Here is a 144,179-nt window from a genome sequence, read left to right as displayed (position 1 = left end):
TCCGCGTTTGTGGCGCTAACTCCAATTGTGGTGCCAAACGATGCAGTGTTAGAATGTTACAGTGTGTTGCTTAACAACAGACAACCAATCACAAAATGCCTCAGTGCTTAACTCATTAAATGTTCATGTGGTTCATATTGTCACACAAACTGTGTTTAGTTTCAGCTTCTGAGAAGAACTGTTAAAAACTATGCTGGGCACGTTATCTGGAGTGATGATGAGACAGTATCATTTTTATTGTATGTTTTAGAAGACATTTTTAGAGATGGATAAGCAGTTGTAGGTTTTATGCATGTCACATTGTGTGTCTAATATTGACCTTATATACACTCACCTAAAGGATTATTAGGAACACCTGTTCAATTTCTCATTAATGCAATTATCTAATCAACCAATCACATGGCAGTTGCTTCAATGCATTTAGGGGTGTGGTCCTGGTCAAGACAATCTCCTGAACTCCAAACTGAATGTCAGAATGGGAAAGAAAGGTGATTTAAGCAATTTTGAGCGTGGCATGGTTGTTGGTGCCAGACGGGCCGGTCTGAGTATTTCACAATCTGCTCAGTTACTGGGATTTTCACGCACAACCATTTCTAGGGTTTACAAAGAATGGTGTGAAAAGGAAAAACATCCAGTATGCGGCAGTCCTGTGGGCTGAAAATGCCTTGTTGATGCTAGAGGTCAGAGGAGAATGGGCCGACTGATTCAAGCTGATAGAAGAGCAACTTTTCCTGAAATAAACACTTGTTACAACCGAGGTATGCAGCAAAGCATTTGTGAAGCCACAACACGCACAACTTTGAGGCGGATGGGCTACAACAGCAGAAGACCCCACCGGGTGCCACTCATCTCCACTACAAATAGGAAAAAGAGGCTACAATTTGCAAGAGCTCACCAAAATTGGACAGTTGAAGACTGGAAAAATGTTGCCTGGTCTGATGAGTCTCGATTTCTGTTGAGACATTCAGATGGTAGAGTCAGAATTTGGCATAAACAGAATGAGAACATGGATCCATCATGCCTTGTTACCACTGTGCAGGCTGGTGGTGGTGGTGTAATGGTGTGGGGGATGTTTTCTTGGCACACTTTAGGCCCCTTAGTGCCAATTGGGCATCGTTTAAATGCCACGGCCTACCTGATCATTGTTTCTGACCATGTCCATCCCTTTATGGCCACCATGTACCCATCCTCTGATGGCTACTTCCAGCAGGATAATGCACCATGTCACAAAGCTCGAATCATTTCAAATTGGTTTCTTGAACATGACAATGAGTTCACTGTACTAAAATGGCCCCCACAGTCACCAGATCTCAACCCAATAGAGCATCTTTGGGATGTGGAGGAACGGGAGCTTCGTGCCCTGGATGTGCATCCCACAAATCTCCATCAACTGCAAGATGCTATCCTATCAATATGGGCCAGCATTTCTAAAGAATGCTTTCAGCACCTTGTTGAATCAATGCCATGTAGAATTAAGGCAGTTCTGAAGGCGAATGGCGGTCAAACACAGTATTAGTATGGTGTTCCTAATAATCCTTTAGGTGAGTGTATAGTCAAATAAGAACGTTAACCCAGGGATTGCAAACGTACAGTGACTGTTTCCATCCAAGTTGCAAATAAAGCAGTGTTTCCTTTCCACATGTTCAAGAGAACAAAATCATTTCTTCTGGAGAAGTTGGTGCAAAAATAGAAATGTAAATGTAAGGTGATGCCACTGTGGCTCTTTTATTAAATATAAAAGTTACTTGCGGTTGAGAGTGCATAGACAAAATGCCTGAACTTCATGTTTGCTAGAGTTGAGCGGCAGATGCTTTATGTCTTGGAGTGAAAGCCAATCATTTTGATGACAGGCTTTGGCTCTGGCATTTCTGAATAACAGAGCAACATTTGATGATATTAATGATATTCTCTGAGCTAATTATTTATTCACATGGCTTGTTGAGGCTGTGCTCCTATATACATTCTATAAGAATTAGTGCTGTCATTCGGCAAAAATTGTTTATCGCGATTAATCGCCGATTTTGAAAATAGTGAGATTTTACTCTATACCCTTTTTCTTGTCAAAATGCATTTATTTGCTTTTTAGGGGGGAAAAAAACAACATGTAATAACAATGTTTTATTAACATTTTCCAAACAAAGCCTAGAAATTCCCTAAAATAGCAGCAATTCAGGTAACATTAAACATTTCCCAAAGTCTAAGTGGGAGTTTGATTAATTAAAAGAACTAGTACCTCCAAGGTTGCATATTAATTGCAATGGGAATTAAATCTCTTTAACTCTCATCCTCCACAATATTAATCAGCAGGTAGACTGTGGCTATCCTCTTTTCTATAGTAATCGTGAAGCCACATTCATGAGTCGTGTCAGAGCATTAATGCCAACATCAAGAATATATTCGGTAAATGTGTTCCCATCTTAGTTTTCGCAAATATCTTCTAACTGGAAAAAAAATCAAACCACCTAAAGCGAGCATATAAGTTATGGCATTTTGGAAACTTTATTCGCATTTTGGTGTTTCCATCCAACATTTTTCTTGAGATATCCCACAATTTGCATTAACAAATGTGAATGTAAACCCAGTTTGAAATCTTGAAACTTGAATACCCAGGATTAATTGGTAACTCAGGGTAAAGCATGAACAGTGTGAAACATGGAATGAGACCATCTAGGATTTAGAATGACTAAGGATTAATTTAAAGTGTGAAAAGCCCAGTAGACATCATTTTTGTACCTTTACCCTAGTTCTTTACACCTCTTTTATCTTCTATTTCTTTTTAAAACAATTTGATCAAGGTGAGTAGAACTGTCACAACATAGTTAAAGCCCCGAAAAATTATTTCTGACGTCTGTTGAACATTCTTTGAAAAGATCGGGCCATTGTTTATTGTTTGACTGTTGAAGATTCGATTTAAGTAATTAGGTAACAAAGGACAAGGCAAAACGTTGTATTCTCTTTGTGATTTGCCTGTCAGAGAGGCTGTCTTTGTGTGAATGTTTTTGACTTGCTGAAGGCTGACAAATAATGAGAGCTACATTTGCGGACTGCGCAATCGCATGGGTTTTTGTCTGTGATGGATTAATTCTTTTGTGCTGTCCTGAACCTGGCATACAATGTAGATTTCTGTGTGGTACAATCTACAGCTACATTGTCTGCTGGGTTTCAGGCCAGCAAATAAAATCAGCTCTGCTTGGAAATGTAATAGGTAAGTGTTGAAAAGTCTATGTATGCTTCAGAAATACTTGTTCTTACTACTGAAATAAAATAAAAGCACTGAAAATATACAAATGGTGTCCAATGGGTCAAATTATTGTTCTGGGATTCTAATATTCTGTTTATGCACAGCTCTTTAAAATACTATTCTAATTGGTCAATTGCTGCATTCCACAGTCAAATGTTTTTTGTGTAAAGACTTTAACTATATATTTGACCATATATACAAATATGCAATCAATCTTTTACACTAACATAGTCTCTTTCTTTTCAAATATTAAAGTTATTCAAATACTTAAATCAATGTTTATTGTCAATTTATTTTCTTAATTGATAAGTAGCTGTGCAATTTGTGCGGTAATGTCCAACCAGTTGGTCATTATTGCAAAATAACCTCTTCAGGATGATACTGGGTTTAGTGTACAATAATGACCTGCTGACTGTTGATTATCCCTTTCTTATTCTTATTGTGAGTTCAGCTTGATATTTGCAGGGCTGCACAGATGCCATCCAATGACAGACTGTCAAATTTCACCAGGGATTAAAATGGCATCCAAGATATTCCAACAGTACACCCAGAAGAGCTTCTTATCACTATTGCCCATCTGTGTCTGAATAAACCCAACCCACAACCCCCCACATATACACACACAATTTAAAAAGTTAGGGGGAAAAGTCAGCATACATATTCACTCAATATAAAATTATATTTCTAAAATCTACTGCAGTGGGAGTCTGTGATATTGCATACCGTAATGTCTTTAGGGATATCGCATAGAAGAACAAATGAAGAACCGAAGAAAGCCTGAAGTCCTCAGAGAACTCTGTTCATTAAATCTTCACACAGTCTTTCTGCAATATTGACAGAAATGCCTTGCAGGAATGCTGTATTGCACCTCTCACAGTCCTCACTTTGTGTTACACATATTTTTGTAATGTATTCTTAAAAAGCAGTGATTGCTTACTGCCAGCACATTCCATAAAAAGTAACAGATTGCAGAAAATTCCAGATTATCCAGACACTGCATCCTAATTCTATGCAATGTTTATAGAACAAAATATCAGTTATGCTACAGCAAAAGTTAAAGTTGTTGGCTATGATTGGGTTCTTATAAGTCAACCACTTTTAAGGTCCCAGGTTGCTGGCCCTTATAAACTTTGCTTTCCTGGGCTGTTTGAAGCTATTTTTATCTGTCCTTCATGACTGCAAGGACATAGTCAGAGGATAAGATTAATCACAAAGGCAATTCTTTGGTCATTGGTGATCAAGTCATACCTACTTATTACCTCAGACAGTAAAATCATGGCCAAAATAGTACAGTGTGCACCAGGCTTTAGGCAGTGCTGAAGAATGAACAGATAAAGGACAGCGGAGAGGTTTGCAGTGGGGCATACTGTGGTGGTGGTTGGACAACAGGAATATGGAGGCAGGTGGTCATGATCCTCTTTTTGAGCTCTATATGGCAGGCAACAACCTAGCCAGCAGACACAGGAATCACTTCAATAAAACAACAGTAATAGGAAGTGCCCACTCAAGCTGATCCAGGAACAGTCACTTCCCATCTGTCTCCTAACCGAACAGCAGACACAAACATCATATGATGGTGTATGTTTCTTTACGAAGCACTACATTCTCACCACTCATATAAGGGACAAAACCATTTCACACTGATGTCTGACTACACTTTCAATTTAATTTAATATAAAATTACTTTTAAATGTATTTATCTTTTAATTTAGATTATTATATTTTATTTATTTTTTATAATTTTCATAATGCCACATATTCAAATGTGTGATTCTTCAATTAGGGGAACGCTTTTGTTCCCAGGTGTGATTTTATAGATTTTCTTTTTTCCTTTAACTTTTTTTTATTTTTTATGATAGATTATAATTTAAAAATATTATTGAGTCTATGAATTAGTTGTTACTCGTTTTTAAGTGTTTTGAAAAGTTACATTTGCCAAAATTTCTCTATTTTGGGCTTGGCCCTTCACCCATATAAAACTTCCTCTCACAACAAAACGAAATGGAACAAAAATAAATAATGAAATAAATAATTAATCAATTCTAATTCTAAACTGCACTTTTTCCTAAACTTTCTCCAAAAAAATTTAAAAGGTGACTATCACATGTCATTACTATCACATTATTTAATTTTTCAAGATTTCAAGTGTCCCATAATGAGAGAGAAGCTGTTTTTGCACTATAATCTTGTCTGTACAAACTAATAGTTGTTCATTCCCAATTTACAGTTTATGTAATTACCATAACATCATTGCTATCACAATATTTTAATTGTTAAAGATTCCATGTGTCCATAATTACAGAATCCCCCAAAAACAAGAAAGCAGCTGTTTTTGCTCTATAGTCTCTTCTGTGCAAACAGATTTTTCATTCACAAATCATAACTCACAGATTCCACAAAAAAAAAAAAAAAAACTGCCGTACTTTATGAGAACTGGCATTGTAGTTACCCAACAATCTGCAACACGTATTTTAGAATTAACATTTCCGGGGGAGAAAGTGTCCCAGAGTAAATGTATTCCAGTAATTTAAACCTCTGAATAGCGTGTAATGGAAGTAAATCACTCCTTTGATATCTTGCATAGCGAGTGCTGTGTGATGACATCAGCGGGGGTCCTCCGGGACCATGGTTGGACTAGTGTGGAATGCTAATTTACGCTGTCAGGGCTTCCCTTGGGTGACTGCAAGGACTGATAGGGCAGATTAACAACAGAGAGCTGTCCAGGCATTTATCTGCCCATCGAGATGCCTTGAGTTTACACAGTGGGGGATTGGGACTGTTTGCTTCTCTTTAATGGGTCAAAGATGAAGCGACCTGTATGGGTGAATGGCAGAGACCAGTCTGAAGGACAGCACTTACGGCATACATTCAGGATATCTGTGATATGGCGAGCTGTGTTGGTATAACCTGCAAGCAGCTTTCCAACTGGAAGAAAACACTTCTTCCCCCTTTACAACACCACACTTTATCTCTCTCTCTTTGCATGGCATCAGTGGCCATGAATCTGACACAAATGATGTCATGGCCACTAGAAGAGTGTGCATACACACAAACACACTCACTTGTATCCTTCTGTAGATGATTTGAATACGGTGTAATACTCAGATAACCTGTAAAGGTCATAAAAAGACATTAAATCACAGCCAACTCCGACCTTTTAAGACTTCAAATAGTAGATGTGGGAAATACAAGAGTGGATAGTTTCAAATTTATTGCATTCACTCTGCTTCCCATAGTCGTTTCCCTTCTCGCGTGTTATGATATTGGATTGTAATCCAATATAATATGGAATACAACATGTAAAACGGTACGCATAGCAGGGGATCCCAAGCCTGCACTTGACATCTCGTTTATATGAGTTTCTGGGCTATCGGTCTGTGCGGCTATGGATAGATACACTTGGAAGTGTCTTAATACAAGACATTAAAAGGCACTGTGGAAATTTTCTTTGGCGCATAAAAGCATTTGCAATAAAACCCAGCACTAAACAAGCACTTGCAGGAGAACTGTATTTTCCCTTAATACCTGAGTGACTCATAGACAATCTCTTAGTATCAGCAAAGAGCTTATGTGAACCTCAGTGCCAAAGGCAGATTAGAAACCGACAAACGTTTTTACATTTCACTTAGCTGCATAGACTCCATTCCATCTGCTCATTTGGGTGCCATGGAGACGAGGCCTTTCCTCAACTGTGAAGATTTCTAGATGGAGAGCATTTGGTGTGAAAACAGCCACTCTCCAAATGCTCCAGAAGATGAGCCAATAACAATTATGTAGGCAAATAAATCATTTTTATTCAGAAATTGTTAAAACTCCCATGGTTGTTGTGCAAAAGGGAAAAATTTCCCTTAAGACACAATTTAAATAGTTTTAGAAATACAGGGGATGATTTGAATACATTTGGTAACACTTTACAATAAGGATCCATTCGTTAACATCAGTTAATGTATTAGGTATCATGAACTGACAATGAACTATATATTTGTTACAGCATTTATTAATATTTATTAATGTTAGTAAATAAAAATACTATTGTTCATTGTTAGTTAATTTTAGTTCATAGTGTATTAAATAATATTAACTAATAAAACAATATTTAAAAAATGTATTACTATATGTTGAAAATAACATTAAGATTAATATATGCTGTTAAAGTATTGTTCATTGTTAGTTTATATTAACTAATTTTGTTAACTAATGTTAACAAATGGAACATTATTGTAAAGTGTTACCAATCATTCTACATAAGTTTTAAAGGATTTAATCACAACACATTTCATAAATGTAATCAAGCTTTTGTTGTAAGAAAACAATAAGGGTGATTCTTCAATTAAAGAATTTCTGTCCCCTATGATGTTTTTAAATGATACAATATTTTTATTTCTTAAACAATAATTATTTTTCTAAAGAAAAGAAGAAAACCTTTATAAACAAATTTTTAGTGTCTCATTAATTATTTTTCCTCATTTTAAGTGTTGAAATTTGCCAGAATTTCTTTATTTTGGACTTGTTCCCCACCCAGACTTTTTAACTTCCCCTCTATCATACATTTATAAAAAAGCAGGGACAATCTAATTTGCACTCCTTCCACAGAACTTACATTCTAAAATATATATATTTAAAACATTTAATTCTTAAAATAAATATATACATTTTAATAAATTTCATTTTGTATCTGTGTATACAATTTGTACCTTTCTAATAGTGTACAATTTGTATTATATATATATTTTTTTCATAACAAAGAACTGCTGTCCCCAATACTGCTGTCATTAGCAACACTGCAATCATTTTAATTAAGCTCCCCCCAAAATATTCATATTTGTAATCATGGAAATTTCAGGGGAGTACATCTTACGATTTTTACAGTTGTCAATTGTGACAAAAGTCTAAAGATGTAAATTGTATAGTCTGACATAAAGATTGTTGATGTTGCACAGTCTGCCTTAGGTTAAGCTCTCACTGGGGTCATGTTCAGTCTGACATGCAACAATCATGAAGGACAGATAAAAACAGCTTCAAACAGCCCAGGAAAGCAAAGTTGATAAGGGCCAGCAACCTGGGACCTTAAATGTGGTTGACTTATAAGAAACCAATCATAGCCAATTAGTTGCCATTATCAAGCTAATGTGTGTGTATATGTATATATTTATATATATTTAAAGGGTTTATAATTATCTGTAATTATATATCTGTATATATCTGTATACAGTATATATATATATATATATATATATATATATATATATATATATATATATATATATATATATAATGACTTCTAATATATCAACTTTTAGAACATACAATTTTCAAGATGTACTCTCTCTCTCTCTCTCTATATATATATATATATATATATATATATATATATATATATATATATATATATATACATGTATATACAGTATACAGTATATACATGATAATATTTTAACATATATAAAACCATTTTTAGAGAAGTAACATTTTTCAAGGTTTCAAGTTGTCAACAGTGCCCTAATTGAAAAATAACCCATACATGAGAAATGAATATTTTGTCATACTGTAGATCAGTGGTTCTTAACTAGGGGGCCGGGACCCAATAGGGGGCCTCAGCACACTTCCAAGGTGGCCTCAATATGACTTAAAATTTATTTACAAATACAAATATTACATTAATAAAAAATATCCAACTTAATTCAAATGCTCAAAATACTTTAAGATGTATGCCCACAAATTATAAACAGACTCTTTCTGAAACTTCTAGAATAAAAAATGTTTCATGATTAATTATTTTAATCAGCTACGCCTAGTTTTGAGCAAGGGGGCCTTCAAATATTGTCTTGGATAGTGGGGGGCCTTGGAGTAAAAAAGGTTGTGAACAACTGCTGTAAATAATTTGCTGTAAATAGTTTCGTGTGAGCTGAAAACTGCCTATGAAATGTATCCAGCACCAAATCTCCATAAAGAATGATGTCTCTTTTATATCCAGTTTATATCCAAACCCTCATATGACTCATGCCTGCACATAACGGCTGAGCGACAAGTATGGGTTTGGTATAACCGTTTGGCACCTTTGGCGGCTCCCTGTGTGGGTGGGAACACATTCTGTCAGCATTACTCAGTACTTAGTACCTGTGAGGCTTTAACAACATGATATACTCCATCAACATGCTGCAAGTCTTGTCCTGCTGTAGGGGTTTACGCTTGTATCCTGTAGGTAACGCTGGCTACCTTATGCAGATTACAATACACACATGTGCTAGCCTCATGACCATGGCAGACTGGGTGGGAAGAGGGTGGAGGGTGGGAATGTGTTAAGTGAATGCGTACAGACCACACAGAGAGCATATGAAGGAGCTAAGGGTCAAAATGTCACCTTTGGGTCCAGTAATGTCCTAACGTGGGCCAGTAGCCACCTCAACTGCCATTTATAATCTCAAAAACAAGGCTCATTTGGTTTGATCTCGATCTGCAGTTCTGAGAAGTCTCTTTTCAATCATGATGATGAAGCATTAAAGGTGCACTCAACACTAATACATTTTCTTTTGAAAATGAATTGATTTAGCTAAAAGCATCCAGTCATATCGGCCCATAGAAGATATTACGACATACTAATGTCTTTTCAGGACGCGTCTTTTTAAAGATGCCTTTCCGCCCCTGTGTTGTTCCTGGATGCGGTAGTGTGCTATCCACTTCAGACAGCTACAGAAATATTCTGAGTTCACCTTTAAACATGAATGGATTATATCATTGACAATATATGGATGATCAGCAAATACATCCACCTGAGTGATGGGACAACAATATCCTGGTCCTTCCTCTCTGTCCTCATATAGACCAGCATCCAAGGAAGAGGATCAGCCCAGATGCACATGGCAGATTTGATTCACTTCCACTATCCCTCCCTTCCTTCCTTCCTTCCTTCCTTCCTTCCTTCCTTCCTTCCTTCCTTCCTTCTCTCTGTCATGATCCAATGTGTGTACATTCCACACTGCATCCTGCCTGTGGAACGAGTGAAGGTTAAACAGACAAAATGGATAAAAAGAGAAAAGATCACATCATCGATGTGTGTATTAAATGGCTGTATCATTCCACTCCATAGTTCCTACTAGATGTGAGTCAGTATACTGTGAACATGATTCAGGCAGCCACAATGGCTTTGATTCACTTAACATGGAGGACCGAGGACTCAATTACCTGCAGCATTATGAGGTATTTATCAACAATATTGCAGTATAACAGTATGGTGCCATTATAAAATATTTTCTTCTCCTGTTTTTTTTTCCTTATTATTATTGAACAAAAAACTTTAAATAATACATTTACATACATAATGTCATTCAAACATTAAATAAATATATTAAAACAAGGCACAAAATTCTTACAATATTAATAATACATCGGTTGCATAATGCATAATACTTAACATTTTGCAGGACTGTATCTCCTTTCATGCACATTTGGTAATTACAAAAACTCTTTAAAAAAACAATCCTTTGTCTTATTAGTTTACAGTTGCACTTAATCTATAATAATTTGAAATTACCATGTTGTCAAGAAAACATGATAATATTTCGGGTAAGAGAATATATAACTTCGCTATATGCAATGAATAATTTAAATTCATTTAAACTGACTGATCTCAGTTCAGAAACTCTGTGCTGTCAGTAAAGGGTTAAGAGTCATGTGACAAAATAACATGGCGCTGATCCCAGCAGAGATTGTCTTTGGGAGTCTTTAGTCTTTAGGAGTAACGCCAACAAAACTACATCTAGTAAGAAACCTTAATACGTTTTTCCATAAGAAACTAAAGACTCCAGTAGACTTTCTAGTTCTCGACGTTGTGTCGGAGAAGCGACACTAGGGGTCTCTCTTGAGCACCGAATATGCCTCTGATCTATGAAAAAAGGCCAATGAGAAGTTGGCAGATAGTATTTGCATACCCCGCCCCCAGACATACGGGTATAAAGGCGAGGAAATACTATGAGTTCATTCAGAAATTTTCTTCGGAGCCGATGGTAGTGCATGCAGTCTGCTGCGAGTCACACACCAGTTCCTGCTTTTCCTCTGATGCTCTGCATGCTGTTGGATTGACGGCGCATAACAGCAGCTTTCTCCTTTTCTGCACGGCAGTGCAGCTTTGCCCCTGGGCGAAGCTGAACCCTCCATCCTCCCCACAGCCATCGCGGTTGGATGACTGGTTCCTGGGGTCCGGGCGCCGCTCACAGCCTCGCCCCCCTGTTTTTCCCGGAGGTGCATGATGAGCTGACTTCATTATGGGGAGCACCACTCGTCACAACGCCACTCGCTCATCCGCTCTCGCTACCCTCGATGGCGGAGTGGCCCACGGGTATGCGGCGATTCCCCAGGTGGATATGCGGTTGCGCTCCACTTATGCCCCGGAAGCCCTACCACCTGGCGGGGTCACCCTGTGCTCCCCTCCAGGCCCTGTAGGACAACATCCTCGCTCACTGCGAAGGCCTATAGTGCCGTCGGATATGCCGCTTCCGCCCTGCACGCCATGGCCCTCCTGTAAGTCCACCAGGCCAAGGCGCTCAGAAATCTGCACGGGGTAGCCCTGATCCCGATGTGCTGCAGGAACTGCGCTCAGCGACCGACCTCGCCCTTAGAGCCACGATGGCCACACTCGTGGTCCAGGAATGTCATCTGTGTTTGAACCTGGTCGAGATGCGTGAAACCGTCAAAGCTCGCTTTCTGATGCATATGAGACCGCTTCAGCACTGGCTTCAGACTCAAGTCCCGAGACGAGCATGGCGCAGCGGCACACACCGTGTGATGTTCACTCCCGCCTGCCACCAGACATTCAAACCCTGGACAGGCCTCTGGTTTTTACGTGCAGGAGTACCCTTGCAGCAGGTGTCCTGACGTGTCCTGGTCACGACCGACGCCTCCATATTGGGTTGGGGCGCCGTGTGCAACTGGCACGCAGCTGCGGGCCGTTGGAAAGGGGCCCCGCTGCGCTGGCATATCAATTGCCTAGAGTTGCTGACTGTTCCCCTGTCTAGGGGAACCAGAAGGATTCCGATGACTTTTTTGGGGCATTGGGGAAGGGTATGTGCAGTCTGACACAGCTGGTCGCCTGTGCAAGCAAAATACCTGCCCGCTCCTGTGTCAGCAGAACACGTACACGGATCAGCGCATGCCGTGATTTATATTGGACCCCTAGTGTCGCTTCTATAATGATTTATTGTGAAAACACAATGCTGCTAAACACAATACACACTAATGTGTACAAATAAACATTCATTTGAAATCCAATATTTACTGTGCATTTACACATTGAAAAAGAAAATTGCTTTCAGAGGCTTTATATGGAGTTAGGATGAAAGTAAGGTGCATTTCAAACTGTTCTGAAACCAGACAGACAGCACAGTGGTGGTTAAGTCATTCACTAAATATGGAGCAAGGGAGCATCCTATAGCCCTCTATGCATTCACTCCTAAAATTCATATTATACATTTTAGGCTGCAGATGATGTTTGGACCACTCAACATATTTGGCAGACATTATGTGGCATAATGAGCTAGAAGCCCACCTGTCCGCATTTAAGTAGGTCCTGTGACGTCATTAATCTGCGCTTGTATTTAGGCTAGAGCGCGTCTTCGGTGAGTTCTCGCCTGCTTTATTTGGTGCTGCACGCTGCTGTGACCGCTCCGAGCGCGTCTCCTGTGAACTCTCGCCTGCTTTATTTCGTGCCGCACGCTACTGTGACTGTTTCGAGCGGACGACTGTTTGGTGCTGCGACCCATTGTGTCCCACTACTAACGTGGTATTGGTTTCCTCCGGATGGCTGTTGTGCAGGTGTCTGTGCCCTTCAGGTGTGGGTATGACAGGTTTTAATTTATTGTTGTTAAAGTGTAGCAACTAGTCAAATAGCAACTCGCCTGCGTTGTCTTTTTAGTTTGAGATTTGAGGTGTGAATGATGACTGTGATGAACCATTAAAAGGATGTCCTTTTGGGTATCTGAACCCGCAGCTACGGTAGGTCACCATCTAACTTCTATTAAAATAGATATGTAGATATAGATTGATTTTTAATCATTTTTGTGAATTTCTGGAGAACTACAGTCCGTGCAGTGTCACCGCTGTTTTGTTATAGGTTGTTTTGATACTGCTGTGCTCAAATTTACACCTTCATATTCTCTGCAGTGCATACACGCACTTCCTCATTGGACGCTTTGCTTATGCTGTGCTCAATTAACCTTCATATTCTCTGCAGTGAATACACGCACTCATTGGACGCTTTGCTTATTTAAGGTTTTGTTATAGGTTGTTTTCTTTTGCTTTCTTTGTATAATTGTCTTTTTGGTAACTATTATATTTGTACATTGATTGTTTTATTCATTTGAAGCGTCTTGATTTGTGTATTTTATTAATTTCTCTTGTTTTGTTTCTTTGGTTAAAGATTACTGAATTTCATTATTTGCATTATTAATTGTTTTTCTTTATTGGATTGGGCCTATTGGTGGATGAACTTGTTTTTGTCCATCCACCTGCTAGCTTGTATAAACCTGTTTCTTTTCTTCTTTTTGTTGTATGTGTGTGTATGTGTGTGTGCGTGTGTGTTTTTCAGGAGCTGCGGCCCTTTTTGCTTGGGCAATTGACCGTTCCTCTCCCTGTTTTGGTGGTGGTGTTTACACCATGTGCCGTGACTGATCATTTCACTGGGGCTCTTGTGCTGTGAGCGTGAGTGTGTAGTGTGTTTGAGGAGAACAAAATATATCCTTTGCGAGGGCACCTCCTAAATAGAGGCCGCAGCTGTCTCTCTGTGAACTTCGTATTTGATTGTTTGAGGCTTGTCGCCTTTCTGTGTCTGGGTTTTTATTATAAATTATAATAAACTTTTTTTGTACTTTGCATAAATACCCGTGTCTCCATGTCTTCCTGTCTTTAGTGGGGAACCTGTGCGCGGGTAATATTCTCTGGGTGATATTCCCAGGGTGGCGTAGTCTAGATTAAAATATAGTGTTCTTTGTCCTTGTGGTTGCCACATTTTGGCGTATAGTCGGCAGGACTGACTTCATTTTGACTGGGTTTTGGAGACATGGGTATTAGTTTTGTGTGTAATTGTTATTTGTATGCATTTTTTTGACAAAACAGCGGTGTCACATACTGTTTCTCTCTAACTTCCCTTCCTTTTTTTTTCTTTTTAGGTGTATATATTTATTTTCTCTTTTTTTTCTATTAAAATTGTTAGATATGGATGTTGAGTTGCAGGAGCTGCGGGATCTGGTGGCCCAATTGAGGACTGAGAACGAAAGGTTACAGCAGGGACAACCTTCAGTAAGTGCCATAAGCAATGCGCAGGGTAGTGACGCAGCGACGACTAGGCCTTCAGGGGGTAGTGCTGGCACTGAAACAACTGATAGGTTTGTTTTTGTCCGCAGGGACCGGAAGTGCCCAAAGTTTAGCAGTAAATCAGGAGTAGGTATTAATGAGTGGGTTGAGGAGGCACAGGCCTGTATGCGGGTCCATTGTCTGTCCACGGCCGATAAAGCTTTTTTCCTCTTCGATCATTTAGAGGGGGAAGCTCGGGAAGAAATTAGGCATCGTTCTGATGCAGATAGGCGAGACCCTGATAAAATTATTGCAGCACTTCGTGACCTGTATGGTTGTTCCTTGTCGTATGTAGCACTACAAGAAGCTTTCCTCTCCCGTAGGCAACAGGAGGGGGAGACCTTATTGGAGTTCTCCCTCACCTTAATGGGCCTCCAGGAGAAGGTGAAGCAACAGTCGCCAGCCGCGATGCCAAATGCAGGGGTTTTGCTACGTGACCAGTTAGTTGAATTTGTTTTAGATCCGGCATTGCACCGTGAGCTTAAACAATTGGTTCGTGTGAGCCGTCCTGTAACTTTTTGAATGTGCGTAGTGAAGCGATAAGGTGGGAAAGGGAAGGGATGTTGGGGGGTGCGAGAGCTCGAAGTCAGTCCCTTCCGTTAGCGTATGGTGTCCAATATGGAATGCAAGGGCGTTCTGGGGTAGAGGGCAGTGGCTTGGTGGCCAGATCGGAATTTGATGAGTTAAAAGAGATGTTAAAACACCAACAGGAACAGTTGGGCCAGCTTACTCAAGGGCTTGTCCAGTTGCAGGGTTCGTCCTTGCAAAAGCCATCCCCTCGCAGGGGTCCTGTAATATGTAGACGATGTCAACGCGCTGGTCACGTCGCTAGAGAATGTGATGGTGATCGAGTTCCTTCTCGTCCTTGGCCTCCTTCCGCGGTAGTACCCGTATCTGGTGGGGGACAACCCCGCCCAGCACAACAGTCGGAAAACTAGTTCCCACCGGGCTGCGGAGTCACAGTCCGGTTGGGGTGTTAATGGGCTCTGTTTTGAATCACGTCGAAAACGTGCCTCGATTGATTTCGTCCTGTCCACATCTTGTTGCCATCTTTGGTGGGGTTTCAGTTCCCTGTTTGGTGGACACTGGTTCAATGGTGTCCACTATTACAGAGAGCTGTTTCCATAGAAATATTGCACCAGGAGGGCAGGAAGAGCTTAAAATGTGTCATTGGTTGCAGCTGCGTGCGGCAAATGGGCTTGAGATTCCATATATTGGCTATGTAGAAATAGACATTGAGCTTTGTGGGAGCTTGGTGCCTAAGTGTGGGGTCCTGGTGGTCAGAGATCCTCTTGGTGGCATGGGGGACAAAGTTCCCGGTGTGCTGAGGATGAATGTATTGCGGCGCTGTTACCAGGAGCTCTTTGGTCAACATGGCCCTGCATTGTTTAGTGTGCCTTTTGTTACCCAGGCTCCGAGCGTTATGGTTCAGGCACTTCAGTATTGCTGTCGCGTTAATACTGAACCTGTAGAGGGTCGTGCTGGTAAGGTTAGAGTTCGTGGCCACCGGGCTTGTTGTATACCCGGTGGCACAGTGAAATTTGTCGCTGCCACATGCTCTGAACACTATACTAATTTTCTGGTGCTTTTTGAGCCACTCGAGCAAGGGTTACCTGCGGGGTTATTGGCGTCGCCTGCGTTAATTCAGGTTATTCGGGGTACTGCATATGTGCCCATTGTGAACGTTGGGACTTCCGATGTCATGCTTTATCCCCGTAGCCCTTTAGGTACTTTGGATCAGGTGCTTGTAGTCAGCTTGCCCCCAGATGTGGCGGAGGTCCGATCCGCTATCGCCACTGTCCAGACTCCGGTTCCCCAGGTAGATCTTACTATGGAGGAACAGATTAATGTTCTAGAATTGCCAGGATTATCGGAGAAGGAGGTAAGTCAAGTGAGGGCGTTGCTTCATAGATACCAGTCAGTATTTTCAGCCCATGAGGGGGATTTGGGATGCACTAGTCTGTTGGCTCACGATATCCCCCTCATGGATGATGTTCCAGTTTGGCAGCGTTATCGCCGGATACCGCCCTCTGAGTATGAGGTGGTCAAGGCACATATTAATCAGTTGCTTGAGGCACAGATGATTAGAGAGAGCTGTAGCCCCTATGCTTCACCGATAGTCCTGGTAAAGAAAAAGGACAGTACCCTACGCATGTGCGTAGATTATCGTCAACTAAATGCCAAAACCGAAAAGATGCATTTCCTTTGCCTCGCATAGAGGAATCTTTAGATGCCCTTTCAGGGGCCTGCTGGTTCTCAACTATGGACTTGGCTAATGGATGTAACCAAGTCCCGGTAGCTGAATGGGATTGGCCGAAGACCGCCTTTTGCACCCCATTTGGCCTATTTGAGTACAATCGTATGCCATTTGGGCTCTGCAATGCCCCCAGCACCTTTCAGCGATTAATGCAACGCTTGTTCGGAGACCAGCAGTGCCAGTCGTTATTATTATATCTTGATGACATTGTAGCGTTCTCGTCATCAGTGGCACAACACTTGATGCGTCTGGAGGTGGTTTTGCATCGTTTGGAGACTGAGGGGTTAAAGGCTAGGCTAGGGAAGTGTTCCTTTTTCCAGAAGGAAGTGAAATATCTGGGACACGTAATTTCGGCTGAGGGAGTGTCCACCGACCCCAGTGAAGTTGATGCAGTAGCCCAGTAGCGCCGCCCAGAGACGGTCAAGGACTTGCATTCATTCTTGGGTTTCGCAAGTTATTATCGTCGTTTTGTGGAGGGCTTTGCCCAATTGGCCGCTCCCCTACATCGGTTAGTGGCAGAATTTGTGGGGTCTAAATCCAGGAAGCATACAGTTGAACGCTTTGGGATGGCATGGACCGAGCAGTGCCAACAAAGTTTTAATGGTTTAAGAGGTAGGCTTACATCATCTCCGGTCCTGGCCTATGCTGATTTCTCCCGACCTTTTGTTCTAGAGGTAGATGCCAGCCATAGAGGACTGGGAGCAGTGCTCTCCCAAGAGCAAGAGGGGAAGGTGCGACCCATCGCTTATGCGAGTCGTAGTCTACGGCCCACTGAGCGCAACATGTCAAATTATAGCTCCATGAAGCTGGAGTTTGTGGCGCTCAAGTGGGCCATGACCGAGAAATTCAGGGAATATTTGTTGGGACAGAAATGTGTAGTTTACACTGATAACAACCCCCTGAGTTACCTGAATACTGCAAGGCTTGGTGCTACCGAGCAGCGGTGGGCCGCACAGCTTGCCTCATTTGACTTTGAGGTAAAGTATAGGTCCGGCTGAAGTAATCGTAATGCTGACGCTCTTTCAAGACAGGGTCCATCTGGTTGTCATGGGCTAGATCATCCACTTCCTGGGACTAGTGTACCAGAGGAGATACTGTGTTCTGTAAGGCAGGGAGAAGTAGGCCCCCATGTTCTTCAGGCAGCTATGTCCGCTCTACCGAGTTACTCTAATGAAGATATTAGAGCCCTGCAGCGTACGGACAGAGTCCTTGGTGAGGTATTGGAGTTTTGGGATCGTAAGAGGGCGCCGAGGGCTCCCCAAGTCAACACTAGTTTTACTCCGCCAGTGGAATAGATTGGTAGATCGGGAAGGTGTAGTGTACCGCTGTGTTTTTCGTTCTGATGGAGGAGAAGAGATTCTTCAAATCCTTCTCCCTTGTTCTCTGCGGAGTGAAGTGTTGACCCTGTTGCATCAGGAACATGGACATCAGGGGATAGAACGCACTCTCGAACTGGTGAGGCAGCGTTGCTATTGGCCAGGTATGGCAGCAGAAGTAGCCCAGTGGTGTCGAGATTGCGAGCGGTGCCAGGTTGCTAAAGATACACAACCAGCTGCTCGTAGTCATATGGGCTATCTGTTGGCATCTCGGCCTAATGAGATTCTAGCAATTGATTTCACTGTTTTGGAGGCATCTCAGACAGGGATAGAGAACGTTTTGGTAATGACTGATGTGTTTACTAAATATACATTAGCGGTCCCAACTCGAGACCAGCGTGCTGAAACTGTTGCTAGGGTGTTAGTGGGGGAATGGTTTTATAAGTTGGGAGTCCCTGGTCGAATTCATTCCGACCAGGGGTGCAACTTTGAGTCCATTCTGGTGCGGCAGTTATGTAGCTTGTACAACATCAAGAAGTCTCGCACGACACCTTACCATCCTGCGGGTAATGGCCAGTGCGAGAGATTTAATCGCACTTTGCATAATCTGTTGCACACCCTTCCCCCTTCTAGGAAGAGGGATTGGGCGTCTTGTCTCCCGCAAGTGGTATATTACTACAACACCACTCCTCACCAGGCCACCGGTGAGTCCCCATATTTTCTTATGTTTGGGCAGGAGCCGCAGCTTCCGGTGGATTTCCTGCTTGGAGGGGTTCAGGACGTCGCTCCTGGTGACGTGCATGAATGGGTTGTAGAACATCAAGCAAGGTTACAGGCTGCTTTTGAGGGGGCCAGTGCACGGTTGAAGCTCGCAGCAGATCATCGAAAGGCGAACCATGACCAGCATGTTTGTGATGTCCCATTGGCTGTTGGCCAGCTGGTGTATTTAAAGGAGTGTGGTAGACGAGGACGCCATAAAATCCAAGATATGTGGAGTCCTGTAGTCTATGTAGTGAAAGCACCAGAGGATAACGGTGCTGTGTACTCCATTGCACCACGGGGAGAACCCGATCAGGTTAAACATGTTCATCGTTCCCTTTTGAAGGGACGAAGTCAGGAGGTGACGTTGGAGTTATGTCCTAGTGATGGGTCTGTAACTCTGTTAGGAACAGTATATGAAGAGGGGGTAGACGAGGTGGATTGCTGGCATGTGGTTCCAGGGGAGCAGCAAGAAGCAGGTCTGCCAGCCTTGGACGGTCATGTTTTGGTGGAGTCATCCAATACTGATGCGATGCCATTAGTGGCCCCAAGTGAGCCTGATCCTGTTGAAGTGGGGGGTGGCAGTTTGGTTTCCATCGGGCCGGGGGTCGTACCCCATCCTGAGCCAGAGAATGGTCAGGTGAGGCCAAGGCGAACTACTGCAGGACAACACTCTAATCCTCATCATCTTCCTAGGGCATTAGGAGGTTCTGGGTCTGCTTTTCCATCAGCGGCCGTTTCTAGTTCGGTTTCTGTCTTTTTTAGACCCTGGAGTTGAGCCCATAGTCGGGGCGACGATGCAAAACGGTAGGGTAGATTGTGGCATAATGAGCTAGAAGCCCACCTGTCCGCATTTAAGTAGGTTCTGTGACGTCATTAATCTGCGCTTGTATTTAGGCTAGATCGCGTCTTCGGTGAGTTCTCGCCTGCTTTATTTGGTGCTGCACGCTGTTGTGACCGCTCCGAGCACGTCTCCTGTGAACTCTCGCCTGCTTTATTTCGTGCCGCACGCTACTGTGACTGTTTCGAGCGGACGACTGTTTGGTGCTGCGACCCATTGTGTCCCACTACTAACGTGGTATTGGTTTCCTCCAGATGGCTGTTGTGCAGGTGTCTGTGCCCTTCAGGTGTGGGTATGACAGGTTTTAATTTATTGTTGTTAAAGTGTAGCAACTGGTCAAGTAGCAACTCGCCTGCGTTTGTCTTTTTAGTTTGAGATTTGAGGTGTGAATGATGACTGTGGTGAACCATTAAAAGGATGTCCTTTTAGGTATCTGAACCCGCAGCTACGGTAGGTCACCATCTAACTTCTATTAAAATAGATATGTAGATATAGATTGATTTTTAATCATGTTTGTGAATTTCAGGAGAACTACAGTCCGTGCAGTGTCACCGCTGTTTTGTTATAGGTTGTTTTGATACTGCTGTGCTCAAATTTACACCTTCATATTCTCTGCAGTGCATACACGCACTTCCTCATTGGACGCTTTGCTTATGCTGTGCTCAATTAACCTTCATATTCTCTGCAGTGCATACACGCACTCATTGGACGCTTTGCTTATTTAAGGTTTTGTTATAGGTTGTTTTCTTTTGCTTTCTTTGTATAATTGTCTTTTTGGTAACTATTATATTTGTACATTGATTGTTTCATTCATTTGAAGCGTCTTGATTTGTATATTTTATTAATATCTCTTGTTTTGTTTCTTTGGTTAAAGATTACTGAATTTCATTATTTGCATTATTAATTGTTTTTCTTTATTGGATTGGGCCTATTGGTGGATGAACGTGTGTGTGTGTGTGTGTGTGTGTGTGTGTGTGTGTGTGTGTGTGTGTCAGTGTCAGGAGCTGCGGCCCTTTTTGCTTGGGCAATTGACCGTTCCTCTCCCTGTTTTGGTGGTGGTGTTTACACCGTGTGCCGTGACTGATCATTTCACTGGGGCTCTTGTGCTGCGAGTGTGTAGTGTGTTTGAGGAGAACAAAATATATCCTTTGCGAGGGCACCTCCTAAATAGAGGCCGCAGCTGTCTCTCTGTGAACTTCGTATTTGATTGTTTGAGGCTTGTCGCCTTTCTGTGTCTGGGTTTTTATTATAAATTATAATAAACCTTTTTGTACTTTGCATAAATATCCGTGTCTCCATGTCTTCCTGTCTTTAGTGGGGAACCTGTGTGCGGGTAATATTCTCTGGGTGAAATTCCCAGGGTGGCGTAGTCTAGATTAAAATATAGTGTTCTTTGTCCTTGTGGTTGCCACAAGTACATAGATTCAGAATTGATCATGTATTATTGTAATTTAACATGATTGCTGGATTTATGCTAATTTCTCATTTAATGTCTGTAATGTCTCAAAAACATGAATAACCAACACTCATAGAAACGTAAAAACAATCTGTTAAAAAAAATCTAACTTTCTATAGCTGATATTTTTTTATATTTAAAAATGTTGTCCCACTGTCCACATGTGTTGACATTTATTTTTAGGAAAACTATTTACTCTTTTTTTTGCAGGTTTATTAGATGCTGCTAGTCACAAATCAAAATGGGAAATGGAAAATGCACACAACAGACACGCATGGGTCTCAGGAGGACATAAACTGCCGACTCCCTATCCGGTATTACTATTGAATTAGGGAGTGAATTTAGACACACTTAAATGCATTGACTGCAGACAGATTTGGTCATGATAATCCATTTGACATATTTAACTCCAATTTGTTCATACATTAATTTTACATCCCATAGTGGAAGAGGTTTAATAACAAGCTGTTATCGGTGACCCTATAGGCTATGGGTGACTAGAGATCAATATGATTATATATTACATGATTACATTACATGGCTAACCCCCAAAGACATTTGAGATTAGGTCAACAGTCAAGGGTTAACCGTACTTAAAATAGCAACATGTCCTCATGTCTCTTTCCACTTGTCATCATTTTCTTGCTATGTTGAGAACAACCACAGTGTATCATTTGATTGTAGAAACATTTTAATGAAAGACTACTGTTTGAAAGTTAATTCAAAAAATCAACCCAATGAAATGTCAGATCAACCACATAAAATGTGTGCAAAACGGAGGTGTTTCAGATAAACACTGTTATTTAGCCAATGGTTTATTCTGGAAGGTCAGAACATGGACAATATCCGGTGGTTTGACATGATATACTCCATTTGAACCTATTTTAAACAGCATTTTGCCAATTCATTTATAATTATTATGCATGGATGATATGAACTCTTATACTGGAGAGACTAATTTGAATATTTGTACTTTAAAAATTGCACACCGCAAGACCATTTAAATTTAATTCTACAATTATTCATATAAAATTAAAGGTGACTAGTTTCAGGACCTAAAATGTACAGTTTCTCTTTTTCATATAAATTTGAACCTACTGTAAAACCTTCATGTTGATAAACAAAAGACTTCATAGACACATTATGCATCAACTACCCATGACAGGGTACCAAACACTGTACCTCGCTTACACCTCTTCTTGCAAAATAAGCAGATGATCTCAAGCACGCAATTAAGAGTCCTTGTTACCAACATTTCATTCTGTCAGTTAAATTTCCCTTAAAGGAATTGCTCACCAAACAATACAATTTCTGTAATTGACTCTCTTGTTGTTACAAACCAGAATGTTGTTATTTTTTCAATGGAAATAGACAAGGAGACGTTTTGAAGAAAGTACACCCAGTACCAGTATTGTGTAAGTTACTCTAAAAAAGTTATTAATTAATAACTACTTTGTGTGAGGAACAGACAGAAGTTTTCTTATTCACTAAAAATCTTCCCAAGTACTACAGTTCCCAAGTGTAACTCTCCATTCTGCATATTCCAACTCAAGCGAGAACCAATGGAGTCATTGACGTCAAACCTGGTATGTGACGTCTCTACAGGCACTGTAATACGACACAATCGCTAATTAGATTTTTGATCTTCGTTGGAAGGGAAGATTATCAGTTAATAAAATATCATATCCCTGCAGATTTGTAATATAGTGCACAAGTCATATGGACTGCTTTTATGGTGGAGCTTGATAGCCATAGCCACAAACTGTTGTTGAATGGTAAAAAGAAGTGTGTACATTTCTGAAGTTTTTTTTCATTCTCCTGTTTTAAAAAATAACAGCATATGCAAAGACATGAATAGTGACAGAATTTTTCATTTGAAATGAATTCATTATTCCTTTAAAGTTCTGGTATATTGGTGGCACAGTTCCAGACTGTGAGTAAGACCATGTGAAACAATATAAAGCCTGGCTGCTAACTGTACACTGCCCTTGCTCACAACTGTAACTGACCACATGCCTGGACACCAGCTTACAAAGCTTGGCTAGTCACAAGAAGAGCTGGCAAGGTGGCATAGCTCAGCAGTGAGGGAGCATCTGACCCTAGCCAGTGACATGTTACATGGGTTAGATTTTCATTCATACCTTGAGCCCTGCAGAAAGGAAGCTGTTGTGCAACATGAGGAGGAGGGGAGAGAAGTCATCATTGATAGATGAAAAAGATGAAGAGAGCATGACAGAAATTAACACCACATGACAGGAGACCACCATACAAGGATTACAAGTTTTCTCTCTCTATCTTTAAGTCTTTCATGGCAAAATATTCAGTGCATAATGACTCAAATTTCAGTCGGTTCCTTACACATATCACAGCTATGATATGGTTTCAAAAGACTTTTATGATGCTTTTTTCTTTCTTTCTTTTTTAGGTTACATCAACTTTCATTGTATGGAAGAGAGCAGATCAGACATTCTCCTTAAATTTTCATTTAATGTTTTATGTAAGAAAGTCATACAAGTTTGGAACAATTTGAGGGTTCGTATAAAAGATGAATGAAGATGAATTTTTGAGAAAACTATAATGGTTGTTCCAGTGGCAGCTCTATGGAAGCTCTGTCTGAATATGTGAGCTTCACACATTCACTCTCCTCTTTTTTCATTACAGAAGATCCTTCACAACTCAGCACACAACAAGATTTAGAGTGTGTCCTTTTGTTTTGAGTGGCTGTAGAGTAAGACTGTTGCCTAGCGACTACCCTACTTTACAACACAGACTCTTTCATTCTGAAAGTGAAAGTGGAGATTTATTGTAAAAAAGGATTGAAATATTGATCTGTTTCTCACCCGAAGTTATTGCATGGCTCCAGAAGACACTGGAGTCATAGAATACTTTTAGGCTGCCTTTATGTGATTTCTGGAGCTTGAAAGGTCAGGTCACCATTCAATTGCACTGTATGGACCTAAAGAACTGACATTTTTTTCTAAAAATCTATAATTGTGTTCAGCAGAAGAAGAAAGTCATACAGGTCATCAGATGACATGAGGTGAGTAAATGAGTAAATTAATTTTCATTTTTGGGTGAACCATTCCTTTAAACTACTTTTCAAAACATTTTGCTCATTCTTTCATAATTTTAATGCATGCTGTTTTATGACCATATTAATTAAGAGGCTACATAGAATATTTGTGCTTTTAAAAATTAATTTGTCACAATGCAGGACTATTTTAAAATGGAATAAAAAAATTAGAACTTGAAATAATGACCAGCCACATCACCAAAAATATATGCTTTCACTTTTTCATTCTGTGGTAGGGTGGAGGGTGGGGCCAGGTCGTGATTATACACACATTATACACAGAGGGCCGATTGCGGACTGTGGTGCAAGGAGAGAGAGATAGTTTACGGACATGTCCATCATATGTGTATTTGTTGTCTTTTAAGTTTATAATTAAACTATTATTTATATTGCCAAGCTGGTTCTCGCCTCCTCCTTCCCATTGAACTGCTTTACACTGGTGCCGAAATCCGGGAGGGATGCCCTTCGCAGAGTCCTCGACACTGCCGTCCACCCAGGGGAGCGCCGCTGCCATCCACCGGGGGAGGGAGTAGACCGACACCTGGACACGGTGAACGGCCGCGAGGCGAGTGGGGACTGGACTCCCCGACCGCCTGGAGCAATGGAGCCGCTGCCACGGGCGGAGGAGAGCCCTGCCATCCCCAGAAATGCAGAGGGGTCGGAGGAAGACCGCTGTCTGCGAGGGGAGGAGGGAAGTGTCTCCCCGACTGCCTGGAGCGGTAGAGCCGCTGCCAGGGGCGGAGGAGTGTCCCCATGAGTCGCCGAGAACGCGGAGGGGCGTTCTGACCACCGGGGGTCGTGAGTCTGATTCCGGTCTACCCGAGGAGAAGGGGCTGTCGTCCACTTGAAAGGGTGGAGAAGTGATCAAGGTGTATCGGAGAACTGGCGAGTAGGTTTTTTTTTTTTCATCTCTCTCTCCTCTCTCTCTCACTGCCGCTCTGCATTGGCCTTTTCCCTCTCGTTTAAATGTTAGTGTTTTTGGGGGGGTACTACACTGTTACAGGAAGTACCCCCATTGTAATTATTTCTGTTTCCCTCCCCTTGTCCCCTCCCTCGTCCAGGTAGATCAGGCTTAAAGCGGGGTGATTATACACACCCGGTCCCTTATCAGGCTAATTAAGCCTCCAAGAGGGATAAAGGCCGATGGCAGACGGTGGTGCGACGAGAGAGAGATAATTTATGGACTTGTCCATCATGTGTGTGTTCGTCTTTTGGTTTAAGTTATTCATTAAAATATGATTTATATTATCAAGCAGGTTCTCGCCTCCTTTCCATTGAACGTCTTTACACATTAATATCAATTTTAACCTAAAATCTTGATGCTGATTAAAACACTTCATGAAGATGATATGCATTAATCTTGGTACATAGACTTTGGAATTTAATCATTGAACTCAACACATTCATTGTTTCAACAAAATGCTACCTAGTTTTTTTTTTTTCATCCCGAGGATAAAAATTATGAATTAACAAGCCATTGCCATTATCTAACATTGTTAATAGAGCCAATGCATTCCTTTCACATATTATTTTTGCGCTTCCATTTGTTCCAATAGTTAACATATAAATCCACTATAATGTTTTTATGAATTTCCATATGAGCAAAAAAATAAGAGATAAGCGTATTGTGGCAGTTAGAAGAAAGATGCCAAATATACTGTCATTCTTATACAGCTGTGTTAGAAACCAAATTGCTGCAGTGGTAACAATATATTTTTTTATTATTATTTATGCCAGGGTAATGTAACAAAGTACAATTTAATAATTTTACACAAAATAATTTAGTTTCTTTTGAGAATTTAAAATAAATAGTTTGCATTACACTTCTAAATAGCACTGAAAACATATTGTAAGTCTGTGAAAAAGGTCCATAAAAATGACAGAATAACATCTTAGTATGTCCATACTAAAAAAGATGTTCATGAAACACTTGTTTTTTGCTTCACAAAATATAAATTTGAACATTCAAAGCCTAAATGATCACAGCATAGCACTGCAAAGATGTAAAGTTGTGACATCCCATTTGCTTCCTGTCACTAAGATCTTGTTTAGGCGCAATATTAACTGGACATTGGGCCCTACAGGGTTAAAAGCAATGCAAAAGCTTTGAAATTCGAGAGCTGATGAGGAAGAGAAAAGAGAAAGGGGATGAACCAGGGAATTTCAGGGAACCAGGGTGAATAGTCTCTTTTCTTTCTCCGATTTTCTCTTTCTCATAGAAAGCATTGTAACTTTCAGATGCTCATCTCCAGACCAAGTGACAGCGCTGTTCCTCAGTGGCCATTAACAGCATTGCTGGACTGACACTGCAACGGCTGCTATACGCCACCCGGCACAATGTGACCACAAAGGGATCGCTGTCACTTTCTTGGCACTCAAACTACTTTGAAGCAACCATTTCCTTGGCAAAGCAGAATCAGCCTTGAAAAATGCAACACGGCTGAGTCATACTTCCTCCTGGATATGACAGCACTTCCTCCACAAACTGATCTGTCCTCCCTCCCCACATTTAAAATGTTAAAGGGACAGAGCATGGAAGAAGTGAGAAGGCAATGCGTACACTTTTGTCTCAAATGTAAGACGAATGATGACAAACCTAGTAGGGCAAACAAAAGACAGCCAAGTAATTTATCATCACTTAAAATAACTGACTCAGACCGCATGTGTTGTATATGGGCTTGGTACGCTTATACAGCTTATATACAGTGGTGGACAAAATTATTGGCACCCTTGGTAAATATGAGCAAAGAAGGCTGTGAAAAATGTATATATTGTTTATCCTTTTGATCTAACCTTTAATTGAAGTAAATAATTGAAATCTAGGAGTAAAATATATCTGAAGTATATTCCATTTAATATTTTACATTTTTTAGTACACCTGGGTGACAAGGAACATCCCGTTTCATATGTTACCTCATATAAATATGAGGTAACACACAGGCCAAATTCTCTTAATCATCCATCACAATGGGTAAGATGAAAGAAGAAAGTTATGATGTGCAGCAAAAGGATATTGAGCTTTCCAAAATGGGAAGAAAATAGCTGAAGCATTGAAAATACCCATTTCCACCATCAGGGCAATAATTAAGAATTGTCTATCAAGTCGAGATGTTAAGAATCGGCCTGAAAGAGGACGTGGGTCTATATTGTCTCCATGCACAAAGAGGAGGATGGTTCATGTGGCCAAAAATTCTCCAAGAATCACAGCTATAGAATTACTGGAATTAGTTTGGTCTTGTTGTCATCAAGTCTCCAAAACTACAATCAGACATCACCTACATCACCACAAGTTGTTTGGGAGGTTTTCAAGAAAAAAGCCTCTGCTCTCATCCAACAACACACTCAAGCCTCTTCAGTTTTCCAGACACTACTGGAACTTCAAATGGGACTGGGATCTATGGTCAGATGAAAAAAAATTAAAGCTATTTGGCTGGATTTGGTGCACACAGAGAGGTAGCCAAATGGAAAAGTACCTCATGCCCACGCTTAAATATGGTGGTGGATCTTTAATGTTGTGGGGCTGTTATGCTAGAGGTCCTGGACATCTTGTTTGGATAAATGGCATCATGGACTCAGATAAAAAATCTAAACCTGATTGCCTCTGCCAGAAAGCTTAACATGGGCTGTGATTGGATATTCCAGCAGGACATTTATCCAAAACACATAACAATCAACACAAAAATAATTTACTGACCACAAAATCAAGGTTCTGCCATGTCCATCCCAGTCCCCTGACCAGAACCCCATAGAAAACCTGTGGGGTGAACTGAAGAGGATAGTCCACCAGCATGGAAATTTGAATTTTAAGGATCTGAAGAGATTCTGTGAGGAGGAATGGTCTCAGATCACTTGCCATGTGTTCCTCATTATGCATTATAAGAGAAGAATCAGAGCTTTTACCTTGGCAAAGGGAGGTTGCACAAAGTATTGAATACAAGGGTGCAAATGATTGTGTCACACATACACTGGCAGTCAAAAGTTTGTAATAATGTACTGATTTAGCTGTTTTGGAAGAAAATTGGTACTTTAATTCACCAAAGTGGCATTGAACTGATCACAAAGTATAGTCAGGACATTACAGATGTAAAAAAAAAAACCCAGCAGCATCACTATTTGATAAAAGTAATTTTTGATCAAATCTAGACAGGTCCCATTTACAGCAGCCATCACTCCAACACCTTATCCTTGAGTAATCCTTGAGTAATCATGCTAAATTGCAAATTTGGTACTAGAAAATCACTTGACATTATATCAAACACAGTTTTGTGTTTGAGTTGCCACAGTATGCAATAGACTGACATGTCTTAAGGTCAATATTAGGTAAGAAAAATGGCAAAAAAGAAACAGCTTTCTCTAGAAACTCATCAGTCAATCATTGTTTTGAGGAATAAAGGCTATACAATGCTTAAAATTGCTATGCACTGCTTAAAAGGTGTACACTACAGTCTTCAAAGACAAAGGACAACTGACTCTAACAAGGACAAAAAGAAACGTGTAAGGAAATAGATGGCTCACATGTCCTCAGCTGACAGCTTCATTGAATTTTACCTGCTCAACACCAGATTCATGTACAACAGTAAAGAGAAGACTCAGGGGTGCAGGCCTTATGGGAAGAAAAAGCTACTTTTGAAACAGATAATTGGAAAAGAGAGTTATGGATCTTAAACCCATTGAGCTTTTGTGAGATCAGCTAGACTGTAAGATGCCACATCTATGGCAAATGCTACAAGAAAGTGTGGGGTGAAATGTCACCTGAGTATCTGGACAATCTGACAGCTAGAATGGCAAGGATCTGCAAAGCTGTCATTGCTGCACGTGGAGGCTTTTTTGAACTCTTTGAAGCCGTTTAATAAGTTCTGGAAAAAAAACTAATTGTAATAGTAATTTTTCACATTATTAATGTCCTGACTATACTTTGTGATCAGTTTGGCCCGTTGGTGAATAAAAGTACCAATTTCTTTACATAAGAGCAATATATGTACATTATTCCAAACTTTTGGCCGCCAATGCATATTTGAAAAAAATATTACATTTTTATTCACAACCTTGTGTTGTGTAGTGTTTGGAATTGTTTGATATCTGTTTTGAGGATATATTTTTGTGAATATTTTGCATGAAAGAACAAAAGAATAAACAATAAGGACATATTTTTCACAGCTTTCTTTTTTCATATTTACCAAGGGTGCCAATATTTTTGGCCAGATCTGTATGCACATTACCATGTGCAATAGTCAATGCGAGGAGAATTCCATAGATTAATGGAGAACCTGTTGCGCTTCTGCAAATACAGCATTAAGCACAGATGCTTAACACTGACAGTGTAACAATGCAGAGTGGAAAGTTGATCTAACAGAATGTATGTCGCATGAGTAAACAAACACAGTCTGAACACATCTGACTAACACACACCCATGTCAAATGAGATGTCATTTCTGCAGGTGTCACTTGTAAGAAGCAGGATCTTTACTCTCTGCTTTGTTGACACAACAGCAAAGTCATAAATGACAACAACACTCATCAAATGAGTGACGCCAACATGGGGGTTCAGTCATGGGACATCGTCTGATGTCATCCGGTCATTCCTGTACCAGCTTGATGCTACAAACACAAAATGACCTTACCTAAATTTAGAAAATTACCTAACAAATGTTCTTTAAAACCACAGAGAGAACATATTTATTTTTCCACTGAACCAGAGATACATATGCAGTGCTGGGTGGATTACATGTGAATTGTACAAATGTACAAATTTCATGACAAAAAATGCAATCAGAAATGTTTGGGGTAATCTAATCCGATTACTTTTGCATTACTTTCAATCATTTTCTACTTTATTCTATGTCAAATGCATTTGAGTAGTATAATCATTTCAAGAAAAAAGTAGAAAGAGGAAGAAAATGTATTCTTTGAGTTCCTTATGACATGTTTAAAAAAGTGCATTAAACATTAAATAAAACATTAATAAACATTAAATCTAACAGCAATGACAGTGCCAACATTTATGTTTAAAAAAACTGAGACATCAAGTTAATTTTAAGTGCATACAACAATAGCAGCATTATGAAAATTAATGGCCATAAAATCAACATAAATCCATTAGATCCTTTGAAGCAATTAAGTTCAATGTGTGACTGTGAGCTGCACACCATTGGTGAGGTAGTAAGTAATTAATTATTATATATATATATATATATATATATATATATATATATATAGACTACCAGTCAAAAGATTTGATACACATTTTCTTTATTCAAATGTTTATTTTATCTTTTTCAGATTTTAGAATAATTGTAAAGTCATCAAAACTATAGAATAACATAAATGGAAATCAAAAATAGTTTCAATTATATTTTTGTCTACAAAACTCATTTCAAACATTTAAGCATAAGCCTTCAGATCAGAAGATTTTCAAGATCATATATATATATATATATATATATATATATATATATATATATATATATATATATATATATATATATAGTACTGTGCAAAAGTTTTAGGCACTTGGGAAAAAAGCTGCATAGTGAGGATGTCTTTAAAATGAATGCCATAAATAGTTTTAATTTATCAATTAACGTCATACAAAGTCCAGTAAACATTAAAAAAATCTAAATCAATATTTTTGGTGTGACCACCTTTGCCTTCCAAACAGCACCAATTCTCCTAGGTATATCTTTCTTGGTTGTTGGCCGATTGGATGTTCCAAGCTTCTTGGAGAATTGCCACAGTTCTTCTAACTATTTAGGCGGTCTCAATTGCTTATGTCTCTTCATGTAATCCCAGACTGACTCAATATTCAGTGGGGGGCATTGTGGAGGTCATAACATCTGTTGCAAGGTTCCCTGTTCGTCTTTTCTGTTCTATTCTATTTGCAAAAGAAATGTTTCTAATGACGCACTAAAGCTGAAAATATACATAATAAACAACAAAAAACAGATTAAAAAACAAATGCTTTAGTGAAACATCACACTTATGGGTCTAAGACTTTTGCACAGTGCTATATATATACACACACACATACATATGCATATACATATACATATATACATACAGTCAAGTCATTTTTATTTGTATAGCGCCTTTCAAAACACACATCATTTCAAAGCATCTTTAAAGAAGATCATGCATTAAAAGAAAATGAAACTGTAATGTTTATAATGTCTTAGTCATCATTGTGTAGTTTGATAAAATACGATTGTGCATTGTGTTTAAAAATAAGTAATTCAATAATAATTGTATTTATAACCCCAGTGAGCAAGCCAAAGGTGACTGTGGCAAGGAACACAAAACTCCATAAGATGTTGGTTAATGGAGAAAAATTACCTTGGGAGAAACCAGACTCACTGTGGGGGCCAGTTCCCCTCTGGCTAAAATCATGAATATAATGCTTATAGTGATTTAAGCAGAGATCAGTTTGGTGCATCGCAGTTCAACCTGGCTGGTCATTTCAGTGAGGTCTATCTTAAATCCAAGGGTCAGACAATGGCATATGAAGTATCTCATGTCTTGTGTTTGGAGTTGGCATCAGTTCATCCTCTGAAGTCCATCTTAATAGACTGAAGTGATGTTTGGCTGGCACATATACATACATATGTATATATATCTGTTACGTTGTAAATAAGTAATCATGTAATTTATAAAAATGTAACTGTAGTACGATTACAAGTATTTTAAAATATAATTTACTCCAATTACAAGTAGTTGATTTGTAATCTGATTACAAAATCCAGATGAAATATAATCTGTTACTATCCAGCACTGTAAATACAGCAGATACACAGGGTTACTGCAGGTACCTGGACTTTCATGAACTCCACCCTCTAAAGTGTGAAATTCAAAAAAAGAATGGAGTTCAAATTCAATATTCTCAGTATAAACATGTAAGCTTTCGATTTCCTTGAACCCTACTCAGGGGGCATTTTAGATAGAGTGAGAAAAAGTTGACTCATAGGCAGAACCAAAAGCAGTACAAAGAGAGATGAGAAATATGTTTTTTTTTTCACTAGACAACACCACCGAAGACAGATCCACCAAGGCTGGACTGGATCGAGAGTGTGTGGGACCACACTGGAGCCCACAAGGACCCTGAAGGTGCTCTGTCTGCATGCCAACATTGCCATACTGATTCATTCACCATGCACCGCAACCCAAACCCTCCAAACAACCACTGCATTAAACTCATGGAGGCAACAGTCACCATACAGATTATATTCCTTGCAGTTGACGCATCAACCCATACAGACATAACGGTTTTCAGATTTGTTCCAAAACATCAACTTATTCATTTATGTATTTGAACTGAAGTTGGTTCATACTGGACACAAAAGTCAATGCAGTCTTTATGTACCATTTGCACCTATTGCAAAACTAGTAAGTTATTTTTCCCTATAATCTTAGTTTAAACATTATCTTCTAATGTACCAAAGAATTAAACACTGTAATGTAAAAGAATGTCATAAACAAATCTGAGAATGTTTTAAGTGTAAACTGCATCAAAAAATTATTAGTTCGCTTACACTTGAACTTTCACCTAACTAACTTTGTGGCGGTAGTCATAAGGGCGTGTCATGCAAAAATAAATAAAAAACAAATTATATATATATATATTTGGAATATATATATTATATATTATGTAACACACTTAGCAGCACTCTTACATTTCTCCAAAAAAATTATTGCGATATTATTGTGACACAAAGATAATACCTGTCGATGTTTATTTTTGCGTCGTAGTTGTAAACACCGCCATCGCGTGGTTTTTATTTTGACAAACCACAATGATCTCTTTACAGAAAGACGAGAATGTTATTGATATCCCTCTTCTTTTTTTATTATCCGTCTTCCCCACGGATTTTGCGTTTGATATAGGGCTAATTCATTCCAAACTGCTTAATGAATGCTCACACAGCCTACAGTTATTACAGAAAGCAGATATTTATTTCACAATGATAACTTGTGTGCTTTGACATAACAAGAGAAATAATCTTAAGATGCCACCCATGAGTAAACTCATCAGTATGAAAAGGAACTCAACTGGGGGTAGTTTGTTCTTGAGGGTCATAATAACGGCCAAGTATAACAGACCATTTAATAATCATAATCTTAATGTATTTATGACAGTGATGTCAATAAATTACCACAGTTGTATTATAGTAACAAAAGCGGCTACGGTGGAAGAATGGGTACGGTTTTGCAAGGGTAACCCAAGATTACAAAATAGGTAGGTTATAATAGATTGGCCTAATAATTATCCATTTAAGTATAGATAATCTTTACCTTTTTCTACCATCTTTAAAGGTGCTTATACCTTGCGTTTGGCGCGCTCCTAGGCGACTTCTATGAGGTCTTCGTTTGTTAAACGAAATCTTAGTGCAACTGTTTCATTTAGTCAGATGAGGGTTAGTCACTTAGCTAATAAACTCCCGTTTCCTCTTGTTCCAGTGATGATTAATACGCGGTGAGTCAAAGGCGCAGTGGACTATTTACGTCCCTTATATAGAGAGAGTCAAGATCTGTTCACTCTCAGTGCATAGCTGATCACTGGTTTACTTTACTAGGCACGAGACGTTTGTTTATTCATTGATGTATATATGAAAATATGACTTATTTAGGTTTATTTAATAAAACATTCTGGGTGGTGTAGATAGGTTGTATGTTCGAGGGTCCATCCATCTCCATGGTGCCATATACTGAACTGTATACCATTTTGTATAAAAGCGTCAGTTAAAGGGCTAGGACTACACAAACACAGAGTAAGAAGCAATATCCGAACACGAATTTTTTTTTTAGTTGAACGGCTTAAACAAAAGGTAGGCTATCTGATATTTTCGCTTCAAAATTTAGGTCAGTATTTGACAGCCAAACGAATTTGTTTTGTTTTCTGAGACATCGTTAAACGGCATCACCACCATTCATATTTACGTTCTTAAAAAGACAGTGATTCATCGTCGTTGACACGTCGGCTTGAATACATGACTGTGTTAAATTTACTCCACTTCCAACAATAATTTAAGGATGTTTTCTCTGTGTTTAGATGACTAAACCAATGAAAACTTCCAGAGTTTACTCCCACATATTGATATTTTCCTTCTATCTTAAATAATCGCTTGTAGTTGCATAAGGTCTGCATACAGTTGTGAATCAGAGTGAGCTTAAAAACAAGCATGTTTCACATGCACTATGAATCACGTGCGTGACTAACGCGACAGGAATAAACTATATCGACCATTAACCGTTAAGGCAAGGGTTTAAAACGCGACCCAACTCGCTAGTTGAAATCAGCCTTAGATGTCTCATGACTGACATCTATTGACCGCTTTGAATTTGCACGCACAAGGTTTGCCACAAAGGCAGCAACAATTACACTAAGGGGTGGTTCACCCAAAAAGGAAACTTCTGTCATCATTAACTCACTTTTATGTTGTTCAAAACATGTTGTGCGCCTTTTTTCTCCAACAAAACACAAAAGTTGTTAGGCAGAGTGTTAAATACTAGCCCTTTTCAAACATACAGCATTTTCCAGAAAATGTAGAGGTCATGTGTGAACATGACCCTTTTGAAAATACTGGTATGTTTTGCTCAGGTAATTTCTCTTAATATGAAGTTGTATCATTAGTACCTATAAATATTGTGACGGTATGTGTGAACAGCACACCCAATGATTTTCCTGCAATTTACCAGGTTGAATGTGTAAAAATGGCTAATGACAGCCTCAGTCACCTTTAAAGATGCACTGAAAGTGAATGGTGACTGAAGCTAATCTTCAAATCCATAGAAAGTCATACGGGTTTGGAATGGCATGAGAAATGATGAGGGAGAGAAATTATTACAGAATTTTAATTTAAAGTTAACTTTTCCTTATAGTTTCTTAATTTTGTTGCAGGTTTAATTCATGAAGTAGGCCTAAAATCCACTTATTTTTATCCCATTTTTGTGGAAAATATTTAGCATTTTATTTGTAGTAGTATGAGTTGTATGGTAGAATGCTATTGTGAGCATAGTCCACACAAGGTTTTGCTTCAGAGCTCAGAAGTTAAAAACCACGGAAACAGCCACACACACACACACACACACACACACACACACACACACACACACACACACACACACACACACACACACACACACACACACACACACACACACACACACACACACACACACACAGATCAGCCACAACATTAAAACCACCTTTCTAATACTGTGTTTCCAAAACAGTGCCAACCAGCATCTCAGAATAGCATACAAAGCTGTTATCGGAGTTACCATAGACTTTGTCAGTTCGAACCAGTATGGCCTGTCAGGCATTTCTGTCAGCAGAACTATTCCATACTGGATATTTTTTGTTTTTGGTACCATTCAGAGTAAATTCTAGAGACTGTTGTGTTTGAAAATCCCAGGAGATCAGTAGTTACAGAAATACTCAAATCAGCCCATCTGGCACCAAAATCATCCATGTGATTATCTAAACAGCCAATCAAGCAATGCAGTGCATAAAATCCAGCAGATACGGGTCAGGAGCTTCAGTTAATGTTCACATGAACCATCAGAATGGGGAAAAATGCAATCTCAGTGATTTAGACCACGTCATGAGTGTTGGTGCCAGATGGGCTGGTTTGAGTATTTCTGTAACTGCTGATCTCCTGGAATTTTCACGCTCAACAGTATCTAGAATTTTCTCCAAATGGTGCAAAAAACAAAAAACATCCAGGGAATGGCAGTTCTGTGAAATGCCTTGTTAATGACACATACACACACAGTGGCAAGGAATACACCAATCAGCCACATCATTAAAACCACCTGACTAATTTAGTGTAGGTCTGACTCGTGCCGCCAAAACAGCTCAGACCCATCAAGATGTGGACTCCACAAGACCTCTAAAGGTGTCCTCTGGTATCTGGCGCCAAGACGTTAGCAGCAGATCCTTTAAGTCATGTAAGTTGCAAGGAATAAGATCTGGGGAATTTGGAGGACAATTCAACACCTTGAACTCTTTATAATGTTCCTCAAACCATTCAAGAACAATTTTTGCAGAATGACAGGGCCCATTATCCTGCTGAAAGAGGCCACTGCAATCAGGGAATACCGTTGCCATGAAGGGGTGTACGTGGTCTGCAACCATCTTTAGGTAGGTGGTACATGTCAAAGTAACATCCACATGAATGCCAGGACCCAATGTTTCCCAGCAGAACAATGCCCAGAGCATCACACTGCTTGCCTTCTTCCCATAGTGCATCCTGCTGACATCTCTTTCCATGTAAATCATGCATACGCACCTGGCAATCCACATTTCTAAAAGAAAACATGATTCATCAGACCAGGCATCCTTCTTCCATGGTCCAGTTCTGATGCTCACATGCCCATTGTGGGCACTTTAGATGGTGGATAGGGGTCAGCATGGGTATCTAACCGGTCTGCGGCAACGCAAGCTGCAATGTACTGTGTGTTCTGACACCTTTCTATCATGGCCAGCATTAAGTTTTTCAGCAATTTGTGCTACATCAGTTCTTTTATGGGATCGGACCAGATGGGCTAGCCTTCGCTCCCCACACGCATCAATGAGCCTTGGATGCACAGGACTCTGTCGCTGGTTCACTGGTTGTCCTTGCTTGGACCACTTTTGCTAGGTACCAACCACTGCATACCGGGAACACCCCACAAGACCTGTCATTTTAAAGATGCTCTGACCAAGTTTTCTAGCCATCACAATTTGGCCCTTGTCAAAGTGGTTCAGATACTTACATTTGCACATTTTTCCTGTTTCCAACACATGAAATTCAAGAACTGACTGTTCACTTGCTGCCTAATATATCCCACCCCTTGACATGTACCACTGTAACAAGATAAATGTTATTCACTTCACCTGTCAGTGGTTTTAATGTTGTGGCTGATCAGTGTATATGTGAACCCTTTGGAATTAGCTGGTTTTCTGCATTAATTGGCCATAAAATGTGATCTCATCTTCATTAAAGTTACAAGGACAGACAAAGCACAATGTGCTCAAGTTAACAAAACAATTATAATATTTCACAACTTTATTGAACACATCATATATTAAACATTCACAGTGCTGTGGAAAAAGTGAACCCTTGGATTTAATAAGAGGTTAATCTTCCGTTGGCAACAACAACCTCAATCAAGCATTTCCATTAGCTGCGGATTAGACCTGCACAACGTTCAGAAGGAATTTTGGACCATTTTGCCTTGCAGAGCATACTTACATATTTTTAGGATGTCTTACGTGAACAAATCTCTTGAGATCATTCCATAGCATCTATATTGGGTTCAAGTCTGGGCTCTGACCGGGCCTCTCCAAATTATGAATTTTCTATAGTTTGAAGCTATTCTGTAGAGCATTGTGCGGTGTGCCCTTTGATTTATATTGGCTGGATGGCTACTTCTAGGGAGTGTAGCCACAGCATGGTCCAAGTCAGCAGATGCGTCTTGTGAATAGCAAACTTAAAATGTTTGAGTGCTTTTTGTAAGTCAAAGTAGCTCTAACCCACACCTTCAATTTCGTTTCAATTATTGGATTCCAGATTTGCCAACTCATGACTCTAATTAGCTTTTGTTGAGGTCTTTAGCCTAGGGGTTCACTTACTTGTTCAATTAAGACATGAAAGATTATAATTGTTTGTGTTTTGTTAGCTTAAGCACATTGTGCTTTGTCTATACTTGTGACTTTGATGAAGATTAGATCACATTCTATGACTAATTAATGAAAAAAAAAACAGCTAATTCCAAAGGTTTCACATACTTTTTCTTGCCATGAACTAATCTTCATTGCTAAATAACTTTCTTCAGGTGGGTCTTTTGTGCTAGTTGATAATCAGTTGTGTTCTTTGGATAATAAATACGATATGCTTTATCTCTGTATGCCAATGCCTTTTAAGACACAAGTATACACAAAGCACCAATTAAATAAAATAAACTAGCTGCATAAAATATTCCTGTATAAATTACTACTCCATAATACCTAAATGAAGTGAAATAGGATGTCCACCCTTTGCATGCATGGCTTTGAAATTAGGTTGTATGCAGCAGGAGGAAGTATCACCATGACGACAAGTGTTATTTATCCTCCATGTGTTTCCTGTCTAAGTGAGGTGTATAGGGCAGTGTTGTAGGGGTATAACACACATTGGTTTAGTAAAGCAAACACTCAAGAGTTGGCACTACATCGTTTGATGTGTTTATGAGAAGTTTGGAGTTGATATCCCTGACTTAGGTTTATTAACCATACTGGGCTGCCACTATGGTGCTGTGATCCTTGGTTTTAAGGGAAAATAATGGCAGGGATACTCTTGGTGGCCTGGACAATGTACCTCATACTGGCACCTAGTACTTCAAATGCCTCACCTGCACCCCAAAATAAATCCCATGACTTCAGAAGAAAGCTCTTGGGTTTGGATAAATGCAACGCCTGCATTGGAACATCGATTTGCAAGAAGTTTTTCAAGGATGAAATAAGGTAAATTATTTTCTATTTAGGCAGATAATACTAATCTCATTGTCCTCAAAGAAAACTTTAAATGTGTTGACTTACTTTAGTCTTGAATTATTCATACTACAGATGCAGTCACTGGCCAGATCCCAGATAGGAAAATCTCTAGATTTGTCTTTGAGATACAGGAGATATCAAGTTAGTCAGTCCTATTTAAGATTGTTCTAGAGACTGGTCAATTTTCATTACTACCAACTGCAGAAATTACGTTATAGTTCATGCCAGTAATGGTAGGTATTGAAATAAAGGTGCTCAGCTTTGGAGCTCATCTGGTTTTGAAAAAAAAAAAATCTACTCTTTAAAATCTGATTTTTCTTATCTAACATGCTTTTGTTCTTTGATCTTTTCAGTGGTACATTCAGTTACATGTATGAAAGGGTGAAAGCTTTTTATTTTAACTCCTTGTGCCTTGTGTAAAAAAACAAGGAAACGCAAAGCCATTGCATGTATAAAAAAACAGGCATGCATAGCAGAGAATGAGCTTTGGCACCCTTTCATAAAACAAATAAGTCCACAAAATGTGCAGCTTACAAAATCTAATCGTTGATCTGAGTTAGTGTGAGGAAAAAGACGACTCTAATATGGACACTGATTACTTCACTGTAGGTTTGCAAGATGGATGTCTGCTCAGCCTAATCTCTCCTCAGAAGACTTGCAGTCATATGAGGGGAACTACAGTGACAACACAGCAGGCTTGAGACCCGTAGTGCTGTCCCACTTGATGTCTCCTCTCCTGCATGAGATATCAGACAATAGCATTTGCACCTCAGCAGACAAAGGGAAATCCTGTAGCATTGAAGCCATCCTCAGGGCCACCCCACGCTTCCAAAGTTGGGTCCGTTCCAACCTACTGCTTCCCAGCATGGTGAAGGTCTGCATTTGGTCTCTATTATAATGCCAGGAAAAGTATTTTTGACTAATTGAGAGGCCAGCAGTGGCTCCGGGATCTAAATAGTTACATGCTAACAATAGCAGTATTGCTGGTAACCAGCATCTGTCATGCTTTAAATGCTGGTGTTCTCCTACCAGGCTTTTTAAATTTGCTTATCCAGTGATCAGCCGGTATCACTGTCGATTAACCAGTTTTGCTGATGAAAGCATGGCTATGCTGGTCCACCAGATAGACCAACACCAAACCAGTACAAACCAGCAATGCTGCTATTGTCAGCAAGGTTATTCGTTTGAAAATAGGAGATGGAGATTTACCATTTGCGAGGTGGCCCATCTCGCAACAGTGTAAAAGTAGCAGTGTAAATTTACAAATAGTTTCCACTTCAACTGAGGCAACAGGTGAGGTTGTTATGCACTTTCTCGGTAAGCAAAATTTTAAGAGCACCTATTATGGCTTTTAAATTTGCCTAATTTTGTTTTAAAGGTCTCATACAATAGATTTACATGCATCCAAGATCAAAAAACACTTTAAGTTGCTCATAATTTAAATTGCAGCATTACCTTTTTTTCCCCAGTGTCAAAAACGACTGAACATCTCGTTCAATGATCCATTCCAAAGTATTCATTCTAAACTCCTCCTTTCAGAGAGCCTACTCTGACTGGTCAGATATCCAAGTCTGCAGTGATTGGTCTACCGCTTAGTGTAGTTTTTTAGGGCGGGACAAAGCTGTTCACGAGCTGCCAATGAAGACCAGAGGCGGGTATTTTGTAGGTTAGTACTGGACGTAAGTCTGGAATTAAAAAGGACTCATTTCAGGTGTTAAGAATCGGTTCTTTCTTTTGGGAGTAAATAACTCCATTTGTCGTGCACTTTGATTTTTTTAAACTTTAAAGTCTTTTTTTACATTCACAAACAGCTATATAACACACTATAATTACGCCTATTATGAGCAGTCTAACTTATTACTAGTGTAGGATATTTGGTACTGATGAATTTAGAAGGGAACCGTTAACGTGCCCATCTTCTAAAACCAATATATGTAAGGGAATTTAGGGTCTGGAAATATGTGAGCTATGAACTAAATTAAACTGTCCTAATTGTACATTATTAGGTAATGAAATGTATAATGGAATAATTCACGTTCGACAAACATTATAAATTTGATAAATTACCAACTAGATTATTCGCCACCATTAAAATCGTAATACAACGTCACGTTGTAGCCACTCACATTTTCTAATGTAAGGAATTAGATGTAATATGTGAATTATGTTTAATTCACTTATTGGAGTGATATTATTCTCATGGCTTATTGAAAATAATATCACACGTAGGTACAGCTTTGAAACTAAATCTTTTAGAAACAGGGATGAGATTATTTATAATATATACCAGTCATTCATCTTTGAATACAGACAAACTTCAAATAAAATAAAACAATTTAATAAATCTAATCGAACACATATATACATGAGACTGGTTGGTGAGAAGAGTGACAGAACGTGAAATAAATGATCAATACAGTGAAAATGAACTTTATGGAGTCTGTTGACAATGCCTTAAGAATCATTTAACCTTATTTTAGTCTACATCGGTTTGCTATCGGGTTACCCAAATTATTTAATACACCAGCACTTTGAGCACAATATTGGAGATGTACTTGCGTTCTTTGTGTTGCTTGGTTCTTGGCTCTTAGTCGAAAGTTCATTCTGTCGATATTTTGGACATAAGATCTGTAAGATTGTCTGTATGAATGATGAGGTTGGCTTTGAAGCGAGGCCTTCTCATGGGTGCATGAGCTGTAGAGAGTGATGAGCTTCCTTGGTCCTCACATGGCATGGATCTGGTTCCGACGAGATCCAGAGAAGACAACAGGGGAAGAATCAGAGCAAAGTCTGAGCAGTCAGAAGAGCATGAGAGACGAGAGGTAAGACAGCAAGAAGAGTGTGTTCTTCCAGTTTGGAAACATTTGAACTGACACCAAAGGTGTCCTGCGCCAATCAGAAGTGACTTTTCAGAGTCACATGGTCAACTGGGCTGTCTTTTCCGACAGTTGATTTTATGGTCTTTTGCTTCAGATTCGTTTACAAAATTCACTATCAAAATAGTGCATGTTTAATCATGAAATTTATATCTTGCAAATGGTACAAGAGACATGATATTTGTTGTCATCAGCTTTCGTTATGTAACCAAGCAAACCGATGCATACCAAGCATGACATTCTTTCATGGATATTATACATGTAGGTAATAAAACATGAAAATCCCTGGTTACAAATCATACTGGTTAATTAATTGGTTATACAACATGGATAAAATATTACACACATTTTAAAGAGTTATATCAGGCTATAATCATTAATTTGTCAGTTATACAAGTTACCACAATTCAAAGCAATTGTCAGAATTACCTAGCAAGCCTAGATATTGTATAAATCGTGGATTTAAATGCATTCTGTACATTTTAGAAGGTTAAATCGGTAAAGTACTATGACTTTGCGTAGAATGTTCCTGGATTAAGATGAAATGTGTTAGTATTCGAGTCGTGCAATTCTGTTGGTCTTTTGGAAACCTTTAAAAGAGAAGTCTGCTTTAACTCTGTGTGGAAGTTCAGAAGGTCATGCTGAGGGTCCTTTCTGACCAATGACCCTTTTTGCTTTAAATTTGCTTGTTTAGAGTGTCTTGACCATTTCATTGTCCAAAGACAGGCCTTCAGTAGGAAGTTGATGGTTGGTCCGTTAATTTATTATGCTGAGGAATTCCAGGATTAAAAAGGTTGGGTTTTTCCTAGATTCAAAACATATTCTTCTGCATGTTTAATACAACACTAGGTATTATTCTTTTTTAAATCCTTGGTCAAGGGCCTGGCCACCCCAATGCTGCGCTGCCCATCTCAGAGGCTGCTGGACCGCATTGTGCGACGCTACTTTGAAGTGATTGATGTGGGCAGTATGCAGATGAAGCACTTCACTGAAAAGGACAAACTCAGACTTCTTTATACCCTGGCTGTCAATCAACAGCCCCTCATACTGCAGGTACAACGATAAGTGAACTGGCATGATTATTACTGACAGAATTGTACATTGTTCAGGGACCATCAATAAGGATTTTTCTGCCTGCCCAGTCAGACCAGTAGTTCAGATTTTATTAATAAAAATCTTGTTCATTGTCCCTGCCACAAAAAAAAAATACTGAATACATATATCATACTATATCTGTATGTATACATGTATACACTGATGACCCAAAACACTATGACAACCTACCTAATATGCTGTTGGTCCTCCGTGTGCCACCAAAACAGTACTGACCCACCGAGGAATGGACTCTACAAGACCTCTGAAGGTGTCCTGTGGTATCTGGCACCAAGAGATTAGCAGCAGATCCTTCTTGTCCTGAAGGTTGTGAGGCGGAGCCACCATGGATTGGACTTGTGGGTCCAGCACATCCCACAGATGCTCAATCAGATTGAGATCTGGGGAATTTGGAGGCCAGGTCAATACCTTGAACTCTGCATCATGTTCCTCAAACCATTCCCATAAAATGTGTGCAGTGTGGCAAGGTGCATTATCCTGCTGAATGAGGCCACTGTCATCCGGTAATACAATTGCCATGAAGGGGTGTACCTGGTCTGCAATGATGTTTAGGTAGGCATGTGTCAAATTGACATCCACATGAATGGTCGGACCCAGGGTTTCCCAGCAGAACATTGCCTAGAGCAATACACTCTCTCGACCAGATTGTTGTCTTCTCACAATGCATCCTGGTGCCATTACTTTCCCTGGTAAACGGCACACACATACGTGGCTGTCCACATGATGTAAAAGAAAACGGGACTTATCAGAGCAGGCAGCCTTCTTCCACAGCTCCAAAGTTCTTGTTCTGATATACCCATTGCAGGCGTGGGTGGACATGGTGGACAGGGATCATCATGGGCACTCTGACCAGTCTGCGGCTACACAGCCCCATACTCCGCAGGGTGAAATGCACTGTATTGAGACATTCCTCCCGTAGCCATCAGTAAAATTTTCTGTGACTTGTGCTTCAGTAGACCTTCTGTTGGTTCAGATCAGACAGGACAGCCTTCTTTGCCCTCGCGCATCAATGTGCCTTGGGCACCCAACACCTTGTCCCCGGTTTGTGGTTTGTCCCTCCTCGGACCACTGTCTGTAGGTACTTGCCACTGCTGACCAGGAGCACCAAACAAGCCTTACCATTTCATCTGGCCATAACAATTTGGCCCTTTTCAAAGCCATTTCTCCTGCATTCAGCATGTTGACTATGAAAACTGATTGTTCGCTTACCATCTAATCTACCCAAACTTTGACAATGATCAACATTATTTACTTCACCTGTGAGTGGTCATAATGTTATGGCTCATTGATGTATACTGTATATACACACAGTACTGTGCAAAAGTCATAAAAACATGTCCTTAGATGGTAATTTATATCTTCAGGTTTAGTGCGATTAGGAAATATACATTTTAGACTTCCAAATATTCCTTTTGCAAATAGAATAGCAAAGTAGTACAGGGCCCTGCAACAAATTGCTAAAATGCTATTTCTAGGCATTTTACATGCACGTTACCAGGAACAATAGTGGGGGTTTTTCTCAAGAAAAGTTACATTAGATCATAATTTCTTCTTTTCAGACCTTACAAAAATCGAATTCTTGACAATTTTTATTTTTTGCCTGTAAAAAAAATCAAAAAATCAATTAGATTTATCTTGTTTTAGAAACAACACTGCATAAGATATTTAGGTTTTTCAGAGAATGTATTTTTAATGTGTATTTTGTCTTAGTGTACTGGCAGTAAGTGGACTGGAGTTTTTATAGTCAAAACAAGTGAAAAAACTACCAGTGCTGTAGTAGTAATCCAAAGTATTTAGAATATCTTACTGGCCATGAGTAATCAAAGGAAATACATTACAAATTACATTTTACAGCATGCATTCTGTAATCTGTGGTGGAATACACTTCAAAAGTAACCCTGCCAACCCTGATGAATACAATTTTGGACACTACAGTATACAGCATACTGTAGTGTCCAAAAACATTACAGATTTGTTCATAACAAATACATTTCAACTGATGCTTTCAATGCCATCAAATCATTCTCGCAATTTCAACAAAACCATGTCTATGTTAACAAGCTAGATAATGTTACATTGGTGACTGATATAAATCATCAGAGGTTAATATTTGCAAGGCATAAACACATAAATGATACAAACAAGATGTAGTGATGACCCAGCACTTGCCATGCTGGCCACAGGATATCCTTATTGTTGAGCACTCTTGTTATTTCACAGAATTTAGTAAGGGGAAGTGAAAGGGACAGTGTTGTCTGAGAAACTTTAACATTACTGTTCCTGCCTATTAGCAGAGGGACCAGCTCTCTCTCTCTATATATATATATATATATATATATAATAAAAATAAACACTGGGATTGCATGCTTGAGCTCCCTTGCTTCCTGTTTTCCCCCTTCTTCCCCCTACAGATGTTTCCAGGAACGGAGGGCTGGCCCTTCCTGCGCTACCATGGCTCCTGTGGAAGGATGATGGTTTGGGCAGGGAGCAGACCTCTAAGGAGCATGTTTTCCTCTCCACTAGAGCGCCGTGCTGACATAGCCTACCAGCTCATTCACATCACCCAAAGCTTGCGCTCAAACAGCCTCCAGTTCAACCTCTACTACACCAGTGTCTCAGAAGACATGTTTGGCACCTTGGATGACAGCAGGGTCTTCATCATTGACACCAGTACCATAGGGATTATAGACCTACAGGAAGGTTAGTTTTAGACTTAAAGGAATATTATAGGTTCAATACAAGAGAAGCTCAATCGACAGTATTTGTGGCATAATGCTGATTAACACAAATTATTTTGTTTTGGAGTTTAAAAGGGCAGAAATGTGAAGCTTATAATTTTATAAAAGAATTGCATAGAATTTTCTTTAAAAACTTGTATTATTTGAGCTGTAAAGTTGTTTAAATTTTCATTTTTAGTCGTTTTAGGGTTTGTTGACATTGTAAAATGGTCTACATTTACACTAAAAAGGTTAGTAAGCAGTTTTATCACACTAAAATCACTTTAACATGCATATTGCTTACATCTTGTGGCTATACTTTTGAAACTGTGAGTATTTTAATGTTTATAGTGAATGGATTCACATCCATTGTAAAAGGAATGAAAATAATTTTTAAATCAAAATTAATTGTTAATCAATAAATATTATGCCACAATATGCTATTTATTGATCTTAACTTGTATTGAACATTCCAGAATATTTTTGGGATAGGAAAGGTAAAAAACAATGGATATTGCATAAAATGTGAAATGCAGACAGGAGGTCAAGGCTGAGCATACCATATAGTGTCTTTATAAACAATTCAACCCGTAGAATTCTTGTGCATTTTGAGTTTGCATTATTTATTTATAAAATACTTTTTATTTAGGTATATTTTTTTCTCTCAAAACTGCATTGAATTCCTCATTTAAATTAGATGGTAAAAACAAAATGCTTCAAACTGACTTTGCAACAGCACAACCAGATGTAATCAAAATCATCCGAATACAAAGGGTTACAAAACATTGTAGTGCATATCAGCAAATGAAGGTGTAGAAAAACCTGATCAAGAACATCTGGTGTAAAACATGTGCTAAACAGTGGATGTTATTATAAATGTTACATACAATTGCTCACCTCCATCCAGCAGGATCTCCACCTGATGAAGACTTGCAGTCAGAATATATTGATGTCTTCTCCTGTCTCAGTGGATCTTGTGCGAGACCTCCGCCATGCAAGACTGTCCGGGCTGTACAGAGTTTTATCCTACTTTGCAAACATGTCCTCCACAACCTAATTGGCCCTAATGATGCACCTTCTGCTCAGCTTCCCAAAGCAGCTGTTAGGGAACTTGCAATCTGTGCAGACCAATCTCAAACTGACCAGAGAATTATTTGTGCTGTCCAAGCCCTAAAAGACACTCTACGATCCCTAAGGCCATGCAGCGCTCTTTATGGATACAGGTATCCTGAATGCCGCTATAGTGACCAATTCTAGACCATTACAACTAGTCATCACCATGCAGTCAAGCCATTAAGAGATTCATGACCTGGAAGTATCTTGGGATTTAAATAAAAAAAAAAAAATCAAGTTTGCTGCTGAACAACAAATGTATCCTGTACATCCGTTAGCATATACACCATGAACTATCTTGTCCAAGTAAAGACAGTAACAAACCTTGGGAAATTAATATTGTAATTCATACCTGAGACAAGAAATGTCATCACAAAGAGAGAATATTTTAATTGAAGACTATTTTGATTAGTAAACCATTTAAATCTTCATGTTTCTGTACAATGGTTGCCAAGCGGCTTTATTCATGTATAGAAAATGTAAAAAAGAGAAATGTTCAAAATTACATTGCTCCATAAAATTTAATGGCATGAACTCTGGAAAAAAAATAACAGCATTCCATTTATTCCAAATATTTTCAAGCAATAAATATTTATAAATAGTGTAGATTTACAAGATTAGAAACATAACACAAAGAACACAAATTAAAGTTTACTCCTTAATCTATGTGCAACCCATTTTCCTTTGTGACTTGGCTATCCCCCGCCCCCAAAACTTTTTCCTTAAGAAAAAGACAAACTATTTTGAAAAAACAATTAAAAATAATTCACATTACAATGTATTTATTTACTTTTTTCACTTTTTTGTTGCCTAAAGAAATTTAGAACAAAAAAGTCCAGCTACGGTACTACTTGCGGAAATAAGATTCAAAGAAAGTAATCATGTATCAGCCCAAACATGAAGTAAAAGGAAAGAAAAAGAACACATGCAAAAAAAAGTGTAAAGGAACAGAAAAAGTCAGTAGTTTTGAGTGATTTTGCCATTTGTGGTATATACACAAAACCATATTTCTCTGCAATTAGTCAATTTTTTGTAGTTTGTGTTTCAAAGAGAAGTGGTGCTGAATAAGCTGAAACAGTCCTGAAGATGGATACTATCCCACTTCACTCAAGTAGGCCGACATTCCATACTTTGCAAGGTTGCATAGACACACAGCTTAGAACCAGCAGCCTTCTGGGGGGTTTGCTACAGAAACCAGTAATATGGAACTGGGTCAGATCTCCTGAATATCAGAAAGGTATATGTTGCGTTCCAGGGTGTTATCCGAAGAACCATTAATGTTAATGTCAAGATGAGGAGGGGGGAAGGTTTGGGGCCTGTGGAGCAAACAAGAGGATGTTAACCAAGTTAAATTGTTCATTTCCAGGAGCAAGACACACCTGGGACCATTAATGCAATAGTTCACCCAGATATACAAATTCTGTAATTTACTCACACTCATGTCTTTCAAAACTGTACGACTGACTGTCTCCTGTGGAACACAAAAGGAATTATTCCACTTTATTATTTATCAAACTGTTTCTTACAATGCATGTACAGTGGGTACGGAAAGTATTCAGACCCCCTTAAATTTTTCACTCTTTGTTATATTGCAGCCATTTAAGTTCATTTTTTTTCCTCATTACTGTACACACAGCACCCCATATTGACAGAAAAACACAGAATTGTTGACATTTTTGCACATTTATTAAAAAGAAAAACTGAAATATCACATGGTCCTAATTATTCAGACCCTTTGTTCAGTATTTAGTAGAAGCACCCTTTTGATCTAATACAGCCATGAGTCTTTTTGGGAAAGATGCAACAAGTTTTTCACATCTGGATTTGGGTATCCTCTGCCATTCCTCCTTGCAGATCCTCTCCAGTTCTGTCAGGTTGGATGGTAAACGTTGGTGGACAGCCATTTTCAGGTCTCTCCAGAGATGCTCAATTGGGTTTAAGTCAGGGCTCTGTCTGGGCCATTCAAGAACAGTCACGGAGTTGTTGTGAAGCCACTCCTTCGTTATTTTAGTGGTGTGCTTAGGGTCATTGTCTTGTTAGAAGGTGAACCTTCGGCCCAGTCTGAGGTCCAGAGCACTCTGGAGAAGGTTTTTGTCCAGGATATCCCTGTACTTGGCCGCATTCATCTTTCCCTCGATTGCAACCAGTCGTCCTGTCCCTGCAGCTGAAAAACACCCCCACAGCATGATGCTGCCACCACCATGCTTCACTGTTGAGACTGTATTGGAGAGGTGATGAGCAGTGCCTGGTTTTCTCCACACATACCGCTTAGAATTAAGGCCAAAAAGTTCTATCTTGGTCTCATCAGACCAGAGAATCTTATTTATCACCATCTTGGAGTCCTTCAGGTGTTTTTTAGCAAACTCCATGCGGGCTTTCATGTGTCTTGCACTGAGGAGAGGCTTCCGTCGGGACACTCTGTCATAAAGCCCTGACTGGTGGATGGCTGCAGTGATGGTTGACTTACTACAACTTTCTCCCATCTCCCGACTGCATCTCTGGAGCTCAGCCACAGGCTGATCTTTGGGTTCTTCTTTACCTCTCTCACCAAGGCTCTTCTCCCCCGATAGCTCAGTTTGGCCGGACGGCCAGCTCTAGGAAGGGTTCTAGTCCTCCCAAACGTCTTCCATTTAAGGATTATGGAGGCCACTATGCTCTTATGAACCTTAAGGGCAGCAGACATTTTTTTGTAACCTTGGCCAGATCTGTGCCTTGCCACAATTCTGTCTCTGAGCTCTTCAGGCAGTTCCTTTGACCTCATGATTCTCATTTGCTCTGACATGCACTGTGAGCTGTAAGGTCTTATATAGACAGGTTTGTGGCTTTCCTAATCAAGTCCAATCAGTATAATCAAACACAGCTGGACTCAATTGAAGGTGTAGAACCATCTCAAGGATGATCAGAAGAAATGGACAGCACCTGAGTTAAATATATGAGTGTCACAGCAAAGGGTCTGAATACTTAGAACCATGTGATATTTCAGTTTTTCTTTTTTAATAAATGTGCAAAAATGTCAACAATTCTGTGTTTTTCTGTCAATATGGGGTGCTGTGTGTACAATAATGAGGAAAAAAAATAAACTTAAATGATTTTAGCAAATGGCTGCAATATAACAAAGAGTGAAAAATGTAAGGGGGTCTGAATACTTTCCGTACCCACTGTATATGTCTCTATAAGTTCTGCTTAAAATGTTCACACACAAAAACACAACTACAAAAGTTAGTTTTAGTAGTTATTTATAGTAGAATGTACTCTTTCCATACAATGCAAGTGGTGACCAAGGCAATCGATCAAGGAAAGATATTCTGTGAATATTATTATTTTTCAGATTCAGTGCACAAATCGGACTACTTTTATTATGCTTTTATGTCCTTTTTGGTGCTTGACAGTAACCTGGCCATCATCTACTTTCGTTGTATGCGTAAGAGCTGCTCAGACATTCTGCTAAATTTATTTTATGTGCATAAGGCTTTGAAAAAATAGGTTTGTTTCAGCGACATAACGGTCAGTAAATTTCAGAATTTTCATTTTGGGTCTATCCCTTTAATCATACATGACATGCTATCGTCTTCAGTTGGGTGTCGCAATGGGACGTTTTTGGAGAAATGTGAAATTAGATCAAAAACTATTATTTCTGATAAAGTCTCAGCTTTCAAATTATATTAATATTATCAAGAAATTCAAACTTAATATTTATGCTCTTTAACTCTTTCCCCGCCAGCGTTTTTAAAAAAAGTTGCCAGCCACCGCCAGGGTTTTTGACGATTTTCGCTAAACTTTAATGGGCCGCAGAATATTTTCTTCCATGAATATATGAAGATGCTATACAGTGAGGAAAATAAGTATTTGAACACCCTGCTATTTTGCAAGTTCTCCCACTTAGAAATCATGGAGGGGTCTAAAATTGTCATCGTAGGTGCATGTCCACTGTGAGAGACATAATCTAAAAAAAAAAAATCCAGAAATCACAATGTATGATTTTTTAACTATTTATTTGTATGATACAGCTGCAAATAAGTATTTGAACACCTGTCTATCAGCTAGAATTCTGACCCTCAAAGACCTGTTAGTCTGCCTTTAAAATGTCCACCTCCACTCCATTTATTATCCTAAATTAGATGCACCTATTTGAGGTCAGTTAGGTGCATAAAGACACCTGTCCACCCCATACAATCAGTAAGAATCCAACTACTAACATGGCCAAGACCAAAGAGCTGTCCAAAGACACTAGAGACAAAATTGTACACCTCCACAAGGCTGGAAAGGGCTACGGGAAATTGCCAAGCAGCTTGGTGAAAAAAGGTCCACTGTTGGAGCAATCATTAGAAAATGGAAGAAGCTAAACATGACTGTCAATCTCCCTCGGACTGGGGCTCCATGCAAGATCTCACCTCGTGTGGTCTCAATGATCCTAAGAAAGGTGAGAAATCAGCCCAGAACTACACGGGAGGAGCTGGTCAATGACCTGAAAAGAGCTGGGACCACCGTTTCCAAGGTTACTGTTGGTAATACACTAAGACGTCATGGTTTGAAATCATGCATGGCACGGAAGGTTCCCCTGCTTAAACCAGCACGTGTCAAGGCCCGTCTTAAGTTTGCCAATGACCATTTGGATGATCCAGAGGAGTCCTGGGAGAAAGTCATGTGGTCAGATGAGACCAAAATAGAACTTTTTGGTCACAATTCCACTAACCGTGTTTGGAGGAAGAAGAATGTTGAGTACCATCCCAAGAACACCATCCCTACTGTGAAGCATGGGGGTTGTAGCATCATGCTTTGGGGGTGTTTTTCTGCACATGGGACAGGGCGACTGCACCGTATTAAGGAGAGGATGACCGGGGCCATGTATTGTGAGATTTTGGGGAACAACCTCCTTCCCTCAGTTAGAGCATTGAAGATGGGTCGAGGGTGGGTCTTCCAACATGACAATGACCCAAAGCACACAGCCAGGATAACCAAGGAGTGGCTCTGTAAGAAGCATATCAAGGTTCTGGCGTGGCCTAGCCAGTCTCCAGACCTAAACCCAATAGAGAATCTTTGGAGGGAGCTCAAACTCCGTGTTTCTCAGCGACAGCCCAGAAACCTGACTGATCTAGAGAAGATCTGTGTGGAGGAGTGGGCCAAAATCCCTCCTGCAGTGTGTGCAAACCTGGTGAAAAACTACAGGAAACGTTTGACCTCTGTAATTGCAAACAAAGGCTACTGTACCAAATATTAACATTGATTTTCTCAGGTGTTCAAATACTTATTTGCAGCTGTATCATACAAATAAATAGTTAAAAAATCATACATTGTGATTTCTGGATTTTTTTTTTTAGATTATGTCTCTCACAGTGGACATGCACCTACGACGACAATTTCAGACCCCTCCATGATTTGCAAGTGGGAGAACTTGCAAAATAGCAGGGTGTTCAAATACTTATTTTCCTCACTGTATATCAAAATAAAGATCTGAGCCTCTGCTTTTAGGCAAAAAAACTATTTTATTTTATCTTCATTTGTTCTTTTTTTATTGCCACTTGAACAGAGGAAGGTTTTGTCAAAAACAACATTTCGGACAAAAAGCTGAGAAAAAGGCATTTTTATCAAACAAGTGCTTTAGTATTAGTATGGTGTTCCACTTCACGTTTGAGACGATCGCAGTCTGTTTCTTTGATCAAAGAGTTGCGTACTCTTTCAAAACATGCGTGTGGGTCTTCCTTACCGTATACCACCTAAAACACGGATACCCGGAAAATTCCGTGTTTGGCGGGGAAGCGTTTTTTCATAAAACCCGGAAAATTCCGTGTTTGGCGGGGAAAGAGTTAATGCGGTAAGCTCTCTTCCTGCACTGTAGCTGCCATCAATTTAAAATAGAGCGCTGATCCCCCGATCAGAACTCCTCTTTAATACAAATTATAGCAAGAAAAACTAAAACACATGAATAAACATGACTGGGATTAAAAAAGATACAGTGCAAATGGCTGAAATAATCAGTTCATGTAATCTGTAAATCAGTGTTTCAAATGTGGAAAAGACGTCAATGATAAACTTTCACATTAAAAGGTCAATAATCTCAGGAAAGTTATCCAATAACCATAGTTTGTCAGCAAGAAAAAATTAACTCTGGAAGATAGTTAATTTTACATACCATCACTGTCAGAGATGCTACACCAGATGTGGAGTGGATACAACTCAATTTAGAAGCTGAGACTTTAAGTGCATGAAACTCAAAATGTGTTTCTGGCACAATGTGACTCAAAATGATTGAGCAGGTCATATATGATTACATGAAATAATATTTAAAGCTGATATATAAGCTTGTTTAATATGAGGTAAATGTAAAGAAACTATTACTTACTAATGTGAATTGGTCATACACTTTCATGAGGTCCTCTATTTTGTACTGCTCTAAAACCACAAAGTTTTCGAGGTTAGGGCTGGATCTCCGAGCGCAGTCCTGGCAGTGCACCACATACGTCTTTCGTGAGTTGCTCTCACTGGTGACAAACAGCAGGTCAAAGACCTCCACCTGGGGAAACAAACAGGATAAAAAAGGGAAGTTGTCATCATTAACACACTCAAAATGTATGGATCCCCTTAGAGGACAGGGTGGAAATTTTTTTCTGAAATTGTTTTGCGTGCCCTCGTAAAAAGTTCTGCGGCCTTCTCAATTGTTTGCATAACCTCGCAAGAAATTTACCATGGCTTTATTACAGTAAACCTCTTTTAACCATAATATTGGTTGTGAAACCATGGTGATGATACAGGAAAATGAAAACTATGGTAATAAAAATTATAATTTTGTGGTTATTATGGTTTTGCTTTACAAATACCACAGTTCAACAGGTTTTACTCTAGTAACATTGTAGACTGTAGTTACCATAGATTTTTGGCAGAAATCATGGCTTTTCTAAAGCAAGAGTGTAGTAAACATGACTGTTGTAGTTTAAGCAACTTTTTTGGCAGAAACCATGGTTTTAATACAGTGATCTGTATCCATATAGTTAGCCATTGTTTTACTATAGATTAACAATGGTTTTTCTTGTGGTTACTACGGTTTTACTACAAATATTGTATGTGTAGTAAAACAACCACAAAATTATGATTTTAATAACCACAGTTTATGTTTTTCTGTATTATTACAATAGTTTTACTAAGAATATCAAGGACAAAATGTGGTTACTATAGTAAAAACCATGCGAGGGAATGTAAAATTATTGTGAGGGCACGCAAAACCTTTTGCGAGGAAACGCAAACTATAGTGAGGGAATGCACAATATTGCAAGGGCATGTAAAACATATTACTAGGAAACGCAAACTACTGCAGGGATGCAAACTGTTGTGAGGGAATGCAAAACCTATTGAAAGAGTGTGCAAACTATTGTGAGGGCATGCAAAACTTTCAAAAATAAATTTCCACATTGTCCTCGAAGGGGCTAAGTAAAAAGGAGATGTCAGGCAGAATGTTAGCCTTAGTCACCATTCACTTTCATTTCAGATAGTTTTCCACACAATGAAAAGTTAATGTGACAGAGGATAACACTGTGCCTATCATCTCCTTTTGTGTTCCACGGAAGTCATACAAGTTTGAAAGAAAATGAGGTTGAGTAAATGATGACAAGTCTTTTCATTTTTTGAGAACTATCCCTTTAAAGCTACACCAAGTAATGGTTTTGTTGGGACCTATTCGACCTCCAAAACAACTGGTACAACAGTGGTCTTGGATTTTATATGGACACCTACCATAGTGGATGCAGTTTGCAAAAGCAAAAAGTGCCACTTAAGAAATACCCTATTTGCAGGTGTATGCGTGTCACCCATTATTAATTAAAAAGTGAATAGTTTTCAGCAGGTCATTGACTACTACGTATCCACCTTTAAATGTCATTTAAAACTTGTGCTTTTCAAAACCTGAAAAGTTTTAGTGAAGAGTACAGCACACCTCACAGATGCTACAGTAGTGAGCAGGCTCATCCTTGGTCCTTCCATGCCAAACTAACTCTTTACCAGCATCTAGAAGAGCTTCCCTCAGCATCTGACACTGCTTCAGTGTCCTCAACAAACAGTACCTGAGATACAAAAGAGAGGCCATATTCATCATCTCCATTTATCTGCGATAAACAATACAATAAACTGCATCATCGTGATCTCGAAAGGAGACACAGACGTAATTGTGTTGCAACATAATCACTTGATCATCTCGAAGAGCTTGTGGTCTGACACTTTAATGTTCCTGGCCATGTTCCAAGAGAGGTGAATCATTGGAACAATGGATTTGACACTCTGGAGTTTGTTCCACTCGTAGCGCTCCACAGATAACTTGTACTGATGCACTGAGAAAAGACACATAATGATTAGACAATACTGCTTGTTAACAAACATATAGGGTCTGTTCCAAAACCTAGTGAGCTTCCTCCGGAGGCAGCATTTTAAGACATCATAGGTGCACTCTCGACACAAAGGCTGTTCCACTGCCTCATAAGATACCTCATTTTGGACAAATTTTATGGTAGCCTCATATGTATCCTTCCCCGGGTAGGCAATCCCAGAATGCACCATGATGAGCTTGACTGAAAAATAAATCTAAGATGGCAGACGAAGTGAGAGAAATTTGGACTATAAATATACTGCTAATACATTAAATCCTGAAAAGTATCGATAAAACATTTTTTAATGTCATACAAGACTCTGACCCAAAATGTGTGTACTATGCATATTAATGCTCAGAGTATCACGGTCGCCTCACACCAACTGCGCATGACGAGCTATTTGAATGATGAGCAAAGCTGCCGCCTATGTAGAGCATTCCAAATAGCACACTTATGAGGCATCATTTCAGTAAGGATGCTGCTATAGAAGACAGCGGCCTATGAAGGCAGGAGACAGCCTGCCTAAGCTCACTAAGTTTTGAAACACAGCCATAGAACTGCAATTTGACAAATCATTAGTTCACACAAAAATTAAGAGACTATTAAGAGAGTTACTCCCTATTTAGAGTATTGAGTGCAGAAAGGCAGCTCACTAGATTTTCTAACAGAACTGATAATTCAACAGCAATAAACAACTTAACATATTTACCAGTGAGTGGTCCTACGTTCCAGGCAATGTTGTTGCACCAGCCAATGGCTTGAACCCAATGCACAGTGCCTGTATTGAGCCAGACCAGATCACCTGGTCGCTGGATAAAGCGATACACTGGAATATTGGCCTCATACAAATCCACCAGATTTGGCCACCATGAGCCCATTAGGTAATTGATATTATTCCTTCACAGCAAAGATATTGAGAAACATGTCAGTCAGCACATATGCAAGTCAAACATTCATACTCATACATACTCTTCAAAGCATGCTTATCTTCATATTTTAACATTGAAGTGATATTTCACTCAAAAATAAAAATATTGTCATTGTTTACCCTCATGCTATTCCAAACTGACATGACTTTCTTCTGTGGAACACAAAAGGAAACATTAAGCAGCCTTAGTCACCATTCAGTTTCAATGTATGGTGAAAAGATGCAATGAAAATGAATGGTAAGAGACTAACATTCTGCCTAACATCTCCTTTTGTGTTCCGCAGAATCAAGTCATACATGTTTGGAACATATGAACGTGAATAAATTACAGCATTTAAATGTTTTGCTGAACTGTGCCTTTAAACCCAAAAAAGAGAAGGTGCTATTTTAGCTGTATGAATCAAGATGAGAACATTTTTTCCCTACTCTTACCTTTCACAGAAATCATTCATGACACCCCAGTACGGCTCAGGAACAGCAAACCATTCACAATCTCCGGGGCCAATGTTAATGTTCACAGAGCAGAAGTTGTTATTTTCTTGATGACCTGAATGGGACAACAACAGTGTTTAGAATCATTTATTTTACTACCCCTTAATCATTTTCAACTTTGTTCTGTATTCAAGATTGCTACCAGTGGGAGATGTATGTGCTTGCATGCCAATAAACTGACCTGGTGTCCTGCTGCCTGGGACCTTCATGTAGAGCTGGACAGTGTTCATGCCGAGAATGGTGTGGCCCAGATGACTGAGCAGATTCCCTGCAGACACCACCCGTGCAAAGGCAGGCAGCTTACTCAACTCAGCCAGCTGCAGCTTCCACCTGCAAGGCCACAGGGTGGAGTGGTCAAAAGCAGTGACCTAACATATAATCTGTTCTATCACAACTCTGCTTTATCTATGCTATGTGTCTGTTTCAAGTCTTAAGAGGTCAATTTCATTCTCGAACACAATCCTCATTCAGACTTTTCATTTTCAAGGGGTCCATATGAAGCTCAATTTGCTGCATCTTAATACAGCACTGAGCCATGACAATCCATGTGTTACAGTGAATTTACTACTAAGGGTGTTGTTAGGCATGATGTGTACCAAAGTGCCTATGATGCCTTTTACCATTGTAAAAATCCCTGCAACCAATCACCTCAAGTGGGTTATTGTTTTTATAAAACAGCAGCAACATCAATATAATAATAAACATCAATACTCAAATAAGTAAATTAAAGAGATGGGTAGATTAAATATTTTGCTAAATGTACTTCCATTCATAATCATGTGAATGAGAGTATGCAAATATATGCAAAGAAATGTAATCTTGTAGTTCAAGTTTGGTCATTCCTGACATGCAAATCCATTTAGTAAAAAGACATTTGACTAATTGAGAATCTAAACATTACAGACTGACCTCTTGGGTTGAATCTTAAGCATAAAGGAAAGCTTCTTTTTTTTTTTTGCATGATCTTGTTCAATATAATATGTAAAATTAAATGTATTTATTTGAAGATTAATATTTTGTACATTGAATATTGTACATTTGTATTTGGACATTTGGCATCATGTCATGTTGGTCCTACTGAAGTAATTTTGAATGCTTCAAATCTATTGAGACCACCATTTAACCATACAACAATAATCATAATAAACAAATCTTCCACAAATAAGATTAACTAGTCTGACTGTGGGCATTTTGACATTTCATTTTATGTATCATTATGCATTATTATAGGATTCAACTGATGCACGGTCATTTGTAAGAATACACCAACTATTAAACAACCAAATGTGTCTACAAACTTCATATTCTATTTGTAATAAAAAATAGTTTAATGCATACAGACAGGTCAAGTTTCCAGCTTTGTATTTTATGAATGTTAGATGGTGATGGTTTGAATAAAGAAATGATTAGACCAGGAATAAAACTAATGAGCACTTACTTTTTCTCATCTGACAAGTCGATGTTGGTCCCAAATTTGATGTGCTTAATGGGACCTCTCCTTCGGCGAACCACACTGAAATACAAAACCAGGCTTCAGTTAAAGTCTATAGTACTTTCAAAAGAGTCTAAAACGTTTGGGCTTTTATTGCACTAGTACTTACTTCTCTGACAGAGCATATTCTGTGTCTGAGTGGTCCTTCTGCCCTTTCTTTTCATTTTCCTCCTGTCGGATAGTAAATGTGAAATGGAAGCATTAGAACCAAATACAAAATTGGTATTAATGAACCGTTTACATCATCTAACATGAATGGGATACTTTTTCCCCCAAATGCGAGGTTATGATGACTACTGACCCGCAGAGATTCCTGGAAAGAGGATGCTTGGTACTGAGCGTATCTGGCGATGGTTGTGTGTGACCGGCTGCTCTCACAGCGCCACATCTTCCTGCTGCCCGTCACATCCCAGTTCTCATCAGTGGGCTGAGATAACTGAGTCCTCACCTCCACCAGGTGCTCTGGGTTGGCCTCCACCAGAGTCTTGGTGGAGAACAGCCCTAGGTCTGAGATAGAGGGAAGAGAGGGGAGGAGAGAAAGAAAAGACAAATGTCAAATGATGAGTTACAAAAAAAAGAGGTAAAAATGTATATATAAAAACAAAAACCTATGTATTAGAATTATGAAGTGTGACTTTTTCACTTTGTTTTTCAGGACTCTACGCTGATGTTTATTTAGGAGCACACAAGCCCTTAAGTGAAATTTTTAGGGGCATAGAGTTCAGTTCTATTTATGTGTAACACAAGAGAGCATGCATATACACAAGGAGGAATTAAGAATGACTACAGAATTCATAAACAAAAGACCCTTGATACGTTGCAAAGGACACCTCTGATAAACTCAGATTTACCTTACAGACAGCACCGAACCTCATCAGTCCTGACTGATCTCCTTTATAATCCACTAATAAACTAATAATGTGTTGAGGACACGTTATACTTCCGTTTGATATTAACAGATATAGGTAATTCTTAACAGATTCTTAACAGATAATTACTTTCACGATATTTATAACTATATGAATGTATTTTCAAATGTAACTATGTTAAGCGTTGTGCAATAATTCTATTAGGGCTGCAAGAACTAATCTATAATTCGGTTATTATCGATAATGAAAATCATCGACAACAAATTTTATTATCGATTTGTTGGATATTTGCTGCGAGCACGGAGAAGCTCCGTCAGTGACATCACTTCACACTTTAAAGCCATAGAAATTCATAATCCATAGAAACTCATAATTTTGCCATGGTCTTATAATTTTTTGCCAGAGCTGTATATGTTTTGCACACAATGGAATTATTTTTAATTTCAACAGCAAAAGGGTTAATTTTTGGGCAATTTTCGTCTTCCGGGTTTGAAATTAAACATTGTGTCAATGTCACAGGTTGTGATGTAGAGGTACTGAAATTTAATGGAAAGCTAAACACTGTACATCACATTTAAAAAGCTAAAATGGGTTTAAAATTATGAAAACCTAAATATGAAATAAAATATACACCAACATACTATGCCCCATTCTCGGTTTGCTTTATATCTTTTTCAGTTGCATTACGCTTGCATGTCATCAAATGTCTGGTGAGTAAAGACTAACATTTACAAGCCAATGGCAATTCTTTCCCCAACGTAAAGGGTTGCCGATTCACATGTGATTCGCATCTTGTGAGCGAGTAATGGTTTTAAACCAACATATAGAGGCTGTATAAGGAAAATATGAACAAACACTTTTCTTGTCATTGGAAATGGCCTGTTATTGCATAGTTGTTACAGCAGAGTAAAATGTTTTCCAAATGGCAGAATGTTCCTGACAGCAGCTTGACAGACAATTACGATCCATTCATAGCATCTCTGCCATGACAACACAATGACAGGTACCAAAGTCTATCTCTTTTTTTTATCTCAATGATATTTTTCAGGTGTCAAATTTGACAAATGTACTGTCAATTATTCCAAATTCCAACCTTGAGCCTATTCCAAATTAAAACTATATATTCCACCATGTCATTTATGAGGTTTCAAAAGCAACATTTAAAAGAACGTGTACATAGTTTAATTTAAGAATCCCTCGACTGCAGCACTTTTTTCTCTTTTGCAAATGTGCTCCAATGTTATGCCAATTTCAGCATGCAGATGGTGCTGTTGTCATTTCTACCCATATCAACCTGAAATGTGTGCCAAAACATAGTCAGGCAGCTGCAGTTAAATGCTAGAAGTAATATCCCCTGATATTTAAAAACCACAACATTTCAACCATTCAGACAAAACGTGTGTGGTACTAATACACAACAAATCCTTAAACAGGCAAATTAAGACAAAACACATCAAAAGATCAATGTTCACATTAGCAAGCACTCAAATGAGCGGACAATCCCCCTCTTACCTAGCTTGAGTGCTCCAGCCAGGCCACGGATCACAGTAACAGGGTTGGCTGGGTTTGTGCAGAACTGGTGTAATGGTGGAAAGAAGGCATCCCTCTTGTTCTCCAACTGCCAATGAATTAAAAAGCAAGTTTTAAGTGTCTGAGAGAAAAGAGTGGCTCAGAATGAAAATCCAAGTTATAGAGCAGGCATAAAAATATATTCCAGGTTCAATACAAGTTAAGCTTAAATCAAAAGCATTTGAGGCATAATGTTGATTTCCACCAAAACAAAAAAACAGTAAAGATCGAGGTTAAAGAGAGGGACCTGCAATGGAAGTGGACAATTTTTGGAGGGTTTAAAATGCAGAAATGTGAAGATTATAAATTTAAAGCACTTACAGTAATTCTTCTATTAAAAGGTGTTTATTATTTGAGCTGTAAAGTCGTTTAAACTGTTGTTTTTACAGTTGTTTTAGGGTTTACAGCATTACATTGTCATGGCAATAAAGTTGTAAAATTGCATATAACTTAAGGAAAAGGCTTGTAAGCTATTTTATCAAAATAAAATCATGTTAAAATATATATTGTTTAGATCTTGTGGCTAAACTTTTGAAACAGTGAGTATTTTATTGCTTATGGATTGTCCCCCATTCACTTCCATTGTAAATGCCTAAATGGAACCCAGATTTTAGCTTTTTTTTTTTTCTTTAAAAGGAGCAAGTCAAAATTAATTTTAGTAATCAGCTTTATTTCACAAATGCTTAAAAAAAAAAAAATTATATTCTTTAAGGGCAATGTTACTCAACCTCTTTTTACCATGGCAAGAAAGTGCTTTCAATCAGAACAAAATGCATTTTTTGCCTGGTACTATAAATAACATGGAGGTAATTCTAGAAAGAGTTCAAAGAGTTGAATGACATCCAGGCTACATCATGTCACATGCTGGTGATGTTTTACTTACGTAGATACTAGGGGTGGGGGGATTGAGCTTGCCCTTTGGCAGAGGAGGAAAGGGTGGAGAAGGTAACCGCGGAGGGGGACACTTGTCAAGTAAGATGCTGTTGTTGGACACACCATTCTTCCCAAGGTTTCTGCAAAATAATAAAAAATTAAAAAAAAACATCCATCCATACACACTTGGCTGTCAACATTACTCAGTAATACAAGTAAGGGATAATGTAGCCAGTTTCACAAAATGTTACACAATTTATTAGGACATTGATACGAACTAAATAAATACATAACTAGACAAAACATAGATGAGCTGAAATAATTGTATTATGCCAGAAGAAACCACAGAGTGATACAAGAGACGGCACCAGTGCAAGGGGATTGGTTGCCAGGAACAATGGTCAACTATCATATAGGTTAGAGGCCATTACATATTTGAATTGTGATTGACCAATTAGAATCAAGTATTCTACAGCTGTATAATAATGTTATAGGCTTGAAAAAAAAAAAAAAAAGTTCAGGTATTATTTTGATGAGCAAAGGACTGCATGTATTATTAAATGTAATTCTTCAGATCACTATCTCAGCATGACAGGCACATTGAGGGTCACCACATGTGCTGTTTCTTTCTAGACGTAGATGGAGCCACAAACCAGAACACTAGAGACTGAGGCACACACTAGCAAAGCCCATTTCCAGCATCAAAATCAAACAGCAGGTCCAATCAAAACAACAGCGAAATAAAACTGAGCACTTTGGAAACCCCACAACACTTCAGGGTCAAATGATAAGTAACTAAAATTACTCTAAATAATCACCAGCTGCACGATTTCAACAAAAAGTCATATTGCGATTATTTTGAAAAATATTGCAATTTGAACTGCGATTATGATGTTAATGTTTTCCACATGTTCAACTGAAAAAAGGCTGCTGGGGTTTTCACACTTGAACTCTCTTAAAAAGAACCAAACTGGGACCTTTTTTCAGTTCAACCACAAACAAATTAAATATATAAACAGTGAAAAAGTCTTCTTCATATCCAAATGTTACCATCCTCTGTGTACCTGTTTTTGTCCATATTGTGATAAGGTCTCAGCCCACTATTCATCAACATTAGTTTTTGAAACCGTCAACTTGAATATTATGGATGCTCAAATCAGGATTTTAACATCTGATACCGATCTCCCATTTTCTTTTCATCTCATCAATCGATGCTGATCATTTAACTTTTTATCAGCAGCTCTGTCAAAACTGGTTATATGTAAGCGTTCTGCTCAATGTCACTTAAATACATTTCCCTGTCAGTAAAACTATACTTGTTGCCTAGTTTTGGCTGTCAATCAATAATTCAGTATACACAAAATATATTTTTAAAATATAAATGTTACTCTTTATTCTAGGCCTTAAAAACTAGTAGCCTTATACAAACTATTCTTTACTGTATATAAGATAGTCCTAAAGAATGAGGCTTAATGTCAAACTGAAGTTGAACTGATAACCCATTGTTGTAATTAAATGTAAAGTGAAAATTTGTATTAGTTTGTCACCATTTAATTTAATTATTTGTATTCATTATTTTATTATATTTAATTTAGCAATGCACTATATTATAGTAACTAAATATTTGATATAGATTTATATGTATGTTCCTTCCTTTTCATTTTGTTGGATGTTGGTAATATTAGTTCTGCTTTCACTTTTACACGTTTCCACGGGGAGTGTAATAAGGGCGACGCTCTCTCGAGAGGCAAACAAATGACAGGAGAATGAAGAGATGTTTCTGGTCTCTACAGGTGTGTCTGTTAATGCAGTTTTCCCAGCAATCATTTAATAAAGATGTTTGAATTATACCCCATCTTGTATTCTGCGTTGTTATTATCATGATACATGTGCCTTGCGGAGACGGAGATGCTGCTACGGCAGATAATAAAAACACTTCACGCAGGATGCGCCAGTTTAGTGTAAATAAAGCGTTTAGCGCACGTAAGCAAGCGGAACCGAACTCAGAGCACTTCTGTTACTCTAAGCATGAGAGGGAGTTGTGGAGCACAGAACCGCTCTGAAAACACTGTAACAATGCTCTGACTTAATATAGACTGGACAGAGCAGCGTAAATACACTGAAGGGAGCAGACTATTTATTTATTTAAATTTGCAATTTAATAAATCGCAGGTCATATCGCGGTTTCGATTTTATTTTGATTAATTGTGCAGCCCTAGGGTGGAGCATAGTAACGCAAAACTCTGTTTTTTGATTGGAAGAGGACCCTTGGAACCAGGGCCGGTTCTAGACATTTGGAGGCCCTAGGCAAAATGTATGTTGGAGGCCCCCCGCCATGCCCTCCTCCCCTCCACCTTTTTAGAATTCACGAGTTCACACTTACATCAAATTAAATAGAGTAAAGATTATGCGTATTTGGCATGCTGTCCAGGGGAGGGCTCCAGGCTCTGAATTTTGGCCAGATTTACACAGTATTACATTGGATTGCATTGTATTTTGGATTGTGTTGTTTACATCCAATAAGAGATTATTAAAAATCAAAGTGAGGAGATGGGGGTGGTGGAGGGATGCTGATAAACTGTCAATGAACAGAGGTAAGTCTGCAGTATATATACCTCTTATCACGTTGATTATCTGAATGTGCTCCTCCGAACTTTGTTAATAAAACATAATTTAATAAAAAAGACTTGAAAACAAATATGATTCCTAACCATTTTATTTATACAAAACCTGTTATCAGTATTTTTATATTTTTACTTAAATGTGCATATTAATGTAACTTTAATTAAGGTAAACAAAAAAAATCATCTGAAAAGTCATCTTTTTTTTTTAGCAGTCAGGAAGTTTTTGCAGTAATTTGTTCAGTAATTTATTTATGGTAACACACTAACCCACTATTTGGGATAATGAATAGTTTTGTTTTTGATAGACTAAATATAGTCATATTAGGTATGTATTGTAGAGAAATACCTTATGATACACAAATCAGCTGCTAGTGGAAGTGAAAAGACAAGTTAATTTCAGTCAACTGTAATTGTGTGCTTATTCATATGCTTAAGATTGCATACTTATTTTCAATAAATATTGCAAAAGTATTTATGATTGGAAAACGAAAAAAATGAAGTCTATTATGGTCTATAGTCTATTACGATAGACTAGAGCAGTTAATTTAGGCTAAACATCTGCGTTTTAGAAGATATACAGACTGTTTTAAAACATAATAAACAATGCTTTAGTATAGTGCGTTTGCTCTTTGACTGACAAACTTTACTTTTTCTGTAGTATTTTGCGAGTCAGCTCCTGACTAGGGCTGGAAATCGATTGTAGCTACATACGCTCGGATTCAAAGTGTCAGAAGCGAATTCAGTCCATCATCGGTGCTCGCGCTCTTTTGAACTGGAAATAACCGTCAAATGATCTATCTCAAAATGACGCTGATCGTTAGAATCAGTTTATTTTTTACAATACATTACAATCACTCAAAAATAGATGATACCTGAATCACGAGCTGCACTTTCTTTGCGTGCCTGCTCAGCCTTAGCCCCTGAAGGATGAGTTCGCTTCGGCGCCATCAGATAAATTTGCAGAAAAGTTGGATTTTATTCATCTACAATCTCATTCATAAATTCAGAGGTTGGGAGTGACTCGCATGTAAACGGTGATATTACTTGGTTTAACTACAGGTGAATGACAATTGTTATATCCAATGGACAAACAGCATAGTATTTTGCTGCTCTTGATTGGTGGATAAGCATGTGCATGTTTTGGAGGCCCTGCCTCCAAGGCCGAGGCCCTAGGCAACTGCCTAGTTCGCCTATAGGTAGCGCCGGTCCTGCTTGGAACACAAGACACTTTCTGGAGCTTGGCTGCTGCGTTGTTTGGCAATGTGGCACTTCACTGTCATTTTTGATGATATAATAGCTCATTTAAACAAACCAGATGATGTATTCAGTTAATTCGTGTTGTTCGGTTTTATTAATGGTTCTTGAATGTCTGCCTTTTCATGCTGGCTCACTGGCAAGGTTGCAGTTTCTTTTCACTGTTGTGCTGCAAAATCAGGATTAGAATAAACTAACTGAGCAAGTGACCAACCACGAGTTGCCACGTCACTAAAAGGCATTCCACCAGAACGGCCCTTTGTCCAGAGTATAGTTAACAAAACCTGCTGAGAAAAACGGGCTGGAAATGGTTTGTAATACTGAACAGTGTTCAAATGGAAATGCTGGTACAGTTGCTCACCGGACGTGCTGTTGGGAGAGAAGCACTTAGTGACTCTAATAAACCGGTTCTTAATGAACCAGGCCAAACAGGCTTGTGATTTAGTCTCAAACTCATCAGTTATCAATAAATGAAAGTGAAATTCCTTATGATTTCTATACCAAGTATTGAGAGCAAGTTATATGAATGAATAGGACTTCAAGTAAGCAAAGGTATTAGTATTTTATCCACAAGACAGCAAATTAAGGTGCAAGAACTCAAGTAATGTTTCCCATGCATGTATCTGGGACACATGCATGATGCGGTCTGGCTAAAAGTCATGTGAATGCAAGCATGAAAACACTGGTAATCTTGCCAGTGCTGAAAATAAAGCACAAAACATGTGCACTCTGGACAAAAGAAAAAGAAAAATATATCTGGAACTAGTCATGAAAATCATGTTTCCAGTTTCATCTCAATGTTTGAGTTTAATACCCCAAATCAGGTTTGCGATTCAATTTCAGTGTTAACACATTTTTGGATTGGAAATGTAAAAACTTAAACATACATCTAATATAATTATGCAATATTGCTTGGTGCAAGTCAGCTTTAACAACAAGGGGATGAACAAAAGGACCAAATAAGCAACCTACCTGCATGCTTTAAACACCTCACTGGAACTGGGGTAGATGGAGACAGAGGACCACGGGACAAGCGAGGGAGCTGTTGGTTTACAGCAAACCAGGGGAGATGCCACCTTCAAGGGGCTCGGAGTGTCCTCCAGACCTTTGCCGTTAAGCGTGGGGCTGTTAAGGCTGTTAACACTGTTCTGAGCACTGTGATGGTCTGTGGATTTGGGGGAGGGTGTGGCCGTGGACATGGCAGAACACGGAGAGGAGGCCACAGAATTCTCATGTGCCTTAAGTTCTGCGTGTAGACTCGAGTGAACGTTGTTAACCTTAGTGCCGGCAGCCCCCAATCCAAAGTCATTACTACTATTACTTTCATTGGCTTTTCCAATCAACAAGGCAGAGAGCTGAGGATTGTCTGAACGGAGTACACCTGGTGAACAGGGTTTCGCCCCAGCACCTTCTGCCTGGCCCTGATGGACGTGATTAGGCAGTCCTTCTGCAGTGGCAGTGCTGTTAGGCGTCCCTGTGGAATGCCCGTTTCCTGAAGGCTTGCTCTCTTTGGTGTGCACCATGCCTTGCTGTCCACCTGAGGTAGCAGAGTGAATAGGGCTGGGGGAGAGGAGATGATTGTGACTGGCCTCCTGTGCTAACATGTCGTTGGCTGTGGCTGAACGTCCGACCTGATTTGGAAAGCCAGTACTGGCTTTTTGGGAAGTCCCAGCGGAAGAGAAAGGCTGCTCGCCATTAGGACCTGCTGAATATGAACCTGGACTTTTCTGAAGCACCTGTGATAAAGATAAAGGAAGTGCTGAATTAAGTTTTGCAATTGTCATTTCTGAACCCTAACTCAATTTTCACCATGTTCGAAATAACCTGCAATCTTGAATACTATTTTTGTTGCATTTGCATTGTCAAAAATTCGATCTTTGATTTACAAAGTGTGAAAAAAATTTGTGAAAACTGCTATATCTGCCATTCTTTTTAAAGACTGAAACAAGTCATAATCATGGCCTAGAGGTTTGGTGAATGCACTTGCACACGTTGAGTGCATGGTGAAATGCAGGATTGATTCTGGCATTTAATATCTTATCCCCTGCTTTCTTCCCAATAATTCCCTGTCCTATGTCTATTGTCTATATCAATTATAGTGACAATTAAAAGGAGGCAATTTCTTTGAAATTTATGTTGACTTAACATTACCAGGCATAACCATCATTTTTTTGAAAATTGCTTCAAGTGCAAATTACCTTTTCCTCATACTAAACTTTAAACACTCATATAAATGGCACCGGCTTCTGGCTGATGAATCTCACCTGAGTGGAGTTAATGTGTTGGCTTTCCCACGGTTCATTATCCATGCTGCTACTGGTTGGGGTTGTGCAGTTATGAGGTAGTGCGTTTTGACGCAAGTAAGGCACGTTTCCGTTGCTTCCCGGTCCTGGGAGGTGATTATTGCCCACAGAGACAGCATCTGAGTTACCCAGGGTTCCAGCGGTGCTGCAGGGGGCAGGGCTTGCAAGGACAGGTCCGTTGGATATTGGCTGAGCAGCGCATCGGGAGTGGGCAGAGGGTGTGTGGGAAAGAGCGTTGTGTGGATGGTGAGGGGAGGATGTGGAATTAGTGTTCATAGGCAGTGAGGGGTCAGCTACAGGACCATTAGACACATTGGGCCGTACTTGATTCATAGCATTGAGCCTCATCTGTTGAGGGAGATAAAGGGTGTGAGCAAATAATCAAAATTCATGACAGCTAAGAGAGAACAAGCATTACAAAAGGCATATAGCAGTGTGGGGAATGTCCGACAGCCCGCAAGATGGCTTGATCCGGCCCACGAGTCAAATAAAAAAATAAAATTAAAAAAACAAATAATAAAAAAACAGAAATACAAAAAAATATAATAATAATAATACAAAATCTCTACACAGCAATAACTTTTCCTGCGCTAAAATAAAATGTAATAAAAAAGTAGCATCAGGTTTCTGGGTGGTGTCTGCAGACTGTATGCCTGTCCGGGTCACAGTCAGGGCGAACGCAACAGGCATGTAGCAGTTAGGTGTCATATCGTTGATATACATAATGGCGACTGTCAAGAAATTAGGTGCAGAATGTTGCGGTTTAAAAAAGAAGAAAAAAAAAAAATGTATAAACGTCAAAACAAAAAAAAAAAAATTGTTGAAGTGAGCCAGTGTTCCTAGTTTGTGGTGATGCAGTTGCGGTGATGAAAAGGACAATCTCAGGCATCATTACAGCTTGAAACATGCTAAACTGCATGAGTTGCAAGGACAAATGCGCTTGGATAAACTTAATACTCTTTGGCGGATTTTGGGTGCCAACAAGCAGTTTTCACAAGACCACATTCTGACAGAGATAATGTCATACACACAAGTTTCGTGGTGAGTGAGCTAATAGCCAACAAGCTGAAACCTCATTCAGAAGGAGAGTTTGTGAAAGAGTGACTTGTTGCCACTGCAGAGCTGCTAACACCAGACAAAATAAAACTGTTCCAAAGTGTCAGTTTCTCAAAGAACCATTGCAGAACAAATTTCTGATATGGCACTAGACATTGAAACAACACTGAAGGACACAGCAAGAAATTTCCAGTTTTTCTCTCTGGCCTGTGATACAACAGACATAATAAATACCGCCAAACTAGCCATTTTTGTGCGTGGACATACTGCTGAGTTTGATACGAGGGAAGAATTACTGTCTTTGCGAGCCAAGCATGGCACTACCAAAGGTGAGGGTTTGTTTGAGCAAGTTGTTTTGGCAATGAACAATTTTTAACTACCATTTGAAAAGTGGCCTTGTCACAGATGGAGCCCCAGCCATGCTTGGCACACAAAAGGCATTAACTGTATTAGTCAAAAAATAAAGTCTCGATCAAAGTGATTTTGTTGTATGCCACTGTATCATACATCAAGAGAGTCTGTGTTCACATTCCCTGAAGCTCAACAATGTAATGGCAACTGTCGTTTCCACCATAAACTTCATCAAAAGCAGAGTACAAAACAGCCACCAGTTCAAAGAGTTACTGAGTAAGCTTGAGTCTGAATACGGAGATCTGGTTTACCATTGTGAGGTGCGATGGCTGAGTCGCACGGATATGCTCACATGGTTTTACAAACTGAGAGAAGTAAAACAATTCAAGGAAATCAAGGGAAAACCGGTCATGGAACACAGTGATGGCAAGTGGCTGCGTGATTTGGCCTTTATGGTGGACATAACCAAGCACCTGTCAGAGCTGAAAGTCAAGCTCCAAGGTCTTAACCAGCTTCTCAGCTCTCTGCTTTCAAATGTGAAATCATTTGAAGTGAAATTAAAGCGGTGGTAATTGCAACTGGAAAAGGGTAACACTGCATTTTCCTACTCTGCAAGAACAAAAGCCTGCCATGACATCTGAATATACTGGTGAGTGTGCAAAACTGCTTCAGGCGTTTGGCAAGATGTTTCAGGACATGAAAAGTAAACAAAATTAACTAAAGATATTTGCTACACTGTTTAACGTGGAGCCAGCTGATGTGCCTGACAACATACAACATGAAATAATTAAGCTGCAAAGCAACGACGAGCTCAAAGCTAGGTACAACAACCTCCCTCTGCTCGAGTTCTAAAAACTGTATGTACGTTCTGAGGATTTTGCAGAACGTACATTACATGCACTGAAGTTTGTATCTCTGTTTGAGAAAACTTAATGCTGTGAACAGTTCTTTTCAAAACTGACTCTTGCCAAGACTCTATTCCCCTCAAGACAGACTGACCCAAATTTGGAAAACCAGCTGTGAGTAGCATCATCATCATCACTGCCATCTGACACCTCACCAAAGAGAAGCAATTCCAACCATCGCATTAGAGGTTAGTGATATGTGTTCAAAGGATATTATAAAAATGTCAATGGCCCTTGATAGGAAAAAGGAACATTACTGAACACATGAGTTCCTTTATCAATGTTGCATTGACATTTTTTTATTTACCATCTAAACAAAGTGGAGACTCTAAACCTGGAATGTCTTAATACAGTCACTAAGTGAAGGGAACCATGTGTGAGAAATTGAAAGAGATCCTGCACATGCACTCTCTGTCTAGCCTACACACTGGGTCTTCAAACTGGGACTACATTTTAATCACAATATGAGTTCCATACCTGCTGATTCTGTTGCATTAGACTGAGCTGATTTTCCAACTGTTCCAGCATCTGCAGCTGAACTGGCTTCAAATTGGCCCTGTTGGTCCGTAACTGTTCCAGGACCTGTATACACAAGCACAGAGAGGGACGAGTAACCCAAACAACATGAACAGCTTTCTTTGCACTAGTTCCAAAATAGTTTTTTAATGGTTTAAAAAAAAAAAAAAAAAAAAAGCGCAATTAAAATCTGTATCTACCAACCTGAAGCTTCTGGGGGGCTAAACTCAACTTGGGGATTTGATGATGATTTGGATTATTTGCCCAGCGATCTGGCGAACTCTGTATGCATGTTCAGAGAGAGGAAAAACATGTTAATAACCAGCAAGCATTTATGACAGTTGTAAAAGATTCAGCAAACTACAAACTAAAATGATATCCCTCTGTACCCTGACAGGACTAGCGGTCCTCTTCCTTTTGGCCAGGCTGGACTGGCCATCTATATGGCCAGAGAGAACATGAGGAAGAGACTGGCCTGGGATTTGGGACTGGGCTTCATTGCTCTGATGAGCTTTGCAGGTTTGCTGTAGGTAACAGATACAAAATTGCAGCAAGGACAGTTGTTTTCCCATACAGTTATGAAAGCACAATTTCACCAAGCTAACCCTTAGTGTGCAATGAGTAAAATAGATACTTTCCTTGTGCGTATTACTCTATTCAATTAACATGATTTGTTCCTCGGTAAAAGTGACATTCCCCAAGACAATAAGACTGTGGAGCAGGACAATTGAATGCTTGCCACACTACCCACCCTCATTAAGTCAAATATCTGATGCATTTATAAAAAAAAATTTAAAAATCAGTTTTCCCAAAATCAGTGACCAATATGTTGAAACAATGGATGATGTGTGCTGATGAGTGCTATGGTCTAATGAACGAGAGGAAATAACTTTAAACCTCAACAGTTTAAGATTATTCTCCAGAATCAATGTCTAGTGCAACATTGTTCTACATGACTGGAAATTAAGGATGTTTTAGTGGTACTTAACATGATAGTAAAGTCTTACCACACACAGATACATTGATGTTTCATTAAAGTCTCATGAAACCAAGAATGTCCCAGCTACCAATACTAAATAATTGTCTAAATTCTAAACCATCAGCTCTGCTTTGTGTAGATAGGGCAAGGCAAAGTGCACACTACAAGACTGAAGGTTGTCGCTCTGCTCACATTTAAAGAATTCAAGTCTTTGATCTTGTAATTGAAACACCTTGTTGACATTCACCTCCCCTGTACGTACAATCTTTGTAAACAAAATCAAGCAAACTCATGCACATAGCAATGGGAGATTTTATACTTGACTAATCAAACAACATGAAAGAGGTCTTTTTATTTTCCATTGCAAAGAACCAGAAAAAAAACAAAAGAGGTGAAAATATAGATAAGACAGTGTTGGGGAGACGTGGGAACCAGTTTGATATTTGTTTCAGGTCCCGCTTCCCAATGTATAAATCTTTTCTTGTGCGCTCTGTCCATTTCATTCACTGTTCATTGCTACTCTCTTGGTTGTTGAGACATTGCAGACAACTGGACAACTGACGACTGGATTTCGAACAAGTATCTGTACTTCCTCTTTAAACAAAATGTTTAAACTCTTGCAACATCTGCAACTAATCGCAGAGTGTCTTACAAGTGTGTACATTAGAAGGGCATTGTCACATAATGAAAGTTGGCTGAGATCCAGAGCTTTTTTTAATGCATACTAGTCACCAGCAATAAAAAGGCAACAAGCTTCAGTCTCGTGATGAGCATTTGGCTAAAGTCGAATGTCTACCGGCTTGTCTAGCTGAGCTGTTCTCACCTGTTGTGTTGTGTTGAGCGCTCCCTGTCTGGAGGTGAGCTCTGCTGGGATTGGTAGGCTCCACGCCTCCTCAATACTAGGGAGCATTTTACTTTTACTTGGTAAACTACCTTGCTGAAGATTACACAACTGAGCCTAGAAAAAGATTATGTAGAAAACATGTTCAATGTCGGATTCTGCTAAGGTTGAGTCAATGCAATGGTGGTATGCATCAAATCACAAATGAAAATGACAATCATAATTTTCTGTGCCAACATGCAGTACGTCGAACACAGGGATGTGATTAAACGCAATGAAAAAGGAAGCACTGGCAACAAAAAAAACGAACCATGTAGACAATCTTCCCAAAAAGTAACACAATGACAACACAGACTTCCTCTCCTGATAATGTCTTCCTCCACATGTTCTCTATACCTGAAGGCATTTAATGCGAGCCGTTAGAGCTTGGATGTTGCTACAGGACTTGCTGCACGTGGCATTGATGTAGCATTTGATGGCATCCTGCGGCTGGTTGCAGGACTCGTAGAGTGTGCCTAAGTCCATCCAAGCAGCTGCATGGCTGTGGTCCAGCTGCACTGCACAGATATACGCCTGCAGTGCATCCATCGGTTGATTCTGCTGCTGATACAACACACTGGGGACACAAGCGCAGCAAAGAGGAGTCAAAAAGTGATTGACTTAGATCAACAGGGGGACAAGGTCCTGTTTCAGCATCCCTATCTGTAGTACCCAAGTTCCCTAAACAAATAAAACACAAAGCCAAAAATCCCAAATCCTTCATATAGTTTTGTTGTAACCAAGACTAAATTCATTGACGCTTTGCAGCTAGTAAATGCACACAAATACCTGAGTACTTGAGGTGACTTTATTTTTTCCATCAGAAGTTTCAGAGACAAAAAGATAAAAATAAAATGGTGGCGGGTGGTTGGAGCATAAGCTCCACATGAAAACATGCAAATAATAAGAATACTAGTGTCTAATTTTTGTGCAAGAGATGCAAAATGTGATGCAAGTGTTCAAGTGCGTTTGACAGTAGGATTCAATATGAGGATGACCTTGACAAACAACAATCATTAAGTAAAAGCAATCCTGTGCTTACCCAATTGAGCACCATGTATCTGCACTGGCTTCAGACTTATCAATAGACTGTCGGTAAGATATGAAGGCATCTTGGACCTTCCCAATACTTGAGTAGCACCTGCATTGAAGGCAAAGAGAATAATTATTAAAATACATCAAATCTAGCTTCATCACATGGCTCAACACAGATAAAAACTACAAAGCAACCATTTTTGTCCTATATTACCAAACCGTGACAAGCAGGATGACATTTTGTCAGTCGCTTAGTTTCTGTAGCATCGCACTAGGTAGTCCCAACCACTGTGAATTCTCATTTGTCCAATATTACCACACAACTGTACATCAAACACAAATATGTTCTGACTGAATCGATTTGTCGCTGAAATCTTAAATCGCATTGCACCTGGTTAAGAAAATGGTTTAACCCTCAAAAGATGTGCAGAGCTTACTAATCAAGACAGTAAATCATTATATACAATTTTATTATAACATTGTGTTAAAAAGGTGAAGTACACCAGAATATTTTAAGCAAGTAAATATAATAAAGAAAATAACTCATTTTTAGCATTACCGTATTTTACGGAAATAAAGTTGCAAAAAAAAAAAAACAACACCACCCAACTTTTAGCCATTCTGGAATTTCTACAAGCTGAGCAGCTGAATTAGACACAACACCTCTTTTTAAAACCCTGCTTGCTCTCCAAAGATACCAAAATAGCTTGGAGACTGTCACTGCATATAGCAGAAGCTATTGTCAAAAACAACAGCAGCAAAATAGCACTATTGACTGATAACTATTATGAGCAACATGGCATAAAAATGGCATTAAACCTTAATAATTTGCTGCAATTACAATACTATGAGATTGCGCAAACATATTTGACAGACAGAACACATTCGCAGACACATTTGTTTGCTGTTTATTGAGTCTAGAGTGATCACAGAGACCAGTGAGATATCTTAGGACACTTATTTCAGTTATATCTTTCAGGGAATAGGAAAAATTTTGGCATACCTTTCCATGAAAGAAAAAAAAAAAAAATAGCTTACAGCACCTTTAATCCCTACACTGTAACACTAACCACATTACTGAAACTTACAATTTCTACTTACCTGCCCAGAAAGTACCAAGACTGTCCTGAATTGGGGTCTGCTTCTAGGGACTTCTGTAGACAATGAATAGCATAGCTGTTCTTGTTGGCTTTATCTCCCAACTGTTCAACCGTGTGATGCATCCAGCCTAAAGAATGATGGGAAAGTTGAGGATCAAATCAGATATTGCATTCTCAGTGAAACAGCCATCGATAACTGAATGGTCTCCACCAACACTAAGCCACACTGTGTGCTGTGGAGGCTGTTAAACAGGCTCTAATAAAGTGAGCAAATGGTTTGCGGTTGCCGTCTTCAGGGTAGGGAAATGGTAGTTGGGGGGCTTCAAAAGATCCCAGCAGAGATGGCTCTGTCCAAACAGCCCCTCTCCCCTCTTCATTCCCACCCACCTAGCTGTTGTTAAGGAGAACGAGACAGTGTGTAGACAAAGAACTTCCCCCATGTGGCCTGGCTTCTCCCAGGCACTGATCCCAGTCAAGCTCTTAACACCTGTGGCAAGCGCCTGCACCCGGGACCCATTACTACAGCAACCAAGCCATAGCATACAACGTGGCAATGGTTTTATGGCAGCTGTTTTTGTTTTCTCTCTGGCCTGGTAATACAAAATGCTCGTTGTGACGAGGAAGAGGTGGTGTTTGAGGATGCACTAGTGTAGAATTAACACTCATAGGAGCATCGAGCTTAATCCAAAAATTAAAACATTACCAACAAGCTTCTCCTTGAACTAGACCAATTCTAATTATATATGATGTAATGCCACACGTGTAACTTTTTGCTTTATCTGAGCTTTATTTTTGCTATATGAAAAAGCTGGCAAATGTCTTTGTTCAAACTGAACCTTACCAACATATTTTTGACCACATTTTTTTGTGAATTAACCGTATGTGCAAAACTTTTTTGAAACCCATTTGAATATTATTTAATTATATTATGAATAAACACTGTGGGTTCCATTAAATTTTTTATAATTTAAAATTGAATTAATATAATTCTGAGGACTAGATTTGTTTTTATATAATAGTACCGGATATTTCCTTTTAAATCCGCATGCAAGTTTAAACATTTGTTCGGCAAGTGATTGACTGGTGATTGGGGATCCTTTGCTACCGTTTTAAACCTCAAATGCGATGTGGTTTTTGACTACCTCTGTAGGTGTTATTTGTGATCAAATCACAAAATATTTTGCACCCCGTTTACAACTATATTAAGCGCCAACCTTTGCGATTGGATCATCTGAAACACGTCTTATTAACAGCTGTAAACAGGGTCTTAAAATGACTGCAGCCAGAGCTAGAGAATGCTGTAGAACGGCTTCTGGCCAAAGTCCCACCCACATTTGTTTCCCCTAGTAAGACGCCGAGGAAAAAGGTGGATAGCATGAAAAAAAGAACATGAATGGACCTCTGAGGGTATGTTGAAAGATATGGTACAACTTACTGAAATATGTATTCTCTCATGTAATCGCCCAGTCTGTTAATGTTGAAACAAGAATGGAGAAATTGAATGGGGGACATCTCGAGCCCCGGAGCAGCACTCATGGGACCAGCGCATATGTACACTGAACCAGAGATAATTTAGCTGAGATGGGCCACTTCTATTAAAACTAATGGGAGAAACTGAAATGCTCAACCAAGGAGCTGTCAGCACCCAATGGTCAACGGATGTAGAAAGGAAGTCCTGCCTTACCGTTAAAAGAGCCAAATACCTTTTAAATACAGACATAACAAGTCAATCAACTCTAAAACATGCATGCACATTAGCTATACTAGCCGGGAATATTGCGTTACGTAATACAAGGTAAAGAATCACGATTTATGATACCAGTATTGTCCGATTTTATTGTTAATTTGAAATATGTTCTTTGATCGTAATCTTGACCAACCGTTTTTGAGATTTTCATCTTTCTCCATTCAAGTAGATTGGAACTGCACTGTCATGACTGGCAATAGCCTCCCGAGAGCATTCCAAAGATGGCCGACAGTGGACTGAATTGCTAGAAATACTCTGGCACTGAACGTACACATGAAAACCATGTGCCTGCTCTATTTTGTGCTATCTGAAAGGTGTGAAAGGTTTTGATTCAACTTTACAACCCAAGGAGGGAAAATGTTAAAACAACATCAAACAAATTATACCTCGGGTATTGTAATTTAAGGCATTATTTTTCACTAAATTGATAAAAAAAACTTAATACTTTTTAAATGACCAGTGGATACTCTGACTATTGACAAATTTACGATCTAAACAGAAACGTGCAAAATTGGAAAAGGCAGACAAAAATCTCAAACGGTTTTACCATGTGTGCATTTCAAAATATTCCTCATAATACAAGCTGCACATAATTTGTGGTTGAAGAAGCCCACAGACAGAAATCAAATGCTGGCCAATTAGATATTGCTTTCAGTTACCAATGACCAACTATATTTAGAGACTGTGTGAACGCACCTACAACAAATTCCTTGTATGCGTAAAAAACGTACTTGGCAATAAAGCTTTTTTCTGATTCTGATTTCTGATTCTGATTTCTGATGAAACAGTAGTACTCTCAGCTTTAACACATTTTACAATATTTAAATTTATTCTACAAAAGTCCAGATTATCCAACAAGAGTTGCAGAAAATTTGAAAAAAGTGGGCAAATACCATTCTTCGCCTAGGCTGATCTCACATGGCAAGCATAGAAATAATCCCAGTAATGTACTTTAAATAATTTGTATTCTCTCTCGATACAAAGGCCAGGATTCTAACACATTGACCGATGACTTTGACTTATTTGTGGTAACTGGATCAAGACTAATAAAAAAATATTTCCGACTGTAGGCATCCTGCACAGCAGAAACAGGAAAAAACTAAAAGAAACACTCACCTAATTGTTGGAGCGTGGTTGCTTTCACCTGTGCAGGAAGATTCTCTGTTTGTAACAGACTCTCATAAGCTTCCTTTGCAATGCTGTATTTCTTCTGCAGACAGACAGAGAGATCAGAGATGTTTTAGCAGACAAAAGGGTCAGCGCTTTTATGGCCCCTTCGGGTGAACACAAAGGGCCCTGTCAGACTGACCACAATGAACAGTCTCAAAGTGCAGACCAGGAAGAGAGGAAAGACTACACTGACCAGGTCTAACACATAAGAAGAGAGACAAATACACAGACAGACGCAGGGGGAGGGTCAGTCTAGGACAGGACAAGGAAGGCCAGACTACACTTAAGTGAGACAAACACAGACATGCTCTGTATCAGTGTAACTTGAGTAGCCCTCTCAGAATAAGTGTTTGTTTTACTTTGTGACCTTGACACAGATCTTTGGTGGAGTTGATGGCCGACCACCAGAGCCTCATAAAAAGACCAGAGCAACACAACTCCAAACACACACAGGTATAACAACATAAAAGCAATCTCATCTGTGTGTGGTGGTGGACAATAAACTCAACTTATTGTAAAACTGAGGCATTGGTTGGCGAAGCCATTATTGCTTACAGCCTTGTAAATCATGAAGAAAACCGGCATGCAGTTTGAGAAACTGCAATTAAAGGTGTGGTGTCATTTTTTTAATGTTAGAATACTTCCTTTTATCCCAACTTAATATGCAGACATGTCTATACTATAAGGCAAAGCCACGGTCCTGTTTGTTTTCTGACCAATGGAAGAGGAATGATTGTTCAGAAAATCTACTTCAAAACAGTTTTTTTCATTTGTAATTACTTTTGCGTATTTAACACAAGGTTGGGTAAAAACTATTCCGTTTTAATAGTGTGTTGACTGGGTGATGACAGCCTGAGGCTCATCACAGAGACTACAGGTAAGATAATGCAAAACGGAAGAATGGGGGTGATTGATTGGTTGACACACACACACACACACACACACACACACACACACACACACCACACACACACACACGAGAAGCAATCAATCACTGATGTCAGTATGTTTGGGCAGGAGCACTAAACTGTGTGCAAAAGAAAACCCCACACAGATAAAACTGCCCAGTCACCTCTATGTCCTGTTTCATTTATAACATTAATAGACCTCAAGAGAAGAGTTCCTGAAGTAAAAATTCTCCATAAAGAAAGTGATTTCTTGACAAATTAATAAACCACTTTTTTCTTTAATGTTTCATAGGGGGTACCAAGTAACACAGTACAACACACTGAACAGACAGTACATCTGTCTCTCACAGCCTGATTTTCATTCACTTCAGTGTTTACTCTAAGGAGAAAATGTATGGGAAATCTACTTCCAGAACCAAGGTCAATGTTGTGCTTTATCATACAGGACCAATAAAACATATCCAAAAAACATAAGTATCAGCGCTACATGAATTACACACACACACGCATAAAAAAAAGAAAAAAAGAAAAAAAGAAAAAAGAAAAAGAGGAACACTCACCTGAATTTCATATACATGAGCGATGTGGAACTGAACTGTGGGAACAAAAAGAGGATGTTTGTAAATCTTTTACTGATGGATTATTTAAATCTGATATCAGGTCATTTAAAAAGCGTTCTTTGTCTTCTGGTTTTTCGCTTTGAATAGCTTCTGATGAACAAGCACCGGGAGGGAAGAATATTAGCTTGCCCTTAGTGCACTTCAAGCATGTCATTACTGCCATTGTGCAGGGCAACACATGCCTGAATCCAGTCATGCAATTTCCTTGGCAACTAGTCTCAGGCAGAGTGGAAATAGCAATAAGAGGGAAGATCATATTGAGGAAATACTCAGTGAGGACAGCCTTTGCCTTTTTCCTTTGAAATCCTCTCTCTATCTCTCTATCTGGGAAACAACATTGTCCAAATTTATTGTACAGAACCCCCTCATCACTTCAAAATGTGATTAAATAATAATCTTAAAAAAAAAAAAAAAAAAAGCAAATGACTTGATTTAGGAGATATTATCAGGAATCGTGGAAAAGGTTTCCACTCTTATGCCGACCATACCAAAATTTATATTTCTTCAAAACCCAAAGAAATTTCACAATTCTCCAAATTAGCAGAGTGTACCAATGAAATCAAAGATTAGATGGCCAAACTTTCCTTCTACTCAAATTCGACAAAACAGGGGTACTAATTATTGGACCAAAAACCTCTAAAAATAAGCCACTAAAACATAATTTGACTCAATGGATGTACGGTTACATAGTCATCTACAGCGGAGAACTTGTTATATTTGAAATCAATCGGTCCTTTGAAAATCAAATTTCCAATGTTTGTAGAAAAGCATTCTTCCACATCAGAAATATTGCTAAGTTATGACACATGCACTCTGTTGCTGATGCCAAAATACTAATTAATGCATTCACGATCTCAAGACTAGATTATTGTAATGCAGTATTAGGAGGATCTCCTGCAAGTTCAATAAATAAACTTCAATTGGTTCAAACTGTAGCAGCCAGATTGCTGACCAGAACCAAGAAAAATAATCATATTAGCCCCATTTTATAGTTGTTACATTGGCTTCCAGTTAAATATCGTATTAATTTTTAAATTCTGTTAACCATGTACAAAGCTTTGAATGGTCTAGCTCCGCTGTACTTCAGTGACCTCTTACCATGCTATATTCCGTCACGTTCATAAGGATCACAAAATTCTAGCCTGTTAATAGTTCCTACAATATCAAAATCCACAAAAAGAGGTAGATCATTTTCCTATTTGTCCCCTAAACTATGGAAAAGTCTACCTAACAATGTTCGGGATGAAGACACACTCAGTTTAAGTCTAGACTAAAGACTCATCTATTAAGCTAGGCATACACCTAATTTATCCATCAATTCACCAGAAACATTTATCATAATCTATAACTCTGCAATAAATTGAATGGCATTGACGCTAATATTATTCCATTTGTTTCCCGGTTTCAACTTAGGGATTCATAATCACCAGAGCTGGCCAGATCCAGCTCCGTTCCTTCTTTGTGTCGGACTCCACTGCTACGCGTCTCTGAGTGATGACGACTAAATGCAGCCGATGCCAGCCAGACATCACTTCAGTCCATTACGATGGACTTCAGAGGATGAACTGAAGGCAACTCCAACCATAAGACATGGGATACTTCATATGCCACTGCCTGAACCTTGGACTTAGGATAGACCTCACCGAAATGACCTGTCGGTTGAACTGCGATGCATGTCACGGATCTCTGCCTGCATCACCTTGGTCTAATGATGGACTACATTCTTAAAATGGAACACACAGACATTTAATTATTTGCCAATAAAAGCCTTCATCAGCCAACTAACAAAAGGACAATGTATCTATGTGAGCTTCTACAGTTAATCCAGGATGACCTTCAAAAAGACATTAGTCATTAACCTTAGTTTATACAAAATCTTTGTTTGAACAATCGTCCTTAACACTTTATTTACTAATGTTAAACCATGACTTGCACTGCAAACTGCAGTGCAACTAAGGCTGCCCCCTAATAGTCGATCAAACGTTTGTCGATGAGAAGAGACTTGGTCGACCAAGTTTTGATAGGTCGGTTGGTCGCAGAGAAAAACATAACTCTGCAGGAAGTGGTGAAGTCACACAGTCAGTGATGGACAGACATGATCGTTTACACAGCTGGTCAATGCAGAAATTATGTCGATCAGGAAATCCAAAATGTGGGATAATTTCAAGATGGTAAAGGATGACCCCCAAGAAGGTGACCTGCAAAAATCTGCAGGCAAACGTTCACCTATCGTTCATCGACCTCAAACATGGCTTAGCATGGCCACCCCCTATAACATTAGATAACCTAGATAAATATGTGCTATTAGGCTTACCCAAGTGTTCGTGGGGAGTGGGGAAGCTAAATCATTACCTCAAATATTGCATGTTTAATTTAATGTGCATTTCATTCAATAAATTAACAAAATGTTCAGACAGTCTCCTTGCTGGATTTTCCTGACACATTCAAAATCATTACCGTTTTTGCTGCTGTAGCTCGCTTTGTGCGTGCGCTTGCAAAATTTATATTTTAAAGGCTAATTTTCGCAGTTTAGCATTTCTCTGTAATGTAGAACAGTGTTGGCAATGTTACTTACAACATTCTTTCTCAACCCTGGAACTCAAACCATTTTCTGATGCCCCAAATATATATATTTAAATAATGAAATTAATATAAACGTGCGACAACTAAACTAATAGTTTAATGGCTTAAACTAACGACCACTAGTCGACTAATAAAATCTTTGGTCGGGGGCAGCCCTACAAAAAACTAATTTAGGCATTATATTCATGCTGGTTAGCCAGAGGGGAACTGGGCCCCCACAAAGAGATTAGTTTCTCCCAAGGTTATTTTTCTCCAATAACCAACATCTTATGCAGTTTTGTGTTCCTTGCCACAGTTGCCTTCGGCTTGATATCTGCAGTTCTAAATTATTATTTAATTATTTTATACACAATTTACAATCATATTCAATCAAACTTCACATGACAACTCTTTAAGACTTTATAGATATTACAGTTTAATTTTTTTGTTTGTTAAAGCATTATTTTCTGTAAAGCTGCTTTGAAACCAAGTGTGTTGTGAAAAGCGCTATACAAATATACTAAAAATTACTTGACTTAAAATAAACAATTAGTTGAAGCTACTTACTTTCAGCTTTGGACAAAGTGCAGGGTGTGGAGCCAATCAAAGCCAGCTGAAAATGCTGCAAGGAAATAATTTAAGTTTGATTAGACAGGATTCAGTTAATGACACTATGGATTCAGTGCACCAAATATCTTGATGGTTTGAAATCATAATTTTGAAATACTCCTGTTAATCATGCCCAAGTGATTTTTCACATTTATTAACCTACATAATGAATACAAATAAATGACTATTGGCTATAGTGAAGGTGCTGTTTCAGTTCCAACCAACACAGTTGTACTTTAAAAATAAATAAACAAACAAAATCTTGTATCTGAATTATCTAATAATACAAAATGAGAAATACTAAAAGTAACACAAACCTGTATTTTAATTGTGCCAAGCACCATAATGCCATCAAAAAACAGATCTGTCTCAATTCATCAAAAATAACACTACAATAAAACATAATTAGGAAATAATGAGACCTCAGAGCATTTTGGACATGAATTAATCACTTTTATTCCAAAACTATTGAATAATAATTCCACCAATTAAATAATTGTTAAAAGTCAAGAACATATCTGGGTCACATTTAACCCCAAAATCAAAAGAAATATGAAAAATATGAATATATAAAAAAACGTTGCTTAAAGAAAATTAAGCCAATTTTATTATGACATTTTGTATTGTGACATTACACTCACTGACCACTTTATTATGAAAACTATGGTCCTAATAAAGAGCACGACATTGTCTGCTGCCTTAGCCCATCCGCCTCAAGATTGTACATTGTGCATTCTGAGATGCTATTCTGCTAAATGTAGAGTGGTTACTGTAGCCTCTGTCAGCTTGACAAGAACAGCAAAGTCAAGAATCTTGCAGTCGTCACTGAGACAGCCGATATCACACATTAGTGTTCTATGGTGCCCCAGGGGTCAGTGCTGGGACCACTCCTATTTATTTTATACATCAACATTCTTGATCGAAATGTCTCCAACGCAAATTTTCATTTCTATGCCGATGATACTGTGATATACTGCTCTGCTGCCACTCCAAACCAAGCTCTTTGTCAGCTACAACTTGCTTTTGATACTGTACAATTTACCTTGTTTGACTTAAAACTTGTTTTGAATGACGACAAAACTAAACTTATGTTGTTTTCTAATGCGAAATTAAGCTACAAAACCTTCCATCCATTACGACTTCTCAGGGCTTCGAGATTGAGACTGTATCCCAATACAAATACCTTGGTATTCTAATTGATGATTCTCTCTCTTTTAAACCTCACATCCAGCAGTTGGTGAAAAAACTGAAGCTAAGACTGGGTTTTTATTTTAGAAACAAGTCATGTTTCTCCTTTGAGGCAAAAAGAAGGCTTGTTGCTGCCACTTTCATGTCAGTGCTGGACTACGGTGATGTTATATACATGCATGCATCCATTCAATGCTTGAAATTGTTGGATACTGTTTACCATGGAGCCCTTAGGTTCATCACAAACTTTAGAGCACTTACCCATCATTGCTCTCTGTATGATCGTGTTGGTTGGTCAGCATTGTCCACCCGTAGGCATAATCACTGGCATATTCTTATTTATAAAGGTATTCTTGGTCTGCTTCCCCATACCTTCAATCTTATATTAAAAAGAAAGGCACAGGACGATATTGTCTTCGTTCTGAGGACTTATTGTTGTTGTCCGTCCCTCATGTCCGGACTGTAATGGGAAAAGGGTCGTTTATGTATGCGGCCCCCAGCGCATGGAATCAACTGCAAAATGTCTTAAATCTTCAGGAACCAGTTTCACTGGCTGCTTTTAACTTACTTTTAAATGATATAGAGGCTACACATACTGGCTGTAGTTGTTATGATTAATTATTTGGATGATCCTTGCTTCTATGTTTTATTGTTTTATGTTTATGCTATATGTTTTTTTTTTTTGTTTTTTTATGTCTGCAACTTTGTTATTTGTGCTGCTGCCTGTCTTGGCCAGGACACTCTTGGAAAAGAGATTTTTAATCTCAATGAGTTTTCTTCTGGTTAAATAAAGGTATATATGGTGAATTAATGCAAAATGTCATGGAAAGAGCAATTACAAATCAATGAGCAGCATCATCACAACCTTAGTTAAGACCTAAAGTGACCACTCCAGACATCTTCATTTTTTTTTATAATTAAAAACAACCCAGCTTTCCAGGTTACCAAAGAACCGAGCCAAAAACCTCCAATCTGGAGTAAAGCCTCTGCCCTTTAATTAAGCACTCAAGCCTGTTTTTGCCTAAAGGTACATGGAGAAATCCCATCCACCTTCATAGCAACAACTGATGGATGTGTCCATGCATTACAATGTACACTCACCTAAAGGATTATTAGGAACACCATACTAATACTGTGTTTGACCCCCTTTCGCCTTCAGAACGGCCTTAATTCTACGTGGCATTGATTCAACAAGGTGCTGAAAGCATTCTTTAGAAATGTTGGCCCATATTGATAGGATAGCATCTTGCAGTTGATGGAGATTTGTGGGATGCACATCCAGGGCACAAAGCTCCCGTTCCACCACATCCCAAAGATGCTCTATTGGGTTGAGATCTGGTGACTGTGGGGGCCATTTTAGTACATGAACTCATTGTCATGTTCAAGAAACCAATTTGAAATGATTCGAGCTTTGTGACATGGTGCATTATCCTGCTGGAAGTAGCCATCAGAGGATGGGTACATTGTGGCCATAAAGGGATGGACATGGTCAGAAACAATGCTCAGGTAGGCCGTGGCATTTAAACGATGCCCAATTGGCACTAAGGGGCCTAAAGTGTGCCAAGAAAACATCCCCCACACCATTACACCACCACCACCAGCCTGCACAGTGGTAACAAGGCATGATGGATCCATGTTCTCATTCTGTTTACGCCAAATTCTGACTCTACCATCTGAATGTCTCAACAGAAATCGAGACTCATCAGACCAGGCAACATTTTTCCAGTCTTCAACTGTCCAATTTTGGTGAGCTCTTGCAAATTGTAGCCTCTTTTTCCTATTTGTAGTGGAGATGAGTGGTACCGGTGGGGTCTTCTGCTGTTGTAGCCCATCCGCCTCAAGGTTGTGCGTGTTGTGGCTTCACAAATGCTTTGCTGCATACCTCGGTTGTAGCAGTGGTTATTTCAGGCAAAGTTGCTCTTCTATCAGCTTGAATCAGTCGGCCCATTCTCCTCTGACCTCTAGCATCAACAAGGCATTTTCGCCCACAGGACTGCAGCATACTGAATGTTTTTCCCTTTTCACACCATTCTTTGTAAACCCTAGAAATGGTTGTGTGTGAAAATCCCAGTAACTGAGCAGATTGTGAAATACTCAGACCAGCCCGTCTGGCACCAACAACCATGCCACGCTCAAAATTGCTTAAATCACCTTTCTTTCCCATTCTGACATTCAGTTTGGAGTTCAGGAGATTGTCTTGACCTGGACCACACCCCTAAATGCATTGAAGCAACTGCCATGTGATTGGTTGATTAGATAATTGCATTAATGAGAAATTGAACAGGTGTTCCTAATAATCCTTTAGGTGAGTGTACATATGGACCTCAAAGACACAATACAAATGGACTGGAGGACTATAAGGTTGACATCAAAACGTCCACAATCATTCATGGCTTGCCCAGTATAGAACAACCAATGAACAGACAATAACCAACACAAATACCATATAACTCAGCACAATCAAAAGTAACCAAGTGCAAGTGTGTTGGCATGAACTAGTAGTAAATGTCAAACATTTAACAATCACAGCAATTCCACGCCAACAGCTACCCCCAAAGCCATAGCCATCATTCAAAAACATGCACACACACAACTATCTGATACACATGACACCCTGTTACAAACAAAATCTAGAATTACTGACCATAACAAGCCGTTTATGCAGAGCAGTCTCCCTTGGCCAATTGTGCTTTCTACATGCTCTCTCTTTCTCTATGGCTCTCGACTGGCTAGTAGATAATGCAGCAGGATTACCAGGGTCTCTCGCTTTCTCTAACACTGATTAATTTTCAAGAGCGCACCGGCAGCAGCTGAAAGATGACATGCTGCTCTTTATTCCTCTCTCTCCCTCACACTCACTCACTCGATGCCTCCAGACATTTTAACATGCACACATGTGCCTGCAGTTAGCTCTAGCTCTCTGCAGGAAACAATGACAGAGAGACAGCAAGACATGGAGTGAATGGGAAAGAAAAAGATGATGAATGTAGAGGTAGTGGTCTATTCATTGCTTCATACCAGCAGACAATAAGGGTGCTTTTAGACTAGTGTGTTTGGCACAGACCAGAGTCCATTTGATGTAGAAGTTCGGTCCGTTTCATCGACGTGAACGTTTTCAAAACTCTGGGTTGAATCAGGTGTAGCTAAAAGTTTTAATAATGGAACAAACACGCTTTCATTCTCAAACAAACTAAAACTAACTGAGCAGCACTCTCTCTGCTAGTAACCCCATTTTCTGCCATGATGGCGGGATGAGGTAAGCATTCAAATAGGTAGGCAGGTCATTTTGGCTGATAACATTTATATTTATCATTAATATTATAAATCTATATTGTTTAAAGTGTTTTAATACAAAAACATACCATTCACACAAAGTGAAATTGCATGCTTCAAGAGAATGTACAACCATTTCATCATAACTGTTTGCAATGGAAGATAAAAAACAAAAAGCTTGATTTCATCAGCTTCCAATTTTAGCTTAAATGCAGCAACCAATTAGGTCAACAATATATCATGAATCTCTACATGCAGCTATGATGATAAACTATGGATATGCATGAATATAAATCTTTCAATTTTAACTACACACAAAATCTAGAACAGCAATAAAACTGTGTTTTAAAACTGGTGTATATGCATCAATCTAATGTCAGTGCAATCAATGCCATTTCTTTTGACAAGCATGGCAATACAATATTTTTTTTTTTTTTAAGTGTAATACAGATATAAGATTATCTTGTGGTGTCTCTGATAATAAACACTTACCAAAGGTTTAAAGAGGTGGGTCTGTTTGAGTAGCGCTAGGCTGTGCGGTAGAGAGTGCAGGCAGTTTAAAGAGAGTACAGGCAGTTTAAAGAGAGTACTGCTGCCTGCCCTCCGAGCTGCCGCTTTGTTACTGTAAGTGGGACACACAGGGAAACGGTGCGGCTGGCATTCAGCCCCTACCACCCCTTCTCCAGAGCAGGGGGAGGATGTGCTGCACGTGCAACTTAGTGCTCAGTCACTCACTTACTCTGGCTCACAATACCCTGTATGGATGGCTAAAAACGCCTGAAGCATTCAATCAAGTAGAAAAGACATGAACTCCTTGCAAAGCAATGGTCCACACTGCAGCTTAAAATCCATTGCTACATAAGCATAGTGAAAGCAAGAAAAGTTATGAAATAAAAAATAACATTTTGTTTCTGACAGTAAATCATTTTACAGAGATTAGACTTAAAATATTTAATCGGCCAAAAATTGCTCTAAGAGTTGTCCATAACTCAAAATGTTTATACTCACTTTAGAAATGTCCATGGGCCTCATTTATAAAAACGTTTGTAAAATGATCTTAAATGTACGTTGGCCGAGAGAGCTCAACGTGCTGCAACCTAAAGAAGACGCATGCAAATAGAAAAAAAAACGCATGCAAATAAAAAAACACTCGCAAATTAAGAAAACATCTTCATCAGTTTCACAACACACGTGTGCTCCAAATACTCACAACACAACCAAATACAGAAACGCGCTACAAAAGTTCACAACACAACCAAATACAGAAACGCGCTGCAAAAGCTCACAACACAACCAAATACAGAAACGCACTGCAAAAGTTCACAACACAACCAAATACAGAAACGCGCTGCAAGTAACACAGACCACAAAGGAAATGTTTCCGGGGGAACCAAATAAGTGACGAACCTGGCTGGAACGTGCTTATTGCACGTGAGCATCCCTATGCCCTACTCCCTTCGAAGGGCAGACGGCAGAGCTCTTCAAGTGGGACTTTGGAGTGAGCATGGCACTAGTGTGCCATTTATGTAGCCGTTTGGAACGCACTTGATGAAGGGAGCAATGAAAGACAACTTCCAACGTAATTATTTTCACCTGGGATGTTCCCATGACAACGCAGCACATTGTCCATCAGCTGAATAGCTGTTCTGAGGACAGAAATATAATGCTGTTAACATAACGGTTGCAAATAAATTTATTTTTACTTTACAAAAAACTGTTAAAATATGCGTTTTATATATCCGTTATATCTGTGTGTCAGTGTCTCAACTTTAAAACATTGGACCCTACATTACCTACACCTTCTTATGAAACTTTTCTTTATGAAAATTTAAACATAACATGAAACAATTTGTATAGTGTAACTCAGAGCCACGGAGAGAATGTAAAGATTAATATCTTTCCTTCATGGTCTTCTTCTCTATCTTTTTTATTTATTTTAGTTTTCAGCTCATTGTTCTTTTCTCATTTCTGATGACATTGAACATATTGTTAATACATTTTGTATATTGTATACAAGTTGTATGTCATAAAAAATTAATTTTTATGTTTTGCGGAAAAAAAGTTAAAATAAATAAAATAAGTAGAATTTTGAGCCGTAAGCAAAGAGTAGAAGAACTATAAAAAAGAATAATATTACAATATAATATCATAATATTATTTCTATATACAATATATTACAATATTATTTTAATATTATAGTTTATTTATAAAAAAAATATATAGGCTTTCACTTCTTGTCAATATCAGTTCTTTGCTGTAAGCACGTCCCAGCCGGGTTCGTCACTTATTTGGTTCCCCCGGAAACATTTCCGTTGTGGTCTGTGTTACTTGCAGCGCGTTTCTGTATTTGGTTGTGTTGTGAGCTTTTGCAGCGCGTTTCTGTATTTGGTTGTGTTGTGAGCTTTTGCAGCGCGTTTCTGTATTTGGTTGTGTTGTGAGCTTTTGCAGCACGTTTCTGTATTTGGTTGTGTTGTGAGCTTTTGCAGCGCGTTTCTGTATTTGGTTGTGTTGTGAGCTTTTGCAGCGCGTTTCTGTATTTGGTTGTGTTGTGAGCTTTTGCAGCGCGTTTCTGTATTTGGTTGTGTTGTGAGCTTTTGCAGCACGTTTCTGTATTTGGTTGTGTTGTGAGCTTTTGCAGCGCGTTTCTGTATTTGGTTGTGTTGAGAGCTTTTGCAGCGCGTTTCTGTATTTGGTTGTGTTGTGAGTATTTGGAGCACACGTGTGTTGTGAAACTGATGATGTTTTCTTAATTTGCGGGTGTTTTTTTATTTGCATGCGTTTTTTTCTATTTGCATGCGTTTTTTTTCTATTTGCATGCGTTTTTTTTCTATTTGCATGCGTCTTCTTTAGGTTGCAGCACGTTGAGCTCTCTCGGCCACCGTATAAATGTGAACATACGACAATTTCGTAAATGTTCCTACAAACGATTTATAAAACATCCATTTAGGAAGAAATGTTCCTAAATGCATCCCACTTTATAAAATCGCAATTCATGGTAAAAACTTGGACTGTGCCTAGAGAATGCCCACAAATATCCTAATATGTTCAAACGGAATGTAACATAAGAACATGCGCAAACTTATGCTGTTGTTCATTCATGAATTCATATGAAATGCTCATGTGCATGATTTCCTTTATTATGTAGCCTATAAGTAAGTGCCTTTCACAACTGTCACATCCATTTATGAAGCTTCTTACGCATGAACGTGAGAATGAGAAAATTAAATACATGTTCTTAGGACATTCTACATGGTGTGGATATTATTTATATTTCACAGAATTTTTACAAAGAGAGGTACTAATAAATTATTTATAAACAAAATTTTCATATCTGAATTTTCATGCTTATTATCGATATGCAGATGGTTTTATTTTGGTCAATAACTGGCCATTAAATATCAGCAGCAGATACATCGGTGCATCCCTAGTTTTAAAGGGCATTCAGTAGTTCTCTAGCTAGCGTTAGCATTGCTCTTCTTCGTGTACTTTAAGTACCGATACAACAGTTATGTTAGATGCTGTCCTGCCATCTATCAACATGGATCAGCATGATAGTCTCAGCAGCCCCCTCCAGTTCTAGTATATCATTTGCATCTGGAAAATGTCAGAGTTTGAGGTAATTTCTTAAGTTATTTATTACTACTATAATATAATTGCCTAAAAACAAACATCAGAATTCAAGTGAACAGAATTCTACAGGTGAACTCAGCGATTTCTGAGAAACACAGTTGATATTCAAACTCAACTGTCAAAACGTATACACCCCTCCCTTAAGTGCCCCCAAATTCATGCAAGCGAGACAATTTTATGCACACCAGCTCCACACACAACTCTCCTGCTACTAAAACCAACATCACAACAACAGCATATATGGGTTCTGTGAAACATGGCAAAATTTAGGTTAACTATCAACTGAAAAGAAAAAGAGCAACTTCTACATCCGTTTTCAAGCCTTTTACCTCTCGAAGGTCTCTCCACTGCCAATGTTGATGCGGCTCCAAGCCCTCGACTTAATCCTTTTTTAGTTTATATTCATCTGACCTTTTGCTCTTGGTCTATTTCTCAGCCATTTGTCCTCATTGGAGTTTAGAAAGTCCACATCAGCCAGATTTGCAGTCTCTTTTCTCATGAATTTCCCCCTCACTCTGCCCCCACGCCCCATCCTGTGCACGCGCAAGAACCACCCCGTTGCTGATTGGCTAGAGTAGAGTTGTGTGGATCAGTCTGTTTTTTTGTGCCATTTACAGAACCAGTGCCATGTACAAATACTAGATTTATTTTCAGCCCACCCACAGAACAAACAGCTGCAGACTGCAAGGAGATATTTGCAGAAATTGGAAAAAAGTGTATTGGATTAGAATTACTAAAGTGCACCTTTAAGGGAAGATTAATATTGTCCCTCATATTAATACAATTTGGAGATGGTCTATGTTTTATGGTAAAGAAAAGATTAGAATTGTTTTATGATCAAATTTAGCAAACTTCTTCTGAATTATCCCATCCATACTCAATGCTACAGGTACTATAACCCATAATCCACAGGATATAATTAAAATCTTTCACAACTTCTACAGCAATCTGTATTCCTCGAATCATGAACCAAGCAAACTAGAAATAGACACTTTTTAAGATAAATTAGATTTACCCACACTACCTAGAGAACAAGCCAACATTTTAGACACATCACTCACTTCTGAAGAACTCTATAAAGCCCTAAATAAAATGCCAAACAATAAATCACCTGGACCAGTTGGACTTCCAGCTGAATTCTATAACCACTTTTGGGATATTCTATCATCACTATTTTAGAGAGTAACAACAGAAACCAAAGATACCTCGACCATACTCATGAATACTGCTGTTATAACACTTTTATTAAAACCTAATAAAGACCCAACACACCACTCCAGTTTCCGCCCTCTCTCACTTATTAATACTGATTTAAAAATTATTACTAAAGCCCTAGCAACCAGAATTGAGACGGTCACCACAATGATAATCCACCCAGATCAGACAGGCTTCATCAAAAATAGAAAAGCTTCAGATTACCTCCATAGACTTTTTAACTTAATCAATATATCACATCAAAAACAAGACAAAACCATAATTGTAATCATTAGAAGCCGAAAAAGCATTTGACAAAGTCAACTGGACTTCTCCATTTAGCACCCTGCGCAAATTTGGTTTTGGACGAATCGCTTTAGTCAGAAAAGTGAATGACCAATTTACTTGTCCAAATGACAAGCACATCACAATGCTTAAAGCCCTGTAATCTAAAGCTCATCTAAAACATGCCCAGTACATCCAGTTTTCCAAGCAGGGAACAAAAACTGCAGTTGGAGATGAAGAGGGGCTTTCCCGACATACATTTTTTTTTTTACATTCCGATTCCAAAGTCTGAATAATCTTTAAGAATTAAAAGTTCATTGCTCTTTGAAAGGGTGTACTTGCATTATTATGCTATTATATTATCATTATATCAGTAGCATAAAATGGTCTTAAAATGACAATATCGTTTATCTCAATTATTTCTGGGAAACATATCATCCAACAAATGTAGATATCGTGACAGGCCTAGTGAGCATGCACAATCAACCTTTACACGTGAGAAAACTACTGTCTGGAATTGCAAACAATAATTTAGTTCTCTATTTCTATTAGCTCCGAATATTCATTTAGAGTTTTTGGTTGTGTCCTTAAGACCTTTGAGCGGGATATAGGGTAGACATGAGGCGGCTGAGGAGGAGGGACATTTTAGGAAGGAGTAGGAAGTCAGCAGGCTTCATCCAATCCCCTGCATGAAGGTTCTTGTCCTCCCTTATTAGGCAGTTATGCCCAGATGGCTTTACAGCATGCACACGCTCTAAAAGAGCATGCAGAGCAGCAAACATCCCTCCCTCCCCTGTCCTTGATGGCCTCTACAAGACGAGAGAGATGTTCATAAAGGACAAATCACAAGAGACTCATAGTATGTTGTCTGAAACAAAAAATTTATATAAACAAATACAATTAAACAAAAAATAACAATTCTAAACAATAGACTATGCTGTATATACAGTATATTTACAGACTGTGGAGCTGTTGAATAGAGACATGACAAAGGTCAAAACTCACTGGTGACCTACAAAACTGATAAAGTCTGCCAAAAACAACACCTCGCACCACTGTGATCCCAACTGTCCAGCGAAGAGGCCAAGAGAAGGACAGCTAGTTGTAAGCTTGCTAATCAACCTAGTAAAACAAGATTTGCAGTTCAGAGTTCACAAAGCTTGAACTTTTGTACGAAACATCGTACAAAATTTTTTTTGCATGAGCTTGCATTTGCACTCTCCTACGATCAAATTCATTTGAATGGTAGAGCATGGAGCTAGTGTAGCTTGACCGCCCCTTAACAGCAAGCAAAATTGAAGGTTACACTAATGCACATACAATGAAAGTCTATGGGAGATGGCTGGGAAAAACGTTCAAATGCATTCGTTAGCCAGCTAATAGGGTTGTGCCGATGGACGATACCATCGTCCATCGTGATGGCTGACCAACATCACGATGTAGAGCCACCATCGTGATGCCACGCCCCCTTTTGCGAGTCTTGCTAGTGTGACTCACTAATCCTAGTCTCTTCTATAGTTAACCTAAAAACTTTGCAGGGATTGCTCTGTAAATTAAATTGAGAATATAACTAATGCATATATGCTATTTTAAATACTGTAGTATATGCCAGAGGCGTGACGTGTTAGTCTGTGAAAATACCGTGTCAGGCAGGCTACACAAATATTGATCTTGACATTGTTAGCTTCTTGTCTTTTTTTTACATGTCTTACACTGTACATTTAGATTAAAATATTTTATGTTGTAGGCTACAAGAAAATAGCCTTTATTAATTAATTATTAGTAGTTGTAGTGTCTCAGAAAATCTTGCTCATTGTCACATAGCTCTTGTATACACTGAAGTGGCAGTTTAAGATAAACCCAGACCAGCGAACGTCAAATAACTTTTGTCTGGTTAATACTTTTAAAGAAAAATTTCCTTGGCCATAAATCCATAATGTCAAATCAAATGAAAGAAACAAGGTGCATATGAATAACACACATTTATTAAAACATAGAAGAACAACAAATAAAGAACAAGAAAACGGAACAACACTCAGACCGAAACTCGGCATTAACATTTCACTTATAATTAGCAGCACAATTAACTTCAGCACAGGCTACAAAATAAATTATGTTATTGAAATATTGTAAAGTGGTCATATGAACTACACAAATGAACGTTTAAAAAATAATATGCAAAATCGAATAGCTCCACAACGGATGGCGAAAAATGCGTAAAGAAGTCTAATATCTTTCACCATAGACCATGTTTAAATTTCGATGTTTCTGGCCAAAAATACCAACATATTCACTTTATCTGGTTTTAATAAGCTGCGGATTGGAGTAACTACACTACCCGCTGTGCTGAAGACCCGCTCTGATGGAGTACTGGTAGCACATATATTTCCGTGCTAATCTTGCCATGAACAGAAACCTTTTGTCGTTCGTTTTCCACCAAGTCAGCGGGTCCTCTTCCCCATCAATGGCCATTTCCTGCAGGTACAGGAAAAGGCCACAACCTTTTGCTCATCAGTGAGTAAAATAATGAAATTATAGTTTTTAAGTGGAAAATAGTATTTATGTAAAGAGATATATTAAAATAAAAAGTGCACAACTCTTCTTAAGTGAAAGCTTAAAAAAAAAAAAGCTTCACGTGTCGTGCAACCTACTGATAAAGCGCCGACGAGTCATTAGTTGGGTTAGTAAAATAACGAAATTATAATTTTTCATATCATTTTTGAAAATTATATGAAATTATATTAACCCCCATATAATTTCGGACTCATAGTCTGAGCCACTTCACCACAGAGTTCAGCCGAGCACCACTGCTATCTGTGAATACTGCTGCTCTACATACAACAGTACTGAATAAAAAGCAATGTGGTATTTCGCTGTTATTATGAAGCTCGAGTCTGGAGTAGTAGGAGTCAACGCAAGTGTAACACCATGTGAACAATTGAAGCGTTTTCATATTTGAGAATATGGACATACTAAAACGTAATTATATTTTAAACATTAGTTGAAATGCTCTTTTTAAAAAATAATAAAGTACAATACATTTTTATGGTTCAGTCAGTACTGTTTATTAAGGTAATAAAGTTCAGCACTATTTTACTTTGTGTGTTATTTTTTCATTCTGTATAAATTTTAAGAACCATCAGTTGATTAATCGGTTATCGGCAGGTACTGACCAACTTGGTTATTGGTATCTGTAAAATCCACTATCGGTCAACCTCTAGTTATTAGTCATACCTTCAGGCTTGACTCATAGTCTGTGTTGACTTTAAACATCAGGCCGAGTCGCAGATGGATCTCCTTGGCTCTTAAGAAGCTGGGGTCAATGTAAAGCACCTCCTGGAATGCCTTTATCGCCCTGTGGAAGACAGAACAGCAAAAGAAGCCTTAAGGAAAATACATTCCCCATATTTAGGGTGAAAACAGATAAATTAGGACACTTAAATCTGTCACGTGTGTATACTTCCATTTACATTTATGCATTTGGCAGATGGTTTTATCCAAAGCTTACAGTACACTTGCAAGTGCCTTGCTCAGGAACACAATGGTGGTGGCTGTTGGGATCGAACCAGCAACCTTCTGATTACCAGTTATGTGCTTTAGCCCACTACGCCACCACCACTCCACTACCATTACAGCATCAAGTTAATCCCAAATGTATATTGGATGACATTGATGTAGCCATTTTATTCATAGTTTAAATTCAATGTTGACGACAAATGATCAGTTCTCCACTTAATCTTAATTTGAATTAACCCAAATGCATGTGATCATATGATAAATTACTGATTGCATCATAAATTACAATCAAATTCAAAATATAACCATCTATGGAATTAAAATGTAAAATGAAATTTATGATTAAAGAAAAAGCAACAAAATGGTATTGCATTGCATGGAGATTCAAAAAGAAAAACTGCTTGTAGCAAAGCATCACTGCCATGGAAACAGTCATGCTATAAAATAGAGACTGTAGTAACATGTATGCATTAATGTGTGGGTGAGGAAAATGATAAACAAATTGAATAAAGTTCCCCACAAACACATATTGGACTATATGCCTCTGCCTCTGACAAAGCGATTGCAACACAAGGTTTACTCACAGTAGTGGGTTTTGCTTATACAGTCTCTGCTCAGGCAAACAGTGTTTTTCCTGAGCCATACCCCACTGAACTCAATGGCCCCAAAACACTACCTCCTCTCCAAACACTCTTTTCTGCTCCCTTTGCAGAGCACTGCAGTGTGTGAGAGCTCCCCAATGAACCATGCATGCTAGAATGCAAAGCTTTATCATTCCTTTTCCGCTGTAACCAAATTACTCACACTGGTTGCAGCAATTCAACTAAAGGCAATCTAAACAATTACTAAAGATGCAAGTGTTCATTAGACAAATTACAATGGAGGCTGACCACATAAAACAAAAACTGATTTGATAGAAGGGCCTTTTGAACTAATCCTTCACGAAAACAAAACTTTCCGTCTGATATAAAATCGAAACAAAAACTACACACATTTTATCTCCCCATTCAGATTGGGCAATATGTCCAACATTCACATTACCGCAATATGTCATTTTTTGTGAATGCAGAGCAAGCCACGACAACTGGTGCTAAGATCGCATGTACTTCCATGGGAGTTGTGGGTAGAGGTCTTCACTGGTCCACCCTAACACGAGGACCCCAGACCCAACCCAGCTGGGTCCAGGTCGGGTCCCATTCTATTGCTATCGGTCCGTTTAACATCGTGTGTAATACCAGAGTCGATCCGAGAAGACACGGCAGTGATCAGACAGCACGGGTGATGATGGTGCTGTGTGTGTTGTAACTTGCAACATTGCAAAATTAGGATGAGAAAGTGTGGGCTGAGAATTAAGGTGAAAAATGGAGCAGTGCCACAATGAGCTGAATGATGTCAGAGGCAGAGTGGAGATAAGGCACACAATAGCTAATTAGCAATGCTAACGTTAGCAGCCGTGGCAATGAACGAGCAATTGTTATTATAGTTCAAAAGGGCAAACAGTCAAAGTTATCTTATGCGAGCAGCAAAAATTATTCTAAACAAGTTGCATTTGTCATCCATCACCGTGACAGCAAGTGGACTTTTGAAGATGGAAATAATGAGTGGATTAGCTATGCTGTTTCAAATCAGCAAGAGAGGAATCACAGAAAACCTGAATGTATTTGAACTTTCTTGGCAAGGAGAATGGATTATACAGTCATGTGAAAAAGATATGACACCCCATGAAAACCTTTGTCTTTTTCAATATATGGACATTAGATCTTCAATTTAACAATATTGAGAGATGGAGATAATATAAATAAACTAATACAACTGAAGAAATTTCTTTTTAATATTATTTTAAAAATATACTTAATAGAAATGCAATTTTTGGTGAGGAAAAAGATAGGACACCCCCACATTTATTTACTACTTAAAATGCATAAAATAAGAATAAGGTGCACCACATCAGGTGCAAAAGATTAGAACAACATTAGAGAAGATTGTGGAGGAGCCCAGTACTTTAAACCCCAGACATTTAGTTTGGTTTGCTCTTGATTGTTGAAGTGAGTGAAATCACCATGGTGAGATCAAAAGAGCTCTCCGAGGCCTTCAGATAGAAGGTTGTAGATGCATATACGTCTGGGAAAGGAATTAAAAACAAAACAAATCTCCAAACAATTCAAAATCAGCCATTCCACTGTCCAGAAAATAATTTAAAAACAACTGCCAACTTGCTAAAGTCATGATGTTCTAGCAAGTTAACCCCAAGATCAGACCGCAAGATGCTTAAAGAAGTCTCCAACAATCCTAAAATGCCATATTGGGACCTACAGGTAGCTCTTGCCACAGCTGATGTCAAAGTAAATGCATCTACCATAAGAAAGACTACATAAGTTTGATTTGCATGGGAGGTGTGTAAAAAAAAAACATCAGATCAAAACTAAAGTTTGCCAGAAAACACCTAGACAAAGATCAGGACTTCTGGAACAATGTGTTTTGGAATGAGGGCATAGTAAGACATGTGTGGCACAAACCAAAGATAGCATTTGAGCACAAGAACATCATACCAACTTTAAAGCATGGGGGTGGAAAGTCAAGGCCTGGCCAATTCACCATCATAGAATCCACTATGAATTATTCATTGTATCAGAGGGTGCTTGAGGAAAATGTAAGACCATCTATCCGAAAAAGCTGAAGCGGATGTGGACTATGCAACATGACAATGACCCAAAACATTCCAGTAAATCCACCAAGGAATGGCTGAAATGAAAGAAATGAAGAGTTCTTGAATGGCCAAGTAAAAGCCTGGATCTTAATCCTATTGAGATGCTGTGGGGTGATTTGAAACAGGCTGTGCATGCAAGCGCCCCTCAAACAACACATAGCTGAAAACAATCTGCATGGAGGAGTGGGGAAAACTTTCTCCCAGTCGATGTCAGAGACTGGTAGACAGTTATAGGAAATATCTTGAGGTAATTTCAGCCAAAGGGGGCAATACCAGCTATTAGGGTATATGGTGTCCTAACTTTTTGGCATCTTTGTAAATTTTTTTTTTGTTAAATAAATATATGTTTAAAATGTCATTGTTTTTGGTTTATCTATAGATGTTGTTTGAAAGATGATCAAATATTGATATGTCCATAGCTTTTAAAAAAAGAACTAAATATTGGTTAATATAAATACAAAAGAATATCATGGGGTGTCCTAATTTTTTAACACGATTGTGTGTGCATCACAGCCAGGCACAGGGGAGAAGGCTACTAACATTACATTAGGTAAGACAAAAAGTTTTCACAACATGTAAATTAACTTGTTAATAGCAATCAGCAGTGAAATCGTTGTCGGTGTGCAGCTTTCAAATAATAGACAGGTCCAGTTCGTGTCCGGGTACAGCACGAACTGGACCTGGGTACGGGTCCAAGCTTTCAAATAATTGACTGGTCCGGTTCAGATAGTACATTTCCGGGTCACCTTGGGTTCAGACAAGAATTTTTAGACCCGTGAAAACCTCTAGGTGGAGGTAACCCTGCGCCAGCTCAGCACCACAATAGAGAAGAATGGGAATGCTTACTGAAAACTCTCTCCAGGTATTTTAGAGCTCCTTGGCACTAACAAAGGTTGCATGGACAGGCACTCGGACCCACGGGTAGCAGCCTGACTTCCCTTCAGCTGCTCAACAGCATGTCAAGTCACTCCATGAAAATTACCTCATGATCTACACGTCATATAACTGTGTATTGGGGCTTGTTTAAATCGGTAGCATCTGCTTTAAGTAATCGTGTTACAGTTTTTCTTATATTGTTTGAGTATATGAGGAGCTGCATTTCACAGCAGTCTCGAGTTTGCTAGCACATTGTTATGTTAGGCAGAATATTTAAACTGTCTGCATTGTAGACATTGTAAAGGCAAAATAGTCTGAACTGGCTACTTTAAAATGCTGCTAACGTCTTGATGTCTGATGCGTTTGTTTTTAGGCATTTGTGTCTCGGTGTGCAGCACGTTTGACCGGCTGACATCAATAACGTATTACGTATAATTTTGTAATAAGTTGCTATCCTACTGTACTACTATAAGTCACAGGACCTTTCAGATGTTGTAAAGAAAAACATAACTTATATTCTGTAAAATAGCCATTCGTAGGTTAATATTCTGAAAAAATAATTTAAGCGGTAAGTTTATTTTTTAAACTTAAGTCTCACTGAGTATAAAGATTATAATTACAATTATAGTTTTGCTGGTTTCACACGTGCTCAATATCCGCCCATGACATCTTCGCTGCAGAATTTTGCCGTGCGAAGGTATACGTGACCGCACCTTAAAGGTGCTGTTAGTGATTTTTTAATGGAATAGTATGCAGAAAATATTCCTTCTCCTTGAGATATCCCTGAAATAAGTGTCCTGAGATCTCACCGGTCTCTCTGACAGCACTAGATTGTGTAAACAGCAAACAAAAATGTGACTGTGGTGTTCTTTGATCAGCCAATCAGAAGACTTTGATGTGCTTTCTGCCCATCAATCATTTTGCACGTTCTCATAGTATAGTAGTTGAAGTGGATAATTTGGGTTTAATCTTATATTCAGATTGCCAGCTGAGGGCGCTATTTTAATTCTGTTGTGTTTGACAGCAGAGAGAAGGTGACGTCTACAAATTTTTGGATGGTGTTTTGAAAAGAGGGGACGTGTCTCATTTAATGGCTCAGTCTCGTGGAAGTTTGCTTAAAATCACTTACAGCACCTTTAAGAATGAACTGTGACCATAAAAAGTGTTGGTTATTTGCATGCACTGTCTGCGCTGGTTTATTCACTAAAAAGGAAATATTCTGATCAGGCAACGATGCATGCGTGTCCACAAAATCTATGCTGAAAGCAATTTGCATGTGCAATTCATACCTTGCGGCCGATTCGGAGTGCTTTATAGTGGAGGATGCAGCAGAAAACAGTGTTCTGACACTTTGGTGGGATTGAACAGCATCACTCCCTACTGTGGTCCAGACACCTGAATCATCTCTTTAACATGCCTAAAGTGCACTTCATCTCACACAAATACTTAAAAGCTAATCCACCTAGAAAATAAGTCCAAACTCTAAAGGATAATTTAGAAAACTTTAATGATCAAATAATAAACATTTTAAAAGGAATAATTAATGTGTTAGCTTTAAAATACAGAACCCTTCAAGGAAGTTCTCCCAAAAACCAAAATTCTCATCATTTATCAACCCTCACGCCATCCCTGATGTGAATGACTTTCTTCTGCAGAACATAATTAACATGCGTTAAACCACTGGAGTCTTATGGATTACTTTTATGCTGCCTTTGTTCCTTTTGGAGCTGCAAAGTTTTGGTCAAAATTAATTTGCATTGTCAGGGTTTTTACCATCATGCCTGGGTAGCTCAGCGAGTTAAGACGCTGACTACCACCCCTGGAGTTGTGAGTTCGAATCCAGGGTGTGCTGGGTGACTCCAGCTGAGTCTTCTAAGAAACTAAATTGGCCCGGTTGCTAGGGAGGGGAGAGTCACATGGGTCATTTGTGGTCACAATAATGTGGTTCACTCTCAGAGGGGCACGTAATGAGTTGTGTGTAGATGTTGCAAAGAATAGTTTGAAGCCTCCACACATGCTATGTCTCCGCGGTAATGCGCTCAACCCACGTGATAAGATACGCAAATTTATGGTCTCAGACACAGAGGCAACTGAGCTTCGTTCTCCGCCACCCAGATTGAGGCAAGTCACTAAAGCCACCATGAAGACTTAAAGAGCGTATTGGGAATTCCAAATAATCTAAAATATAAAAAAGACACTTTACAGATATAAATTCATAAATAAATCATATTAACCTCAGTCATCCCGCCATTTTTTGCCCATGTGTTTTCACAAGGATCAAAGATTTAGTGACTGAGTTTGAGAGAACAGACTTGCTACTAAATCAGTTGTGATGTGTAATATACAGTAGGTAGATTTTAGGCCTAATCTGTGAATTAACAATGTGAATATTACATGAAATCAGACAACCCAAACAAGACCAACACTGACTGATATACAAAGAACAAAAACACCTGTATGGTTCAGAAATTAGACATGTAACAGGTGTTTGAGGATGATATGAAGTAGACGGTTTCAAATATTAATCTTCACCCAGCAGCTGAACAGCTCTGATAGTAATATCCTAATAGCTATAGTGATATTGCTTCTTTTCATATCAAATGCATTATCATGTTGAATTAATGGTTACATTTTGAAAAATTACCTAATTACATTTATACTTACGTTTTGGATCCGCTTGTGATTGTCCAGACACGAGTATAACTGGGGTTTAACAAAGTTTATTACTTCTCATTCGGCACTTCATCTCAAAAGGCGGATTAATGAGAGAATATAGAGCTTTAACTAAAGATTATTTTTATAATCAATTAATCTAACAATTATTAAAACGATTGTTCTGCGATTATTGCAACAATTAATCAATAGCTCTTAACCAATTATTCAGCATGTGCCCCGGCTTAAAAGGTTGTATTAAACGTGCTTACTAAAAAGAGGAAAATATTATCTTTTAAAAATACCTCTAAATGACATTCACTGAAATTATGTTTTCCATTTAAAATAGTCTAAAAATCCTTAAAACGATATACATAAGCAACATATAATTTCACTCACATCATATCATTTCTTCCATCTTTAACTCACAAAAAAACCCTCTCATATTAATAAAGCTACGTATTGCCATGATAAGAAATGTACAGTGACACAAAGTCACGAGCCAATACATTATAATCTAGCTGCATTAAGAGTGTGCACTCGAGGGATGAATGTCCCAGCGACAGTGTGTGTATCAGACAGATGCAGTTTCAATCTCTCCCCCTTAGATCGGGCATTCGCGCAACTCATAAGAGGCGCTGACAGAGAAATGCCAGAGTCGGAGTTTGTAGTTAATTACATGACCTGCTTCTGTATTATTTGAAATTTAATAAAGCTATAATGCATTTAAAATGTAAAAAAAATGCATTTAAAGAGCTCCGACTCCACGTATTCCACAACGAGAGTGCTTCTGTATATACTTATTTGGTATTTTTGTATAATTCCCCTTGTACTTTGCGATCAACATAAGCTGAAGATGTTTGGAAAGTTTAGAGTGCATCTGGACTGTGATCTGTGTAATTCTTCCTCTCCTCAATCAGGCGTGAACTGCAGTGCTGCGCTCGTGCGTCATCGTTACAGTTTGTGATCCTATGGTACTATTCGAATTGTGTCGACAATTTTTTTTTTATTGTCGTCGATAACGGCGACTAATCGTTTCAGTCCAAAGAGAATGTGTTCATTTTTACAGTGGGAATAAAACTAGTGCTCTGTCCCTTTACGAGAGCACATGCATGTTAAACAGTCTATGCTGCACGGAGAGAGATGATGATGAGACGAATGCATGGCGAGACATACTTTTTTAGTCCTATAGAAAGAAACTGTTGATTTCTTGTGTTCCAATGTGTGGATTACTAATTTTCACAAGCATGTAAAAATAAAATTTGGGGATTTTTCGCACTGTGAACACGGAATGTGTGGGGATACTTAAAATGTTGCAAAACATGTTAAAACCCCCTACAAAATTCATGAAGTGGGGTTTTTTCCTGCCATTTTCTACACATTGGTAATAGCTGCTGCTAAGACACTTGGAAAAGAGCGAGGACAGTGGTAGGAGTGCGCTTCGCACAATCTCAAGACTGTGTTTAGGCGCATCCAGTAAATTATGCATTTGCGCATCTTTGCTAGATAAATATGCATACGCTCGCTTCGTTCGCTCTGTGTAATTTCTTTGCTCTCTCGCACACTCCCCCAGGCCATCTAGCAGACCTTATTGTCAAGCCCTGATTGTATGGACCAACAGAGTAGAGATGCTCCTCTAAAAATCTTCCAAAGTAAAATGTATTTAAATTTGTATAATTACAAAATATAAAATGTATTATATGTTACAAAGTAAAAACAAATTCAGTGGTAACTGACAGCAAGCCACAGAATCTATTGGTAGAACTCATATTGCATTTAATACAGAATGTTCCTTTGAACTAGATTTGAACAGAGCACATTGAATTCACCAATTGTACCATCCATACCAACAACAATTTACACATCAAAACAGTTTCAATATCCTTCTACTTATGCCAAGTTAATGCAAAGGTTCTTGCTGCTTGAGTGAGGTCAGTATATCTACAGAGCATGTCTGAGGCATACACTTTCAAAAGCAACATGGTATGCTTACCTTCTCTGTCCAGAAAGGGCATCTGAGGGGGTGCGCTGCCCTGCCCTAAGACAAGGAAAGAGGGGACCTCCAGAAGTAAATATCAAAACATACCATCCGCATTAATGTATATCAATTCAATACCATTTTCCAATAAAAGCTCTTGCGTTACACTTTAATACATTTTATATATATATATATATATATATATATATATATATATATATATATATATATATATATTATGGTATGCATGAGGAAAAATACAAAATCACAGAACACATACACAGTAATGTTGTACTTACCACTGAAAAGCATTGTAATGGAAGTAAACCAAACCAAGGCCGTATAAAAAGGCAGCATTCTGAAATAAACCAAGACAGAAGGCAAGTTAGAAACAAGTATTTAATATTTTAATCTTTAGTTGAAATAAGCACATTTTTCAGGCAAGGGTGTGCATGTAAAAGTTGCATCAATGGAAACCTGACGGCAGGCCTGACACATCCGCACTCTTCAGGGAACTGTACTGCCTGTGCCACCTTTTGGTTTAAACATGTGCTCAATAGCCAATGTCTTTTCCTCCCACAAACACAAAAGGTCATATAACGTGCAAGAGAATACAGATCAATGAAACAATTATCACAAATTATCCTATTATCTATGTGCACAGAGTAAAAGTGCCTCAAAACTGAAAGCCACTGTGGCTAGTCTTCCCAGTAGGGATGCACCGAAATGAAAATTCTGGGCCAAAACCGAAAATCCAGGATGCACTTGGCCGAAAAATGAAACAGGCTTTTTTTTAACCGTTTGACTGACAGACAGACAGACAGACTGACTGACAGACTGACTGACAGACTGACTGACTGACTGACTGACTGACTGACTGACAGACTGACAGACTGACAGACTGACTGACAGACAGACAAACAGACATACATACATACACACTTTTTTTTTGTGTGTATAATTGTATTAATATTATACTTTTTCATTAATTTCATGAATCTGAATTTAAAAAAAAAAACTACAAACCAATAAAATAAAATCACACTTTTATTGAAAGTAACACACCAAAATTGGACAGAAAATATATTAAAACAATATTAAATATTATTCTTCATTCAGTTCTGTAACAAATTATACAGATTTTATTAACAATTATCAAAATAATGTTAAGTTTTAGAAAACTACTATATGCAAAACAACAGTAATGAACTTAGCTAGCATCTTTCAAAAAGTTTAAATATGCCATTTTAATTAAAACAACCGGCAAAACACAGAATGGCAGAAGGCTCTATTCTGTTTATGTACATCTTGCTGCAGTAGTTTGGGTGGCATTCCAAACTGTATTTGCAAAGCTTGTAATCGGGAATAAGCAAGCAGAGAATGCTTGAAGTGACCCACAATTTTTTCACAAGTTATTTCTGATATGTGGTAAAACTTAGGGCTGGGATGTCTGTGGTTATGAGCTCATGAACGTGTTTTGCAATATGGTCAAATTTCAGGTAGACATGTTTCTGCAAAATAACGTCTGCTTGACAGTGTGTAACGCGGCTCAATATGTTGTATGAGCCTATGAAATCCAATGTCTTCCACAACAGAGAATGGCTGGTCATCTAAGGCAATGAATTCCATTATTTTCTCTGTAATGCCACGTGCTTTGGCACTATCATTTGCAAATTTCTTAGCCTTTTTAAAGACTGTGGTGACCGATGGTGTTGTTGTGCTAGTAGGGGTACTTTTAAGCATTGTTGTTTTGCTGGACTCTATACATTGAATTGGATGTCGTGATTTTAGGAGGTGTATCAAACCTGTCGTGGAAAAATTCTTCGGCACCGTACACCCTCTTGAAATTTCTGCTGAACAAACACTGCAGATCGCAAATTTTATGTCCTTATCAGAACATTTAAAGAATTACCACACTGCTGACATGATCGGCCTTTGTTGGGTAGCGCCGTGATAAGGGCTAGATCGAGCCAGAGTGAAATCTGAGCACTGAGGGGAAGGGCGAGGAGGTATATTTTTGGCTCATATTTTCTGCCTTTTTTCCCCTCTTTCGGCCAAAATTTCATTAGATGATATGGCTAGTTAACTAAACAAATTTAAAAAAGCACTAGTTGTAAACTATTGGAATAGAAATCCAAGTTACTATTGGTAACAACTCATACGGTCCAGTTCAAAATGTTCAGAGCATCACTGTTTTACCTCATTAGGTCAGCGGTAAAAAGGCTGTGTTTAATAAGTAAATCTATAAAATGCACGCATTATTGCTCCTGCGCATTATTGAATGGCGTTGCTCCGTTTACACACACTTGCAGCTATTTTTAGCCTTCACTGCAAGTGTGTGTAAACGGAGCAACGCCATTCAATAATGCGCAGGAGCAATAATGCGTGCATTTTATAGATTTACTTATTAAACACAGCCTTGTGATTCACAGAGCTATCGCACGTCTTCAAGTGGCTTTGAATAAAATGCACGAGTAATGTGAACCACTTTAACTGTGTTTTTATGGTATTTTTGAACACTTATATAAGATTTGCTTCAACTTTTGCAACTTTTAATTAAACTTTTTACCAAGTACTAAAAAACAAAACCTAAATAAACAAGCATACAATAGAATGCATAAAAAAACATTTCCAAACAAATGTGCAAAGTGCTCTTATTAATAAAGCTGCATTTCGCCATTTTTCTTCATGATAAGAAATGCATATGGACATATATATAGATATTATGATTAAATAAGTCGCGAGCAATCGCATTCTAATCTAGCGTTCTAAAACCATGGAACCCTACCACACAAACACTCCACTGTCATAACTCCCCGATTGAACTCTCAGTAAGGGCTGAGTAATATGTAAAATTGTTTTGCCAAGCAAAATAAATTTAACTGACTAAAGATGTGTAACGACAGTTGACAAGTTGATTAGTGAGGTAGACCATGTTTATCTATTTTTGTTCAGTTTTGAAATGTTTAATAATGGTGCTACTAGTACCACGGTGGTCGACTAATCGACTAGTCATCCAACAAATAACTAATCGATTAGTGGGGTCAACAACTAACATCAATATTTTTTGTGGTGGTGATTTTAATGGGAGATGCAATTCTGCTGTGAGTAATGTTCCCATATTTGTGAGGTGCTTAAGAGAGATTAAAGTCTTTTGCTGATTCTGTTTGACACTGCTTAAATAAATAGCTCCAGTAAAAAATGGTTAACCTGTTTTATGTCATGAACTAGACACATACCCGCAATATTATACTGCAGTTCTGCACTTTTGAATGTGCAGCGAGGATCACCTTGAGACTCCAAAGCTCTTTGTTTATATTGAAGAGCATCATTTTGGGTTCAGGATACACATAAGTGGTTTTGTGCCGCTCTGTATTGTAGCCTCTTAATTCCTTCTTCTCTTTGTGCAATAAGATGTTAGTTATTTAGCTTTATTTTTATATACTTTTAGCTGTCTTGAAGTGCTCAGTGCTGGGCTTAGCATCCGTATTTCCCTCCAAAACGCATCTGATCGAGGTCACATGAACATAATGGAGCCTACTTATACATTATTATCTTTAACACCAACTAGTCAATAAGTCATTCAAACAACCACTGTGGTAGTTTTGCACATCTTTAGCTGCTAGAGCCATACATATACAGAGGAAACTTTTTTTGGCCAGAGTGTTGCATCTCATGCATTTTGTTTTTATCTGTTTTTTTGTTGTTGTTTTTTTTTTTTTTTACAGTATAGTCTCCCTGTAACTCTACTGGGGCATTGGGACCCACACAGGCCCTGCTGGCCTTACAAACACCTCTCACTAAAACGTAGTTTTCCCAAGGTGGTCTTCCAGCCAGGTACTAGAAAAGCTCAACCCTGCTGAGCATCAGTGGGTACACAGGTGCGAGCTGCTGGCAATAGCAGGGCTCGACAAAAGGACTGCCCTATTGCCCAGAGCAAGTGTGAGAGATTAGTGCCAGTTGCTAGAACTGTCAGTTGCCCGATCGGGCTAGTCCAGCATTTATAACATTAGTGCCAGCAAACAACAAGCGAGAGAGCACAAAAATTACACTGAGCAAATAATGTATAGTAACCGATGATCAAGTGCAATTCTATTTAGCTCGCAAAGATGCATGAGAGTATAATGTACTGGACGCACTAAGGCACAGTTGCGTGCACGCATAAGAACATGCAGACACAGAGCGCAATCTCCAAGCACTGTCCTCGCTCTTTTCCAAGTATCACAGTATTAACAATGTGAAGAAAATAGCATGTCTTGCACAACATTTTAAGTAGGCCTGTCCCCGCACATTCCATGTTCATAGTGCTCGAAATCCCCACATTTTGTTTTTACATGTTGGTGAAAAGTAAATCTACACATTGGAACACAAGAAATCAACAATTTCTTTCTATAGGACTAAAAAAGTATGTCTCGCCATGCATTCGTCTCATCATCATCACTCTCCGTGCAGCATAGAATGTTTAACATGCATGTGCTCTCGTAAAGGGACAGAGCGCTAGTTTTATTCCCACTGTAAAAAAAAAAAGAAACTTCTCACACCTGCACAAATCATACACAGCTGTCTAACTGCTGAGACAGAACATTTAACCCCTTCAGAGCAGGCACAAATTTAAAAATTGCCTTCATTCTGAGAGCTATGTATACAAGTATCGACTCCTAAACGGAGGTAAAAAATAAAATAAAAACAAAAACAGCTTTGCAGAAAGTAGAAAATCTTTGACTTCTACAGCTGCAGTCTGTAATGTTTCCACTCGCAGACTTTCAATTTGGTTGTCCAAACTAAACAGTGCAAAAATTTGATTTATAGTGGTTAGGAACAGCCTAATAACTCAAAGGATTTAAAACACTAATTATGTTTCCTATAATGAAAATAACTTTGATTTCTCTAATCAGGTTGCCTTGCATTCTAATAAAGACCATGCAATTTGAATCATGTTGGAGTACATTCCAAAGTTGACAATTTAAATTGCGAATCATCCATAATTTTGATAAAAAAAAACAAAAAAACAATTGCAATATCGCCCAGCCCTACTGGAATGCAACTTCTATTAGCCGTATGCTGATGCACAATTCGAAAGTAGCGTGAACAAATGATACTGCTATCGCTGTTACTAACTTTAAAACTAGCGGGTTGATGTTGCATGTCGGAAATCCAGTGACGATTATTCCTGACCAATCAGTGATCTGCAGGATTTTTATGTCATATTTAGTATCGGATCAGCTGGAACCCCAACCACGGTGGTACTAAAATAGTATCAAGTACCAGGTACAATCCACAGTGGAAAACCACAAAAAAGCGAATCTCTCACCTTCCAGTAGTCTGACTGTAAACCATAGTATCTCTGGTATGCAGATAAAGCTGAGGAGAAAACAATAAAGAAACTAATTTAGACTGATGACCAGATTAAGACAATAGAGACTATATATATGATTCCTGAGAGCTCAGAACTCACCTTTAGGGTAATCTTCCAGTAAAAGGTTGAAGTGACCTAACTGGCAAAACACCTCTGGCTCCACTTTTCCTTCAGCTTTTAAAATGTAGACGTCATAGTAACGAACAGCCTGTAAAGAGAATGAATATTGAACAATCAACATCTGGATGTGCACCTGGGAAACAGGACAAACCAATTGCTACTTCATCCTTTTAAACCCCTTTTTTTCACGGTCCACATAATTTTACATTATTGGCAAATTAACCATACAGACACAGAGTAACAGGAAACAGCACTGTACTATATATGTCTAATGAGTAAGACAATAAAAACAAATTCAATGAGAGCTGGTTTTATGCACAGAGGCTGTTTTGAGTGACAATAAGTAACAATCCTTGTTGTAAGATAAGGCTGATATATAATGTAGCTTAACAAAAGATTCAAAGTGTATGCAACTAATAAAACGAGTTGTATAAGTAGGGATCAGTGGCGTTTATAAAAAACATTTGTCTATGCGCATCCATTTTCATTCAATTATTATATTGTTATTAAAAGGCCCTGTAACAAATGGTTCAAATAATGGTCAACTCAAAGTCTAAGGCATCATGTTGTCATTGTAAAGACTTGCTAGCTAACTTTTATTTTGGGGGGGTGGGGGACTCTTTAAAAAGTGTTGTCTCTCTGCTAATCCAGCAAATGAAGTGTTAACAACTATTTTCATTGAAACTTGCTTAACCATGTATTAGCATAGCATTTTTAATACATGGTTTCAAATAGATATTAAAAATAACTTTTAAAAACCTGTGTCAAGACCCTGCATACTCTTCCATTCAGTTGCACTCCATAAAGTCCATATGCTTGTTTCTGTAGCTAAACATGGCGGTGGCAATGCAAAGATCATGGGTTCGAATTCCCAGAAAACATGCAAACTGAACAATTTATACCTTGAATAAAGTGTCTGCCAAATGCATTTATAGCAATTTGAAAGGAAGAATGCATCATGCGTGCTAACACCTCCTCATCACTGACCCTCAACACTGGAGCCCCGCAGGGCTGTGTTCTTAGCCCTCTCCTGTATTCCCTATACACGCATGACTGTGTGGCAACACATAGCTCCAATACCATCATTAAGTTTGCTGACGATACGACGGTGGTAGGTCTGATCACTGACAATGATGAAAGAGCCTACTGAGAGGTGGTGCACACTCTGACACGCTGGTGTCAGGAGCACAACCTCTCCCTCAACGTCAGTAAAACCAAGGAGCTTGTAGTGGACTTCAGGAGAAAAGACCGGTAGAGAGAGTCAGCAGTTTCAAGTTCCCTAACCGTTGTGAAGAAGGCTCACAAGCGCCTCTTCTTCCTGAGACGGCTGAGGAAGTTTGGAATGAACCAACACATCCTCACACGGTTCTACACCAGCACTGTAGAGAGCATTCTGACTGGCTGCATCACCGCCTGGTACGGCAATAGCACCGCCCACAACTGCAAAGCCCTGCAAAGGGTGGTGCGAACTGCCAGAAACATCATCGGAGGTGAGCTTCCCTCCCTCCAGGACATATACACAACGCGGTGTGAAAAAAGCTCGGAGGATCATCAGAGACTCCAGCCACCCGAGTCATGGTCTGTTCTCACTGCTACCATCAGGCAGGCGGTATCGCAACATCAGGACCCGCACCAGCCGACTACATGACAGCTTCTTCCCCCAAGCAGTCAGACTGTTGAACACTTGATCTATCAGGATCAATAATTAGCACTGCACTTTATTATTCTATAATCTCACACTGGACTGTCAACATATTCTCCTCAATTCAACTACTTATATATATTTCACATACTCCCACTTATTGTATATTGTGTATTCTATATTGTGTGTATTGTTTACTGTGCATTGTATATAATTATTGTGTTGTGTATGTGTACATTTGATTTGTAAATTGTGTTGTGTAAGTATGTTGTTTATTGTAATTGGTATATGTCTCGTCACTGTCATGACTGCTATGTTGCTCGGAACTGCACACAAGAATTTCACCTACTGTTGCACTTGTGTACATGGTAGTGTGACAATAAAGTGATTTGATTTGCCAGAGTAAATCAATCCAAGATGAATCCAAGGTGAATTCAAGAATAATGCCATAGTAATAATTATAGTAAAATCAGTGCCACTTTCTGACATGTGGGTGTTAAGTCACATCATGCATGATAATGAGAAGTATATTTACACTAAAAAAAAGTTACATACTTGAGCTTTAATATTTACTTATGAACTTTCTTTTTAAAAACACTACATGTAACAAGCTTAAAGTCACACTGAAGTGCCTTGACGAGCACTGCTCGATTCGCTGTTTTGATGCATTTACTACTGAAACAGGAAGTGGGGGCAGGACATGTCGAAAGACTTGTCCCCTTTTAAAAATAGCTAATCATGACATCTCCTAGTGTGATTATTAAACCGCAAAATGCTGCAATCTTAGCTTTAAATGAATGTGTGAAGCAGACCGCTCATACACTGGTAACTCCACAGAATATGAGAACTATCATTGCATGCGAGATGACAGCACTAATCCACACTGAAGTGTAATTTTTATATAAATTATATAATTAAAATCACAGCATTTGCACTTTAATGATCTAGGTCACACTGTTTATATGGAGAAGTTAAACTTCTGTCAAAAACACATATCAAAATAAAAGCACGATTCATGATAAAAAGCTAAATGCCTGAAATTGAAGAAATGGCAACAGAAATCTATTAAACTGTATAGTAAAATGTAATCCTCACTGTTGAAAAAAGTACAACAAATGAAATATAAATAATAATGATTGCAATAATAAAAACAATTATGCAATATATCACAAGCAAGAGTACTTTTGTACTGAATAAAAGTTGTGTTAAAAATGCAATGGTAAGTAATTGTTCTATTTTTTACTTGTTAAAAGTTTTAAAAAATTTAAGGAAAACCTTTGATTATAAAACATTTTGATAATGAAATAAAAAACTTTAAAACATGGAATTCAGGAAAAATAATAAAAAAATAAATAAAAGGATTTTGGGGAAAAATAAATCAGATTCAGCAGGGCCGTGCTTAAAAACAACAAGTGTTGAAGGAAACGCATTCAAATTAGGACTGCACAATTTGGACAAAAATATTGCGATTATTTTGAAAATTATTGCGATTGCGATTTGAACTGCGATTATGATGTTAATGTTTTCCACATGTTCAACTGCAAAAAGGCTACTGGGGTTTTCACACTTGAGCCCTCTTAAAAAGAACCAAACTGAGACCTTTTTTCAGTTCAACCACAAACAAATAAATATATAAACAGTGAAAAAGTCTTCTTCATATCCAAATGTTTCCATTTTGTGACAGGATCTCAGCAAACTAATCATCATAATTCGTTTTTGAAACAGTCAACTTAAATATTTGGGATGCTCCAATCAGGATTTAACATCCGACACTGATTTCCAATTTTCTTTTAATCTTATCAATCGATGCTGATCATTTAAGTTTTATCAGCAGCTCTGTCAAAACTGGTTACATGTAAGCTTTCTGCTCAATGTCACTGTTAACTAAATTTCCCTGTTTCTCTCTGGATCCCTGTCCCCAACCATAGTTGTTGCCTAGTTTTCCTGTCACAAATAATGTTGGTTGATTGAATAATTCAGCATACACAAAATATAAATGTTACGCTTTATTCTAGGCCTTAAAAACTAGTAGGCTTATACAAACTATTCTTTACTGTATATAAGAGCTCAGAGCACTTTTGTTACTCTAAGCATGAGAGGGAGTTGTGGAGCACAGAACCGCTCTGAAAACACTGTAATAATGCTCTGACTTAATATAGACTGGACAGAGCAGCGCAAATAAACTTTGAAGCAAGCAGACTATTTATTTAATTAAATCGCAGCCTTTTGCAATTTAACCTGTTAACCTGCACCCCCACTCAGGGGCTCACAGCTGAAAATGACATACCTGAATTAAAATAAATATAGCTCCTGAGAACAGTGTACCACAGGCACAATTAAGGTCTCTTTGGAAAGAAGACACTTGGCACTCTACTAACGATCAATCAGAGTTGATAATGCTCAAATAAAAAGTTATAAAAGTTGAAGTGCCTCATAAATAATGTGAACTTCAAAAAATGTTTTATTATTTCATGTATAAATATATAAAAATAGATCTGGAGGAATCCAATTAGGTAAATAATTGAAAGCCACAAGTCTCATCAGTTTATATTTCAAATTTGAGTAAGATATAATGAAAAATGGGGTCCCTGCAAGCTTTTTTTTTCCAAGACTATGTCAGTTCCCTTTCTCCCTCCCCCTGCCCGAGGCACATCCCCAGAAATGACATCCCCAAACTAAAATAATTGTAGTTACTGAACAATTTGCTCTAAATGCACAATTTAGACATATTTAAAAAGAAGACACTTTGGAGTTTATTACCCAAATGTAAAAGTTGAAAAAACTTACACAGACAAAAATGTATAGAATTTAAAGTGTCTTGAAGATAATTTGTACTGCAAGTAACATTTCATTATTTTATGAAAAAATAAATGAAAACAAACCTGGAGGAATCCAGTTAGGTAATTGATTGAAAGCCACAAGTCTCATCAGTTTATATTTCACATTTGAGGAAGATATTATGAAAAATGAGATTTCTGCAATATTTTTTCCAAGACTATGTCCAGGTACCAAGAAGCCTCCTAGGATACCTCAAAAAGCAACCTAATGACCAAATGTTATGAAGGGTACTGCAAGCTATTTTAGTCATCATATACACTGTCCCATGCTTTTTCAATTATAAAATAATCCACACAACCATAAGACTTTATATAAGTGATTTATTTGCACAACAGAACAATAAAAATATAAGTAAAATATTATGAAATATTTAAAAAAAATAAATGTATAAAAAAATAACTGAATTTCTTTGCAACAGAAAAGGCAAAGAAAACAAATTCAAAAATGCTGTTGTCTCTGGCAAAATGCTAAGTCCTGTTTAGTCAGTGCTGGTCATGCCAAACGTCCTCGTCAGTTGAACAGTTCCACTTTTCTTTAGGGGTGCTTGGGGACACAGCGGGTATGGACTTGGTTTTTCTGCTGCTCTTTTTGCCTCTCCCTTTTACTGGTCGATTCAGGTCTAAAACAGCAAGTGCAGATCTTGAAGAATTTAAGAGCTTGCATTTCTTTTCTACTGGTTGGCTGGTGCTTGGATGCCACTCTTCATCTGAAGATTCAACTTGATGGCTGTTGCATGGGAAAGAATGGAAAGATAATTAGCACCGCATGTCAAGTAAATAATTCTGTATAGTTTTTATGTGGCTGGCCATTCAATCAACAATCAAACTGATGGGCAGTCGTTTAGACAGCATGGTGATGGCCAGTGATACAGACAGCATTCATATGGATGGTCAGACATAGAACCAACAATCACACTGATGGCCAGCCATCAGACAGGCCATTTGTTTTATAAGGTAAATGCATTGTGGTCTGAAAAGATGATGCTACTTTATTTCTATTTGTATATATATATATATATATTGGACAATTGTAAAGTTGTTTAGTTATTTCTGTAATTTTTCCTAGCACAAACACACATATATATATATGTGTGTGCTAGGAAAAAATACAGAAAAAATGTAAAGTCTATTTATATTTATACTGTATAGGACAATTGTACAGGTAGTTGTTTCTGTTTTTTTTTCCTAGCACACATACATTATATAGATATATAGTGTGTGTGTGCTAGGACAAAATGACAGAAACAACGAAACAACTGTACAATTATCCAATAAATACAAATAGATAAATAAATACATATAAAGTAGCATTATCTTTTCAGACCACAATGCATTTACCTTATAAATCAAATGGGAAAACAAACACTCTCACACTCACACTCTCTCTCTCTCATAATGTGTGCATGTTACATAGCAACTCACAGATGTAAAATTGGACCATCTTTTCCGTCCTCAAGCATATCACCCTCGGCGCTGTCTTCACTCGCCTCAATTTCGTCATCGCTGCTTCGAGAGATCTCAAATAAAACATCTTCAGCAGAAAAAAAACTTATTTTGACGATCCATTTGATGAGATAATCCGTCCAGTAAGTAAGACACGAAAACAGATGTTGACTGGGGAACCGTCTTTTTACAATGGCTTGTTTGTTGTCAAATGACGGGGGTGTGGTCACAGCCTACGTCGCAGGTTAGCTCCTCAATAGAGAGTGGCTGATTCAAATAAATAAAAAACATCTTGTTCAGCGAGGAATTTAATCTTCCCGGGTATCGTTGGAATCGTGCACTGCTTGGCTACATTTTCTATCAGTCATATAATTTCAATTCTTTCATTGGCTTTCGTTGTAAAGACAAAATAATAGGATCAGCATATCATGACGTCAAAAAAACTGACCGCAGTGTTTGGATATTTTGACCTATATATTGCCTACCTTTGTATTTGTGTGTGTGTGTGCGGTCTTAATTTGTTCATTACACTAAGCAACACACCCATATAACGTTCGGCTACCGGGAGTCTGTTTTTATGCATAATTTTATTGCATAACCGACAAGTATGATACTTCACCCTGAAGAAACTCGATGTAAACAAAGGAATAACCATCGATGTTACAACGTTATTGTTTCTTTGGACTAAAAATGCTCTATGGGATGTTATTCAGTAGACCCTCACCTTTCCGTTCAATCTGGAACTTTTAGCAGTGGATAAGTGTGTGGCTCGTTATTACGACACTACTGGTATGTACTCCGTTTTTGATTACGTGTGTTTTGATCTGTACTGCTTACATAAATGCAAGAAATACATTCGTTATAAGCTTTTCATCGAAAAACAGAGCTCTGTCATCGATGCTTGAGGCTTACACCTTTAAAATGATATAGTTTGCCAAGATTAATAATGTTCTTTCACGTTAAATCTATTCATAAACATTAAACTAGTGGGGGAAAAAAACTCTTCAGTGCGCTGGCGCACTGGCAAAGGTTAACAGGTTAATAATCGCACATGGTCATATAGCGGTTTCGATTAATTGTGCAGCCCTAATTTAAATTTATATTGAAATTTTACTTTAGGCTATAGGACTGTGTTCAATAGCACATATTATTATTAGCAAATTTTTTCTGTGTTATTGAAATTTGTATCAAGAAATTTTGGTACCATGACAACACAAACACACACAGCATATCACAGTCATTGTTTACAATGTTGCGGGAGCCATTGTGCCAATGCAGATGAATGAGAAACAAGTAAAAAATATATATATATTTCACAATACACCAAACATAATGAATAAAAGAACACTCACTCAAACTACATTTAGGAAATCTCCAGCTGCACAAAATAAATAAACTCCAGCCACTTGTCCATGCAACACAAATGCAAATTCTCTGATATTCCTCCCCTTTGAAGTGTAAAAATACAAGCCAGCAGGCACGCAACCAGGGTTGTGTGGGAATAGGGAAGAGGGTTTGGGGAGGGGAGCAACATAAAATATACCTTTTTGCCAAGTTGTTTGCTAATTGCTACAATCATTTCATGAATGACAGAGCTCTGGGTTGAAATTAATCTGGCTATTGGTCAACCATATTGCTCAGCCCTCGTGGCAGGACTTATGTCAGCAGATAAGAGATGTTGCAAATGGGGGGCACAAGTTGTTGTTTCTGATTAAAGATAAAGTGCACAAATAAATCATTTATATTAAAAACAGCAACATCCAATTTTTAATTCATGGTGACTTTAACAAAATTGAATATGAGACAAATAACTTACTAGTACATTATTAATGATTCTTTTTAATTGGCTTGGTAGAATGTTAGAGGTACAAACCAACATAGAAGTACAGAATAAGCCAGTCATCTAAATGTATAAATTATAAAAAAAAATACATTCAGGCAGGTGGTCTTATTTGCTTGTACACACTTGCTTTTAGAGAAACTACGAAACACCTAAAGTCACGAGTTGAACTGAAGGTCACAGAATAAGGTTAAATACACTGGTTCTTTCCGTGTATAAGTCCACAGTCCAGAATACTAAACTCTATTGAAGCAAAACATGTATAGACAAGAACACGGAGCAAAACTTCAAAGCATGTATCTCTCCTGGTGTGCTAAAATACTAAAACAGTCATTAGGCTGCAGATTATGACATACTGGTTGATTGGTGCTCTTTTAAAAAGCTCAGTATGTGCGAATTTAGGTTTTTTTGGAACAAGAATGTGTAAAAAAGTAAAAAGTTAGTTTCATACATATTTGTTCATCTTGAGCCAACATTTCCTTTTTAGATGGACAACATCTAGTAGATAAAATTATTTTGTCACAGTAATTACTAAACCTGTATTCAACACATTAATACATGTTCTGGTGAAACTAAGAGGAAGCATTCATTTAACTGCTGTGCTGACAAGGTCTTTGAAGTGATGGTGTTCCAGATACAACCAGCGTGATTTGACCGACATGGCTAGTTTGCGGGAAGAGTTGCAGTGGAAGGCAGACAGCAAAACAGAGCAGAGCAGAGTGAGAGAAGGATGCACACATCTATCACTAACTGAAGCACCCTGTCAGAGACACCATAGCCTCAAAATATTTCTGGCCCATGGCTGAGATGGTAATTAAGCATTTCTCCTGTCCATCTTATGGCGGAAAACTGCAGAGATATGATGCAACCAATGTTGTCCATTCTGAAGATTTTCTATCATTACGAACAATAATTTCTGGCATTTATTGTGGCTCCAGCTAGGGTTGGGCGATGTCCCCTAAATTGGCAGTTGACGATGTTGACGATGTTGACAGTAAAACATCGCGATGGACGATGATATCGTCGGTGGGGGGGTTAATATAATTTCATATAATTTTCAAAAATGATATGAAAAATTATTATCTCGTTATTTTACTAACCCAACTAATGACTCGTCGACGCTTTATCAGTAGGTTGCACGACACATGAAGCATTTTTTTTTTAGCTTTCACTTAAGAAGAGTTGTGCACTTTTTATTTTAATATATCTCTTTACATAAATACTATTTTCCACTTAAAAACTATAATTTCATTATTTTACTCATTGATGAGCAAAAGGTCGAGGCAGAAATGACCATGACCTGCAGGAAATGGCCATTGATGGGGAAGAGGACCCGCTGACTTGGTGGAAAACGAACAACAAAAGGTTTCCGTTCATGGCAAGATTAGCACGGAAATATCTGTGCATATGTGCTACCAGTACTCCATCAGAACGGGTCTTCAGCACAGCGGGTGGTGTAGTTACTCCAATCCGCAGCTTATTAAAACCAGATAAAGTGAATATGTTGGTAGAAACATCGAAATTTAAACATGGTCTATGGTGAAAGATATTAGACTTCTTTACGCATTTTTCGCCATCCGTTGTGGAGCTAGTCGATTTTGCATATTATTTTTTAAACGTTCATTTGTGTAGTTAATATGACCACTTTACAATATTTCAATAACATAATTTATTTTGTAGCCTGTGCTGAAGTTATTTGTGCTGCTAATTATAAGTGAAATGTTAATGCCGAGTTTCGGTCTGAGTGTTGTTCCCGTTTTCTTGTTCTTTATTTGTTGTTCTTCTATGTTTTAATAAATGTGTGTTATTCATATGCACCTTGTTTCTTTCATTTGATTTGACATTATGGATTTATGGCCAAGGACATTTTTCTTTAAAAGTATTAACCAGACAAAAGTTATTTGGCGTTCAGCTGGTCTGGGTTTATCTTAAACTGCCACTTCAGTGTATACAAGAGCTATGTGACAATGAGCAAGATTTTATGAGACACTACAACTACTAATAATTAATTAATAAAGGCTATTTTCTTGTAGCCTACAACATAAAATATTTTAATCTAAATGTACAGTGTAAGACATGTAAAAAAAAAAAAAAGACAAGAAGCTAACAATGTCAAGATCAATATTTGTGTAGCCTGCCTGACACGGTATTTTCACAGACTAACACGTCACGTCTCTGGCATATACTACAGTATTTAAAATAGCATATATGCATTAGTTATATTCTCAATTTAATTTACAGAGCAATCCCTGCAAAGTTTTTAGGTTAACTATAGAAGAGACTAGGATTAGTGAGTCACACTAGCAAGACTCGCAAAAGGGGGCGTGGCATCACGATGGTGGCTCTACATCGTGATGTTGGTTAGCCATCACGATGGACGATGATATCGTCCATCGGCACAACCCTACAAGGGAGCGTTTGAAAGCAGGACCGGTCCGCTGATAGACGGCTGCTTGTGATTTCAAAAGCTCCCACTCCTGTTTTTCAAAAAAACTTTCAAACGTTCCCATGCATTGATCATTGTAGCCAATCACAGACATATCCGATGGAGCGTGTGAACACAATGGCCAATCAGAGATGTTTACGATTCCGCTCAACAGCGCTCAAAGCATCACATTTTTTTAATTTCAGTACCGACTTGGTACCGAAGTCAGTACTTTTGACAACACTAACCCGCTGTCTTTTTATTTTCAGCTGTTTTTCTTGGATTTTTTACTCAATTTTTCCTACATCCTGGTCACAAGCCAAATGACTGTCATGTTTGTTGACATGTTATCCCTAACTAACTGTGTGCAAGTTTTGTGAATATATATCCTTCTAGTAAAGTTTTAAGATGCCTTTTGGGCAATAGATTTGAAATGGGACGATACTAAAGACAGCTGTAATAGGTCAAAACTGTTTTGAGGTTTGGTCACTTCAAATACATTCAGACATTGGGCTCGTAGATTTTAAAGTTTGCCAGTTGCATGCGGATTTAAAAGGGACATACACGTACAAATATAAAATTTTAAAGAGAATGCATGTACATGCACAAGACCTTCATGAAATTCTTCAGTGTCTGGTGGTGGTGGTGTAGTTGGCTAAAGCACAAAACTGTTAATCAGAAGGTCGCTGGTTCGATCCCCATGGCCAACACCATTGTGTCCTTGAGCAAGGCACTTAACTCCAGGTGGGGATTGTCCCTGTAATAAGTGCACTAAGTCGCTTTGGATAAAAGCGTCTGCCAAATGCATAAATGTAAATATCAACATGCAGGTACAGAGCTATGAGAAGCATGCACATTAGAAACTCAAGTTACAATTATTGCACTACAATATCTAGAATTTACTCTAAACAACATGTTTGTGTGTAATTTAGAGAAACGGTGCACTGGGTTTTAGCACATTCTTTTTCTTCTTTTACTTTTTTGCAGTTTATTATAATTCAGTAATACACAGAAGTAATGATGAATGTATTTCCACATGAAATCAAACACTCTCTGCGACGTGAGAAAGGAAATTAATATTGAATACCACTGCTACCTGTGAATATTGCTACTCTACATACAAATGTGGTATTTTGCTGTTATTATGAAATTTGAGTCTTGAGTAGTAGGAATAGGTGCAAGTGTAACACCACGTGAACTGTCTATTGAAGCTTTGAGTGTTATTTTTTCATTCTGTATTAATTTTAAAACCGATCGGTTGATTAATCGGTTATCGGCAGGTCCTGCTCAACTTAGTTATCGGAATCTGTCAAATCCACTATCGGCCGAACATTGACCCGCTCACATTCTAAACAGCACTGTGGCAGCAGGGGAAGCATTCAGGTTCCTGGGTACTGCCATCTCACATAACCTGAAGTGAGAGACCCACACTGACTCCATTTTGAAAAAGACCCAGCAGAGGTTGTACTTCCTTTGCCAGTTGAGGAAGTTTAACCTGCCACAGGTCGCTGATGATCCAGTTCTACTCTGCAGTCATTGAGTCAGTCCTCTGCACTTCTATAACTGTCTGGTTTGGTTCAACATCAGAAGATTTCTAAGGATAGTTCAGACAGCTGAGATGATTATTAGCATTCCCTACCAACCCTGCTAGAACTGTACATATGCAGAGTGACGAAAAGGGCTGGTAAAATCACTCTTGACCCCATTCACCCTGCACAATTCCTATTTGAACTGTTGCCCTCTGGCCGGCGGTACAGAGCATGAAGCACCAGAACAGCCAGGCACAGGAAGTTTTTTCCCCTCAGGCCATTCACCTCATGAACAGTTAAAACTGTCCCCAAAAACTTTCCTTTGGTCAATACAACCATGTGCAATTTTCAATCCATCGGTTCCTATTTGTATACATATTAAATTTATGTTTTTTAACATATCCTACCTCTTCTTCAATTCATTACCTGTATATCGGTTACATTACATTAATAACTGTATATCGGTTTATAAAATACACTAACATTGTTGCAATATTGTTTATTTCTCTTTTTTTATCTGTCATATATATTTAAGTCACTATATGTATATGTATGCATGTATATACGTTGCACTGGAAGCTTCTGTCACCATGACAAATGCCTTGTGTGTATAAGCATGTTTGGCAATAAAGCTCAGTCTGATTCTGAAACTTAAGATCTTCTCAAAACAATGCTACAAAGAAAATATATATATTTTTAAACTCAAATGAAAAACACTTCTTGAAGAAAATAAATATAAAATAAATATCACTTGTTACAAAATAAATAAATAAAGGACCGAATTAATGCAGAGTTCATCTTTGGGCTTTCATAATATTCTCTCTATCATAAGAGTGCTTTATTTTTGAGGTGGTGAAATAGATTGCTTGTATTACGAGTGATTATCGTCATGCGAACCACAGATGTCGCACCGGTTTAAATTACAAGCTCTTCTTTTTCTTGACCTATTTGGGAGTTGTCCCGTTCTGTGTAGATTTAATTCTCCATTTGGGGTTTCCTGGGTCAGAAAAACTGGGAGAAAATTGATCCCCTCTGAGCTTTCCTACCTCCGGAGCACAAATATCGGAAAGCCTGTTGGATTCACAAGCACATTTGAGCTCCAAAGACAGTGCATGCCACAGTCATGTGAAACATTCTTGTATAAGATGAGAAGAATATTTAACACTTCTAAAGTGACAACCGCACAATGAAGGTCATTAAGTTGGCTTGGGTAGCCATAGAAAAAATGTCAAAGCCTGAAAATCCCTGTCCATGTTTTCTTTCTCAGTCTTACTTGAAGTAGGGCTGGGCGACATGGCAAAAACATGTAATCGTTCTGGTGGGCAGTTTGTTATTAAATTCTACACATGTCTACCACAAAACTAAGACAAGCCACTATTTTAGGGCAGAAATAGCGTTCACTGACATTTGATCAGGTTTATCAATACGCAAATGCATTCATCCATCCAGACCCTGTACAAATGTAGCCTAACAATCAATACTAAAGCGAAGGATGCATCAACTATTAAAACAAATCAAGTAACCAGAAATTATGTCTGCAAATGCAGGAAACCCATGCAACCCCTATGAGTTATAAATCTCAAGAACTCAAATCCACACAATAACCTAAATTAATTTGTTGAACAAAATACAAGTGTTCTAAACCCAAAGGTGAACGATGATAACTTCATTGGAAGCCTGACTGTTGAGGTCAGACTGAAAACAGCCCAGTAGAGTTCATATATCTCTCCTCTCATGCGTTTACGCTTGATTAGCACCATGCTAGCATGTAGCCAGTGCCGGTTAAATCTATGGGATCAGAGCTTTAACATTCCTGATTCGTCTTTAACACTAAAAGAACCGATAGAGTGGTCTAAGATTGGCAAATAAATTCGAAAATTCACAACTTGAAATAATTAGCTCAAATAGCTAAAAGAACACACACACGTAGAGGGTTTCTCATGAACCAAATGAAAGATGCACCTTCTGGCTTAATATAAAGCTGAATAAAAAGACAAGTTGGGTGTTTTATCGGATATTTACAGCAAATGGGATATTCCAATGAAACTTAAATTCCCATGACAGATTAATCCCAACCCATCATTAAAGAGTCACAATGACAATGGGGGAAATGGTTCATAATAGGCGAAGAAAAGCTGCAAGTGATCATGTATCAACGTTAAAAACCTTTCTTGCAACAATCTGGATTAATAATACGTTAAAAACACATTATTAAGTGTCTAGTAATCGGACGATGTGAGGAAAACAAAAGCAGCACAAAGTGAAGTAAGTCTGAGTCGCACGAACCCTAGCACGCAAACTAGACTGATCAGCACTTCAAAAATATCGAATAATTACAAATAATTGCAGCACGAAGCAACTACACACACCATATCACTGGCGAGCCTCGTGTGGACTACATCCTTGTATACCATAAGCAATATCCACTTTATGTGCATTATTAATCTCTGTGCAATACTGCATACTGTGCTTGGCAGCTTTTGCACTGCAGTTTATATCTATTTATCCATCTTTATGTGTGGTGTATTCTGAAGAAAATGATTGACTACTTTTGAATTGCAATTTCGCCAATAGGATTAAATAATGTATCAATTTATCTGCCTCTAGACCCACATTAGTATAACTGTCTCTGTTTTAAGTAATTTTGTTTCCATGTAAAGTCTGGCCGACGGAGCATTACACATTTCCCGTGATTGATATAATATCTGACAAACTGTCTCTAGACCCCCATCAGTGTCATGCACTCTTACCTTTAACAGCAAGGCCTTCGTTCTGGCGCCATCTTCATGAAGCCTCTGAAATCCAAACAGAGTGCTGCAAATAGAAGACAACACAGGCGGTTCCGTGTTACTTTACCTGCACCGCAATCATTTAAAACGCTTAAACGCGAGGAGAAAGGTTATATAAATAAACGAAGGGTCGCCAGTGCAATAAAGGGGCTTTGTCTGACCTGTCTATGCCGGCTAAGCGTTCCCTTTCTTGCGGCGTAAGCTTCGGAAAGTCCTCCTCGGTTTCACTCGCTTTTCCCGCCGCCATTTTCTTTTCCTCATCACCACTACTACTACTACCAGCAGCAGCGCAAGCTACAGCGGCAACCGACACTCCTAACGATTTCATAGACGAAACACTCCAGCAAAATTATTTACGCACCGCAAGCCGAGCACCTTTTGCGTGAATCCAAACGCAAAAACAACAAATTGGAAATCTCCCAAGGAAAATAATTTCCTCTAAACACCCCCTTTTTCACATTGTCCTCTACATAAATGAGTCGCAGTTAGCCAAAATGCACGCAAAACGCACACTGCAGGGTTTGACGGCAAACTGATATTTAATAATATCTCAAACTTGCCCCTAGTCGCCAGCTCAAACTTGTTATAATTGTGTCACTCAAGCAAACCCACGCCGCCGTTGGAACGCCTTCTGTGTAGTTTTGACCAATCAATGCTTTCGATTGTGACCACGTGATTGGCCTTGTCTTGGGATCCATTTTTTTCATATGAACTTTCAAGGGGGAAGGTAAATAACAAACACCCTCAACTTTAAGCCGGATCTTTGCCTGCTGCCGATTGGCTCACCTGGATTTATTATGATTACGTAACACCAACATCAGAAAACCACTGGCATAGATTTGGGGGAGACGGGAGTTACACGTCCCACCCAATGCTGTGAAGGGATGGTTTGTTCACACACACACACACACACACACACACACACACACACACACCACAATCACGCAACTGTCCTTGTTTATAGATTTTTATCAACGCTGAAAGTAATTTCATTTGAGATACCTTGCAATTGCGTGGCTGTGAGTCTCCCTCCATTGTACTAGCTGGTATCGCCCAACTAGACGGCACAGTCACGTGGTACCTGTTACTTTTCTCAGCGCTGGCTGAGAAAGCTCAGTAGTACATATAGTGTCTTTATAAAACACAAATCATATTAGATCTTAGGATCACAACTCATAAATTAATAATAATGCAATGTACCGTAATATGAGATTCTTTATTTTTCTGATATGTCATATGATTTTTTTTTTTAAGTTAGTGTAACTAGGAGGAGGGCGTGATTGTGTATGGCCAGTGATGAATCAGCTGATCAGTGGGAGAGCGAGATAAAGGGAAGCTGGAGGCACCAGTTCAAGAGAGAGATGCACGTGGCTGCGCTGCATGTGTGTCTGTGTCTGTTGTTTGAAGTTCATTTATATCATTAAAGTTTATGTTGACTGTTCAGTCAGTTCCCACCTCCTCCTTGACCACCTTTACCTGTGACAGTGGTACTGAAACCGGGGAGGGAGGAGGTATGCGCTGTTGCAGAATCCTTGCCATCCGCCAGGGGAGCAGCCGCAGCTGTCTCTCTGGGTATGGAGGGGTCGCTGCCAGCTGCTGAGTGCCAGAGGAATCGCTGTCGTCTGCCGATTTATTCTATCTTATCTTAATCTTAAGAAGGGGAAGAGTGGTTCCAGGGGTCAGAGGACTCACTGCCATCTGCCAGGGGAGGAGCGAGATGGCATCCGCCAGATGGCTGAGGAGCGGTTGAGGACCGGGCGACAGTGCGTCTGGGGGCAAGTTCTTCTCTCCCTCATCTCTCTCTGTGAGTCTCCGCTTGCCACACCTTCTCTCGTCTCTCCCCCAAGTTCACAGGAGGCCGGGAGGGCAGCATCTCCCCTCCAGAGATGGTGGGGTGGAGTTAGTCAGACCGGTGGCATCCTGGCCAGGAAGGAGTGTAAAGAGGAGGAGGGCGTGGCCGGGCCATGATTAATCACTTGATCAGCGGGAGAGTGAGATAAAGCAGAGCCAGAAGCGGAGTGGTGGTGGCGTAGTGGCTAAAGCACTGGGCTGTTAATCAGAAGGTCGCAGGTTCTAACCCAGGTTCTAATGGTTGTTGGCCACAACCATTGTGTCCTTGAGCAAGGCACTTAACTCCAGGTTGTTCCGGGGGGGTTGTCCCTGTAATAATTGCACTGTAAGTCGCTTTGGATAAAAGCGTCTGCCAAATGCATAAATGTAAATGTAAATGTAAATGCAGAAGCGCCAGTTTGAGAGGGAGAGAGACGCACGTGGCCATGAGCATGTGTGTCTATGCTTGTTTATGTTTCATATTGTTTTAACATAATTGAAGTTAATTTATATAATTAAGTGGAGTGGTAGTAGCGTAGTAGGCTAAAGCACATACCTGTTAAACAGAAGGTTGCTGGTTCGATCCCCACAGACACCACAATTGTGTCCTTGAGCAAGGCACTTAATTCCAGGTTGCTCCAGGGGGATTGTCCCTGTAATAAGTGCACTGTAAGTCGCTTTGGATAAAAGCGTCTGCCAAATGCATAAATGTAAATGTCAATTTGAATTAAAGTTTATGTTGACTGTTCAGCTGGTTCCCACCTCCTCCTTGCCCACCTTTATCTGTTACAGTTACAATGTTATGTCTTGAAATTAAAGTGCAATACAAAATGTTTATAAACCTTAACATTATCTTTGTGTTGACTTACTTAAAAATGAAAATTCTGTAATTTAATCTCCATGTTTTTTCTAATTGCTATTTAGTTTCTTCTGTGGAATATGAGAATACATTGTAAAATGTAGATGCTGCTAATGAGGCTGAAATGAATGTGAGACTTGTCAGCCTCTATAATAATTCCTGACATCTTCTTTTGAGTTCCTCCCACAGAAGAGAGTCAGTCATTTGGGTTTGGAATAACATGAATATGAGAGTTGTATCAGTTGTCTGGGATACTCCAAGTCAGGGTAAGAGCATTCTGCACAAATGATTGGAAAAAATAATACTAAAAACAAGTCCATTACTGTATACCTTTAGAAAAGAACATGTTACACAAACAAGATTGAGCCATCGAGCTTTGTGATGTCTTACCACCAGTAGCACAAAAGTCCCACAACTGTTTCCATCTGTTTGTGATCTTCTTCTTCGAGTCCGTTGCAATCTCAGATGTCGTTCTGCCAATATCTGGCACAGATCACAGCTGATGTAGTCGGTTCAGCCAGGTCCTGGGCGCTGCACTGAGTGGCGTTTTCACACTCCAGTAGATGGGGCATTGTCTGTACTGCTCCGCAGCTACATGTGTTGTCTGTCTGGTGGTTCCATGTTTTCATAAGTGCTTTGCACCTGCCCTGTTCCACTCGTAATCTGTTGAGGGTCTTCCAGGTTAGCCATGGGAGTTCATGCCCGCTGGCGAGACATTCAGTCGGGGTGATTCCTCTCTCCATCCAGTCCAGGATCTGTTTGTGATGTAAAGCGGAGAGCACCAGTTCTCAAGTATCCTCAACTCTTTTACTATCTTTATTATTGTCCAACTGTATCTCACAGCCAATATACTTCCTGAGTAAATAAGTGTAACACATTGTTTTATAGGGTTAAAATAATTATTTATTGTGAGTAACTTTGGACTGGTCTGCCACAACACTAAGTGCAAAAAATATAAAAGGTTTTATACATTAACATAATGTCAAACCAAATGATCGGCATATCAGATTTTGTACACTATGTAATATAGGGTATTAATTTATAGTTTGAGCTCCTAAGATCATCTAATATGATTCATGTTTTATAAAAACACTATCAGTACTACTGATCTTTTTTAGTGTCTAGTAGTGTCTGTTTGGATCTGTCATGTAATATTAAGTGTTTCAGTCAAGAAACTTGATAGCACACTCAGTCAGCCAGGTTAGCTATAAAGCTTATGATCAGGACACACTACAAATGGGCAATTTTCAGCTGTCAACATTCAACAAGACACTACACATGTTTATAACTGAGAGAAAATTATACAAACCTTAAATCACAGTATACCTCTAATGACGCCAATCGAGTAATGTAGCCATTATCTGATTGGCTTGAGTAGACGATGGGTGGAGTCCAACTATTTGTAGATTTGTGTGTACATCTTGACACTAGATTTCTTTACAAATCGACAAATGCGTGTAGCGATCCTCAAATGCACAGGAAGTGATCCACAAATAAAATGCTCGTGATCACAAATGACCGAGTTTGTGATTAAAATATATATATTTGTAAATATTTTTTATTTGAAAATCACATTTAGTTCATTTGTGAGTTCAATTTATTTTTGTGAAACTCCTAACATATATGTATAAATCTCAATATTTTTATTTGTGAATTCGTTTCATTTTTGTGAAACTCCTTACATTTATTTGTGCATCTGATTCAATTTAATTGTGAACCAACATTCTATTTGTAAATCTCTTTCCGTTTGTATGTTAACATGCAATAATTCCAGCTCCATAGCATGCAATGTTCCCGTTATTATTCATAGTCCAACTGTTTATTTGTAAGGTGTAGTGGAAAGTATTGAAACATCTTTCTATTTGAAAACACAGGGTTTGAGGATTAGGAAAATGTTTTCCCCGTGGAAATACCTCTTCTATTGTAGGGAAACAATAATTTTATTCTAAAAGTTACACTTGAAACTACTATTAAAAAAAAAAACTTAAAAAAAAAAAAACTATTGTGAGTCACACAGAAGCAGTATGAATTGCACGTATTTTGCGTAGGAATTTACGTAGGGCTGCAGCGGTTGCGAACATTGTTAACGTAGCCTCGTAAAATGGCGGAACTCGGTGAAGGTAAATAAATTGGCCAACCAAACGTTTGAATTAACGATCTGATTGACAACGTGTTCATTTAGTTTCGTAGGATTCGACGTGTTTAAAAGTTAGAAGATCTGTACACTGTTAGATTATTACGTCACCAGGATGTCTGACTGTACAGATAACATGTAGCTAAATCTGGGGGAAAAATTAACCAGTACTGTAATTAATTCGTGTTTTTCTACATGCATGTGCGTCGATACCTTTAGAACATCCTTGAGGTGTCTCAGTATGAGGATGACCCAGTTATCATTGTTAAAATATTTAATGAATGATGAATGCTGTATATCACAACTTTTTTTGTTTTGCTTTCTATCACTATACGTGCCATATCTGCAATACCAATGGATATTAAACAGAATGTAGATCTACAGTTGCTTCGTTTAAGGAAAATATATAAATAATCTAATAGGGAAATTTTTTACCATGATAAAATATCCTAATGTGTTGTATAAAAATATTTTTTATCCATGTTTTCTGATTTTTGGGCCCTGTGAATAAAACAAAAACAAAACACTGTTACAAACCTATAATGACTGTTATTTTTGTTTTCAGATAAAGATGCAGAGAGTGAAGATGAATTGTATGAGGTTGTTAACATCACAGATTATGCCAGGAGGCATCAATGGTGGAGTCGTGTTTTTGGAAACAGTACAGGACCCATTGCAGAGAAGTACTCTGTGGCTTCACAGATCATGATGGGTGGGGTGACTGGATGGTTAGTATTGATATAAAATGAAGGAAAATATGCTGTTTCATATGTCATATGCTAATCTTTGTTAATATGGTCAGCTCCATTATTCTGTACTGTACTGTACTAAATGCACACAAAAGAACTAAATAAATGCATAAATGAATATGTCCACTCAAAATGCCTGTTTTCTAGGTGTGCTGGTTATCTCTTTCAGAGGGTTGGGAAAATTATGGCAACTGCTGTTGGAGGGGGATTTCTTTTGTTACAAGTATGTATTATTAACTGCCTGTGTCATGTAGCCTAGACATTGTTAATGGGATAGTCCACCCAAAAAGGAGAATTCTCTCATAATTTACTCACCCTTATGCAATCCTAGATATGTATGACTTTTTTCTTCTGCAGAACACAACAAAGAATTTTAGAAGAATGTATCAGCTCTGTAGTTCCATACATTGCAAGTGAATGGTGGCCAGACATTTCAAACTCCAAAAATCACATAAAGGCAGCATTAAAGTAATTCATATGACTTATATTGGTTAAATCCATGTCTTCAGCAGCGATATAATAAGTGTGTGTGAGAAACAGATAATTATTTAAGTCCTTAGGTGTACTTTAAATTCCCACTTGCAGTTTCTTATTCTGAAAGTGAAATGAAGATTTATTAAAAAGAAAATTAAATATTGATCTGTTTCTAATCAAAAGTGATTGCATTGCTTCAGAAGACATATTAAACAACTGGGGTCATATGGATTACTTTTATGCTGCCTTTATGTGTTTTTTGGAGCTTCTCAACATTTATTCAGTTGAGATATTATTCTAAAAATCTTTGTTTGTGTTCAGCAGAAGAAAGAATGTCCCACACATTTGAAATGGCATGAGTGTGAGTTAATGAGGAGATCAATTTAATTTTGGGGCGAACTCTCCCTTTAAGGGCTCATTATAGTTTCAACCATGCTATTTTTTTTTTCCTTATTTCAGATTGCCAACCACAGTGGCTATGTGCAGGTGGACTGGAGGAAAGTGGAAAAGGATGTCAATAAAGCTAAAAAGCATTTGAAGAAAAAGGCAAACAAAGCAGCCCCTGAACTCAATTCCTTTGTAGAAGAGGTGGGTACTGCTTTATGTTAGCATCAAGGCTGTATTGACTTTCCTTTGCTTTGTTAGCTTTATTTCAGGTGTTCCTTCCTATACCAGTATTGAATCATGGTTATAACACTAGTACAAGGCAATAATTATGACATTGCAAATTGTGGCATTAAATATTAACCACTCCAATTGCGTTCGTTGGTCAATTTTGACCTGGGCATCAATTGTGGCTTTACACGTGATACTGAATTTCTATTAATTAGATTTTTTCTTATAAACACTTTACTTACATCAGGACTCTATCCCATACTCTCTCACACACTTTTTTGTCTCACTGGGACTGCATCTTGTTTACAAACATGCACACACATATACAGTCACACACAAACATGTACACATTCCTGTTCAAAACAGACATGACAGATGTAACAAATAATCTAAGTCAAAGGTACTATGGCCTAAAGGGGGTGTGGCAAGACTTTGTTTATGCATACATTAGTCTAAATAGGGCTTGAAAGAGGAAATTGTCCACATTTTACTCTGCAGCCATCTGATGCTGAACCAGTTTGCTGCATCCTCACTCATCAACATTCGGCAGTTCATGCAAGTAAATAGAGCAGGTTTTGCTTAAAAACATAGTAAAGAAGTATAAATGTTGTAAACTTGAGTTGTACAGTTGTTTTGATTATGATTATGTGAAACAAATAGGTTGGTTTCATAACTTTTGACCACTAAGTTGTATTTAGCAGTTGTATTTAGGAAATTCATTCAAATTACTATTAATGTTCTCATTGGATGTTATTATAAATAGTATATTTAGTTATATTTAGATACAGTTTCACAGAAATGTTGCTAAAATATATTTTCACATGTATCAGACAGGTTTTGACATAATTTATAATTACATTTCTACATTTTATAATTTCTTTAAAAAATGGCATATTAATTAATAACTTGTATATTTGTCTGTATACATGCCAAAAATATAAATATATTTACACGTATGAACAGTTAAGAACTTATTAATGACTTGCATTATAGTTTCAGATGAAAATCATCGCGTTATGTATGACTTATAAACTTGAATTCCACCTGGTCAAAATTGACCCGTGAATGCAAAAGGTGTATGCAGATTCTAAACGCAATAGGAGGGTTAATGTTTGAAAAATATTTAAGAACTGTTATTACTAGGTTTATTCTAATATTTGATCATTCTGTGAATATATTTCAGTTACACAAACAGTTGTTTAAAGTTGGCCCCAACAGGGTTATTATTATACTGCCACTGAAATACTGTACATTATATGTGTCTCTTTAGCTATATTGCCTTCCCACACAATACTAAAAAGTAATTTGTAGCATTATTTATTGCATGCACCTAAAGATTTAGTTGTTGCTGTATGTTAATCCTGTATGTAATGTAATTTTGTTATACAGTCTACAGAATTTGTGAAGAGGAATATTGTTATTTCGGGTGGATTTGTTGGAGGATTTCTGCTGGGCTTGGCATCCTGAATGAAACCTTGACCCACTGTATTACTATTGATCTAAGTTGAGGATCACAGCGATACCACACTGAAACTTGATGTACTGTAAAAGGTGCAGTGTGAAATGGACATTTGATGAGCTATAGAGCTGTTCAGATTGTAACTCAAAATCCCAGAAGAGTAGAATTTTCAACATAATTTAAAAAAAAATCATGGTGTCTTCAAAATTCACGTTTGGGGAATGACTGTGTAATTTATGTTGTAGAACAAAACGTCCAAGTATCTTCAAGTAATGTTTACCACAGACCTTATTTTACTCATACAGTTGAAGTCAGAAATATACACACACCTTTTTTCTCAATTCCTGAAATGTAATCGTAGAAAACATATCCGGTGTTAGGTCAGGTAAGATCACTACTTTATTTTAAGAATGTGAAATATCAGAAGAGATAGTAGAGAGAATGATTTATTTCAGCTTTTATTTCTTTCATCACATTTGCAGTAGGTCAGAAGTTTACATAGACTTTGTTAGTACTTGGAAGCATTGCCTTTAAATTGTTTAACTTGGGACAAGTGTTTTGATAGCCTTCCACAAGCTTCTCACAATAAGTTGCTGGAATTGTGGCCCATTGCTCCAGACAGAACTCTTGTAATTGAGTCAAGTTCGTAGGCCTCCTTGCTCACACACATATTTTCAGTTCTGCCCACAAATGTTCTGGCGGATTGAGGTTAGGGCTTTGTGACGACCTCTCCAATACCTTGATTTTGTAGTCCTTACTCCATTTTTCCACAACTTTGGAGGTATGCTTTGGGTCAATGTCCATTTTAAAGACCCATTTGCAACCAACCTTTAACTTCCTGGCTGATGTCTTGAGATGTTGCTTCAATATGTACATCATTTTCCTTCATCGTGATGCCATCTATTTTGTGAAGTGCACCAGTCCCTCCTGCAGCAAAGCACCCCCACAACATGATGCTGCCTCCCCCATGCTTCACAGTAGGGATGGTGTTCTTCGGCTTGGAAGCCTCACCCTTTTTCATCCAAAAATAATGATGGTCATTATGGCCAAACAGTTACAATTGTGTTTCATTAGACCAGAGGATATTTCTCCAACAAGTATAATCTTTTTCCCCATGTGCACTTGCAAACTGTAGTCTGGCTTTTTTTATGGTGGTTTTGGAGCAGTGGCTTCTTCCTTGCTGAGCAAATTTTCAGGTTATGTCGATATAGGACTCGTTGTACTGTGGCCATAGATACTTGTCTACCTGTTTCCTCCAGCATCTTCACAATATGCTTTGCTGTTGTTCTGGGATTGATTTGCACTTTTTTCACCAAACTACATTCATCTCTAGGTGACAGAATGCATCTCTTTCCTGAGTGGAATGATGGCTGCATGGTCCGATGGTGTTTATACTTGAGAACTATTGTTTTTACAGATGAATGTGGTACCTCCAGACATTTGGAAATTGCTCCCAAAGATGAGCCAGACTTGTGGAGGTCCACACTAGTTTTCTGAGGTCTTTGCTGATTTCTTTTGATTTTCCCATGATGTCAAGCGAAGAGGCACTTAGTTTGAAGGTAGGCCTTAAAATACATCCACTGGTACACCTTCAATTCAGTACATCTCCTATAAGAAGCTAATTGTCTAAAAGCTTGACATAATTTTCTGGAATTTTCCAAGCTGCTTAAAGGCACAGTTAACTTAGTTACTTACTTAACTTGTGTAAACTTCTGACCCACTTGATTTAAAAGTGAAACAATCTGTCTGTAAACAATTGTTGGAAAAATGACTCATGTCTTGCACAAAGTAGATGTCCTAAAGACTTCCCAAAACTATAGTTTGATAATATTAAATCTATGGAGTGGTTAAAAAATTTGTTTTAATGACTTCAACCTAAGTGTATTTAATCTTCTGACTTTAACTGTAAATCCAAAACTGCATAAAAAAAAACTTAGGTAAATCCAGAGGTAGATCTGTTGTTGAACATACTGTAGATCCCCAAAATGTTGTTCGTCATTGTATATTTCAAACCTGCGCATGGAGAAAAAAATATCTTGTGCCAAAAACTTGTTTAAAGAAAATTATAGGCATGCTTCTGTGTGATTTTCTTTTTTCTTTATTTGTTCATGTTCAGCTTTCTGCTCATTGTCTATCTGTAAGAAATCAATATAAAGCTAGTTACATAATTGTTTTCTTTGTTCTTTACTTGGTTTTGAAACAGTTATTTGATTAAATGTTTCTGTATTTTCTTAGTGATGTATTTTTATGAATTTACAGTGTTACCCACCAATAACATGTTTGTGAAAATAATAAAACTCAGTCTGTTTCTGATTATTTTATGTATATTCATGCATTTTACAAAATTGTTATGTTATGCAGTTTGTGGCACTCCCTATTATTAACCTGAAACAACATTGTTTTGGTTTTAAAGGAATATTACGGTTTCAAAACAAGTTAAGCGCAATCAACAGCATTTGTGGCATAATGTTGATTACCACAAAAAATTATTTAGACTCGTCCACCAAAAAAATAAAATCAATGTTACAGTGGGGCACTTACAATGGAAGTAAATGGGACACATTTTTGGAGGGTTTAAAGGCAGAAATGTGAAGATTATTATTTTATTAAAGTTACATTAATTCTTCTGTTAAAACTAATGTATTAATTAAGCTGTGAATTTGTTTAATTTGTCATTTTAACAGTCTTAAACACAGGGTGTGTTGACATTACATCATCATGGCAACGAAGTTGTAAAATTGGCTACAGCTTAACACATAAAAGGTTAGTAAACGATTTTATCACACCAAAATCATGTTAAAATGCATATGTTTATGTCTTCTGGGTATACTTTCAAAACATTAAGTATTTCAAAGTTTACGATTTGGCCCCATTAACGCCTTGTTGGGCGCATAGGTCATCAAGGCTGTCTCGTTTCAGAAAAGCGAGGACACTTTAAATGCAGCCTTTGATTGCGACCTTCTTTCACTGGAATTCTGAGGATGCATGAGGTGTATCCTTCGTGGGCACTCACAACCCACAATTCTTTGCTTAAACAGAAAAATAAATAAAAAATGACGCCAAGTTGCACGTAAATATAATGTTCAAACGCAATTAATGTTAATTCCCAAGTACCTCAGTAGATGGGTGCGGTGTATATAATATGTATACCGGTAATTACATTAATATATAATTAAAATAAAGTTTTAGACTAAAAGTACACCTGTAAAATCTATTTTCTTTTCTCTTTACATCATTGTAACTCTCCTAAAATGTACCTCATACTTTCCCTTCTAAAGGGACCTTGTTGAAACCTCTCTACAATAACACCAATATTCTAATATTACTGTAGTGTTTGATCTCCTCCTGTTTTTGCACAAAACTGTCCGCTATAAAACAGGTGCACAAATACCATTTCCACAGAATTCACTGAGAACAAGGAGTGCATTGCTTGTGCCTCAAGAACTCTGAGTCTAGTAGTGCGGCTAGCGTTTGCAATGTCTTGTTGCCTTTGTCTCAGGGAACCGAGGTTACATACGTAACCGAGACGTTCCCTTACAACTCAGAACACTGGACATTGTGTATATTATTGCATATGGGGAACAGAATCCCATTACGCCTACCTACCGCACTACATAACATAACCTCCCAGAAAGGAAACATGACACTGCAGTCTTGTGCGATGGCGACCGACATGAGTATGCCGCAGTGAGTGACCCTCATGTTGGGCCAGGAGGGGAGCACTCAGAATGAATCAATGAACTATAGTCATATAGTATGAATTAGTATGAGTACATATTGTATGAGTACGAACCCAGTCAGGAAGGGAGTTTATTTATAATGTAAGTGCTTGTGACTTATGGTAAATTACAATGGCATGAATGCAGGAGGTTCTGTAAAATATTGGGGAGCTCATCCTTAAAGGGAGTAGCATAAGTATATATATTTGGTCAATGAATATGAAGTGCTCTAAACAAAAGATTTGCTAAGAGAGAGATGTAAAACCTTGTGAATGTGTTTTGAGAAGACCATCCTGCTGCAAAACAGATGTCTTGTTAGGACACCCCATTCGTCCATGCCCATGAGGAGGCCATGCATTTGCTTTAACACCAATTGGGCAAGTCTTACCCTGCTACTCATAAACCAGCACAATTGCATCGACAAACCAGTGAGAAATTCTTCAGACATTCCTTTTGTGCGTCCTCCATAGCATACGAAGAGCTGATCAGACAGTCTGAACTGGTGTGTATGCACAAAGTATGCATGTAGTGCCCGCACAGGATATTACAAATGCAATGATCATTCCTCATCTGAATTAAATGGAAGAGGGAAGAATGCTTGAAGGTGAACCACCTGCGTTCTGAAAGGCGGCCTTTTCTGGGTTTGACTGTGGCTTTTGAAAGTCCGGGGCCAAATTCAGAATTGCCAATTGATAGTGCATGCAGGTCACCAACCCGATTTACTGTGGCCAGAGCCAGCAGTAGTGTGGTCTTTATCAACACAGATCAACAAGGCTCGAAGGGGGGGCCCTGCGTGAACTTTTAGGACTAAAGTTTAGTCCCAAGTCGGGACTGTAGCCGGGCGAGGTGGGTTTAATCGTCTTGCTCCTTTAAGGAACTTTATGATTAAATTATGCTTGCTTATAGAGGTGCAGGCTTCATGTGCGTGATACGCAGATATATTTGCCACATATACTTTGTCATGTCATGTATGTGGCAGTTTACTGGGTCTTTGCCATGTTAGAGACAACTATCAGTGAACACCATCCATTTTAGCATGTAGAGGCGTCCTGTGGACAGTGCTCTGGCCTGTAAAATGGTGTTCATGACTAAATGTGTCAGTTCTGCCGTGTTTAGCACGCTCTGTTCAGGGGCCATACATTCAGGTTCCACAGCTGGGGCTGGAGATGCCAGATTGTGCCTTGCGCCTGAGAGAGGAAGTCCCTCCTCAGCTGTTTTTCCCATGGAAAACATCTCAGCATCTCTATCATTTCCGGACTTTGCATATGACAGAGTGAATCAGGCATACTGGGGGAAACACATATTTGCATATGTGTTTTGCCATTTGTGTGCCATTGCGTCCGCTCCCAGTGGGGCTTGTGACTTCGAGTACCAGAGGGGATAGTGGATATTCCCCACTGAGGCAAATAGATAGATTTCTGCTTCACAGAATATTTCCCAAATCATCAATGCAGTTTGAGGATGAAGTCTCCATTCACCCGGTATCACCCCTTGGCGTGACAGGGACATATGTCGCTCTCAGGGAGATGAGATGGCGCTCGCTCCATAGGAGGAGGCGACGTGCCAGTCTCAACAGTGGCGGTGAATGAATTCTGCCTTGACGGTTTATATCTGCCACAACTGTCATGTTGTCTGAGTGAACCAGATCATGACAATTTGCTATTTCTGACTGAAAAGCCTTTAAGGCAAGAAATACAGCCGATAGCTCTAGGCGATTGAGGTGCCAAGCATTCTTCACCCCGTACAGAGGCTGAAAGTTGTGTATCCATTGCACACCACCCCCCAACCTTGTTGGAAGCATCCGTAGTCACTACTTTCTGCCTGACAACTTGCCCCATTGCAACACCTCGCTCACCGCCATAAATCCCAATGCTTTCTGAAACAGCTTCAGTGGAAGTGTTGTCCCCAGTTTGAACTGAGACAGTGACTCGTTTTGTTTTATAAATATACAAATACATATATATTTATATCACACAATATACATACAATTGCTTTGTAAGGATACACAAACCTTGCTGAAGTGCTGCTGGGAATGAGGATGTTGAGGCCCGTTCACCTGTGAAGCATCAAGTGGCGAGGCGGTGTGATGTTCGCCGGAGCACTGCAGGGGAGCGGAAGGTCTTCCCACAAAGATTCCGCCCGCTGACTCATGTATATTGAAGGCGAAGTTAGAGGGAACCTAGACAAGAGATGATCGCTGTCTTGAAGGAAGAAATTATGAGGAAATGGTGTTTGTGCATCTATTTTTATAGTGGACAGTTTTGGGTAAAAAAAAAAGATCTCAGTGATTTTGACCGTGGCATGATTGTTGGTGCCAGGTGGGCTGGTTTGAGAATTTCTGTAACTGCTGATCCTGGGATTTTCATGCACAACAGTCTCTAGAATTTACTCTGAACAAAAAACATCCAGTGAGTATCAGTTCTGTGGATGATGAGTTCTTGTTGATGAGAGAGATCAACAGAGAATGGCCAGACTGTTTAGAACTGACAATACGGTAACTTAGATAACCGCTCTTTACAAATGCGGTGAGAAGAATATAATCTCAGAATGCTATCTTGAAATGTGGGTTGGTGTTGTTTTGGCGGCACGAGGGGGACCTGCACAATATTAGGCAGGTGGTTTGGACATGTGAACGGCAAGCTCTGCACACTTTGCTAGTTTTAACACTATTAATGTCATAAACCGGTGAGATCCGATACACTCTGTTGCATAACTGTTTTAGGAGGACAATATGTCAAAGAATTCAAAATCATCGGAATATGGAGACATTAAAAGACATTTACGTGCTCATGCTGATACCCCTGCAGAGGCCTCGAGACCGGGAGTCGATTTGGTCAGAGAAGTGCAGTAAATTCGGCAAGAAATGATGAACATGTCGGCAATGCTGATGAAGGTCGTTGCTGACTTGGAGGTTCTTACTCTGATAAGTCTATCGATCCCTGCCATGGAGACAAAATTCACTGAGGTAGTTACAAGAGTGGGTGATGTCAAGAAACAGATGGAATTAGAGAGGGAATTATCTGCTAATCCACTAGCGACCCAGGTGGATTTACAGTCTGTTTGGGAGAAGTTGTAGGACTTGGAGAACTGTATCCGGCGAAATGACGTCCGTGTTCAAATCAAATCACTTTATTGTCACACTACCATGTACACAAGTGCAACAGTAGGTGAACGTCTTGTGTACCATTCTGAGAAACATAGCAGTCATGACAGTGACGATACATATACCAATTACAATAAACAAAATATTTACACAACACAATTTACATATCAAATGTACACATACTTACACAACACAATAATAATATAAAATGTACAGTAAACAATACACACAATATAGAATACACATACAATAAAAAAAATAAATAAGAGTATATAAAACTATATATACAGTAGTTATATTGTGGAGAATATATTTGACAGTCCAGTGTGAGATATAAGATTAATAAAGTGCAGTGCTGATTATTGATCGTGAGAGATCAAGTGTTCAAAAGTCTGATTGCTTGAGGGAAGAAGCTGTCATGTAGTTGGCTCTTGGCCGTTAGAATTCCTGAGGCCGAAGAGGGTCAGAATATGGTGAAATTCCTGGACGGGCTCTTTCCAAGTCTGCTCGACATAACAGGCCATAAGCTGGAAATCGAGCTCACAGGGTTCCAGCTCGGCGATCCACTGTGGGAGACCTGATCAATTCTGGCCAAATTTCTGAGATCATCTGATAAAGTTTTTGTGTTACACAAGGCGAGGAATAAAGGAAGGCTTTCTTGGAAGAACCACAGCATTTTCTTGTTCCCAGACTTTGCGAATTCGACAAGAGAGAAACTTGATTGATTCAAGGAATGCAAGAAGCTCTTACATCAACGGAAGGTCACTTTTGCACTGATGTTCCCGGCCAAATTGAGAATAGATGCTAAGGATGGCCGTAAAAAATACACATGTCCCCAGCAAGCGATGTCCTTCATAAAGTCAGTGGAGTATGTTATTTTGTGGTACTCACGTTGCAGCCAAGTGAATCGACTCACTGAACATTCACTTGACTCTCAGAGGAAACTGAGCGCCTTGTTTCTTTTTGTGCTGGTTCCGCCTAGCGGCTGGAGATTGTTTTGTGGAGTAACACTCCTTCGGAACAGTGTTGTGGATGAATCTGCACGTTCTTTGTGCTTATGCCTCCTATTGGTTGGAGTTTGTTTTGTGGAGTATTTCTTGCAAGTCATTGGAGTGATTAGGTCATTTGTTGCATCTACATGTTCTTCGTATTTATTCCGCCTATTGGCTGGAGTTTTATATGTTATCTTTTGTTGTGTAATTCTGTCTAATAAAATTTTTATAGAATCACCAGACTTGAGCAATCCGACAGCAAAGTTGTCACAGGGGCTCTCGTAGGCGTACATGGACTGTTTGAGTTTTGAGAGATGGACGCCAGATGGCGCTGTCGTGCTTGGTGTTAATGCGCACATTTTTCTTTTTTCTGTTTGTTTGGTTGGGGGGGGGAGTTTGGGGTTTGATTATTGCACTAATGTTGGAAGATCTTGAAGGGATGTTGCAAGCCACTGGCACCCCTCATTATATAATATTGGGAGAAGACTTTAATCTATTGATGGACTCAGTCCTTGATCATAGTGAAGCAAAAGTGTGTAAGCCCCCTAGAGAAACAATGACGCTTCACAAGATATGTAAAAATCTTCGTCTTACTCATATTTAGAGACTTTTGAACTCATCTGAGAGGGACTATAAATTTTTTTCATCTGTCCATAAGATTTATTCTAAAATAGATTTTGTTTTTATATCAAAGTCCCTCATTTCATCTGTTGTTCATTGCTCAATTGGAAACATTTAAGTCTCAGATCACGCCCTGGTGTGTTTAGAGGTGTTGCCACATATGGAGAAGAGGAAATCAAATTGTTGGTGCTTTAATGTATCTGTGGCAACGGGGGCGTGGTCAAGCGCCCGTCCGGGAGAGAAAGCGATAAGGGCGCTTGCACCTGAGCTAAATTATGTCTAACACCTGTCTCTAATTTCAGTGAGCATGGGGAGAGCGGCATAAAGTTGGCCACAGAACCTCCAGTTATGGAGAAGAGAAACACGCGCCAGTCTAGTGTTGGCATGATATGAGAGTCTATTCATATAAAACTATTGTGTTATTGTGAAGCTGTAAAGTACTGGAGATCATTAATTAAAGGCTGTACCTGTGAAATGAAGAAACCAGTTTCCTGTGTTCTCCTTACCCTCCTGGCCTTAAGTTTGTTACACTGGTGCCGAAACCCGGAAGCAGTGCCTCTGAGCAACATCACAGCACGTAGTGTTGCAGACGCACTCTTCAAAATAATCTCCCGGGTGGGGATTCCGAAGGAAATCCTCACCGATCAAGGCACAACTTTTATGTCACGAACACTACACGAGCTTTACGGACTATTGGGTATCAAATCGATTCGCACAAGTGTTTACCATCTGCAGACAGATGGCCTGGTGGAGCGATTTAACAAAACTCTTAAGAATATGATTCGTAAGTTCGTGCACGAAGATGCTAGGAATTGGGATAAGTGGCTTGACCCCCTGTTATTCGCAGTACGAAAGGTCCCGCAAGCCTCCACGGGGTTTTCCCCATTTGAGCTGCTGTATGGGCGGCGCCCGTGCGGAGTGCTTGACGTCATCCGTGAAGCTTGGGAGGAGGGACCTTCTAATAGTAAGAATGAAATTCAGTACATTCTTGATCTTCGAGCAAAACTCCACACAATGGGGCAATTAACACAGGAGAATTTGCTCCAAGCCCAAGAACGGCAACACCGGCTGTATGCGCAGCTAAGGGAATTTACACCGGGAGATAAGGTACTCGTATTGCTCCCAACATCACGCTCTAAATTACTCGCCAAGTGGCAAGGACCCTTTGAGGTCACACGACGAGTGGGGGATCTCGATTATGAGGTGAAACGAACCGATAGAAGGGGCGCACGTCAGATATATCATCTCAACCTCCTGAAATTGTGGAGGGAGGTGGTCCCTGTGACGTTTGCTACGGTAGTTCCGGAGAGGGCGGAGCTTGGACTGGAGGTAAACAAAAAACACAATCCTAACACCCCGGTCACTTGCGGAGACCACCTCTCACCGTACCAACTCGCAGAGGTTGCCGAGTTGCAAAAGGAATTTGTGGATGTGTTTTCCCCTCTACTGGGTCGTACAAACCTCATCCAGCACCACATCGAGACCGCGCCAGGAGTGGTGGTACGTAGCCGCCCCTATCGCCTGCCCGAACACAAAAAGAAAATAGTTTGGGAAGAATTGGATGCGATGCTTGATATGGGGGTAATAGAGGAATCCCACAGTGATTGATCCAGCCCGGTTGTTCTTGTTCCCAAGAGTGATGGGGCTGTACGGTTCTGTGTGGATTATAGAAAAGTTAACGCGGTGTCTAAATTTGACGCGTACCCAATGCCCCGTGTTGATGAGTTGCTCGATCAGTTAGGTACTGCTTGATTTTATTCGACGTTGGATTTGACAAAGGGTTTTTGGCAGATCCCCTTGACACCAATTTCCCGTGAGAAAACAGCCTTCTCCACGCCGTTTGGATTACACCAATTCATGACTCTTCCATTCTTTTTGTTTGGGGCTCCAGCCACGTTTCAACGCCTCATGGATCGGATCCTCAGACCTCACGCCGCTTACGCCGCTGCCTATTTAGATGACATCATTATTTTTAGTAATGATTGGCAGGGGCACATGCAATATCTGAGGGCGGTCCTGAGGTCGCTGCGGCGGGCGGGGCTCATGGCAAACCCCAAGAAGTGCGCGATATGGCGTGTGGAGGTACGGTATTTGGGGTTCCACCAGGGTCATGGCCGGGTGCATCCCCAAATTGACAAGACCACGGCGATTGCGACTTGCCCAAGACCTAAGACCAAAAAGGGGGTGAGGCAGTTCCTGGGGCTGGCTGGCTATTATAGGAGGTTTGTACCTAATTATTCGGACGTCACCAGCCTGCTGACTGACCTCACTAAAAAGGGGGCTCCAGACCCGGTCCAATGGTCGGAGCAGTGCCAACAGGCGTTCACGCGGGTTAAAGCTGCACTTTGTGGGGGGCCGCTTTTACATGCACCTGACTTCTCTCTCCCTTTTGTATTGCAGACGGACGCTTCAGACAGAGGGCTGGGGGCCGTACTCTCGCAGGTGGTGGAGAGGGAGGAGCGCCCAGTGCTGTACATCAGCCGTAAGCTCTCCTTGAGGGAGACCAAGTACAGCACGGTAGAGAAGGAGTGTCTAGCCATCAAATGGGTGGTCCTCATGCTCGATATTACCTGCTGGGGCGGGCCTTCACTCTCTGCTCGGTTCACGCCCTACTCCAATGGCTCCACCGCATGAAGGATACTAACGCCCGGATCACCCGTTGGTATCTGGCGCTCCAGCCCTTTAAATTCAAGGTGATCCACAGACCGGGGGTGCAGATGGCTGCCGCTGACTTCCTTTCCAGAAATGGGGGGTGGGCAAGCCGGATGGCGCCCCGGTCTGAGTTGGGCGGTGGGTGTATGTGGCAATGGGGGCATGGTCAAGCGCCCGTCCGGGAGAGAAAGCGGTAAGGGCACTTGCACCTGAGCTAAATTATGTCTAACACCTGTCTCTAATTTCAGTGAGCATGGGGAGAGCGGCATAAAGTTGGCCACAGAACCTCCAGTTAGGGAGAATAGAAACACGCCAGTCTAGTGTTGGCATGATATGAGAGAGTCTATTCATATAAAACTAGTGTGTTATTGTGAAGCTGTAAAGTACTGGAGATCATTAATTAAAGGCTGTACCTGTGAAACGAAGAAACCAGTTTCCTGTGTTCTCCTTACCCTCCTGGCTTTAAGTTTGTTACAATATCCCTTTTGCAAAATCCTAAATTCCAACAAACAACATATTTAAACTGGTCTTCAGTATCCTCTGTGGGCATGGCTTGGGAGGCACTTAAAGCAGTTCACCAAAAAGGGAGGATTGGAAGGGAATATTAAAAGTGCTGAGGCAGAGCTAAAGTGCGGAATGTCATCTGATAGCCGCAGAGAATTTAAATACAGATATAATACTATTTTGTCACAGAAGGTGGAGTTTTGGCTATTAATGGCAAGACAATCATACTTTGAGTCAGGGGACAAAGCAGGGAAGCTTTTGGCAAGATGTATAAAGCAAAGAGAGTCTTTTTCTATCATTCCCTCAGTGAAATCTGCTGGCGGTGAAATTTTAAGAATTCTATCTTGATCTCTAAAGTTCCTTATCTTCGTCTACTGATGAAGATATTATAAACTTTGTGGAACCATTAGAACTCCCTAAATGGATGACTGAGCAAAAAAAAACTTGAAGTAGCTTGGCGAGGTAATTAAGGCCTTGCCTATCGGTAAGGCTCCAGGGCCAGACAGCTTTGCCACTAAATGTTTTAGATCTTATGCTACAGAACTGGCTTCACTTATGTTAGAAGTTTATACGGAATCATTTAAGAATGAATAGCTTCCACCAACCATGACACAAGCCCGGTTCAGTCTGATTCTTAAAAAGGACAAAGATCCAAATGAGTGTAACGCCCGTTTCACACATACTCCGTTTGCAGTGCGTATGCGGTGCGTATTTGTTTCCGTACCCATGTTAACAGGTTAGAGCTTTCAAACTGCACGCGGATGCAGTCCATCGATCCGTTCCAGTTGCGGTGCGTATACAGCAGTGCAGCGATCGTTTCCGCACCGAGTATATTTTTGCCGTGCTGCACCGCACTGAATTAAAGTGGCAGCCCAGGTGAAAAAGACGTACAATTAAGTGTATTAAAAATGCATTACATTATATTTGTATTGTACTAAAAACATATTTAAGTACATTTTTAATACACTTAATTGTACGTCTTTTTCACCTGGGAGCGCATTGTTCACATTAAAATAGGCATAGATTGACAAGAAACTGTAATAATTTCATCATATACGCATAATTACAGTTAATGTGTTCTACAGTTACTAAATTACAGGGTCAAGAAAAACAAAAAAGTATGATTATAGTCCCAAAAGTTGCAAAATGCCATCATATATGATTTTTTTATCCTAAAAAATGCGTCTCATTCTTCTCCTTCTTAGAAACAGTTGGCGTGTTTAGGAGGGCCTTCTTCAAGAAGAGGGCATTGAGCTCAACTGAATCAAGCAGCTCCAAGGGGGGGTCTCTGAAGGCCTGAGAGGATCACTGAGAGATCCCAGGAGGGGAACAGGCTTGGCTGGGAAGGTTTCAACCTCCGGGCGCCTCTTAAGGAACCTGATAA

General features: G+C 38.9%; 3 protein-coding genes across 8 annotated transcripts; 2 read left to right on the top strand and 1 right to left on the bottom strand.

Annotated features, from left to right (window-relative positions):
* Positions 1-38,447: 38,447 nt before the first annotated feature.
* Positions 38,448-56,635, top strand: dipk2b (divergent protein kinase domain 2B). Of its 4 annotated transcripts, none has more exons than XM_052142229.1 (6): positions 38,448-38,762; positions 39,402-39,666; positions 42,548-42,721; positions 45,193-45,481; positions 46,409-46,721; positions 56,517-56,635. In XM_052142229.1, the coding sequence occupies exons 1-6, from the start codon at positions 38,581-38,583 to the stop codon at positions 56,560-56,562; spliced, it is 1,269 nt and encodes a 422-aa protein (XP_051998189.1). In that variant the 5' UTR covers positions 38,448-38,580; the 3' UTR covers positions 56,563-56,635. The 4 variants fall into 4 exon arrangements, with proteins under 4 accessions (XP_051998189.1, XP_051998188.1, XP_051998191.1 ...); XM_052142228.1 differs by having other exon boundaries at positions 46,406-46,721; XM_052142231.1 differs by lacking the exon at positions 56,517-56,635 and having other exon boundaries at positions 46,409-46,770.
* On the bottom strand, positions 46,783-123,704 carry kdm6a (lysine (K)-specific demethylase 6A). 3 transcript variants are annotated; one of them, XM_052142225.1, is made up of 32 exons: positions 123,246-123,704; positions 123,046-123,109; positions 108,559-108,667; positions 108,415-108,464; positions 103,403-103,461; positions 103,119-103,163; positions 94,609-94,729; positions 81,763-81,817; positions 78,574-78,608; positions 77,052-77,145; positions 74,190-74,316; positions 73,096-73,194; positions 72,411-72,630; positions 71,997-72,131; positions 70,584-70,718; positions 70,399-70,476; positions 70,156-70,260; positions 67,328-67,714; positions 66,036-66,799; positions 61,196-61,325; positions 60,256-60,361; positions 58,176-58,381; positions 57,984-58,045; positions 57,821-57,895; positions 56,564-56,712; positions 56,323-56,437; positions 55,672-55,859; positions 54,785-54,926; positions 54,536-54,662; positions 52,952-53,122; positions 48,047-48,082; positions 46,783-47,927 (listed from the first exon to the last, which is right to left on the bottom strand). In XM_052142225.1, exons 1-32 carry the CDS (start codon positions 123,410-123,412, stop codon positions 47,898-47,900), a joined length of 4,386 nt encoding a protein of 1,461 aa, XP_051998185.1. In that variant the 5' UTR covers positions 123,413-123,704; the 3' UTR covers positions 46,783-47,897. The 3 variants fall into 3 exon arrangements, with proteins under 3 accessions (XP_051998185.1, XP_051998186.1, XP_051998187.1); XM_052142226.1 differs by lacking the exon at positions 48,047-48,082; XM_052142227.1 differs by lacking the exon at positions 71,997-72,131.
* Positions 123,705-127,835: 4,131 nt separating this feature from the next.
* On the top strand, positions 127,836-133,501 carry LOC127654702 (FUN14 domain-containing protein 1-like). The gene is made up of 5 exons (XM_052141992.1): positions 127,836-127,893; positions 128,473-128,635; positions 128,804-128,879; positions 129,590-129,718; positions 131,135-133,501. Exons 1-5 carry the CDS (start codon positions 127,875-127,877, stop codon positions 131,210-131,212), a joined length of 465 nt encoding a protein of 154 aa, XP_051997952.1. The 5' UTR covers positions 127,836-127,874; the 3' UTR covers positions 131,213-133,501.
* The last annotated feature ends 10,678 nt before the right edge of the window (positions 133,502-144,179 follow it).

Source organism: Xyrauchen texanus, chromosome 14 (assembly GCF_025860055.1).
Source record: "Xyrauchen texanus isolate HMW12.3.18 chromosome 14, RBS_HiC_50CHRs, whole genome shotgun sequence".
Lineage (NCBI taxonomy): Eukaryota > Metazoa > Chordata > Actinopteri > Cypriniformes > Catostomidae > Xyrauchen > Xyrauchen texanus.
The sequence above is the reverse complement of the archived record's forward strand: the minus strand, read 5'-3'. Positions and strand labels throughout refer to the sequence as shown.

What these genes read in the sequence shown, in the direction of transcription:
- kdm6a (XM_052142225.1), bottom strand. Translation starts at nt 123,412, where the DNA reads ATGAAATCGTTAGGAGTGTCGGTTGCCGCTGTAGCTTGCGCTGCTGCT. An exon ending in CGCTCAACACAACACAACAG is followed by an intron (nt 70,719 to 71,996) that starts GTGAGAACAGCT and finishes TGTTACCTACAG; the next exon opens with CAAACCTGCAAAGCTCATCA. An exon ending in AACACATTAACTCCACTCAG is followed by an intron (nt 66,800 to 67,327) that starts GTGAGATTCATC and finishes TCTTTATCACAG; the next exon opens with GTGCTTCAGAAAAGTCCAGG.
- dipk2b (XM_052142228.1), top strand. Translation starts at nt 38,581, where the DNA reads ATGGCAGGGATACTCTTGGTGGCCTGGACAATGTACCTCATACTGGCA. An exon ending in GATTATAGACCTACAGGAAG is followed by an intron (nt 45,482 to 46,405) that starts GTTAGTTTTAGA and finishes ACCTCCATCCAG; the next exon opens with CAGGATCTCCACCTGATGAA. An exon ending in AGCGCTCTTTATGGATACAG is followed by an intron (nt 46,722 to 56,516) that starts GTATCCTGAATG and finishes TCTGTATTCAAG; the next exon opens with ATTGCTACCAGTGGGAGATG.
- LOC127654702 (XM_052141992.1), top strand. An exon ending in ATGGGTGGGGTGACTGGATG is followed by an intron (nt 128,636 to 128,803) that starts GTTAGTATTGAT and finishes CCTGTTTTCTAG; the next exon opens with GTGTGCTGGTTATCTCTTTC. An exon ending in GGGGATTTCTTTTGTTACAA is followed by an intron (nt 128,880 to 129,589) that starts GTATGTATTATT and finishes TCCTTATTTCAG; the next exon opens with ATTGCCAACCACAGTGGCTA.